This window comes from Podarcis melisellensis (genome assembly GCF_964234715.1).
Source record: "Podarcis melisellensis genome assembly, chromosome: 16".
Taxonomy (NCBI): Eukaryota; Metazoa; Chordata; class Lepidosauria; order Squamata; family Lacertidae; genus Podarcis; species Podarcis melisellensis.
Window position 1 is genome coordinate 21,383,003 of NC_138533.1, and position 107,951 is coordinate 21,490,953.

Consider the following 107,951-nt stretch of genomic DNA (forward strand, 5'->3'; position numbering starts at 1 on the left):
TGGAAGCTGCCTTATACAGAGCCAGGCCACTGATTCATCTAGCTCAGTATTGTCTACTCTGACTGGCAGGAGCTCTCCAGGCTTTTCAGACAGGAGATACCGCAGATTGAATTTGGGAATTTCTGCATGCAAGGCAGATGCTCTGCTAATGTGCCGCAGCCTTTCCCTTAAGGGAAGCCCTTGAAATAGGAAGCTAGCATAGCCAGGGAATTATTAGAATCACAGAATTGTAGTGTTGGAAGGGACCCTGCACATCGTCTAGTCCAACCCCTTGAACACAGGACTATGTAGCTGCCCCATACGAGGATCAAACATGTAACCTTGGCGTTTTCAAGTTAGCACAGCTGCCTGGATGAAAATCCCCCTCTCTCTAATGTGTTGCAGTAAAGAAAGTAGTGCTAAGGGATGGCCTAAGATGTTTTGCTGCCTGAGGCACACAATACAGAAATTCACTGGACTGGAAGCTGACTCGGATTCCAGCACTGGCAATGGGAGATCATCATCCACCTCTATGCCTGAGGGCAGCAGGCTAGCTTAGGGGGTGCAAGGCACACACAATGGAAGAGAATGGGCAAGGGGTTGAGGAGGAACAGAGGACTGCAGTCCCCTGCCCACTAGGATATGCTGCCTGAGGCTAATGCCTCACTTTGCCTAATAGTTGAGCCGGCCCTGATAAGGATAGTAGTAGTAGCAGTTTGGGTTATTGGGTTGTTATTTTTATTCTGATTATATATTTTGATTTTGTTCTGTGAACTGTTCTGAGACCTCCAGGTATAGGGTGGTATATAAATTCTAACAACAATAACAACAACAATTTGCAGGGAGCTTTGGCAAGGGGGAGCACAGTCAAATCTCCCCACCCTGCCACACTCATGCAGTCTGAAGGGATCCAGAATGCCAGTGCTTCATTTTGCTGCATGTGGAGAGTGCATCTATACCCTGTTCAAACCATGCAAAAAGAAATTGTTACAGCCCCCCCCAAAAAAGGTCACATGCAGGACAGATTAGAAGTAGCTGGTTTTTATTTGCAGCAATAGTTTCTACAACATCTGGTCACCTTCTTCATCCTCACCCCAACCCTGCAAGGTAAGTCACTGGAATCATATACTTATGAAATAATTGTCAAGATGGAAGGGAGCCCTGCGGTGAGCTGGTCCACACACACACCAGCCCAATGCAGGGTCTGTTTCGCAAGAAGCCACAACAGCAACTCTAACAGATTGCTTCCCAAACTCTTGAGCATGGATAGGCAAACTAAGGCCCACAGGCTGGATCCGGCCCAATTGCCTTCTAAATCCAGCCTGCAGACAGTCCAGGAATCAGCATGTTTTTACATGAGCAGAATGTGTCCTTTTATTTCAAATGCATCTCTGGGTTATTTGTGGAGCCTGTCTGGTGTTTTTACATGAGTAGAATGTGTGCTTTTATTTAAAATGCATGTCTGGGTTATTTGTGGGGCATAGGGATTCGTTCATATTCCCTCCCCCCCCAAAAAAATATAGTCTGGCCCCCCACAAGGTCTGAGGGACAGTGGACCAGCCCCCTGCTGAAAAGGTTTGCTGATCCCTGCTCTTGTGGCAGGCTGTTATACTTCTGCACATTTCCTACTGTTAAGGAAGCCTCCCCCAACGTTTAGCCAATATCTGCCATTTTGAGCCATTCGTGGGCGTCCTCGGGAAGATTTATGGTGGGGTAGGTAGTGGGGGACTTAGAACACTGAAAGAGGGGAGCTGGCTGGTTTCTCACCTACACAGAGAATTGAAAAGAATGGTGCTTGTACATTTTGCCTCTCAAGAGTCTGCACTAAAAGTAAAGGTAAAAGGTAAAGGACCCCAGGACAGTTAAGTCCGCTCAAAGGTGACTATGGGGTTGCGGCCATAGCTGTCAACTTTCAGATTTGAAAATAAGGGATCAGCAGCCTTGAAAATAAGGGATCAGCAGCCTCACCTGTCCTGGGGACAGTCTACGGGATATCGAACAATCTGGGATAACAGCGGGAAGAAGCAGGAAATGGCGCTGGAATAAGGGAATTTCTCGCAAAAAAGGGAAGGTTGACAGCTATGGTTGCGGCACTCATCTCGCTTCAGGCCAAGGCAGCCGGCTTTTGTCCACAGACAGTTTTCCAGGTCATGTGGCCAGCATGACTAAACTACTACTGGCACATGGAGGACTGTGACGATTTGAACTGCCGACCTTCCTATCAGCAAACCCAAGAGGCTTGTCTGCACTATACATATAAAGGCAGGACCATACTGCTTTAAACAGTCAGGGCTTCCCCACCCCTAAAGGATAATGGGAACTGTAGTTTGTTAAGGATGCCAAGGCTGCTTCCCGCTGTTATCCCAGATTGTTAGATATCCCGTAGACTGTCCCCAGGACAGGTGAGGCTGCTGATCCCTTATTTTCAAGGCTGCTGATCCCTTATTTTCAAACCTGAAAGTTCTATTGCTTTGTGTGGTTGTACAAACAAATCCTGCTTCACAGGGAACTCTAGGGATTGTAGCTCTGGGAGAGGGAAGACCACCACCCAAAATACTTGGCATGGGTGGAAAATGCATTTGAGCACTAATAATGCCTTTTCCCTGCCTGCCTGCCTGCCTGCCTGCCTGATAGAAGGGTGTGTGTGTGTGTGTAGAAAATATCACCCTGTGCAAAGGGAAAGTTTGCATCCCTTGCTCTCCCCGATTTTGACTCTGCCACCACCAATGCCACGTGGCCCCTGGGAGGCTGCCCAGAAGGAAAGGTGGCCCTCAGGCTGGAAAAGCTTCCCCACTCCTGCTCTAAGCACACTAAAAAAATATCCTGGCCAGCGATATGTTCATTTGCCAGCATGTCAAGAGCTGCCCTCCTTCACTCCATCCCTAGCTTGTTCTTCAAGGTCCGGAGCTCCTTGGCGTGGATGGCACTCCCACCACAGACAATAACGACAATGGAGTCCAGTTGCCGGCTCAGCCGCCCCTCTTCCTGCAGCTGCTGGAGGTAGCCTGAGTAGAGGAAAGCCAGGGTGGCAGCACAGGCAGGCTCCACCAACATGCGCTCGTCATCTGGAAAGGGGTGAGAAATAAGGGAGCAAGTGAAAATGATGTATCGTTGGTATTTAACTCCCAGTAAATTAGCAAAAATGTATAAAACAAGGTCAAATGTATGCTGGTAGAGTAAGGAAAAAGAAGGCACCTTTCAGCATATGTGGTGGAAATGTAAGAATTTTGGGGAAAGATATACAGTGGTACCTCGGGATGCGAACGGGGTCCATTCCGGAGCCCCATTCGCATCCCGAATGGAACACAAGACAGCGCGTCTGCGCATGCGCGGGTTGCATTTCGCCGCTTGCGCATGATGTCATTTTGAGTGTCTGCGCATGCGCGAGCGGCGAAACCCGGAAGTAACGTGCTCTGTTACTTCTGGGTTGCCGCGGAGCGCAACTCGATTGCGCTCAACCCGAAGCACATTCAACTCGAGGTATGACTGTATAATGAGTTGAAAAAAATGTTTAAAATAACCTTTTCTATTAAAAAAAAAACCGAAGGAATACTAGGTGCTGAAATCCCACGGGAGCAGAAAAGACTATTTATGTATGTGACCACAGCTGCGTGGATGTTATTGGCCCAGAGATGGAAAGAAGATAAACTCCCTTCCAGAGAAGAATAGCAGATGAAAATAATGGATTATGCCGAAATGGCTAAAATGACCGGAAGAATCAGAGACCAGGAAGACCAAAATTTCAATAAGGAAAGGGGGGAAATTATAATTTATCTTAAATACCATCGTAAACAGTTAAAACCATTAGTAGGATTGGAATGACACTTGTAGTTTAATTGTGAATTTTGGACACAATGGAGAGGTAAAAGATTTGGATTATCATAAAAGATGCAGGAGGAAATGATTAACAATAGAACTCACAAAGGGGAGGAAAGAAGTCCAGGAGATTCTTTGGAATCTTGTTTTTATGTTGTATGTTGAATATGTGACTGTAAAATTTTAATCTGAAAAACCAAATAAATAGCAGAAGCAGCTCCTGACCAGCTGCCCTGATCCCAAATCCCAGGAGGGTCTGTTAATTGGTTTTATTTATTGTTATATCCATGAACATGAGTTGGACCAAACTGTGGGAGGCAGTGGAATACAGGAGTGCCTGGCGTGCTCTGGTCCATGGGGTCACGAAGAGTCGGACACGACTAAACGACTAAACAACAACAAAATTGTTATATCCACTCATTCTGTTCTGAATAATGCCTTTTTGTAGGGGAAGGTTGGGGGGCACTGGGGATCAGTTTATGAAAGCAAAGGGACAGTGGCCTGAAAAGGTTTGGGAACCTATGAATTATCTCTATGATCTCTACTGACAGACTGTCTGATGCAGTATAAAATGAGAACTCCTACAAGCCACTAGAGGGAGCTGTCTGCCTACCAGTTGCCTGCCTTCACCACACCTCTATGCTTCCAGTGTTTCAGGGTTAGCATTGCATTAAATGTGGAGCGTGCAAGTGTGGTCAGTGATTTAAAAATAAAATAAAGTTAATATGAATTGTCTGGGGTGGCAACTTTCATCAGAACCACAGGGGGGGAAATCACTGTCTGCGACACCCTTGAAAACTCACCCAGGAACTGCTCAATGGCTTTCACCGCTTCCACATCATCTAGCACATGAGAGACGATGCAACACTCGCGGGCACAATCCAGAGCCCTCTGTGCCACTGTCTTGGCTCCCAGGCACATGGCCACACTGCAGGATGGACAGTAAAGAGCAAGGTAAGTTTGCACCCATGCCCAGGGAAGGTGGGAGGGTAGGAGTCATGAGTTAGTCGGGGGGGGGGAGACTCTATGAATTGAAATTTGAGACACAATATGTACTTTCCCTTGTTTATCTGTTTGTACATATTGTATCACAAAAAAATTTAATAAAAGCTACCTAGAATGTGAGATCATCTTCTGAAGCCTGTCCTCGTGTGCCACCTCCATGAGTGGTCCAGAGGGTGGCAACACGAGAACAGGGCCTTTTCTGCAGTGGCTCCCTGTCTGTGGAATGCTCCCCTCAGGGAGGTCTGCCTGGCGCCTTCATTATACAACTTTAGGTGCCTGTCAGGCAAAAATGTTCCTCTTTGGTTGATTAGCATCCAATGTCCTTTAAAAATGTGTTAGTGAGGGGTTATTGGGTTGTTTTTGTTTCTGTTTTGATTATGTGTTTCGTGTTTTTATGTTGTGATTTTAGGTTGTAACCGCCCTGAGACCTACGGGTATGAGTGGTGTACAAATCATCGCCATCACCACCACCATCATCATCATCTGTGATGTGACAGTGTGACGAGCCAGTGTAGTGTAGTTAAGAGCAGTGGACTCATAATCTGGTGAACCGGGTTCGCTTCCTCTCTCCTCCACATGCAGCTGCTGGGTCACCTTGGGCTAGTCACACTTCTTTGAAGTCTCTCAGCCTCACTCACCTCACAGAGTGTTTGTTGTGGGGGAGGAAGGGAAAGGAGATTGTTAGTCACTTTGAGACTCCTTCAGGTAGTGATAAAGCGGGATATCAAATCCAAACTCTTCTGACAGACCAGCTCCACTGGGACTCCAATCCCCTCAGCTGCCAGCTGAAGGCAGGCATTCCCTCATGCTGCCTCAGTGGGAGACGTGGGAAGTGGGGCTCATCCTATCAGCTTCACTAAAAGACCTGCTGCATTGGGTACCTCCTGCCCCTGAACTGCACCAGCTGCTCATTATAACAGGGGTCACCAAACTTTTTCAGCCGTGGGCAGGTCCACCGTCCCTCAGACCATGTAGTGGGCCGGACTTTATTTTGAAAAAAAATATGAACGAATTCCTATGCCCCACAAATAACCTAGAGATGCATTTTAAATAAAAGCACACATTCTACTCATGTAAAAACACCAGGCAGGCCCCACAAATAACCCAGAGATGCACTTTAAATAAAAGGACACATTCTACTCATGTAAAACAAGCTGATTCCTGGACCATCCATGGGCCAAACTGAGAAGGCGATTGGGCTGGATCCATTCCCCAGGCCTTAGTTTGCCTACCCATATATTATAACAACTGTTCAAGAATTGTTGCCCAAGTTTGATTCCAGCCCCCTCTCCACACACCCTGCCCCTTTCCCCTTGTGTGATGTGGGTTGTTGTTGTTTTAATTGTAAGTTTGTGGGCAGAGACAGCTGTCTCGTTTAACTGATTGTCATATAGCTCAGCTGGTAGAGCACAAGACTCTTAAACTGAGGATCATGGGTTCGAACCCCACACTGGGCAAAAGATTCCTGCATTGCAGGGGATTGGACTAGATGACCCATGTGGTCCCTTCCAACTTTACAGCTCTGTGATTCTACATTCTGGGAGACTTTTTGGCTGGGTATGGATGCTAGAAACAAACAAACAAACAAACAAACAACCCTTTTCCAGGATGGAACTCTAGACAGTATAACAAGGGTTTCCAGGAGGTCTCCATTGAGGCACTGAAGAGACCCAGATCCTGCTTTGCTTCAGCAAGGTAGCTTATGGGAACCAGCTCTACATTTTGTACCACAGCTAGAAAAACAGGAGGAGGTAGAGGAGGAAGATTAGCTTAGATAGCTCAGTTGGTTAGAGCACGGTGCTGAGAATGCCAAGGTTGCAGGTTTGATCCCTGTACGGGACAACTGCATATTCCTGCATTGCAGGGGGCTAGACTAGATGCCTCAGGGACCCTTCCAACTCTGCAATTCTATGAAGTGAGATGGAGAAGTCCCTTTACTGGCAAACATAGGTGGGGAGTGCTAACAGGTAAAGCCAAAACAGGGACCCCGGGGGACAACAAGGAAGGACCAGCATGCTCAGGATAACCCTGAAGTTTTCAGGAGTCCAAACTCATTTTTTTTAAGGGAGGAGAAGAAAGAAGGAGAACATTTCGTCTCAATACCGAAGCTCTTTCCTTCAAGCTGGGGTTGCTGCCATCTCCAGTGCACACAACTCACCTGGATATGTCAGGCAGAGTGACGAGCCGTCCTGCTTTGAGGGCTGTGTTGTAGCTGTCAGCACCTCTTGTCTCCACGGCGATGACGGGCACATCCTGCCAGCCCACCTCTTGCAGACCAGACACCACCCCACAAAGCAGCCCACCTCCGCCCACAGCGAGCACAATAGCTCCTGGCTTGGAATCCAGGGAGTCCTTCAGCTCCTTGATAATAGTGCTATGGCCCTTCCTGTGTGGAGAAGAGACATCTTTGAGAGACTGACATTTGTGGGAAGGATGCTCTGAGCCATGGACGGCCCAAGACATTTTGCTGTTGGAGGCAAGGAGAAGAGGGCGTTGTGCAGGCAGAAGCTGACTAGACTGGTAGATAAATCTTGTTTGGTGATGGGACAGCTAAGAACAAAAGAGGAGCCTACTGGATGAAGCCAATGAGCCATCTTGTCTAGCATCCTGTTCTCAGAGTGGCCAACCAGATGTCTGTGAGAATCCCACAAGACAGGTTTGAGCACAAGAATACTCTCATCTCCTGTGGTTTCAAGCAACTGATATTCAGAAGCATTATTGTCTCTGACAGTAGAGACAAAGCACACCGCCAACACTAACACCCATTTATAGCCTTCTCCATTAACTGGTCCAATCCTCTTTTAAAGCCATCCAAGTTGGTGGCCATCACTGCTTCTGTGTGAGCCAGCTCCATAGCTTAACTATGCTCTACATAAAGAAGCATTGTCCTGAATCTTCCAACATTCAGTTTCATTGGGTGTTCAGGAATTCTAGTGTTATGAGAAAAATTCTCTATCCACTTTCTATCTTCTAACATGTTGCATCTTACTTGCCTTTCCTTCAAACTAAAAAGTCCTAAAGGCTTCATAGGCGACTTGCTGCATCCCTGAGGACAGAAACGTATTTAAGGGAGTGCAGTGGAATCCACATGGCACACACAGTTCCATCCTCAGACACCTTGCCACTGCTCCCTGTCCCCCAGTATCTTCCGCCCGAGGCAGGTTATAAAAATATTCCTGGTGTTCCAGGACAGTGCTGAGACAACTTGTATCTTGCACCTCAGCTTAAGGATCGCTATCCATGGTCCTGAAACTTGCCCCTAGGTCCCTCTCCAAGGTGCTGATCACAACAAAATATAGCATTTAGGGGAAATGAAGAATGAATGAGCTCAAACAGCAAGGACATAAAGCACAACCCTTTCTACCCATTTGTTTTGGAACCAATGGAAATTGGACTAACTGGGCCCCAGCAGTAGGTGGAAAGGGCACAACTCTATGTCCCCAACAAGGACTCTTGAGTTAGATGGGTGTGGAGAGCCCCATCTACTTGACAGAGAGCCCAGTACACAACAACCTCTTATGGATTCTAAGGTGGAGAGTCTGCAAAACACATTATCGGTGAGGTCAGTATCAGGTAAACAAGAGTGCATCCTAAATACAAAACGGGTAAGAACCAGTTTAGGAGGAACCTATCTGACAGAGTGAAAATCAAGTCCAAAAAAGGTACAAGGAGGACTCTTCATGCAAAGCAAAAAACTTGGGTTGCGCAAGTGTTTTTAAGGACTGTGGTTGGATGAAGAGATTATGAGGTGCTGGGGTGGCAGAAGGGGATTGGCTAGAAAATAAACAGCCAATATGATGGCTACATATTCCTATGTAGAGTGTGTGCTAACGGGACTGCTCTCACAGACTCCTTTGGACTCTTTCCAGAAATGAGTTACTGTGGTACCTTGGTTCTCAAACACCTTGGAACTCAAACAACTTGGAACCCACCCTCCCCACCCTCTCACTATATTTAAGGGTCTGCTGACTTCTGTTTCAGTGCATTTGAAGAAGTGTGCACGCACATAAAAGCTCATACCAATAACAAACTTAGTTGGTCTCTAAGGTGCTACTAGAAGGAATTTTTTTATTTTGTTTCGACTATAGCAGACCAACACGGCTACCTACCTGTAACTAGAACTTGGAACCCAAACACTGCAAACCAGGAAGTAAGCGTTCCGGTTTGCGAACTTTTTTTGGAAACTGAACGTGCTCCTTTTTGAGTGTTATACTTCCAATTTGAGTGCCACAATATTGTTTTGAGTACCACACTTCCGTTTCAAGTATTACACTGGGATCTGTCTGTTTTTGCTATTTATTTTGTGTCTTGTTTTTGTGGCTCTTTTTTTGTTTTGTTTTGTTTCTGTGACTGTGTGAAATCCAATTGAGCTACTGATTGATTGATTGATTGATTGATTGTGTGACTGCAGTACATTGTTTATTGCTTTCATTTTATGGATCAATGGTCTCGTTAGATAGTAAATTTCATGTTAAATTTAAGGGTTGTTTTTAAAAGTCTGAAACAGATTAATCCATTTTGCATTACTTTCTACAGGAAAGTGCGCTTGGTTTTGGAAAGCTTTGGCTTTGGAAGGGACTTCCGGAACAGATTAAGTTTGAGAACTAAGGGACCACTGTACTGAATAAAGTCTGAGAATTAGGAATCTGCCGTGAGCCTCTATGTTGGGCCCCCAAAGGGGATTTTCTCCCAAAATTTACTTCCCAAGGACCTTACCACACCAATGGGTGGTCAAAAGGGTGGATCTTGACCCAGCCGTCAGCTTCAGCAAGCTTCTTGGCTCTTTCTTCAGTATCGTCCCACACCTGCCGGAACAAGAAACAGGAAGACCTCCACTGAAATGAGAGGAGACCTTGATTATCCAATTCAGCACCAACTCCAGGGATGAGGGAACCCATGGCAATTGTCCTGGAGGGCTTCTTCCTTCACTGGGTCCCCCTGCCACTCAGGTTAGGCATCAGGGATGGGCCCTCTCAGTGTGCCTGGGCACTGGCGACTGCCCAAGTGTGCCCGGCAGTGGCACCAGGTCTGCTCCAACCTCACCCGTGATTCAGAAGCATTCGGCACTCATCCCTCCACTCACCTTCCCAAAGATCTCCACCTCTGCACCAAACTTCTTTAGTTTATTCACCGTCGACAGTGGAGTACTTCCATGGACGATGATGGTGGCAGGTATGCCAAGTTTTTGGGCAGCATACGCTGCAGCAAGTCCAGCATTGCCACCTGCGAGGAATGAGTGGCAGCAGGGAAGAGGAAAACATTTCCGCCAGAGTTGAAGTACAGTGCAACACAGGGTACCTTCAATACTGGCCACAGGAGAGAAGCCTATGTTGTACCTGAGGACCACCCCCCCAGACTAGCTTAGGGGGCATGTGGCACACACATTGCTGCCCATTCCTCACCCTTCATCATGCCAAGGGAGGATATGACCCCATTTTACACTAAGATACCTCTTTTTTATTTTTTGACAAAGTAATAATCATAAATAAATAAGAATAAAAATGTGCACCCCGCCACTGAGACCATGCCATTGTAACTATCCAACCTCCCAAAATTTCAACACCTCTTGCGATGGTTTGACCCCTTTCCATTTTAACAGTACAAATTCTACAAACTCCTTCCATATCTCCTCAAAATCATTTCTCCTGCGTATTCCCCGTCTTACATCAATGGCAAATGTTAATTTATCATTTAATAGCTATACCCCACACCTCCTTATACCATTCTTCCATTTTATATTCTGCTTGCCCCTATCATTTCCTAGCTATCATAATTTGTGCAGCTGTCAATAAATTTGTAAGCAAGTCCTTCATAGCCTGCGAACCTTCCACCCCAATGTAAATTGATAATAATGCTACCTCTGGACTTTCGGTCCAGCTTTAACCCAGTGATTTCTGTTATAAGATCTCTCTTTGAATAGTGATGGCTTCCCTCAAAGAATCATGGGAACTGTAGATTTAAAAGAGTTGATATGAGACCCCTATCCCTTGCACAGACCTGCAATTCCCAGAGTTCTCTGGGAAGAGGGATTGGCTGTTAAAACCACTTTGAGAATTGTAGCTCTGGGTGGGGAATATGGCTTCCTAACGACTCTCAGCGCACTTAACAAACTACAGTTCCCAGGATTCTTTGGGGGAAGCCATGACTGTTTATTGTGAGGTGATACTGCCTTAAATGTATAGTGCAGACGGGTCAGGGCGATTGGGAGGAATAGTCAGGGGGCTAACACCATCACCACTACATCTGCATCTGCCACCTGAGTTTGGAGTCATCTCATTTTGCCTAATGGCAGGGCAGGCCCTCTGAATACACCGTACAAACTGAATCAAGGTCAAGAGGAGTAACTAAGTCACACACAGGGCGTTGTTTGGGCTTTCCTGACAATTACAAGAAAAAGTTGAAAGAAGGACCATGGACTATGCAGAATTAGATAAATTAACAGGAAGAATTCGAAACCGGTGGGATCAGAGATTTACAGAAGACTGGTGTAAATTTACAGACTATTTGAAAAGTAATTGTGATGATCAGATTACATTTGTAGGTTTGCAAGACGTTTTGTGAGGTGAATTATTGCAACAATGGATAAAGAGGAGAATTGTTAGTTAAGATAATTAAAGGCAATATGAATTTAAGAAATGATAAGAATGGTGGATCATCAGAGGTGCTGATGGAAGCCCAAAAAGATTGTATAAGATGTGAAGTTTTGTTGTATGTATGATAATTAATATGTTAAAATTAATAAAAATTATTATAAAAAAGGATGTTGAAAGAATGACCGAAAAGGCACATGGATATTTACTTACCTGATGAACAAACCAGGTGTTGGCAGCCCTTTTTGGCAACCTGAAATGAACAGGAGAGGGAGTTCAGGCTGAGAGAGGGGAAGGTGTGAGAATGCATTGATCTGGAGGAGAATGCCATATGGAAACTTGGAGAGTATTATTAGAAGCACAGAGAGCTCCCTATTTAGATGAAATGACAGCAGCGATTCCTGCACTGCAGAGGGTTGGACTAGATGACCCTTGGGTCCCTTACAGCTCCACAGTTTCTGTGATTCTAGGGCTGAGCCCAGTTTCTCCTCCTGGGTGACTTAAACGACCTTCCCCTGGTTTCTTTTTTCACCTTCCCCCCTTTTTTTTCTTCCCCTTGTTTCTGAATGTTGCCATTTCTGAGCCCAAAATGTGTCCTTTTATTTTATTTTATTTTGGCATGTTCTATTTGTGTTATGCAGATAGGACATTGTGTTACTGTGATAATATACATCAGGTTGGAAGATATGCTTGCAAATGAGCACAGTGTGCCGCATGTTACTAAGCCCTGTAACAGTGTTGCCTGAGCAGATATGGGTCAGAGTTTGTTATCCTGGACCATTACAGGGTTAGAGCCCCATATTTGTGACTCTCTTACATAGTTTATTATTTATTTCTGCACTTATTTAGTACCTTTTTATCCCCTCTTTCCTGTGGCATGTGGTTCTCTACCTGCCAACACCCCCCCCCATTTTATCCTGTTTAGGGAAGCTTTTAATGCTTGATGCATTATTGTATTTTAATATTTTGTTGGAAGCCGCCCAGAGTGGCTGGGGAAGCCCAGCCAGATGGGTGGGGTATAAAAAATAAATGAGTTGTTCACCCAGTGAGCTTCATGGCTGAGTGAGAATTTGAACCCTGGTCTCCCAGCTTGTAGCCATAAACTCTAACCACTACACCACATTGCCTTGTTGGTTGATTTTTTTAAAGATCAGCTGTTTTGTATTGGGGAGCTGCCCATGGTCCAAGCTGCTGTTCTTCCACAAAGGAAGCTCCAGGGTACTTGGCAGCCACTCACCTGTTGGCAAAAGTAGCCAATGCCCCGGATTTTGAAGGAACCCGCGGGTTGGACATTCTCCATCTTCATATAGACTTTGGTGCCTGCAGCTTCGGAAAGGGCGATGCTCTCCAGGACAGGCGTCACAACGTGGAATGGTTTTCCATCCCTGCCACCAAAATGGTCCCCTGTTGCTGTCATGGAGATTGCCTAAAACACAGAAGTGGAGAGATGGAGGTTAGCTGGAATGCTTGGTGATGGAAATAAAAGACCTACTGCATTGGCTCCTGGTACGTTTCCAAGCACAATTCAAAATGTTGGTGCTGACTTTTAAAGCCCTAAACGGCCTCGGCCCAGTATACCTGAAGGAGAATCTCCACCCCCATTGTTCAGCCCAGACACTGAGGTCCAGCTCCAAGGGCCTTCTGGAGGTTCCTTCACCGTGAGAAGCCAAGTTACAGGGAACCAGGCAGAGGGCCTTCTTGGTAGTGGCACCCGCCCTGTGGAACACCCTCCCATCAGATGTCATGGAAATAAACAACTATCTGACTTTTAGAAGACATCTGAAGGCAGCCCTGTTTAGGGAAGTTTTTAATGCTTTATTTTTTATCATGTTTTTAATTTTACCATGTTTTTAATATTCTGTTGGGAGCTGCCCAGAGTAGCTGGGGAAACCCAGCCAGATGGGCAGAGTATAAATAATAAATTGTTGTTGTTGTTGTTGTTTGCCAAGCACAGTTGACTGTGTGATGATCTCCACCAAGGGAGAGCTTACTACACCATTGGTGAATTGGACTCATTGTTGAAAATGCTCTGGCCTTCAAACATAAGATCAAAGGAAGATCCCTCCTGGATCAGGCCAGTGCCCACCTAGTCCAGCATTCTGTTCTCACAGTGGCCACCCAGATGGGAAGCTTGTAAGCAAGATCTGATCACAAGAGCCCTCTCCCCTCCTGTGGCTTCTGATAACTGATATTCAAAAGCGTTACTGCCTGCAGCTGTGGAGGCAGAGCAAAACCACAGCAGTGGGGCTAAGGACTGTGAATAGATCTGCAAGGTCTGGTCTTTACGCACTGAGAGAGTCACAGCTGTGTCAGCCTGTGCAACTAACAACCCAAGAAGAAATCCTGGAAAGCCAATGGCCTGGTTCAGTATAAGACACCTTCTGATTGTCCTAGCCAGAATTCCAGTGCACTCCTTCCCAATATTGATTTATTTATTTAAATTAAAACAACAAAACAATGCCTGTTATTTGCAAATTCAAAATATCTAGAGTACTAAAGGCAGGAAAGTAACTAAGGTCACATCTATGCAATACGTTTAAAGCACTCTTTAACAGTCATGGTTCCCCACCACCACCCAAGAATTCTGGGAACTGTAGCTTGTTACGGGTGCTGACCTCGCAGACCTTACAGTTCCCAAGACCTGCAACAAACTACAGTTCCCAGGATTCTCTGTGACTGTTAAAGTAGCCTAATAGTGATTTAAATATATGGCATAGATCATGTGTCCTTAGATAGCGATGAAAGTAGCGGTGGCTATAAATCTTTCCCAAAAGACTTCTGGGACTCCAGAGGTATTAAATTGCCACTTTGTCTAACGCTAAATGTTATAAAAGGCTCCCAGGTTGCCATAAGGTTCTCATATCCTGCACCTCCTCCAAGCACTTTGCTGCAAAAGCTTCTCAGCTGCTGCAATGAACAGCTTTTGCCCACCAGCCTTCCATTGTCAGCGAAGATGAAAGACCATGATGGGAAAGTTCCCAGGTTCAATCCTGAGCATCTCCAAGAGAGACCCCCTTCCTAAAACCTTGGAGAACCACTGCCAGTCCGTGCAGACAATACTGAGCTATCTGGACCAATGGTCAGGATCTGCACAGGACAGCTTCTCGTGTTCCGCAACTCTGCAAGCACACCATCTGATGCAAATTTGGAAGGGGCCACCAATTTGGACAGCTTTAAAAGAGGATGCTGGTGGCACTGTGGTCTAGACCACAGAGCCTAAGGCTTGCCGATCAGAAGGTCGCCGGTTCGAATCCCCATGACGGGGTGAGCTCCCGTTGTTCGCTCCCTGCTCTTGCCCACCTAGCAGTTTGAAAGCACATCAAGTGCAAGTAGATAAATACAGTGGTACTTCAGGTTAAGAACTTAATTTGTTCCCGAGGTCCGTTCTTAAACTGAAACTGTTCTTAACCTGAGGTACCACTTTAGCTAATGGGGCCTCCCACTGCCACTGCGCCACTCCCACATGATTTCTATTCTCATCCTGAAGCAAAGTTCTTAACCCGAGGTACTATTTCTGGGTTAGTGGACTCTGTAACCTGAAGTGTCTGTAACCCGAGGTATCAATGAAGCGTCTGTAACCCGAGGTAGGTACCACTCCAGCGGAAAGGTCAACGGCGTTTCCGTGCGCTGCTCTGGTTCGCCAGAACCGGCTTAGTCATGCTGGACACATGACCCGGAAGCTGTACACCGGCTCCCTCGGCCAATAAAGCGAGATGAGTGCTGCAACCCCAGAGTCAGTCACAACTGGACCTAATGGTCAGGGGTCCCTTTACCTTTACCTTAAAAGAGGATTAAACAAATGCATGGAGGACAAGGCTATTGACGGCTACTAGCCAGGGTGGCTCTGTTCTGCCTCCATGGCCAGAGGCAGCAATGCTTCTGAATGCCAGTTGCTGGCAGCCATAGGAGGGAAGAGTGCTCTTGTACTCAGCTGCTGTTTACAGGTTTCCCACAGGCGTCTGTTTGGCCACTGTGAAAACAGGATGCTGGACTAGATCAGCCATTGTCCTGATCCAGCAGGCCCTTCTTACAATCTCAAGTAAATGCTATAATTTAACAATACAGTGGTACCTCGGGTTAAGAACTTATTTCCTTCCAGAGGTCCGTTCTTAACCTGAGGACCACTTTAGCTAATGGGGCCTCCCACTGCCATCATGCAATTTCTGTTCTCATCCTGAAACAAAGTTCTTAACCTGAAGCACTATTTCTGGGTTAGTGGAGTCTGTAACCTGAAGCGTCTGTAACCTGAAGCGTCTGTAACCCGAGGTACCACTGTACATCACACCACAGTGGGGAAGACTTGTGACCAGATAGATGCCCCATGTGTCAGAGTGATGAGTCTGTTGCTCTGGTGGGGCTAACTATTGATGGGAGACATCAGGCTGGTCTACCCTGGCTGATCTCCCTCCTAAGGGTTCTCTACCTTTAAACCAGCCTTGGACCACAGTCCTTCCAGCAAAGGACTCTTGCAAGTAGAGGACGGGCCTCTAAAAAGCCAGACACGTCACCACCTAATGTTAGACTCATACTGCGTACAAGCCATACGTTTCAAGCACATTGCTTGTCCCTCTAAAGAATCCTGGGAACCGTATCTCACCCCAAACAGAGATACAATTCCCCAAGGCCCCCAGAAACCACAGCTCCCAGGATTCTTTGGGGGGAGTCACGTGCTTTAAAATTTACAGTTCATATGCAGCCTGGAACTTCTATCCTCACCTGGCACCCTGGACATAGCTGTCAACTTTTCCCTTTTTTAAGGGAAATTCCCTTATTCCGAATAAGATTCCTTGAAAGGAAAGGGAAAAGTTGACAGCTATGATCCTGGACCTTGAGGAACATAATTCCTTCCACAGCATTTAGTATCTGCCTGGCACTCCCTTTTCAAGCCAAACAACATTTCCCTGCAAATCTTTTGTTTTCCTACTAAGGAAATGAGTTCTCCACTTCTCTAAAATCAGCTGTTTTAAAATTCTGGCCACACCAGTACACAAATAACTAGAAGCACAGGCTATTCTTCCCTCACCCACCGCCCAGCTAGGAAATTCAGCCCATAAGGATCCCCCGTCCCCACATCCATCCCAAGTGGCCACGTCCACCACTGAAGAGGTACCTCACAATCTGGACTCCCCAGGAAACAATGAGCTTCTCTCTCCTGTTCCAGAGGAGTTTCTCTCTCGCAGAAAGTTCCTGCCACCCTCAGCTGTGCGAGCAAAGTTTATTTGGAGGAGGGAACCGGGAAGAGTGCCAAGGGGCAGTGCTCAAGGAACCTTAGCAACCGGCTCTCGTCAGTCCTGCGTTGCAAAGTTGCAGAGTTGCTCCTCAGAAGGCTGGGAATGATGACTGTTAGGATAGAGAGGGTGGGGAGAGAGCTTTATTGACATCCCCAGCTTTCTTCAAAAGAGGGCAACATTGAACATCGCCATCTCTTGCTTGGCCTTCAAGAATTTGCACTGCTCATTTCATTTATCATACTTGCCACTGTGAGTCTTGATCCCAGCCCCTTTGGAAAGCACTTTGAGCCTTGGAATCTGAACAGATCTGGGGCTAGTGAGAGCCTTTTTAATATTTAACATACATACACACCTACAATGTCACAGTCCATCCACAGAAACTGCAAGTCATCCATTTGAAGTCACAGGAATTATTAATAAGAATATTTTCTGGGGTGGGAGAGTGCTGTTTAGTTAATAAGAACATGCAGTGATACAAATATGATATATCAGTGATATAGGGATATTAGGGACGTGGATAGCATTGTGGTCTAAACCACTGAGCCTCTTGGACATTCCAATCGGAAGGTCAGCAGTTTGAATCCCCATGATGGGGTGAGCTCCCGTTGCTCTGTCCCAGCTCCTGCCAACCTAACAGTTCACAAGCATGCCATTGCAACTAGATAAATAGGTACCACTGTGGCGGGAAAGTAAATGGCATTTCTGTGCGCTCTGGCTTCTGTCATGGCATTCTGTTGCACCAGAAACAGTTTAGTCAGATGGACAGGGTAGAAATAAATTATTATTATTATTATTATTATTATTATTATTATTATTATTATTTAGTCCTGTTGGCCACATGACCCAGAAAGCTGTCTGTGGACAAACCCCGGCTTCCTCAGCCTGAAGCGAGATGAGCACTGGAACCCCATAGTCGCCTTTGATTGGACTTAACCGTCCAGGGGTCCTTTACCTTCTACCTTTACCCGCTGTGATACAAGTGTTAGTTGCCTTCTGCTTGGACTACTGTGATGTGCTCTGGGTGAGGCTGCTTTTGAAAAATGGGACTTCAAAGTGCCGTGTGGTGCTTGCAGATGCTTTAAAATGCTCAAGGTACTTTTGGAGGCGTTGACGTTCCTGAGGTTTCAGTTTTATTGCCCATCAGTTGATAGAGCCAGCTCCTGCCAGTGCACAGCCAGGAATGCACTTTAAGGCTCCTGCCTCTCTCCTTGCCCCACGCCTGACATCACCTATGACAAGCAGGTGGGCATGATCTGGGCCAGAGGATCCCCATCCCTGCTCTGAACAAATGCACCCATCTAGCAAATGCGCATGAAGAGAAGAAAGTGGGCTATCAGCCTGAGCCTGAGACATTTGGCAAGGGTTACACACACACACACACACACACACACACACACACAACACGGGTCAGCCAAGTGGCAGGCTGTTGTGTAATGTCACGTTCCGCTCTGATTGCCCATGTGATGCACTCTCTTAGGCAATCCATCCAAAAGCAATTATGCGGCTTTTGGACTTGTCCGTGTTGCCGTCTCATTAAGCCTTTTCAAAGGGAAAGAACCGGGAGAAATCTTTCCCGGAATCACAGGCACAGGGCTCGATCATTTGCATTCTGTTTCCGGACATAGTACAGTAGCAATATTGATTATGCCCCTCTCTCTCTCTCTCTCTCTCTCTCTGTTTATCTCCCGGGTCTTAGATGAGGCAGCTATGGAGTGGAGGGAAGCAAGCTCAAAGAGGTCAGCTGAGTCATGAAAAGGGGCTCAGAAAAGGGGAGCCCAAACGATCAGGGGGTGCAAAGACCCTCCATATGAGGAAAGGTAGCAACATTTGGGACTTTCTACCAAACTTTTAGAAGACATCTGAAGGCAGCTCTGTTAGGGAAGCTTTTAATGTTTAATAGGTTATTGTATTTTAGTGTTTTGTTGGAAGCTGCCCAGAGTGGCTGGGGAAACCCAGCCAGATGAGCGGGGTATAAATTTTATTATTATTATAAATTTTATTATTATTATTATTATTATTATTATTATTATTATTATTATTATTATTATTTCTAGCTTAGAGAAAAGGCGAGGAAGAGGTGGCATGATAGTAGTGTATAAAATGAGGCATGGTGCAGAGAAATTGGATAGAGGAAGGTTCTTATCCCACAGCACTAAAACTTGTGGGTGTCCAATGAAGTCGAACGTTGGAAGAATCAGGACAGACAAAAGACAGGCCTCCAGCACATAGTTAAACTATGAAACACTTTCCCACAGGAGGCAGGAATGGCCACCAATGTGTGTGGCTTGGATTGGAGGATTGGACAAGTTCATGGAGGAGGGGGCTATTGAGGGCTACAAGGCAGCAATGCTTCTGAATAACAGTCGCTGGAAACCTCAAGAGGAGGGGAGAGGGCTCTCGTGCTCTGGCACTGCTCTTGCAAGTTTCCCACAGGCATTTGGTTGGCCACTGTGAGAACAGGATGCCGGACTAGATGCGCCACTGGCCTGATCCAGAAGGGTCTTATTATGTTCAAAAGAGGACCCAAAGGGCCAACAAGCCCCAGCCTTCTAACGACAAAAAGGGACAACACAAAGGACACTCATAATTACTTTCAGCCACTTTTTGGCCAATGCAGGGAACTCTCTTGCATTCTGAGGACAATGTGGAGGGAATGACCCTGCTTCTAAGGGCAATGAAGTCTTTGCTCCAGTGCTGCCAAGTGGAAGAAAGGGTGCATCAGCGGTCCATCTTCTTTCTTGCGCCAGGCCCTGTTGGGACTCCTCCCACCATGTGCCATCATGTGCCCCAGGTGTGTGATGCCGCACTCACACTCCAAGCCCCCTCAATGTTGGGCAGAACCCGACGCAACTGTTGGTGCTGGAGGTATGGCCTTGGGAGAATCCCGAGAGCCAGAAAGAGAGGCTTGGAGAGCCATATTTCACTCTTGGGCCTAAGGTGGCCCTTTAGGAGGAACCTGTCTAGAAGTGTCCACCATCCCACCATCACAGGGGCAGGAGACCTCTCTGAATCTTCCCCAGGTTGCAGCCTGTGATTCTCCCAACCTCTGGCCCCCTCTTCAAACTCTGACATTTCCTGAGGCCTCAATTCCGCCCCCTCATCTTGCAGGGACCCTCCTGCAAGGTGTCTAATGCCAGCTTCCTGATCTGTTCTTCCCGCACCTCAGAATCTGCCCACCCCCTCCATGACATCTCCACAGAACTCGTGATACCCATTTTCTTGAGATGCTCAATTGTGTCCAGTGTTTGTGGGGGCAGGAAACTTTCATTGTATCAGTGCTCTTTGTTCCCTTGTGCTTGACCTGGAAGCTGCTGTCGGTGCAGAATGCTGCAGTGTGATTGCTGATAAGAGACCCTCTCAGAGTAGAACATTTGTGCTTAGAGATGGCCAATTTGCTCCCAGGCCAAGTTCAAAGTGTTACCTTCTGCATGCATAATGCCCTAGGTTTAATCCCCAGCGACATTTCCCAGTAGGGTTGGGAATGTTCCCTGTTTGAATCCACGGGGAGCTGCTACCAATCAGTATAACAACAACAACAACAACAACAACAACAACAACAACAACAACAGAAGAGTTTGGATTTGATATCCTGCTTTATCACTACCTGAAGGAGTCTCAAAGCGGCTAACATTCTCCTTTCCCTTCCTCCTCCACAACAAACACTATGTGAGGTGAATGGGGCTGAGAGACTTCAAAGTGTGACTAGCCCAGGATCACCCAGCAGCTGCATGTGGAGGAGCGGGGAAGCGAACCCGGTTCACCAGATCACGAGTCTACCGCTCTTAACCACTACACCACACTGTAATTTATTACTTATACCCCACCCATCTGGCCAGACCTTCCCAGCCACTCTGGGCGGCTTCCAACAGGATATTAAAAACACAATAAAACATCAAACATTAAAAAGTTCCCTAAACAGGGCTGCCTGCAGATGTCATCTAAAAGTCAGATAGATGTTTATTTTCTTGACGTCTGATGGGACGGTGTTCCACAGGGAGGGCATCACTACCGAGAAGGCCCTCTGCCTGGTTCCCTGTAACCTCACTTCTCGCAGTGAGTGAACTGCCAGAAAGCCCTCGGAGCTGGACCTCAGTGTCCGGGTTAGATGATGGGGGTGGAGACAATACTGAGCAAAATGGACCAATGGTCTGATTCAGTATAGGACAGCTTCCAATATTCCTATGAAAACTGGCTTAGAGGGGTCACGGGGCTCCCTAGATTGCTGATCTGGCTCCCCTGTGTGTGCCTGGCTCTGTTGCCTTGGTGTCACTGGATGTCACAATCTCTGGAGTTTGACCTTTCACCTCCAGCCAACCAGAAGCCAGGGGATTCTGGAATCTCCTTTGCAGTAACAGACACCTGAAGCCCAGAGACACTGGGAGTCTCTAGGGGCTCCTGCCTTATTCTCCTAGATGCACTAAGAACAGCCTCTGGGTGATCGTACTGTCGGTTCAGACCTCCAAGGGGACACTGCCCCGTCTCAGGTAATTCAAGTTTACAGCCTTTGCTAATCAACCTAAAGAAAGCCTCCTGGACTTTAGAAATGAATGTACTAAACTTGGGACAGCCACCACCACCGAACACCACAAGCACCCCCAAGTTTACAGCCTTGCAAACAGCCAGCAGCTGGCTGTTCCATTATTCCACCAGGGCTGTGCGTAGACGTGATTCCACTGGATTCTGGAAACCCTATGAAAATCCAGTGTTTTCTGAGAATCTGTGCTTTTCGTTTTAGTTTTAAGGTTCCAGACCGCAAGGAGATGCACAATCATAGACTTGCAGAATTGGAAGGAGGGACCACAAGGGTCATCTAGTCCAACAATTCTCAATGCAGGAATATTTTGCTCAGCATGGGACTCAAACCCACAACACTGAGAGCTCTTTGATGTTGGGCAGGTGACCTCAGAAGGTGGTGGAACCTCTTTCACTGGAAGCTTTTAAGCAGATGTTGTATGGCCATCTTTCGGGGATTCTTTTGCCATGATTGGGGGTTAGACTAGATGCCTCTGGGGTCCCTTCCAACTCTACAATTATTTGATCTGATGTCTGACTAATTAAGCACCGTGGTTAGCAGAACCAGAGAAGTTGTTCTGTGGCCATAGAACAAATGGGTGGGCCTTCCTTCCCTCATCTCCAGCACCTAGTTGCTTGGTGGAAGTGTGTGAGAGTGGAATTGGAGGCAGGCTGGAAGCTGGAGACAAAGACCTGCTCGCTCTGTGCTGGATCCAAACTTGTAATGAACATAGACACAAGATCTGTTGGAGTATTAATGTTGTGAGCCTCCCCGCCCCGCCCCGCCCCGCCCCGCCCCGCCCCATCAAGATCTTATGCTCAGGTTGTACAGTGGTACCTCAGGTTAAGTACTTCCAGAGGTCCGTACTTAACCTGAAACTGTTCTTAACCTGAAGCACCACTTTAGCTAATGGGGCCTCCCACTGCTGCTGCGCCGCAGGAGCACGATTTCTGTTTTCATCCTGAAGCAAAGTTCTTAACCTGAAGCACTATTTCTGGGTTAGCGGAGTCTGTAACCTGAAGCGTGTGTAGCCTGAAGCGTATGTAACCCGAGGTACCACTGTATATAAGTGAAAATAGAACCATATTTCCTAAAGATACCTCAGTCTCTGCTGACCTTTTGGGGAGGGAAGATCATTCTATACCCTGTGAACAAAGAGATCATTCTCCCACACACTTGGTTTATGGATGGGGATGGAGAGTCACAGAGAAAAGGCTGCAGCTCAGTGGGGTAGCATCTGCATTACATGCAGTGGGGTCCCAGGTTCAATGCTCAGCAACTTCTGTCTGAAACAATGGGGAGCTCCTGCAGGTCAGAGTAGACATTACTGAACTAGATGGATCAGTGGCTTGGCTCTGTATAAGGCAGCTTCGAAAGGAAGGGCCATAGCTTGGTGGTGGAGCAATTGCTTTGCATGTAGAAGCTCCCATCCCCGGCATCTCCAGGTAGAACTGAGACTTCCTGCCTGAAGCCTCCGCCAGTCAGTGTAGACAGCACTGAGCCGGATGGACCAACTCAGGAAAAGCCATCTCCCTGTGTTTCTGTGTTTGTGAATTCTCTCCCTTGCTCCCTTTCATAGTTCACTCTCACTGCAGAAGCAGCAGCCCTTCATTCTGCTGATCCTACAAAATGCCCCTTATTAGGAGCTTGGAACGTCTCCCTCCCCCAAATCCTGGGAATTGTAGTTGACCCCCTCATAGAGCTACCATCGCCAGCAGCCTTTACAAACTACAGTGGAACCTCAGGTTACATACACTTCAGGTTACAGACTCCGCTAACCCAGAAATAGTACCTCAGGTTAAGAACTTTGCTTCAGGATGAGAACAGAAATTGTGCTCTGGCAGCATGGCAGCAGCAGGAGGCCCCATTAGTTAAAGTGGTGCTTCAGGTTAAGAACAGTTTCAGGTTAAGAACGGACCTCCGGAACGAATTAAGTACTTAACCTGAGGTACCACTGTTCAGTGCCCAGGATTCTTTGAGTGTGAGGGAATTTGCTTGCAACGCCTGGTGTGTACACAGCTATCTGCTGGGGTCAATGTGTTTCCCTGCGCCTCACTCCTAATGCTGCCTCATCATCATTCCAGACCCAGCTCGCCAACCTGGTTTGAGCCGGTTCTGGACCGTTTGAGTGAAGGGGCCCTTTGTCTGAAGCAGCCACCCCAGACTGTCCCCCAGCCCCTCCTTCCTCCACCAGCTAGCCTTGTCTGTCTCTCATTTGCTCCTCTTCTTTTGGTATTGGATCAACTGAAATAGGCTTCCCCCCTTTTGCAACGAATTACACACACCCCTTCCCTGTTTCCCCTCGGGTTGACATCCTTTTAAGCATTGATTCTGCTCCTTTCCCTTAGGTCGGATCTCTGGTTGGAGGAGAGGAAGGGAGATGACCTCAGAGGCGAGGGCAGTGGTTATGGGGAGTGCACCACGCCTCCCATAAGTGGCCAGCACCAAGCCAAGACCACCGGCTTATAAAGTGGGGCCAAGAGAAACCAACGTTCCCCCAATGAGACCAGAGTCGTGAAGATAAGCACAGCACCCAGGCAGCCCACCCCCAGGAGAAGGAGGAGAGTCCCCCTCTGAGTCCACCAGCGGCTTCCTCCAAAACACCATCGCAAGCACCCAGCTCTGCTGTCCGACCACTTTGCAAGCCAAGCTCCAAAGCCTCTTCTAAGACCCTTGACAAGTAAGTGCGTCTCATCATCTGACTGGAGGTCTGCTAGACAATGTGCATCGTGATGTAATGCACACCTTTAGCCTTCAGATAAGCAAGGTATAGGCCATTTGCACTGCAAATTTGGATCCTTGGGAGAGTTGGATAATTGAGGTTCAGGTAAAGACAGAAAATTCGCTTGCAGGGATAGTCTGTTTGTTTATATACTGCCCTATACTCAGAGGTCTTAGCAGTGTTGTAGACAGGAATGTTAAAGCACTGCCTTGGGTTGATTTGGAGCACAATGGGGCGCTAGGGAAAGATGGTTATCCAGTGGAGAGTCAGTGTGGCATAGTGGTTCGAGTGTCTGACTAGGATCTTGGAGACCAGGGTTCAAATCCCGACTTGGCCATGAAGCTCACTGGGTGATCTGGGGCCAGGCCCTGCCTCTCAGCCGAATCTACCTCACAGGGTTGTTGAGGGGAAGGGATGAGGAAAGGGAGCACCATGTACACTGCATCCCTTGAGTTCCTTGGAGAAAAAAATTGGGGTATAAATGCAATAAATTAAAAAAGGTTCCATGTAGGGATGGGAGGGGGACAAATTCAATTCATCCAAAGGCAAACGTATCTAATTCATTCTTTTTGAAACAATATGCCAGCCGAAAGGCAGCCATCCGTGGAAATTCATCACTTCTCTGAATATTGCGATGCGTCTCCAAATGCACATGCTAAAGTGTGCCTATTATTAATGCACGTATTAGAGGAACAATATACAAAATGCATTAGATTAGGGGAGATTTCTCTGCTGAAAAAGATATATGCACATGAAGTAAAATGGTATACAAATATTTAGATGAGGAGAAAATTAGCACTAAAATGCTGATGAATTTAAAAAGGACTTTTTTAAAAAATGCAAAGTGTGGAGAGCTGAAGTTATTACTGGAAAAATGAGAAATCAGGAGGAACAGATTTGCCCGTCCCTAGTTCCAGGTTCAGTCTCTTATCATCTCTGGTTAAAAGGGTCAAGTGATGGGAAAGACCACCTGATGCTGCCAGTCAGAGTGGACAATACTGGGTCAAGAGGAGCAAATCCTCTGACCTGATATAAGGCAACACCCTCTGCCCAGGGCTGTCTTCTCAAGCCTAGAATAACTTCCCAGGATTTCAACCAGACGTGTTTCTCAGCCTGGCTATGTAAGTCTGTTTCTGAACTAGAGAAGGCAGCTGGGAACTCCCAACGATGACTTCAAGCTATGGGAACGGAAATACCCCTGGGCCGTGTGCTGAAGTTGCCTTGAATTCTTCTCCGTCATGGTCGGAATCCTGTGGCCAAATTGCAACCTGGAAAACCGACACGCACAGAGCACCCGGAGAGCTGCATGTGTCTGTAGCCTTTTAAATGTGAAAGACAAATAAAATCCACTGTCTGGGCAGTGAAGGAAGGAAGGGGCTGATCACAGCTCCCCACTGTCCCCAAGCCTGAACAGCTGTGAAGGGTAGAATGTCAGCTTTCTTTAAAGAGCTATGCATGTGTGCAAACCCAGCTGTTAAGACAGGAAGCTTCAGGCACATCACCCATTAATATAGTATATATATCACCCATTAATATAGGTGATATGGGGAGCAGTAGAGAGCCTTCCCCTTACACCCTGCAGTTTCCCCACTTCAACCACCCAAAATGAGCTTGGCAGGGACCCCAGACGGAGAGAAGGGCACTGCCAGGGTGAAAGTGAGCAGAACGGGTAGGGAGAAGGGTGCGAAAAAGCAATTCACTAGCAGCAGGCTGAGAGTTCAGCTGTCTGCCTGCAGGGTTGTACACACTTTCTTTAAATTAAAAGTAAAACTCCATCAAAATTTCGGATGAATTCTGAGATGTATCTAAATTATGCAAATTGATGATTTGCACAATGTCCCGTTTTGCCATAATCTTCCTCACTCCTGCCTTTAAAAAAAAGAAAGATTCTATTAAAGATTTTTCATAAGAAGATAAAATAAAGCAGCAGGATTATTGTACTCAGATGCTCAGACATATGTTTTTAGCCACAAGGCCCAGGAACATGCTTGTTTTCTTTTTTAAAAAATAATAATGAAACTTCAGTTTCTAAATTTGCAGCTCTAAGAGCCAATCACAAAGAGGGGACAAGGAGTTAAGCAGTGAAGCTTCATTGCAGTCGCAGGACAGCTTACACCATGGGTAGGCAAACTATGGTCCGCGGGCCGGATCAGGCCCAATTGCCTTCTGGATCTGGCCCGCTGAGGGTCCAGGAAAACGCGTGGATCGTCAGTGTGTGTGTGTGTTCTTTCCCTCTCCCTCACATGGCGGTGCCTCCTCCCTCCCTCCTCCTGGCTTCTCCCCGCCCTGCCTAGAGGAGGAAGGGGGCTGGGCTTTTTATTGGTGCCAGCAGCAGCACTCAAGCGGCCACCATTTTAAGCAGCCCCTCTCCAGAGCCCTTTCGAGCGCCGCTCATCGTCCCCCCGCCGCCACCAGCCCCTGCCGCTTGCAAGACACAGGTAAGCAGCTACCAGGGTTCGTGGTGCACTTGTATCATTTCCCGCCCCCCTCCAAAATATAGTCCGGCCCCCCACAAGGGCTGAGGGACAGTGGACCGGCCCCCTGCTGAAAAGGTTTGCTGACCCCTGGCTTACCCCACCAGCAAGCTTGACTTGCCTGCACTAGCAGCCAAGTTACAAAGAGGGACAAGGAATTAAGCAGTGAAGCCTTATCGCAGTTGCAGGACAGCTTACTGCATCAGCAACCATGACTGCCTGCACTTTTGAGAATATATTTGTAGCGTGAGGACTAGAAACTTGATTGATTTAAATAGAATGAGACTTGAGATTCTAAGATCTCAGCACTCACAGCCTTGGCTGTTTGTGACTGTATCAATGGACTTCAACTACACAGCCATGAAGAAAGAGTCAAAATGAGGTTTTGAGGCCGCAAAACAGTCTTTCCCCCCTTATTCTTCCACTGTGCTTATTCTGTACCTAATCCCCATTCTACCCTCAGCTTTCCACAATGGCCTCCTCCAAGCCCTTCCATGTGGTCACTCCGCTGCGGGTCAGCCCCCACCTCTCCAAATTGGCTGGTACCAAGGTCTACCTGAAGCTCGAAAACTCCCAACCCACTGGCTCCTTTAAGATACGAGGCATAGGGAACTTCTGCAAAGCGGTAAGGAAAGGAGAAAGTTATATGGGGAAGGCTCGTAGCTCAGTGGCAGAGCAGCTGCCTTGAGTGCAAAAGGTCCCAGGTTCAATCCCCAGCCTGTCCAGGTGGGGCTGGCAGCAACTCCTGCCTAAAACCCTAGGGAGCTGTTGCCAGTCAGTGCAGAGAAAACACTGTAGACAGTGTAGACAACAAGCCAGTTGTCTGGCTTACTAGATGGTACATTCCCATGGAAGATGAAAAAGAATGGCAAAAGTTATCACTGATTTTCTTTATTGCCCTAGGATTGTCTGTAGCTCAGGTTAAGGCAGATTTCTGTGTTCCTATGATGGGAACCTTCTGGTGGGAAGTGATTTTGCACATAACGGATATTGTTTAATCAGCTTAGGGAACTCATTGCCACAAGCTTGAAGCCTCCTCCTCAGTCTGGCTGGTGCCATCTTTTTATTTTTTTATTTTATTTATTTCTAATTTTTCATTTAGAGCAAATAAACATTTCGGCAATAATTTAACATTTCAAACCCCAACTCCCCCCCCCCTTCCTGCGGTTCCATAAATTTATTTTCATCTTTACCTGCACATCCCAATTATCTTAAGTTATTCTTTTCTTCATCTATTTTCATGTATGCTTTAGAAACTGTGAGGGTTTTTTTTTGCAGTAATCCTTCTAATGTCTTAATCTGTTTACAATTTGTTTGTAAAAAAAATTGATAAACCATTTCTATTCCTTAATAAAAAAAATTGTTGTCTTGATTTCTTATTCTTCCTGTAAATTTTGCCATTTCTGCATAGTCCATTAATTTCTGTAGCCATTATTCTCTCGCCGGGACTTCTTCTTTCCATTTTGGGGCAAATATCATTCTTGCAGCTGTTGTTGCATACATAAATAAATTTCTATGTTATTTAGGTAACTCTGGTCCCATAATCCCTAAAAGGCAAGATTCTGGGTTGTTGTTTTTTACAAATGTTACCTTAAACATCTTTTTCATTTCATTATATATCATTTCCCATTAAGTTTTAACCTTATTGCATGACCACCACATATGGGAAAAGGTACCTTCTTTCTCCTTACATTTCTAACACTTATTCAATTTTGATTTATACATTTTTGCCAATCTGCTAGGTATTAAGTACCATCTGTATAACATTTTCATATAATTTTCTCTTAAAGCATAATGTGCTGTAAATTTTATAACTGTAAATTTTATATCTATATTCCACAATCGTTCCCATGCCTCCATTTCTATGTTATGACCAATATCTATTGCCCAATGTATCATTGAAGATGTCACTTGTTCATCTTTTGTCTCCCATTCCAATAACATCTTATGCATTTGAGACATCACTTTAACATTACAGTCTCTTTCTCTAACTGAGATACTTGTCCCCCAAATGCTCATTTCATATTTTTTTGAATACTTCATTCAAATGATGATATTGTATCCATGTTGTTACCATTTCTTACTTTCTTTGAATTCTCTGAATTCTTTGAATATTTCTTTGAATTTGAATTCTCCACCTTCCTCACTATAAATTACCGGTACCCAATTTTCCACCATCTCCTTCTTCTTCTTCACTGCTACGGCTTCCAGTGGCGAAAGCCAAAGTGGTGTTTTTGACTCAAATACATTTTTATAATTGTCCCATACTTTACACAATTTTTTCCTAATTGTATGATTTGTAAATACTTTATATACTTTCACCTTTTCATACCACAAGTACATGTGCCGGCCAAAATATATTATCATGACCTTCCAAGTTAAAAATATGTGGATTCTTCAGACAACCATTCCTTCAACCAGCACAGACAGGAAGCTTCATAATATGATATCTTACCTGGCAGGGAAAAACCTCCTGTCTCTTTCACATCTATCAATATTTTATATTTTATTCTCGGTTTTTTCCCCTGGCAAGATATATTTAGAAATATATTTTTGCCATTTATTGAAACAACCTGTCTTGCTGATCACCAGTATTTATTGAAACAAAAAAAAAAATCCTTGGTAATACATTCATTTTTATGGTTGACACTGCCCAACAATGAAAGTTTTGTTCTACCCGATATTTGAAAATTTCTTTTCATATCCTCCCAGGTGTTTTAAAATAATTATCTTTGTACAAATTTATATTTTTTGCTGTTAACCATACACCTAGATATCTAACTCCCCCCCCCAAAAAAATCCTTAGGCCAGATATATCGTGTCATGTGTTCTTCCTCTCATTATTCATATTTTTTACCAGGAGCTTGATTTTATCTTTGTTAATTTTAAGACCTTCTACTTCTCTATATTTTTAAATCTCTTCTAGTGCTTTTGGAATTGTCTCTATTGGTTCTTCTACAGATATCACCGCAGCCTCTGCAAATGTTTTTAATTTATATTGTCTTTGTCCCACCCTTATTCCTTTAATTTCTTGGTTACCTCTTATTCTTTGCGCCAAAACTTCTAAAACTAATATAAACGATAAAGGTGGCAGTGGGCAGCCTTGTCTAGTTCCTTTGTTTATTTTGCAGTTCTCTGTTAACACATTCTTTACTATCAATTTTGCTGACTGCTCTATGTATATTGCCTTACCTCATTTTATAAAAATGTCTCCACAGCTCATATATTCCAACATAAAGTCCCAGGAGACATTATCAAATGCTTTCTCTGCATCTAAAAACATTAAGGCTGCTTGCTTTTCATTTCATTTCTAAATATTCAATTACATCAATTATATTCAGGCAGGTGCCATCTTTGTTTGGGGGAAAGACTCCTTCTGGGAAGAATCAAATCGGGCACTAAACATGCATGATTCACCCTCCCTCAACTGCCTAACTTAAATGGGTGTTTTAAAAGCTGAGGTCTTCATGAAGAACTAACAGATTTATAGAATGCTTGGGGGGATCTTAGGGACCTAGTCAGTGCTGGAAACAGGATGTTGGACTAGATGGGCCTTTGCTCTGATCTAGCAGAGTTCTTTGGGCATTCTGCAAAGGTTCATAATGAGGTCAGGAGGGCAGAATCTGGTCTAGACTTGCCTGGAAAGAACCGTGGGTGGTGGGGTTGTTTTTGCTGTGGGGTTAAGATGGCTTCTGTTCACACATTCCTCTTCTTTTCCTTTCACAGATGGCTGAAAAAGGCAGCAAGGAGTTTGTCTCTGCCTCAGGTAATATAGTTTTCTGTGGACAATGTCAGGGTTCCAGGGGTAGGGGGAGCCTTCGCCAGCTTTGTAGGATGGTATTCTTGCAACATCCCCTGCAAGCTAGCTCCAGGTTGGAGAATGGCGAGATGAGATGAGGGCTGGAGGAGAACTGCAACTGAGTTTGCATATAAAGGGGAATCTCCAAATTTCGCTTTCACTTTCCAAAATAATACGAGAACAAAACCAGAGCCACCCTCTGGAATTTGCACTTTTCTGAATTTTGCTACGCAGTTCTTAAGGAATGGGCATAAAAATGCATGTCTGTGTGTGAGAGAGTGAAAATAACATACAAAAATGCATTAGGCGAAAGTGCTTTGCAAAAAAAAATAAATGAAGCCACAATGGCTGTACTCTAGCTCCACAGTTAGAGGCAGCAATGTGCCTGAATTCCAGTTACTGGAAACCTCAGGTGGGGAGAGGGCTCAACTGCCTGTGCCCTGCTTGTGGGTTTCCCTTTGATGCATCTGATTGGCCACTGTGAGAACAGGATGCTGGACTAGAAGGGCTACTAGCCCGATTCAGCAGGCTCGTCTCATGTTCTTATGTGTACATTGGGGGGGGGGAATCACACTAAAAGGCTGGTGAATTTTTGCAAGGATTTGAAAAAATGTTTCCACAAGCCAACATGGAAATGCAAAGAACTGAACCCAAGTTTGGAAAAATGAGAGAAACCAAAAGGGACCAATTTGCCCAACCCTACTGTGCCTATACAGATGCGAACAACAGCCTTGGGGACCAAACTACTGGCAGTCTAAATGCAAAAGTGGTGCAGGGAATTATTGGGTTGTTCTTATTTTTATTATGTATTTTGTGTTTTTAGATTGTGATTTTATATTGTGAACTGCCCTGAGACCTGTGGGTATAGGGCGGTATACCAATTTAATTAACAACAGTCTGGTGGCTTAGAGGCTGAGCTGCAAATCAGAAAGTCCCCAGTTTGGATTTTACCTCTCCCACAAACTAGATGACCTTAGGCAGGATGCCCTAGATTATATCCAGAAGTAGTCATACTCCAAGGAAAACCATTGAACTTAATGGACATGACCAACTTCATATTATTATAAATGCTGTTGCTCTGGGTCTCTTTATATTCCTGGGTTTTTTGCTCAAACACACATAAGGTGTTGTACGCCTTTGGTGGCTGAGGAATGGGGACAACCCTCATGAGGTCTAGCATCATGCAGTGTCAAATGGGCTTTCTTCCAGCGGGAAATGCCGGCCTCGCAACTGCCTACTGTGCCAAACTGTTGGAGATCCCGGCTACCATCTACGTGCCCCAATCCACGCCAGCTTTCACAGTGGAGCGCATGAAAGACGAGGGAGCCACGGTGTGCTTTGGGCAGGTAGGTCTGGGAGGTTATCACAGGAGAAAAAATGTTGGAAGCCTTAAGCAAACCCAACACCAAATCTTTCTTAGAATCCTAGTCTAATAACATGACTTCCTTTCCTCTAGACGCTGGACGAATGCAAGAACAAAGCCCAGGAGATGGTAAAGAGAAACTCTGATTGGACCTTTGTGCCTCCCTTTGGTGACCCTCTCATCAGGTATGTGATGTATGAGTGAGTGAGAGCTAGTGGACATCCGTTTAGGAAGATTCAGGAAGGATTAAAAAAAAGACTTGTTCACACTGCGCTTAAATTATGGAACTCCCTCAGGAAGCAGCCATGGCTGCCAGCATAGATGTCTTAAAAAGGGGATTAGACTTACATATACAGTGGTACCTCAGTTTTCGAATACCTCCATAGCCAAACGTTTCAGAACTCAAAGGCTGAAAACCCAGAAGCAAATGCCTCAGTTTTCGAACGCGGCTTGGAAGTCGAACAAGAAACGCGGCTTCCGTTTTGAGTTTTCCGTATTGAGACTTCCGCTTTCAGTTTTTGGTTTTTGAACGTTTCGGAACTTGAACGGACTCCAGAATGGATTACATTCTAGAACCAAAGTACCACTGATCACTATATAGTTTTGTTACCTTATTTAAATTTTACTGTCATTTCGTTGTTTACCCCTGCTTTCTTTTGGGGTTTGTTTTTTTAGAAAAAGATCTTCTTTTCTTCTCTTTTTCATTCTAATTCACTTCAAAACTATCAATAAAATATAAATATGAAACAGTAAAAAATAAAAAAGGGATCAGGCAAATCCATAGAGGAGGAGCCTATCAGTGACTACTCTGATGCACTCTTCCTCTATGGCCGAAGGCATTAATGCTTCTGAATACTGGTTGCAGGAAGCGACAGGAGGGAAGAGTTGCTGTTGAGCTCATGTCCCGCTTGTGGGTTTTTCACAGGCATCTGGTCGGCTGCTGTGAGAACAAGATGCTGGACTAAATTGGCCATTGGCTTGATCCAACAAACTCTTCTCATCTTATATTCTTTACCCTGACCTTTGGCACTTGATATGTACCGTATTGGCCTGAATATAGGCTGCACCTTTAATATTGGAGGGGGGGAGGAAAAAAAAATTCCTGAATATAAGCCCCACTCCCTTCCTTGCTGCTCCTGGTTGCATACTGGGGTGGAAAGGAGCCACAGTGCCTTGCCGGCAACCTTTCCCCTTCCTTGCTCTCTCCCTTCCCGGCCTTTGGGGGAGAGAATGAGGGGACTATGCACGGGGCGGGCACCAATTTGCCCCACTCCTGGTCATTGTTTGCTCCACGCTCCTGGCTGCATAGCATAAGGTCACAAATATAAACCACACTTTTTGGGGTTGGAATTTGGGGGGAAAGTGACTAGTGGACACTCAAAGCAGTAGAAATATGAGATGATTGGACCCGACTGAACTTGAAGCATGGGAACCCCCAACAAAAAAATTATAATTTGGCAAAATATTTGGTCTTTATGATATATATTTGTATAATTTGGAATATTTACTGTGATTTGATTGGATTGTTAAAATGGAAAACTTAATAAAAAATATTATTAAAAAAAAGGAATTTGGGGGGAAAGTGGGGCTTATATTCAGGCCAACATGGTCTATTTTCAGGACCCACCTTATATTTTCAGGTAATAAACTAAAATAGTAATAATTTTTAAAATAAGAAACACACATATTTTGTAAATAAGAGGAATATTAAGAAGGGAAAGAGAGGAGATAAGGGCTTTTAAAAACAAGAGACAGAAATCTTCCCTTTCTGCCCTCTGCCACTTGGAATGGTGGAGAAATTCAGCTCCATTCAGCTTCAAAACAGTACCAAATTAGCAATTCTGAAGCAATGCCTGAACTGAAATTTTGGTCACTTGGTGGCCATTTTCCCCCACCCACAATGCCCCACAATGCCCTGCCTGGGGGGCAGGAAGCAGAGAATATGGCAGGGATTTCCTGCAACAAAGGAAAAGACCAGATTTCTCCCCCTCCCCGCAAATAAAAATGATGAGAAATTTTGAGTGCACTCTTCTCTCAGCACCCTCACCCCCAACTCTCTCTTTCCCACCCCTGACATTTGGTTTTGATATTCTGTGTCCCCTTTGTTTTGCAGTGAAGGGCACAAGACCATGGTCGCAGAGATGAAGGAGCAGATGGAGTCCAAACCTGGAGTGATAGTTCTCTCTGTTGGAGGGGGCGGCATGCTCTGTGGGGTGATCCAGGGCCTCCGCGAGGCAGGCTGGGACGATGTACCCATCATCGCCATGGAGACCTGGGGAGCTCACAGCTTCCATGCTGCCTTGAAACAGGGGGAGCTGGTGACACTTCCCAAAATTACCAGGTAAGCACATGGCACATTTGGTGGCACTGTGGGTTAAACCACAGAGCCTAGGGCTTGCAGATCAGAAGGTCGGCGGTTCAAATCCCCGCGACGGAGTGAGCTCCTGTTGCTCGGTCCCTGCTCCTGCCAACCTAGCAGTTCGAAAGCACAAAGTGCAAGTAGATAAATAGGTACCACTCCGGCAGGAAGGTAAATGGCATTTCCATGCACTGCTCTGGTTCGCCAGAAGTGGCTTAGTCATGCTGGCCCCATGACCCGGAAGCTGTATGCCGGCTCCCTTGGCCAGTAAAGCGAGATGAGCGCCGCAACCCCAGAGTCGTCCGCGACTGGACCTAAAGGTCAGAGGTCCCTTTACCTTTACCTTTTAGGAGGTTAAAAGACTACCCCTTACCTCAGGGCAGGAGCCACTACTGGTAGCATGACAGCTGATGTGGACTGGTACCCATTGGGTCTGGTAGGGCGGAAGACAGGGAGCCCAACAGTAGGTGGCGCCAGAGCCAATGACAGGCAGAGCCAACCTTCTCCTAGTTTTGTCCCCATCCTCTTCCCTGTGGAGTTCTATAAGCAGCAACGCTGAGACGGAGGAGGAGGCTGATACTCCCTGGGTTGGTTCAAGCAAGCAAGCAAGGGCTGACTGAGGCCAGAGCAAATGACCAATGTAATACTGGGAGCTAGTGCAGTGGTTATAGTGTCAGACTTGGACCTGGGGCAGCAGAGTTCAAATCCCCACTTGACCATGAAGCACACTGGATGAGGCCAGTCACTGGCTGTCAGCCTAACATGCCTCACAGGGTTCTTTGGGGGATTCAGATAATAATAATAATAATAATAATAATAATAATAATAATAATAATAATAGATAAATAAAAATAATATGGCCTCATTGTCATTACACACTGTTCACCTGAGCCAAATCCAACCAACAAAATCCAGCCCACTGATCTTCCTTTTCCTGTTCTGGGTCCAGCATTGCTACCACGCTTGGGGCAGCTACTGTGGCAGAGGAAGCTTTGAAGCTGGCTCAGGAACACTGCGTCATATCACAGGTCGTCACCGACCCGGAGGCAGTGGCAGGCATTCCGAGGTTTTTGGGTATGTATTCACAGGACATACATCCTGTATGAATGCAGTAACAGCGAACTCATTCTCCAAGTCTGGATAGTCAATGAAGTTGAGTCTGTGATCTATATGAATTGTCTGCTGAATTTGTCTGTTCTGCCTTATACAGTGTTTTTGATATGATGGCATTTGTTGACATGTTTGCTAAGGTTTAATGCTGCTGCAAGATTAACCCGGGTGTTGGGAGAAGCGGAATGCAAATAATTAAATTGAATCAAATCCATATGTATCCGGCATTATCCAGTCACAAGTGGGGAGGCACCAGCAGGTTTAGATGAATCCCTAGGTTCTCAGAAATACAACATTTTTAAATGTGTGGGGCAGGGGGAGATTAGGAGTAACTCCAGAAAACAGCCCACTTAGGACTGAACACGCTCAGTGGGCCTGGAATGTTGGTGGGGCACCTCACAGAACTACAATTCCCAGAATTCCCTTGGAAGAAGGGTTGTTTGTTAAACCACTCTAGGAACTGGGAGGGGGAAAGTGTCTCCTAACAACCCTCAGCACTCTCAACAAACTACAGCTCCCAGGATTCTTTGGGGGAATCAAAGAATTGTAGAGTTGGAAGGGACCACAAGGATCATCTAGTCCAACCCCAATCAAAGCAGGAATCAAGCATGGGGTTCAAACCCATGACCCTGAGATAAAGAGTCTCATACTCTATCAATGGAGCTATCCCAAGTCATGACTGTTTAAAGGGAACATAGAAATCTAAGAAGAGGCTGCTGGATCAGGCCAAAGGCTCATCTAGTCCAGCATCCTGTTCTCAAAGTGGCCAACCAGATGCTCCAATGGGAAACCAGCAAGCTGATCCCAAGCCCAAGAGCAGTCTCCTCTTCTGTGGCTCCCAGCTACTGGTATTCAGAAGCATTGCTTCCTCTGACCGAGGAGGCAGAGAATAGTCATTGTGGCAAGTAGTCATTGATTTGTTCAATCCTCTTATTTGTCCAATCCTCTTTTGAGGATCAAGTGGTATATTGCACTTCAAACACATGGTGTGAATTATTTCTACTACTGATTATTCCCTAATTATTATGCCCTAATGGTGAGAAGGAGAAATAGCTCAGTTGCTTAGAGCATGGTCTGATAATGCCAAGGTTGCAGGTTCGATTCCCGTAAGGGACAGCTGCATATTCTTGCATTACACAGGGTTGGACCAGATGATCCTCAGGGTCCTTTCCAGCTCTAGGGTGCTATGATTCAACATCCAGAGAACTTAAATGACCCTTTTTGCCTGCAGACGCGGAGAAGATCCTGGTGGAGCCGGCCTGCGGGGCGACCTTGGCAGTCATCTACAGCGGGCTGATCAAAACGCTGCAAAAGGAGTGCAAACTCCCCCGCAATCTGGAGTCCATTGTCATCATTGTGTGCGGTGGCAACAACATCACCCTGGAGGAACTGGATCGCCTCAAGGATGACCTGTGCATGAACCATAGAATGAAAGAATATGTGGAGTGCAAGGTTACCCTGGCAAAATGGAACCATGCAAGCAACTCAGGCTCATTCACAGCTTCGCTCCAAAAATCCTTGGGGGCATGTGGTCATTAAAACTCATGGCTGCTTCACACACCCTGCTGTCCCTGAGCTTTGTGTCACCCCCAGGTGGGAGCAGAGGAGTGGGCGGATGGGAAAACTGGGTTGCGTAGGCCCTGGTGCCTCGGGATTTGGTTGGATTGCACACAAATATCTGAGAGTGCTAGATCCCAGGGCTGGTGGGATTGCCAGGGGAAGGTGGGAGGGCTTTGCTTTGGGTTTCTGTGCAGCTGCCCATTGTGGCCAGTCACTGAACTTTGAGGCCGTGTATGTTTGCTTTTACACTCAAGCGGCAGATAATATTTATAAAATAAATGTGGTAAAATAAATAAACGATCTAGAGGGCCCCAGACCCAAGGGATAGCTCAGTTGGTACAGCATGACTCTTAACCTCAGGGTCCATCAGTTTGTGGCCCACACTGGCAAAAAGATTCCTGCATTGCACTGGGTTGGAGTTGATGATCTTCGTGGTCCCTTCCAACTATGATTCTATTATCATAATCTAGGTTGGTGAAAGGGCCATGGCTCACGGTTATAGTATCTGCTCTGCATGCAGAAGGTCCCAGGTTTAATCCCCAGTGCCATCTCCCAGTAGGATTGGGAATGTTGCCTGCTTTAATCCCTGGAGAGCTGCTGCCAATCAGTGTAGACAATACTGAGCAAAATGGACCAATGGTCTGATTCAGTATAAGTCAGCTTCCTCTATTCCTATGAAAGCTGGTCTAGAGGGGTCAAAGGGCTTCCCAGGTTGCTGATCTGGCTCCCCTGTGTGTGCCTGGCTCTGTTGCCTTGGTGTCACTGGATGTCACAATCCCTGGAGTTTGACCTTTCCCCTCCAGCCAACCAGTAGCCAGGGGATTCTGGAATCTCCTTTGCAGTAACAGACACCTGGAGCCCAGAGACACTGGGAGTCTCTAGGGGCTCCTGCCTTATTCTCCTAGATGCACTAAGAACAGCCTCTGGGTAATCGTACTGTCGGTTCAGACCTCCAAGGGAACACTGCCCCCCTCCCAGGTAATTCAAACTTACAGCCTTTGCTAATCAACCTAAAGAAAGCCTCCTGGACTTTAGCAACGAGTTTCCTAAACTTGGGACCACCACCACTGAATACCACAAGGGAGAAGCCGCACCATTTCATAAAGTGCCCCAAGCAAGCCTTGGAAACAGTCAGCTGGCTGTTTGATGATTTCTCCAGGACTGTGCATAGATTATGGAAACTATGAAAACCCAGCTTTCTGAGAATCTGTGCTGTTTGTTTTAAGTTCCCAGACCCCAAGGAGGTGCAAAATATGCATATGTCTGGCCGACACCTGCTAAAATTCCAGCAGCTAGAACGTCTTGGGCTTAATGAACTGTTCTCAGTGAGCTGATTCACTGGGAAAGGGAGGAGGGATACAAGATTTTGTTTCAGATCCCACCTTGTGTTTGTACACTGTTCCCCAGCATGGGACTTAAGAATGTAAGAAAAGTCCTGCTGGATCAGGCCTGTGGCCCATCTAGTCCAGCATCCTGTTCTCACACTGGCCAGCCAGATGTCCACAAGAAACCTATTGGTCTATGGCATGTGCCAAATGTGTGCAGCTCATAGCTGTCAACCTTCCCTTTTTTTGCGGGAAATTCCCAGCACCGTTTCCTGCTGCTTCCCACTTTGTTAGATATCCCGTAGACTGTCCACAGGACAGGTGAGGCTGCTGATCCCTTATTTTCAAATCTGAAAGGTGACAGCTACAGTGCAGCTCCCCAAGCGTGTAGGTTTGTGGCAGTGCAGTTTTGTGCCAGAAGAAATTCAGTCAGACACTCAACTCTTCAGTCAGCTCAGTCCATTACTGACAGGTCCAAAGCATTAAGGCAGTTTCACTATATACAAGCTTCCATTAGATCCCTAGTAGAAGGTGCAGGCTTCAAATGCAAAGCAAGTACAACTCACAGCATACAAACAGCACAGAGTGCAGCATTAATCTGGCAGAGCTTCCTTGCAGCGAAGCAGGGAGGCAGTGTGCAGCCCCCTTTTAATATACCCAAGAATGACCACACCTGTGGCCAGTTGCCAGGTCACAGTGACCTACTGGGCTGGTTGCCAGGTCGCAGTCACCTTCAAACACTAATCACAAGACCTGCAGGTGCAAGATAAGGGAGGCACATGCACCAGATTTTCCTTAACAGCAAGTAAGGGAACCTCAACACCCCTTCTTAATTCTAAGAAAAAACATGCATCAGAATATGTGTGAAGTGTTTATACAGTATGCTTCACTAACCCCAACTTTTCAACTATTTATTTGTGTCTTTCGAAGTTATTGGGTTTTCTCATTACATCAGCAATGTTCTGGCTTGACTCACAATATACAAGTTTCGTTAATCCTTGTTCCACATTGTCTCTAACATGTCTATATTTGATATCTACGTGTTTTGTCCTAGACTTGAATTGTTCAGGCCCTGCTATGGAAATGCAGGCCTGATTGTCCTCCATAAACTGTCACAGGTAGCTTGGATTCTACATTCATATCAGTAAGAACCTGCATGAAATAGGGACACTCGTTGCTCAATTCAGAGCAGCATATTCTGCTTCAGATTTAGACACAGAAACCAACCCCTGTTTCCAGGATTTCCAAACCACCAAAGACCATCCAAATTCTACTACTATTCCAGTAGTAGACCTTCTTGTCTGTACATCATTTCCAAAGTCTGAATCACAGTAACACGTTAGCTCCTCTGTCCCAGAGGATGACTGTTTTAAACAGTAGTCCTGTGTTGCTTTTAAATAGTGCACTCTGCTGTGGTTGGCTTTGAAACTAACCTGCTAAGAACACCCACAGCATTGCTTACATCTGGTCTGGACCTACTGTGAACTGTACAACAAACTGCCAATGGCAGAGTGGCATAGCTCCTTGTGTTCAAGCTCCACATTACTCTCTGTTTTTTGAAAGTATGTCACCATAGGAGTTTGAACGCCTTTACAATTCTGCATACCAAAACATTCAAACAGTTGTATAATTTTCTTTTTCTGGCTTAGTAGAAAAACTCCCATCACTTACTCTGTACTTCAACTCCCAGGTAACTCTTTATAGTAGCTCCTTTGAGATGGAACTCTTGCCCCAGCTGCTGGGCAAACTCCTGAATTTATTTGTTTGTTTGTACCAAATGAGGAAAACAACTTTTATAAGAGGCTTGAAGAAATCCTATTTGAATATATGAGTGAAAAGATATTTTTTATGGGAGATATGGACAGTGTAGCTTCCCTGGAATGGGATAGGACTATAAGAAAGAAGATGTGATACAAAAGAAGGGAAGCTACCCAAGCCTTTTTTTCAGATGACAGAAAATTTCAGTTTAGTTGATATATGGAGAGAAAAACATCCACTGGATAGGCAATTTACATTTTATTCACCCACAAATAATTTGGTGAGCTGAATGGACTCTGTATGGCCCTTTAGAGATTTGTACATTAAGGTAAAGAAGGTAGCAATAAAAAGGAAAGAAAAGGAATTGATAAATTCCCGTAGAAAAGAGATAGTTAAACAGGATATTAAATTATTGCAAACACAGTTTTTAATGATAATAAATCAAGAAACATAAACAATTTGAGCAAGCTAATAAAACCAGGGAAAGTATTAGCATGGCAAATTGAAAAAGGCAAGAGAAAGCCTGCATAAATACAATTAACATAGGAGGTAGAGTTGTGGAAAGAAATAAGAGATCAATTCATGAGGTTTTAAAAAATATATATAAGCCACCTCTTTTAACCCTGCATTCAAATATGCTGTCACAATATGCTGCAAGGGTTAAAAGCATTCTCATACTTAATCTAAACCCCTTCTCTGCATGAATCCTTTTGCAACAAAGTCTTGCTTTAAACTTTACTTCACCAGATGCTAGGGTTTTTCTTTTATGGACCCAAAGGTACCCCTCAGATTTCTCCCCTTCAGGCAAATCAACAAGTGAGAAAAACTTGTGATCAGCCAGAGATTGCGTTTCTTGTTCCACTGCAGCAAACCACAGCTCCTTCTGTTGTGGCGGCAGCTGCGGGATTTCCTCAAAAGTCTGAGTTCATAATTTACGCTGCAAACCTTAACCTGCCCCACAGAGTATTCTTCAGAATATCTTAAGAGGTGGGATTTCCTGGGTAGCCCCTTCTGATCATCTTAATCAGGGGTCAGCAAACTTTTTCAGCAGGGGGCCGGTCCACTGTCCCTCAGACCTTGTGGGGGGCTGGACTATATTTTGGGTGGGGGAAAATATGAATGAATTCCTATGCCCCTCAAATAACCCAGAGATGCATTTTAAATAAAAGCACATATTCTACTCATGTAAAAACACCAGGCAGGCCCCACAAATAACCCAGAGATGCATTTTAAATAAAAGCACATATTCTACTCATGTAAAAACACCAGGCAGGCCCCACAAATAACCCAGAGATGCATTTTAAATAAAAGCACATATTCTACTCATTTAAAAACATGCAGATTCCCGGATTGTCCGCAGGCCGGATTTAGAAGGTGATTGGGTCGGATCCGGCCCCCGGGCCTTAGTTTGCCTACCCATTGGCTTAGTTATGTAACCGCCTGTCCCTCTCTTCCTCTCCTTCAGCTTTGCCAGAAAGCGTCTCCCGTTTCACAGGACTTGGCCGTTGGTTGCCGTGGTAACAGCTGGGCCTGTGGTTCTGGGACTGGCTCAATGAGAGGCAAAACTATTTCAGAATTCGCATGGATTCTGGACCAGTTATTTTGCTCTGAGAACACAGCACTGCAGCTCAGGACCACTTTTCCATTGCCAAAAGAAAACATGGAACTTTTACAGTCCGGCTGATAACCCACAAAAATCAGTTTCACTCTTTCTCTGTGCCTTGGGGATATTAACCCAGGCATAGCCGCCAAAAGTTCTCAAATGGGAGATGCTAGGCTTTTTACCATGGAGGAGATAGGAGTATTATTTACCACAGCCTATTTTGAATATAGCAAGCTGCCAGCATGGCCTCCCCACCCGCCACCCCCCTGAATTTTACAGGCAAACCAGCATCATGAAGCAACGAATCTTTCATTGTCTGCAAAGTCCTACCTTCACAAACTACAGTGCCCAGGATTCTTTGGGTGTGAGGGAATTTCCTTTCAATGCCAGGTGTGTACACAGCTATCTGCTGGGGTCAATGTGTTTCCCTGCCCCTCACTCCCAGGGCCAGATTTATGTTTGATGAGGCCCTAAGCTACTGAAGGTAATGGGGCCCTTTATATGTCCAGTCCATGCAGAACGTAGGCACCCTATATATAGAAATGAACAAACTAGTGATATTTTAGGGAGCAGGCTAGCGGACGGGGCCCATTACTTACATCATACTTAGGTGTTATGTACTAAGGTTATCACCCTGGGCCAGCAGGGGAATACTGTAGATAGTTATGCAAATGAAGGATCGAAAGTGACGTTCAGTGATTGGATAGTTTTAGAAAGTTGTTACAGTAACATGGTACTGGAGCTCTATATAAGCAGGCTGAATGAGCCCTTCAGTTCAGTTCAGTTCTGGCCTCAGAATAAAGAAGAGCTGTTGAAGAATCGCGGTGTCATCTGATATGTTCGCCCACAACTTAACAATAGGAGCCTACACAACACTAAACACGGTTGCTGTATGTAGGTTTTATTTTATTTGTGTTTTATCTTATATTTTGGAAATGTACATACAGGTTGTTTTTTCCTTTAATTTTTTTGGGGGCCCCCAACAGAGTGGGGCTCTAAACTATAGCTTGTTTGCCTTATACGTAAATCTGGCACTGCTCACTCCTAACACTGCCTCATCGTCATTCCAGGCCCAGCCTGCCAACCTGGTTTGAGCCTTCTTTGGACCATTTCAGTGAAGGGGACCTTTGTCTGAAGCAGCCACCCCACACTGTCCCCCCACCCCTTCCTTCCTCCACCAGCTAGCCTTGTCTGTCCCTCGTTTGCTCCATCAGAGCGACAGAAATAGGTCGTCCTCCCACTATTCCCCTTTTCCCCTCTCCTCTGGTTGACATCCTTTTAAGCATTGATTTTGCTCCTTTCCCTTAGGTCAGATCTCTGGTTGGAGGAGAGGAAGGGAGATGACCTCAGAGGCGAGGGCAGTGGTTGTGGGGAGTGCACCACGCCTCCCATAAGTGGCCAGCACCAAGCCAAGACCATCGACTTATAAAGTGGGGCCAAGAGAAACCAACATTCCCCCAATGAGACCAGAGTTGTGAAGATAAGCACAGCACCCAGGCAGCCCACCCCCAGGAGAAGGAGGAGAGTCCCCCTCTGAGTCCACCAGCGGCTTCCTCCAAAACACCACTGCAAGCACCCAGCTCTGCCGTCCAACCGCTTTGCAAGCCAAGCTCCAAAGCCTCTTCTAAGACTCTCGACAAGTAAGTGTGTCTCATCGTCTGGCTGGTGGTCTGCTAGACAATGTGCATCATGATGTAATGCACACCTTTTGCCATCAGATAAGCAAGGTATAGGCCGTTTGCATTGTAAATTTGGATCCTTTGGAGAGTTGGATAATTGAGGTTCAGGTAAAGACAGAAAATTCGCTTGCAGGGAGAGTCTGGTTTTTAATGCAATAAAATAAAGAAACTTTATTAAAGTTAATAAAGGATTACAGTACTGTACTCACATTTTCAAACATACATTTTTGGCCATGAGGCCCTGGAACCTTCTTGTTTTCTTTTCTTTTCTTTTCTTTTCTTTTAAATGAAACTTCAGTTTCTAAATTCACATACTAGTAGCCAATTACAAAGAGGGACAAGGAATTAAGCAGTGAGGTCTTATTGCAGTCGCAGGACAGCTTACTGCATCAGCAACCATGACCGCCTGCACTTTCGAGAATGTATATGTAGCATGAGGACTAGAAACCTGATTGATTTAAATAGAATGAGACTTGAGATTCTAAGATCACAGCACTCACAGCCTTGGCTGTTTGTGACTGTATCAATGGACTTCAACTACACAGCCATGAACAAAAAGTCAAAACGAAGTTTTGAGGAAGCAAAACAGTCTTTCCCCCCTTATTCTTCCACTGTGCTTATTCTGTACCTAATCCCCATTCTACCCGCAGCTTTCTACAATGGCCTCCTCCAAGCCCTTCCATGTGGTCACTCCGCTGCGGGTCAGCGCCCACCTCTCCAAATTGGCTGGTACCAAGGTCTACCTGAAGCTCGAAAATACCCAACCCACTTGCTCCTTTAAGATACGAGGCATAGGGAACTTCTGCAAATCGGTAAGAAGAAAGCTATATGGGGAAGGCTCGTAGCTCAGTGGCAGAGCAGCTGCCTTGAGTGCAGAAGGTCCCAGGTTCAATCCCCAGCCTGTCCAGGTGGGGCTGGTGGCGACTCCTGCCTAAAACCCTAGAGAGCTGCTGCCAGTGAGTGTAGGGAACACTGATCCTCTTGTCGGCTTACTATAAGGTACATTCCCATATAAGACAAGAAAGAATGGCGAAGGTTGCTTCTGGTTTTCTCTACTGCCCTAGGATAGGCTGTAGCTCAGGTTAAGGCAGCTTTCGGTGTTCCTACGATGGGAACCTTCTGGTGGGAAGTGATATTGCACATAATGGATCTTATTTAATCAGCTTAGGGAAAGAGCTTGAAGCAAGCTGCTCCTCAGTCTGGCAGGTGCCATCTTTGTTTGGGGGAAAGGCTCCTTCTGGGAAGAATCAAATCAGGCAGTGAGAAGTATAGTGACCAGATCAAAGGAAGTAATAGTACCACTCTAGTCCGCCTTGGTCAGACCACACCTGGAATACTGTGTCCAGTTCTGGGTGCCACAATTTAAGAAGGATGTTGACAAGCTGAAATGTGTGCAGAGGAGGGTGACTAGGATGATCAAGGGTCTAGGAGCCTTATGAGGAATGGTTGAAGCAGCTAGGTATGTTTAGCCTGGAAAAGAGGAGATATGATAACCATCTTCAAACAACTAAAGGGCTGTCACATGGAAGATAGGGCTCGAACCCAACAGCTTCAAGTTACATGAAAGCAGATTCCAACCAAACATATGAAAAAAACTTCCTTAATGTAAGAGCTGTTCTTTGGGCATTCTGCAAAGGTTTCGTTATGAGGTCAAGAGGACAGAATCTGGTCCAGACCTGCCTGGAATGAACAGCGGGTGGTGGGGTTAAGATGGCTCCTGTTCACACATTCCTATTATTTTGCTTTCACAGTGGGCCGAAAAACACTGCCAGCAGTTTGTCTGTGCCTCAGGTAATGTGGTTTTCTGTAGACACTGTCAGTGTTCCAGGGGTGGGGGGGATCCTGCTTGTGGAAGTTTCCCTTTGGGGCATCTTGGTTGGCCACTGTGAGAACAGGATGCTGGGCTGGAAGGACTACTAGCCTGATTCAGCAGGCTCGTCTCATGTTCTTATGTGTACATCAGGGGAAAGAATTACACTAAAATGCTGGTAATTTTTGCTAGGATTTGGAAAAATGTTTCCACAAGCCAACATGGAAATAGAGCTGAATTTAAGTTTGGAAAAATGAGAGAAACTGAAGTAGTGCAGGGAATCATTTGTTTGTTTGTTTTTTCTTATTTTTCTTATGTATTTTGTGTTTTTAGATTGTGATTTTATATTGTGAACTGCCCTGAGACCTGTGGGTATAGGGCAGTATACAAATTAAATTAACAACAACAATATGGTGGCTTAGAGGCTGAGCTGCAAATCAGAAAGTCCCCAGTTCAGATTTCACCTCTCCCACAAACTAGATGACCTTAGGTAGGACATCCTAGATTATATCAAGAAGTCTAGTATGACTTGGGTTGGCCTGGGAGGGAAGGCAACCGTCATAAGGTCTAGCATCATAGTGGTGTCAAATGGGCTTTCTTCCAGCGGGAAATGCCGGCCTCGCAGCTGCCTACTCTGCAAAACAGTTGGGGATCCCGGCTATCATCTTTGTGCCCCAATCCACACCAGCTATAACTATGGAGCGCATGGAAGATGAGGGAGCCACGGTATGCATGCAACAGGTATGTTTGGAAGGAAGATCAGGCTTAACCCTTTCCCTGGCTTATCACAGAAGAACAAAAGTTGGAAGCCTTTAAAAATCACCACCATCATCAAATAAAAATTTCTTAGAATCCTAGCCTAATAAACTTCTTTTCCTCTAGACACTGGAGGAATGCCAAAACATAGCCAAGCAAATGGCAAAGGGAAGCTCTAACTCGACCTACGTGCCTCCGTTCGATGACCCTCTCATCTGGTATGTGATGTAATTTTTCCTCCAGTGGAGAAATTCAGCTCCATTCAGCTTCGAAACAGTACCAAATTAGCAATTTTGAAGCAATAACTGAACTGAAGTGCGGCCATTTTGGCCACCTGGGGCCATTTTATTTTCCCCCACAATGCCCCGGAATTTCAGCTGGGGCTTGGTGTGCAGGAAGCAGGGAATATGGCAGGGATTTCCTGCCAAAATGGACTTCTGCAAAGGAAAAAACCAGACCAGATTTCTCCCCCTCCCCACAAATGAAAATGAGAAGTTTTGAATGTGCTCTTCTCTCAGCATCCCCAACCCCAACTCTCTCTTTTCCACCCCTGAGATTTGGTTTTGATGTTCTGGGACCCCTCTGCTTCACAGGGAAGGGCACAAGACCATGGTCACAGAGATGAAGGAGCAGATGGAGTCCAAACCTGGAGCAATTATTCTCTCTGTTGGAGGGGGCGGCATGCTCTGTGGGGTGATCCAGGGCCTCCGGGAGGTGGGCTGGGACACGGTACCCATCATCGCCATGGAGACCCGCGGAGCCCACAGTCTGAATGCTTCCTTGGAAGAAAAGAAGCTGGTGACACTGCCCGAAATTACCAGGTGAGCTCACAGCACATTTGGTGGGGGACTAGGAAGGTAAAAGACTATTGCTTACCTCAGGGCAGAAGCCACTACTGGTAGTGTGACAGCTGATGCGGGCTGGTGCCCATTGGGTCTGGTAGGGCAGAAGACAGGGAGCCCAACAGTAGGGGGCGTGAGAGCCAATGACAGGCAGAGCCAACCTTCTCCTAGTTTTGTCCCCATCGTTCTCCCTTTGGAGTTCTATAAGCAGCAACACTGAGACGAAGGAGGAGGTGGCAGATAGCCAGGCAAGTGAGGGCTGATGGAGGGCAGAAGAAACAATGCAATGCAATGCAATGCAATGCAATGCAATGCAATGCAATGCAATGCAATGCAATGCAATGCAATGCAATGCAATACAATACAATACTGGGAGACAGTGCAGTGGTTATAGTGTCAGACAGCAGGATTCAAATTCCCACTTGATCAAGAAGCTCAGTGGCTGAGACCAGTCACTGGCTGCCAGACTTATCTACCTCACAGGGTTGTTGTGGGGATTCAAGGAGGAAAGGGAGAACCACATGCCCCACCTTGAGGGGAAGACTGGAGGGGTATAAATGCAACAGATAAATAAAATGGCCTCATTGTTCGTCTGAGCCAAATCCAACAAGCCAAATCCAGCCCACTGATCTTCCTTTTCCTGTTCTGGGTCCAGCATTGCTACCACGCTTGGGGCAGCTACTGTGGCAGAGGAAGCTTTGAAGCTGGCGCAAGAACACCCCGTCATATCACAGGTTGTCAACGACTGTGACGCAGTGGCAGCCATCGGGAAGTTTCTGGGTATGTATTCGCAAGACAGCCATCCTGTATTAATGCACTAATTGTGAACTCTTTCTCCATGTCTGGATAGTCAGTGCAATTACATGGTGAACTAGAGTTCCCATCTTCTCTGACCATTGGCCATACTGGCTGGGGCTGATGGGTGCTGGAGTCAAATAAACTCTACAAGGTGCCACACTGGCTCTTGCTGCTCCAAGTGCTCTTATGAGTTTGTGCAGAACTGTATTGCAGGGGATTGCACGAGATGAGCCTTTGTGTCCCTTCCAACTGTACAATACCAGTAGTCATTGATTTGTCCAATCCTCTTATTTGTTCAATCCTCTTTTGAGGATCAAGTGGTATATTGCACTTCAAATGCATGGCATGAATTACTTCTACTACTGATTACGTGGGTGGCACTGTAGTCTAAACCTAGGGCTTGCCGATCGGAAGTTGGGCAGTTCGAATCCCTGCAACGGGGCGAGTTCCCATTGCTCAGTCCCTGCTCCTGCCAACCTAGCAGTTTGAAAGCACATCAAAGTGCAAGTAGATAATTAGGTACCGCTCCGGTAGGAAGGTAAACAGCGTTTCCGTGCGCTGGTTTCACCAAAAGTGGCTTAGTCATGCTGGCCACATGAGCTGGAAAAACTGTCTGAGGACAAAATGTCTCCCTTGGCCAGTAAAGCAAGATGAGCGCCACAACCCCAGAATCGTTCATGACTGGACTTAACTGTCAGGGGTCCTTTACCTTTTCTTTCTTTTTTTCCTACTGATTAAAAGGTAAAGGGACCCCTGACCATTAGGTCCAGTCGTGGCCGACTCTGGGGTTGCGGCGCTCATCTCGCCTTATTGGCCGAGGGAGCCGGCGTACAGCTTCTGGGTCATGTGGCCAGCATGACTAAGCCGCTTCTGGCGAACCAGAGCAGTGCACGGAAACGCCGTTTACCTTCCCGCCGGAGCGGTACCTATTTATCTACTTGCACTTTGACGTGCTTTCAAACTGCTAGGTTGGCAGGAGCAGGGACCGAGCAACAGGAGCTCACCCCGTCGCGGGGATTCGAACTGCCGACTTTCTGATCAACAAGTCCTAGGCTCTGTGGTTTAACCCACAGATTACTCATGCCTTAATGGCAAGGAGAAACAGCACAGTTGGTTAGAGCATGGTGGTGATAATGCCAAAGTTGCAGGTTTGATCCCTGTATTGGATAGCTGCATATTCCTGCATTACAAAGGATTGGACCGTATGATCCTCAGGGTCCCTTCCAGCTCTAGAATGCTATGATTCAACATCTAGAAAACTTAAACAACCCTTTTGCCTGCAGACGAGGAGAGGATGCTGGTGGAGCCGGCGTGCGGGGCGTCCTTGGCAGCCGTCTACTGTGAGCTGACCAAAACGCTGCAAAAGGATGGTAAACTCCCCAACGAGCTGGAATCCATAGTCATCATTGTGTGCGGCGGCAACAACATCACCATGGAGGAACTGGATTGCTTGAAGGAGCAGCTGTGCTCGGATAATGGTGATCTCGTGGAGTGCGAGCTTGCCATGGCAACATGGAACAATCCATGCAACATTTTCGCGGCTTCGCTCCAAAAATCCATGGGGGCGTGTGCTCATTAAAACTCACGGCTGCCTCACCCACCCTGCTCTCCCAGAGCTCTGTGTCACCCCCCAGGTGGGAGCAGAGGAGTTGGGCAGACGGGAAAACTGGGTTGCAATATACCTTGGTGCCTCAGGATTTGGTTGGATCGCCAGCAGATACCCGAGAGTACTAGATCCCAGGAGGGATTGCTAGATTTGCAGGAGGTGGTTTGGGTTCCTGTGCAGCTGCCCCTCGTGGCGAGTCGCTGAACTGCACATTTTGGCCTCTACATGGGCAGTATGGGATGCCCAGGCTGTGTGTGGGCTGGCTCCTGAATAGGAAAGAGTGCCATGGAATCATAGAACTGTAGAGTTGGAAGACCAGGTAATCTAGTCAAACCACCTGCGATGCAGGAATCTTTTGCCCGATGTGGGGCTCCAAGCCACAATTCTGAGATTAAGAGTCTCATGATCGGTCAATTGATCTAAGGGCATAGAAAAAGAGGGCTTCAATGCAGTTTTGAGAAGTGTGGTCTTCCTCAGCTCTAAGTTTATTGCAGCATCTTTTGCTCCTGAATTCCACCACCTGGTTTGACCTTCATCCCTGACTTCTGGCTTATTCCTGCCTCCCGGTTTGACCTTTGTCCTTGATGCTACCTCCTAGCTTCTTTCCACAATGACTTCTGGCTTCCTCCTGTCTTGCCCTCATGTACCTTTCAACCCTAACTTCTGGCTTGCCTTTCAGCTTGCTCTACAGTCTTTCTAGAAAGCCAATTCAGGTGACTTCTAGATAGCCAACGATGTTCAGCTGTGGGGATCTTGTACTTCTTTTTCTTTCAACGATTTATATCTTACAGGATTTATTATTTGAACTGTTATTCTCTGGGAGTGCTGTTCTATAACAGCTGATGTAGTTTTAACCAGTAAACCACCCTGGAGAACTTATCCAGTATGGTGGCATATAATTTTTAAATATTTTTTTAGTAATAATAAACTTATGTAGGTGGTTTTTAAAACGTTAAACAGCTGCTTCAAAGAGGGGGATGAATTTCAGTACAAAGGGATTAGCCCTCTTGTCCCCTACCATAGTCCTGACAAATATCACCCCACCCCCTGACCCCCAGCAACAGATTATCTCCATAAAGCAGGCATGTCCAAAGTGCGTTTCGGGGGCCTAATCTGGCCCACTGGTCGGTTTAAGCTGGCCCCTGCGGCAGTTCATTTCCTGGGGGAAATCCTTTTTAAAAAATCAACAACTTCAATCCTAAAAAAAAAAGGTTAACAACTTTGGTTGGCCCTTTGGTCAGCTCTCATGGCCCTTCACTTCATCAAATCTGGCTCTCTTTGAAAAAAGTTTGGACAGCAATAATCCAGAGACTGGGAGGGTGCACATGGCTCTCGCTGCCCTGGAATTCTTCGCAGCACCACTTCAGCCTTTCCAACTTCTAAACATTCTCCTAGGAAATCAGGACTGAAGTCAGTTCCCCAGTCAGCGTCAGGCAGCCAAGGAACCAACCCCCACGGCTGGTTGTCACAAATAGACAAGGAAAAGTTATTACCAACTGCTTTTTATTCAATATTCACAGAGACCTGGGAATGCAGCGTTTTGGAATAATGGTGTTGCCCTGAGTGAGTCTCCACCCCCTCCCTCTCTCCTCTTCATGTGTCATCACTATGCTTGCTGAAAAGTGCCCTCTGCCTCTGAGCCGTCTGCTCTCCTACTTTTAATGTCTGCCGGGTTCAGGGAGAGGTGAGGTCTGGAATGTTTTCTAAAGACACTGAGTCCGTCAGCTGGTGCTGCTCCTTCTTCATCTCCTATTATTTCCCAGCTTTTCCTCTCATCTGCCTCTGAGCCGTGATCTCCCTCAAACCCCTGTTGTGATTCTGAACTGTCATCATCATCTTCTCTGGAAGGGTCAGGCTGGGGAGGCATCTCCACCATTCCTCCTCTGTTCAGTCCCTGACAGTCAGAATCGTATTGATGGGACAATGAAACAATACTACGAGATCCCAGCTCATGGAAACAAAAAGCTCTGATCCTGAGAATCTTAAAACTGCACAGCCAACTTCCTCTAGATTGGTACACCTGTTTCTGCCAGCATAACCTGAGATGACACTGGCCTTAAGGTGTGCGACAGAAACAGGTAAAATGTGTATGCAAAAAAGGGAAGCAAGGGTGTGTGGGAGAGAGAAGTTTGTGTGCATGTGTGTGTGATAGAGGGGATGTGACTGTATAAACCTAACTGGTGATTTCAAACAATTCCCGCCTTGTTTCCTCTGGGAAAATATCAAAGACCTTGAAGCAGAACATGGGATGTCAAGTTAGTGTTGATATTTATTAAAACCAAAAATAAATCATAACAATAACTTTTGATCATACAAGGCAAGACCAAATTCCCTTCATATAGCTGACCAATACACTCATATACCCTGATCCACAGGGACAGAGTTTATGCTACCAACAGACTGATTCATATCCTTTTTGGCTCAAGTATAAGGAAAAAAGGAGGAAAGACGTCCCTTGCAACTCCTAAGCACTGAAGGCAAATTGCTGTTTTGGGTTTTCCTTTGCGTTTTTCATGCTTGTAATTAGAATATAAAGCCCACATTGGCTCAAGCAGGGGGTGGGCAAGCTTTGTTTAAATAGACACCCCTTCCCCCTTTCTAAACCACCAACTGGAGACTAGTGCAAAAGACAGAGACTGGGGGGAAATAAATTTGAGCCCCGGAAGTTTTTTGGGAGCATCCACACAGAACTGAATTTACAGTCCTTCCACACAAAAATGCAACTCCTGGTTGCTCCAAGCTTTCTTCAACTGAGCAATATATTTAGGGGAGGAAGGATTTGTTTGGTTGTTGCTATAGTTAAACAACTGGAGAGGTGGAGATCCCTCAGTAGTTCCAGATCCATTTCTTCTGCTCATCTTTGAGCTGGAACAAGTAAGCTCTACGTCAGCACTTTCTGCTCCCATGTTGCACTGTGCGCTGAAAAGCCTGCCCCCACCCGATGCCCGTGCATAGTAAATACCAGCTCTGTACTTTATACGTAGAGAGGTCTCTGTACCCATACACTGCATTCACACAGCGGGGGATTCTATTTTTCTGACATTTCCCTAAATGTTAATTCCTGCATTATTGTTCAGCTTCCACCTGACATAAAAAGCACTTCCGGAGTGGTTTATACCATTTTCCCAACATTCCCATAACTGACAATTTCCATGTTATACCTTGAGCTTTCACATGATCTAGAAGCCACTTCCTAGAATATATAGCACAAGTTTTCTTCCAGGGGAGAAAAAGAAATCCACCTGCAGATTAACATGAAAACGAGCTCCAAACTTGTGCTATATTTCACTACAGTTCTGAAAGCTCAAATATAATGCAGAAATTAACAGGGAAGTGTCTGGAAAACGGAACCAAAACTGCAGTGTGAATGCAGCCAGTTGGAAACAGCCAAGAGGCAGATTATCTATCAGAATGCCTGTTAATCGCCTACAGATATTTGGGTTGCAGGGGGAATTTGTGGCTACTCGGTGATGATAGGAAAGGCACTTTGCGCATGCTCGGCAGAATTTGCTTGAATTCTGTAACAAGGTTGAGACACATGTGCCTCTCTGGAAGTCGCTGGGAGCGCCAGCCAGCATGGACAATGGCCAGGGTTGATAGGGAGCTGCAAATCAACAAGATCTTGGAGGATCCCTGCTCTATCAAGTCCAAGGATTTGATAGAGGAAGCAGAGTCAAGGCAACAGTAGCAAAACAAACCATTAGCAAACGCTTCCTGTCATGCCAAGGGGTTGCTTTTAAGGCAGGCAGCCAACTACCTCGCTTTCACACATGCACGTAAACGCAGGAGAGAAATAGCAATACGAAGAAGGGCAGGATCTCATCATTACAACGGCCTATGCAGCCAAGATCTACAGCAAGAAGCGAGCAGCTCTTTCTATACAAAGGGCTGTATTCCCTTCTCGGCAATCTTCCGGGGGCCAGATGCTAGTGTTGGATGGGGCCAGAGGCAAGAGTGGGCAGGGCACAGAGTGTAGATCTTGCCCCTGGACAGTGGGCTGGTTTCTACATGTACTCAGATATACCCCTCTGTATCCAGGCAAACAAAAAAGGGGTATTATCAGACACTAAGGGCACATTCTGGCCAGGCAAAAACACAAAAGGAGGGCTGGTGAGGGGTGTGTCCTGGGGACAGCTTAGGGGACATAAGGAGAGGTCCAGGGGCTACAATCAGGGCCCCCGTGGTGGCCTGAGGTTCTCCACCCTGACTTTCAACCATGTGTATGTACACACAACGATCAGAGAGAAATGGCAATATGAAAATTGGGAAGTCGTTCAGCATGGGAGAGAGATGCTTAGCCCAGGAAGAGCATCCATATAAATAGGTAACGGACTATATAAATAGGAAATGGCTTAGATTTTGCCCAGGTCTTCCCAGAACGATCCTGGGAATCCGAGCCTCTTGTGCGTGTGCCAGGGATCACAGGATAAATGGCTTTGTACTGAATCCCACCATTGGTCTATCTAGCTCATACTGTCTATGCTGACTGGAAGCAACTATTCATGGGTTTAGATGGAGGCTTTTCCTAGTCCTACTTGGGAGATACCAGGAAGTGAACCTGAGGCCTTCTGCACACAAAGCACATGCTTCATCTGTGTCCCCCTTCCTGTTGTAGGAACACAGGAAATGGCATTACACTGAGTCACACCATTGCTCCATGTAGCTGAGTATTGTCTGCACTGATTGGCAGCGGCTCTCTAGGGCTTCAGCCTGTTTTCTGCCAGCCCTACCTGGAGAGACCATTGGGGATTGAAGCTGGGCCCTTCTACATGCCAAGCATCTGCTTTACCACTAAACTACAACCCTTCCCTACTATGTCCATCTCTGCATGGGAGATTTTGGCGTTGTCTGGGAAAGCCATGCCGGTTGGAGTTAAGTGTGCAGAACTCAGGCACCCACACCTTTGGTATACGACCCGCAAAGGAAGGTAAATCCCCAAGAGTCAGGGCTGCGCATCTTCCTTCTACAAAGCCCTTGAGAGCTCAAGACTCACATCTGAGCATAACAACATAAGCAGCTGCAACCAGCGAGAGCAGCTGTAGGAGCTCAAGAGGTTTGAGAGGCAGGAGAGAGGTTTGAAGTCTTGAACCTTGCAGGGAGATGGGTTGGAGTTTTTAGCTCAGAAAGCAGGAAGAAGCAGCTTGGGTAAGGCAGAACAAATCTCTCTCACTCGCCTAGGCAAGGGGAGAGAAAATGGGGAAGCTCCCTCCCTATTATCTTACCCACACACTCAAGTCCTGAACTGCGGTGTATCTTGTGCTAAAACGAGCTAAATATTCTGTAGCACGGAGAACAGAATCTTGCAACCAGCGCTGGTTATGATACAAGCCGTTCCACCTTAATCTGCATGGCTGATGCTGCAACTTTGAGTAATTTTTGAAAGTTCTTATAGAAATAGCAAGGAATTATGCATGGCGTAATTAATGGAGGGGTAGGAGATGGAAGAATGCCCCCCTTTTACTTTTTGAGAAATCCCCTTAACTCTTGTTTTTTTTGGCTGTTCTAGGGGGAAGTGTGATTTGGCTAAAACTGGGGGGGGGGAGTACAGTTCAGCAGGTGAGGCTTGTGGATTTCACACACCCCTCCCGCTTCTCCCCCCACCCCCAATAATTCACTTTACTCCTGAGCACCAGCAATCTTAATTCAGCCACCATCTGGCTTAATGTGCTGGAAGCAGGCGTTTGGCTGGACTCTTTCAAGGCTTATTGTTGCGTCCATATGGACTAGAAACTTTGAAAAGCAAACAAGCAAACTAACAGAAAGTTGGGATTTGCAGGCAGCCAAATCCAGCACTCCCCCCCCCCCCCGGTGTCTCTGTGGAATCGAATAACCCCGATTGCATTCAATCATAATCAAGCACCTTTGCTCTTTCGAGAATAAAAAGCGACACGCTCACCCACAAAGCCCCACAGCACCAGCTGGGGTCTTGTCGAGCATGATGGGAAAAGTTTGAGACACACACAGAGAGAGCCCATGAGGCATCAGCCCCAGCGGACCTGGATGGGCGAGAATTTCCAGAGGTCAGGATGGCCCATATGTATCAGATTGCGATAGGGAGAGGTGGTCCATTGGAAAGGAGGTAGGTTGTCCCAGGTTGGCCCGCTGGTGGCAATGAAACTGTAGTTCTTGGCCATCTCAAAGGAAGTGACCTGGCAAAAGGAAGAAGGTGAGGTAGAGTCACAGACGCAATGACCTGTGCTAGCGTTTCCCAAAATTGCTGCCTCCAACCACTTGAAAACCAAATCTGGCAGGATGGTTCCTCAGATGAAGGAGCAGGATTTTGTCTACGTTTTAATACAATCCACCGCCATCTTGATTCGTGGTTTATTCTTATTGTGAACATGAGCAGACATTATTTTTTCCTTGCTGTTACATTTGCAATGGAAATATCTATCAAAGAATAGCTGTTTAAAACTGACTCCCCTGCAATTACCTTGGGGTGCCCCCAAACCATTTGGCCCTAACTATCACACTTTAACCTCAGTTATCTTAGCAACCAAGCCACCAGTGGGGGCTGCTGACATTCTTTTCCCATCTGTGTCCCTGGAACATCTCAAGGAGATGCTCGGCTTCACCCTGGTGTTAACTCAAAACACAGACATAGCAAAACATCCCAAAGGACCAGTTGTGCCAATTTCAGGGTCAGACAGGGAAGGAATGCAGCGTAGGAGTCATAAAAATGGAGGCACACAAAATCAAGCCTAATATATTCTATCCAAGGGTCCTTCTGGCAGTTCCCTCATTGTGAGAAGTGAAGTTACAGGGAACCAGGCAGAGGGCCTTCTCGGCAGTGGCACCCAACTTGTGGAACACCCTCCCATCAGATGTCAAGGAGATAAAGAACTACACAACTTTTAGAAGACATCTGAAGGCAGCCTTGTATTGGGAAGTTTTTAATGTTTGATGTTTTATTATGTTTATATGTGTGTTGGAGGCCGCCCAGGGTATGAATAATTAAAATATTGTTTGTTTGTTTGTTTGTTTGTTTGTTTGTTTATCAATCAATATCATAATCATCAAGGTTAAATTACTAGCTGGTACGCAGGCTGTGACCCTACCTGCCTGCAGACTGTCTCGTCAGAGTGGTGCATGCTCTGGTTACCTCCTGCTTGGACTACTGTAATGTGCTCTACGTGGGGCTGCCTTTGAAGTGACCTGGAAACTGCAACTAATCCAGAATGCGGCAGCTAGACTGGTGACTGGGAGTGGCTGCTGAGACCGTATAATACCGGTCCTGAAAGACCTACACTGGCTCCCAGTACGTTTCCGAGCACATTTCAAAGTGTTGGTGCTCACCTTTAAAGCCCTAAATGGCCTTGGCCCAGTGTACCTGAAGGAGTGTCTCCACCTCTATCGTTCTGCCCAGACACTGAGGTCCAGCTCCAAGGGCCTTCTGGTGGTTCCCTCACTGCGAGGAGTGAGGTTACAGGGAACCAGGCAGAGGGCCTTCTTGGCAGTGGCATCCAACCTGTGGATGCCAAGGAAATAAACAACTATCTGACTTTTAGAAGACATCTGAAGGCAGCCCTGTTTAGGGAAGGTTTTTAATGTTTGATGTTTGATCGTATTTTTAATATTCTGTTGTGGGCTGCGCAGAGTGGCTGGGGAAACCCAGCCAGATGGGTGGGGTATAAATAATACAGTGGTACCTCGGGTTAAGTACTTAATTCGTTCCGGAGGTCCGTATTTAACCTGAAACTGTTCTTAACCTGAAGCACCACTTTAGCTAATGGGGCCTCCTGCTGCTGCCGCGCCATCAGAGCCCGATTTCTGTTCTTATCCTGAAGCAAAGTTCTTAACCTGAAGCACTATTTCTGGGTTAGCGGAGTGTGTAACCTGAAACGTATGTAACCTGAAGCGTATGTAACCTGAGGTACCACTGTACAGTACTTTATTATTCTTATTAATAATAAAAAATATTGTTTGTTTGTCAATCAATCAATATCAACACCATCAACGTTAAGTGTAATTAATATTGAAACATGATTAAAATCAAAAATTTCTACGTCAACTGTGAGAAGAGGATGCTGGACTAGATGGGACCATCGGCCTGATCCAACAGGCTCTTTTGATACAGTGGTACCTTGCAAGACGAAATTAATTCGTTCTGCGAGTTTTTTTGTCTTGCGAATTTTTCGTCTTGCGAAGCACCCAAAATCCAACCCCCCAAAAAAAAGTTTTAAAAGTTTAACTTACCAAATGGCTGCAAAAGAAGTTTTGGAAAAGCTTCAAGAATCACCAAAGTCTTCAAAAACCTCAAAAAAGGCTTTTAAGAAAAAGGAAACAAACTTGCAAGACGTTTTCGTCTTGCGAAGCAAGCCCATAGGGAAATTTGTCTTGCGAAGCAACTCAAAAAACGAAAAACTCTTTCGTCTTGCGAGTTTTTCGTCTTACGAGGCATTCGTCTTGCGAGGTACCACTGTATTATGATATTCATAACCCCATACCTTCATATCGGTGCCTCCGTGTGGCCTCTGACGCAGGGCCCCAAAGGGGTAGGTGCCATTAGCAGGGTTCAGATCTGAGCGGGCGGCAATTGCGTTTTCGCCGTTCTGTGGCGGATCACAGCCTTGGCACCAGGACAGTGGGTCCTTCGGGAAGTTGTTGTACCTGCACGGAGAGTACAGGGAGGATGTGAATGGGGACAGAACAGTCAGGGCAGTCTGGGCTTCAAGCCATGGTGTAGTGGGAGATACAGAAATGCAAGGGCTCACTGTGATGGTCCTCTTAGCTACTCACCCAAGGAGAGTCCAAAAAAATTGGTCACTATGTTGGTCCATATACACATATAGAGCTCCAAAGGAGATGGAGCAGGTGGAATTATACCAAATTCATTAGGATCAGCTATCGCCTTTGGCCTGGATGGTTTTGGAAGATACTTAACTTGCAAAACACAGTGAGTTTGGACAAAAGGTCCTCAGCCCACTGAAACGCAACCTTTCGCTTTTAATTGGAAACGCAAGCCATCTTGTAAAGAAGGGTGACCATCTATATACCACTAGCATGAAGCGGGAACCCTGTGCAAGAAAAGGAAAGAAGTACCCAGCCTCTGCTTGATTGTATTGCTTGTTCTCCTTATCAACTTCTTCAGTTGACAGAGCAAGGAGTCGTCGTCAATTATCCTGTTGTTCCAGCAAAAAAATGACAGGACTGCTCCTTTTCTGAACATTTCCTGGAGCTGTGCTTCCCCACAGGATGAGCTTCGGGGTGAAAAACCCCCGTCTTTGTTGGGGGAAACACTTGTGTGGACTGGGAAGAGCAAACTAAGGAGCTGCTACAGCAGAGAGACCCGGCATGAATCCGTATACAGGCTAGTATAATACTGGGAGAGCATTATCTTTTTGGCATCTGAGCCAAAGGAAGTAGGGGGTGGGTGGATTGGTCAATTCCCATTCTGTGTCAGTTTCACATGCACTCCATCACAGGCCCCTCCGCTCCCATTTTCCCCAATTTAAAAAGACAGAAAAATGCATGCAAAATTTGAATTTGACTATATGAACTTTGCCCCAAAGGCAAAGGGCTGTAGCTCAGTGACAGAACACCTGCTTTGCATGCAAAAGGTCCTGAGTTCAATCCCTGGTATTGCTGGCTATAGCTGGGAATGTCCTTTGTCCAAAACCCTGGAGAGCCTGGTCTGCTGGTCAATGCAGTGAATACTGAGCTAGATAGAGCAATGGTCTGACTCATACAGTGGTACCTCGGGTTAAGAACTTTGCTTCAGGGTGAGAACAGAAATCGTGCTCCGGCAGCGCAGCAGCAGGAAGAGGCCCCATTAGCTAAAGTGGTGCTTCAGGTTAAGAACAGTTTCAGGTTAAGTTCGGACCTCCAGAACGAATTAAGTACTTAACCCGAGGTACAACTGTATAAGGCAGTTTCCTGTGGCTTCTAAAACATTCATTTTGAAGGCATTTTAAATACACCTTCCTGCATGTTTTCAATGCCTTTCGCCTCTTCTAAAATATACATGTTTGTCTGCTTTTTCCTGATAAAGGCACTTAAAAAAACAACAACCTGAAACTACACTGCAGTAACTCGGAGCGGGGCTTTTAGTATAGCTGCCACTGTTCTGTGGAATAGTATTCCTGTCACAATACTACCCCACAATCTGCACTTTCGGGAAAGAGTTGGTTTTTTCTTCTTCAGACAGGCTTTCCCAGCTGGATAAATGGGCCTTTACCATGAAGCTTCACTTGTTATGGTTTTAGTCTTGTTTTAAATGTATCTGTTATTTTCATGTGTTTTTGTTTTCAATTACTTTATATAAAAATTGTGTTGAGATGGTGGTATAGAAGGCGATTAATAAATTTAAGTGTAACAGCAACAGCAATAATAACAACAGCAATAACAGTAGCAATGGCAATAATATTGATATAATTAAATAAATAAATAAATAAGCAGTAGTAGTAATAATAATAATAATAGAAAATTTGGGCAATCCAACCAATGGCTATGATTCGATTTGCAAATAAGCATGGGACTGACAAATTAAATGGATTCAATTTACAGTGCAGAGTGAGCAAAGATCTTCTCCATCCCAACCAGGGACAGTGTTTCACACGAGCCGGTGAACACCCAGTCCAATTTCTAAGTCAACGTTTTCTCCAATTCATGCCTTGCTCCAAAAAAAAAACGTGCTGTCCAGCTTGCAACCCAACCCCATTTCAACAGCAAGGAGACAGCCGTGTAGTATCCATTATTTGTTCATGCAACTCCCAGCCTGCAGGGGGCAGCACGGCTGGCGTCTTACCTCATGAGCTGGATCATCGAGCCCATGTCCCGGACCAGCGTCTGGTTGCGCCGAAAAATCTGGGCTCGGGGGTTCTTCTCATAAGTGAACCAGTCGCCATATTTCTGAACCAGCTGAGGAATGCCGCTGGTGTTGAAGATTTCTTTAAAATACCTGGGTGTGGGGGAAAAAGCCATTGAGCAATGTTGGGGGGCTAGAGGGGAGTCTATCCTTTATTTGTTGCATTTACAGCCTGAATTTCCTCCAGGGAGTTCAAGGTGGCACACATAGTTCTCCTCCCCATTTAATCCTCACAACAACCTTGTGAGGTAGGTTAGGCTAAGAGAGAAAGCAACTGGCCCCAGGTCACCCAGTGAGCTTCACGGCCGAGTGGGGACCTCAATTCAGGTTTCTCCAAGTCCTAGTTTGGCACTATAACACATTGGCTGGTGTGGGACTAGATCAGGGCTCAATCCAGAGGTTATCCCTTAGCTCCTGGAGGAGGGTTTCTCAGCGACAGGACAAATTGTAAGGCAAAGCTTCCAGCCAGCATATACCGTATTTTTCGCTCTATAAGACGCACCAGACCACAAGACGCACCTAGTTTTTGGAGGAGGAAAACAAGAAAAAAAATATTCTGAATCTCAGAAGCCAGAACAGCTAGAGGGATCACTGTGCAGTGAAAGCAGCAATCCCTCTTGCTGTTCTGGCTTCTGTGATAGCTGCGCAGCCTGCATTCGCTCCATAAGACGCACACACATTTCCCCTTACTTTTTAGGAGGGAAAAAGTGAGTCATAGAGCAAAAAATATGGTAACCCCTTGCTCGTGGGATTTGTACTGGCTGTCAATCAGATACCGGGCCAAATTAAAGGGGCTGGCACGAATGTAAGAGCCCCCATACAGCTTAGGACCAGGTTACCTGAGAGACTGCCTTATCCCTTACACACCCAGTAGATTCCTGTGGTCTGTGGGAGAGTCTCTGTTGCAATTTCAAAAGATCTCAGAAGTCCACTCTGCAGTAACTTAAAACGGCTCAGGACCTCAATACCTCAAGGACTGCCTCTTTCCATATGAACCTACGTGGACCCTGAGATCATCTTCTGAGGCCCTCCTTTGTGTGCCTCCTCCTCAAGAAGGGTGGCAACAAGAGAACGGGTCCTTCTCTGCAGTGGCTCCCCGTCTGTGGAATGCTCTCCCCAAGTAAGTTCGCCTGGCACCTTCATTATACATCCTTAGGCAAAAGCTTTCCTTTTTCACCAGGCCTTTGGCTGATTGACATCCAATGCCCTTTTAAAATGTGTCGTGGAAGGGGGGATTTATTGGGTTGTTTTGTTTTTAATTATGTATTCTGTGTTTTTTATACTGTGATTTTGGTTGTGAACCGCCCTGAGATCTACAGGTATTTAATAAATTAATAATAATAATAATAACAATATAAATAAACAAATCAGAGGAGTAGGGCTTTTAGCGTGGCTGCCCCTGCCTTGTGGAATAAGCCAGGCACCTACTATCTGCACTGTCTTGAAACAACTGAAGATGTTTTTTTTTCCAACAGGCTTTCTCAGCTTGCTGGATGTATCTTTTCCATGAGTGCCTGCTTATTAGGGTTTTAGTCTTGTTTTAAAGGCATTTGTCATTTTCGACACAGATGCCTTTTGCCTCCCAAGGGAGCAAGACAGAGATCAGGCAGTGGAAGGAGCCAGGATAGCGAGAGGCAAAGAGAAACATGATTTTGCATGTATGTATGGTGGTCTTTTATGCAATGTGACGTGCACTTGTTTTTATAAATCGTAGTTTAGCAATTATTTATTGCTAAGAGTTAATTTCTGTTTAATTATGATCTGCTGATATTTTGAGAGTTAATTTTATTGTGTGCTATTATATTCTAACAGATTACAGAATATTACTTCATTTGATATAAGTCGATCCATTGGATCGGATTATGACAAGGTGTGCGTTCTTTGTTGTATATTTTGCTGCTATAAACCGTGTTGTGTGTAGCAACAGAGAAAGGTGGTATACTAAATAAAAGTGAAATGAAAATGAAATGAAATCCTTACGGCACATTGTAGCTCGCCCAGTAGCCTTCTTGGTAGAGCAGTTCGGTCTTGTCGTCAAAAACCACCATGCCCCTGGAGAGACCAAAATATTGTTATTTCGAGATCAGGGGGAAAGTCAGGCACTCAAGTCTCAGTGCTGGGAAGACCCCGCAAAGCTCTCATCTCCTCCCAGGTGCTGTGGGAAGCTTCCTTATACCAAATCAAATCACTGGTCCATCCAGTTCAGTATTGACAGGCAGCTGCCCTCCAGGATTTCAGGCAGGGGGTCTCGCCTATCTGGAGACCCCCCCTGGGGATTGACCTAAGGCTGTCTGCATGCAAAGCAAGTGCTGGAACCATTGAGCTACTGCCGAATTAAATAGTTGAATTAAATAGTAAACTGTCTAATAATAGTGAATCAAACGACTGCCCTATCTAGTTCAGTACTGTCTGCCCTGAGGGACGCGGTCTAAAGGCGTGAGGCTAAGAAAAATTGCCCACTCTCCTAGACAGTATTTATTTGGCACTGTGGTCTAAACCACTGAGCCTCTTGGGCCTGCTGATCAGGTCGGCGGTTCGAATCCCTGCAACGGGGTGAGCTCCTGTCTCTCTGTCCCAGCTCCTGCCAACCTAGCAGTTCGAAAGCACGCCAGTGCAAGTAGATAAATAGGTACTGCTCCGGCGGGAAGGTAAACAGCATTTCCGTGTGCTCTGGTTTCCATCACGGTGCTCTGTTGCGCCAGAAGTGGTTTAGTCATGCTGGCCACATGACTAGGAAAGCTGTCTGTGGACAAACACTGGCTCCCTCGGCCTGAAAGCGAGATGAGCGCCACAACCCCACAGTTGCCTTTGACTGGACTTAACCGCCCAGGGGTCCTTTACCTTTACCTGTCTGCCCTGACTGGCAACAGCTCTCCAGGGCTTCAGCCAGGGTTTTCTCCCCTAGCCATACCTGGAATTCAACTAGGGGGCAAAGCAGATGTTCGCCCACTGAGCTATACTGAGTCAGACCACTGATTCATGTAGCTCTGTATTGTCTACTGACAGGCAAGGTTTCAGGCAGCAGGTCTGGAGGTCCTGGGAATTGAAACCTTCTGCATTCAAAGCAGATGATCTGCCACTGAGCTATGTTTTTTCTTCTCCACTTTGTGACAAAGTGTGGGCTATAAAATCGATGCAAGGCTAATAATAATATAGTTTATTGGTTCACAGCTGCTTGCACTTATCCTAGCTCAGTAAGCCAGGATGCTGGGCTCAGTGTTACCTGTGAACCTGGCCTCTATTAAGCAGGGAAAGCACAATATTTAAAGGTGTGTGGAGATGAGGGCGAAGCTGGGCATCCCTGCTTGTCCAACGAGGTACAGTTTAGAGCACTTACGGGATCTGCTCCAGCACCGTGAGGACTCCCTTCTGGAGGCTGGCCTTCCCTGGGACGAAAGATTTGTAATCCACGATCATCCATTGGTTATTGTACCTGTGGCAAAGAAGCAGAACAGGTGAGTGCCAACATGCACAATGCTTTTGGAATTAAGAGTGGTGTGAAAGTGGCCTAGGGCTCCCTGAATCAAACTGCTCCCTCTCAGCCTAATCCACACCTTCTGTCTGCAAACAGGGATAACAGCACTAGTCTACCTTGCAGGATTGTTGTAAAGGTTTTAAAGATGAAACACGCATGAGCATGATTTGTCCATCTTGCTTCATTTCCCGTGGTCTATCCCGGGCAGCAAAAAACTACTCCCACCAGCTTCTCTCTTTTTCTTATAATATTTTTTATTAATTTTCAATTACCATCCAATAGCCTCCTTATAACAATTCCAATTATAATACAATTACTAATACCTATCATTCAAATACTGAATTATATAATTTAGGTGCCCTCCAACGCGTGCTAGAATTGATGGTTTGATGTTTTTCTTTATTTCTGCGTTCCGAAATCTTATTAATTCCAATTACCTTTCGGTCAATATAATAATCCCTTATGCAACAACTGCAATATTAATAACTTCTATTCGTGTTGACACATTAAATGATTTCTAGAAATACAAGTGAGGCACTCAGGCTATATCCTTGTTCTTCCTGTGTGTGGCAATTATTCTGCCTGTGGTGTTTCTCCCTGTCCTTGTAAAATGTTATGTCTCTCTTTCCCCCGGTTGTTGCTGTTCTACACCATGCCTTGGGCGGAGCTGATAGCCCATTGTGGTTTCAGAAATATCTCCATTGCTCCGTCCCATGCTTCATTGTTTCGCAAGTTTAACAACGCCAGCTTCTACCTGATCCCGTAAAACTGGAGGCGCCATTGGGGATTGAACCTGGGACCTTCTGCATGCAGGACCTGTGCTCTACCTACGGAGCTACGGCTCCTCCACTCACGTGCCGCTGTTGAACTTCTGGAAAATGGCCGCCCACTCCATTCCACTTGTGGCCAGCCGGTTGGCGACGATGTTTCGCAGCCACTCTAAGACGCTCTCCTCGGGTTGGATGAACATCCACAGGCTGCTGTTGCTGTTCCCAATGGTGGTTTCCAGAGATACCTGCAGAGGGAAAAGGCCCTGAGCAAGCCTTGCATCTGGGATCCCCAAGATGTCTGATGGGGGGGTTCCCAGATGCAAAGCTCAGTGGGAGGACACCTGCTTTGCATGCAGAAAGTGCCAGGTTCAACCCTTACGCCAGCCTTTCTCAACCTCTCAACCTCCCCAGATGTTGGACTACAACTCCCATCATCCCTCACCACTAGTTCTGCGAGCTAAGAATTATGGGAGTTGTAGGCCAATAACAACTTGGGAGCCAAGGCTGAGAAAGGCTGCCCTATGGCATCTCCAAATAAGGCCGAGAGAAGACCCTGTCTGAAACCCTGGAGAGCCCCTGCCAGTCAGTGTTGACGATACTGAGTCAAATGGACTGATGGGTCTGAACCCGCACAATACAGTTTCCTATGTTCCTATGAGATTATCTGCAGGACTTCAGTGATTTCTAAAAGCGCAGAAATAAAGCAATTTGCTTGCTGTTTTCCCAAACAGGAGAAATTTTCAAAGGCTATCAAGGCAGCCTCTGTGTCCTTCAAAAGGGCAAATGATAGCTCAGTTGGTTAAAGCATAGTGCTGATAATGCCAGGGTTGCAGGTTTGATCCCCGTATGGGGCAGCTGCATATTCCTTCATTGCAGGGGGTCGGATGAAATGATCTTCAGGGTCCCTTCCAACTCTGCAATTCTATGACTGTCCCAGTAGCACCAATATGACTCTCAACCTGCGATCTGGAAGTGGGGATTATGTCCCTGGTTCAATCTCTAGCATTGGGCTGGAAAAGACTCCCTGTCTGAAATCCTGGAAAGCTGCTGCCAGTCTGTGTAAACAATACTGAGCTAGATAGACCAAAGGCCTGAATTAATCGATATTTTATATTCCACCTGAATTGTGTTTGGCCTGAGTGCAGGACCTAATAATAATAATAATAATAATAATAATAATAATAATAATTTATTTGTACCCTGCCCTTCCCGGTTCAAAAACTGCGCTCAGGGCTGCTAACAACAAATTTAAAATGCTTCATTGTAAAAGCAGCATAAAATACAGTATAAAAACATGAATAACATTAAAATTCAAAGTTCAGAAATCCATTTAGGGGAAATCCATCTAATAAGCATTAGATAATCAGCAGGGCTAGCTGGCTGAATTAGTCCTACTTGGGCCGGCGAGGAGGCCAGGGGAGAATTGGCTGTGGGGTCTCAGAGCGAATAATCTTCATAAAAGGGGAGGGGGAGGGAAGAGAAGGGAAATAAAAGGTCAGGCTGAATTCAAATTAAAGGCCAGGCGGAATAGCTCTGTCTTACAGGCCCGACGGAAGGTGGTTAAATCCTGAAGGGCCCTAGTCTCATGGGACAGAGCATTCCACCAGGTCAGAGTGCAGGACCTACTATTCTGCATGCTACTAGCTATATTTAGCCAAGTCTCTTGAGGTTCCAGTTTGAACCCATCTCAGATGACATCTGCAGCAGAGGAAGGTTCTGTATGCTGGCTGTAGGTCAAACAACTCTTCATCTAGGACAGCAGTGGAAGAGACAGGGGCCACTCACCAAGCCGCTACTCAAGATGTAGAAGTCATCGCCAGAGAAGATGGCACCTGGGTAGGAGGAGAAAGACTGGACGTACCCAGGGATCAAGCTGTCACCTGGGGAGCCCAATTGCAAGCAGTCGTCAGCGCTTCCATGGCAACAGACACCGCCCCCTCCCCCTCCAGTAAAGACCTTTGATTCTTATAAGAATAAAAGAAAATCATTATAAATTAGTTTGGAGATGGTATTGTTATAAGAATTCTAAGGTCCCAAATATAAAATAAACGTTCATAAATGTACATGACAAACACATACCTAAGTATATAAACCATGTGTCTGAAATAGTACAGGAGAGCAATCCTGAAGCCAGTTTGACTTCCCCAGTGACCTCAAATATTCCTCTGCAGTATGGGAGGCAAATGGGGAAACCCCCCTATTGTCTCTTTGCTCACAAATCCTGTCTTAAGGGTGTATTTGTGTATGAATAGGGTGAGCCTGTGGCCTGGATTCAGGAACTGAGTATTTACCATCACAAAAGAATGACCAGGCTGCCCAGGCGGAGCAATCAGTGGCCATTATCAGGTATCCCGATAAACAGGATTTTTGTTGGAGACCGTCTCCTTCTGTGATGTATGTATGATGTTTTGGGGGGGGTGGTCTAGAGCTACAGGGTGGGCAATTTCAAAAGTCTATTATAAGGGCTTGCCCACCATTGTTTGCGGTTTCTCTCCTCCCTCCCTGTGTGTGGTGAGTGGGGACCCTGTTGCAATAGTTTAATAAAGATCAGGCTTATTAGCTGCTTTGATTCTCAATATTCTCTGGTTGGCCTCTGTTATTTTCTCCTACTTAAGGACTCTATATGGGCTCATGGATACTCCATAAGGGAAAAGGAACAGTTTTTCCCTATACCAGTATTTAACACCAGTTGGATTAAATCAAATAAACAAGGAATATTTGGTGTTATGTTGGAGGGAATGCCAAGAAACTGGGAATTACATTCACATGTGGTGCAGGTGTAAATATGTACAATTTTTTCTGGCAAATATTGTAAATATTTGTAAATATGTACAATTTTTTCTGGCAAAGGAGATAACAGAAATCATTGGGTTAAAGCTGGACCAAAAGTCCAGAGGTAGCATTATTATCAATTTACATTGGGGTGGAAGATTTGCAGACTATGAAGGACTTGCTCACAAATTTATTGACAGCTGCATGAATTATGATAGCTAGGAAGTGACAGGGGCAAGCAGAATATAAAATGGAAGAATGGTATAAAGAGGCACAGGATATAGCTATTAAATGATAAATTAACATGTGCCATTGAGGTAAGATGGGGAATACGCAGAGGAAATGATTTTGAGGAGATATGGAAGGCGTTTGTAGAATTTGTACTGTTAAAACGGAAAGGGGTCAAACCATCGCAAGAGGTGTTGACATTTTGGGAGGTTGGATAGTTACAATGGAACGGTCTCGGTGGCGGGGTGCACATTTTTATTCTTATTTATTTATGATTATTACTTTGTCAAAAAAAGAAAAAAAAGAAAAGACCTTTGAAAAGACTGATGGATCATCTCTGAACATTGGCCATGCTGACTGGGGCTTATGAGCACTGTAGTTCAACAACATCTGGAGGTCAATGGTCCCTTGCTCCACCCCATATCCTTTTCCTGCTACTCACTGCGGGCTGAAGTCCGGAACGGCAAAGTATACTTCTTGAGGATGCGTAGCATGGACTGGTACGTATTCCAGGTGTCGTGGGAGACAAGGAGGTCCTGGTTGCCAGGCAACAGCTTGATGAATGCCGAGCAGGATCCAGAGCCAAGGACCCGGTGGCTTCCAGATTTGTTGAAGGCCGATTCCAGGTCTTCCAAATCGCCCCCCAGCTGGAACAAACTAGCAGAGGTGATTCATATGACGATGATTTTAGTTGTTATTTATTTCACAAAATTTACATGCTGCTTGATTGTAAAAGAAAAAAAAAGAATAACCTCAATGTGTTTTACAACAAGAATTTAAAAAATCATTTTTTTTTAGAATTCAAGATAATTAAAAGCAACGACAAGCTAAAAACCAGACTAAATCACGTGTCAACGTTCCACACGTCTGCACAGGATGAACTAAACAGGTGCCGAAAATGAACGTGCCTGCCTTATGTCAGTATGCAAGGAGTTCCAAAATATGATGTTGATTATGGAAGATTGGAAGAAATTTAAAGACTATCTACAGAAATATTGCAAAATTAATGAATGTTAGAATGATGTCGGATAGAAATTAAGTGGTTTCCAGCTGTAATGCTTTAAGAGAATATGGGGGGGGGGAAGGTTTAGAGACAGGTTAAAATTTATTGATAAGGATTTGCTGAGCTAACAATTTGAATTGGAATACAAAAAAGGGAGGTATGAGGAGGTCTGGGAAATAAGTTAATGAAAAATAAGTATTGGAAACTTTGTGTTTTTAATTATTTTTATTTTTGTATTTTTGTTATTCTTTTTTTGATTTTTATTGTATAATTATTGAAAACTTTAATAAATATTCTTGGGGGGGGGGGGGAAACCAAAATATGATGTTGATTATGTATTAGATTTCTTACCTGCCTTTTACCATAAGACCTGAGGGCAGGTTAAATCCTCTTTTAAAGCCATCTAAGTTGGTTGCCACCACTACCTCTTCCAGGGGGGATTATTATTAAGGTTGGGCATCCCACACCCAAACCGTGTACGGTAGTTCTTTTTTGGGAAATAGGCAGCTTCAGCCAGCATGGCCAATGGCCAGGGATGATGGGAGTTGTAGTCCAACAACATCCAAATACAGTTGTACCTTGCTTTACGAATTTAATCCGTTCCGGAAGTCCGTTCTTAAACCAAGGTGTGCTTTCTCATACCAGCGGGACTCAATTTACCAATGGAACACACACAATAGGAAGCGGAACATGTTCTACTTCCAAGGCAAAGTTCACAAACCAAAACACCTACTTCCAGTTTTGCAGCGCTCTTAATCCAAGTTGCTCATAAACTAAGCTGTTCTTAACTGGTACCACTGTACTGGGGATTGTTAAGTAGGGAGGGATGCAATTGCACAAATCCTGCTTGCTGGCTTCCCAATGGAGCATCTGGTTGGCCACAGTGAGAACAGGAAGCTAGGTCAGATGGTCATGTTGTGCGGATGCCTGATGATCGTCTTCCAAAGCAACTACTCTATTCTGAACTTAAAAATGGAAAGCGTAATGCTGGTGGTCAACAAAAGAGGTTTAAAGACTGTCTCAAGGCAAATCTAAAAAAATGTAGTATCAACACCGACAACTGGGAAGCACTGGCCTGCGAGCGCTCCAGTTGGAGAACAACCTTTATCAAAGGCGTCATGGGCTTTGAAGACACTCGAACTCAGGATGAAAGGGAGGAATGAGCTAAGAGGAAGGCACACTTGGCAAACCCTCACCATTATTAAAACTCCCATCCAGAAACCTATGTCTCTGCAGTGGAAGGCTGTGTGGATTCAGAATTGGCCTCCACAGTCACTTATGGACTCACTGTTAAAACCGTGTTCATGGAAGACAATCTTACTTGGCTACGAGTGATCACCAAAGAAGAAGGAAGAGGTCAGATGGGCTACTGACCTATGTTCCTATGTCTTTTTACCTATGCCTGTATTATTATTATTATTTATTATTATTATTACAATTAATTTACCAACCTCTTTCTTAACCCTAGTCTCAAGGAGATTTATATGTCAGGTAATTAGAAACAGTTAAAAACCTCAAAAGCAGCAAATACATTTAAAAACAAGACTTGAACCCTAATAACTTATGGTAAAGACCCAAACGGTTCCATTCCTTACACTCTAGCTGCTTCTTAATGAGGGATAGCGGCTTAAAATTCATCGTAGCCAATGAAACAAAAAAGAAACACGTCGCACATTACACAGGAACAAACTCAAATATTCCTCAGCTGCAGTCTCCAGGAAAATCAGCTTGTCAAAAAAATTAGGCTTCCCAACTGGTTGTTGTTTTTTTAAAAAGCGAAAACTTTTTTTCTCAAAATGGAGTGTAGCTGATGGCGGTAGGACTTGATGTGTGTACTTGTATCTGTGTTGCAGGTGTGTTGCGTGCAGTTGTCGTGAGTGCATGTGTGCACACTAGTGATATGTCCACGGTGCCCAGGACAGTTTAAATATGGGCCCAAAGAGGTTGATGACCCCAGGCTTAAACATCATGTGTCACTGTCAGTCCTGTGCAGAATCCAGGCACCCGTGAAATGTCCCCATGCCTGCATTGTCTCACATGTGCAAAAGAACCACAGACTTACAGAAAGCCAAAGGGTGCGATGGAGAACTTGCCGATCGGGAAGGCCACCCGGCCGTTATAGCCATCCTCAAGTCCCTTCAGCTGCAGCAGGGTGAGGCGTACCTGGGCATTTTGATGGAGAACACACAGGAATCACTCCCAGAGTCAAACCTTAAAAGCAGCCAAGAAACAATCCGAGACGTAGTTTGGTCCTCGGATCAGGAGAAAAGAAAAAGCTAAGAGCAATTACGCTGCCATATGGAAGGCAATGAACCCGCCAGCTTGCAGACTGAATATTAATTCATTCAAACAATTGCACAAGACCAAACTGACCAAAATTAGCAACCATTAATGTTCATGTTATAAGGTGTTATATCCCAGGGTCTTGGGACTTGAAGGAGGGACCCTGCAGCTGGATAATATGTGCTTTTTAGTGGCTAAGCGACTGGTTTTTCCGGAGGTGGAAGGACCCTTTCTTCTCATGCAGCATACAAAAAAAGGGACTTTTGCTCAGAGGTGCAAAGAGCACAATTATTCTGAGTTCTGGGGTTATTTGTGTGGTATGCATGTCATGTGAGCTCCACTAGAGCCTTCCCAATGTCACAATTAAAATGTGCGCCTTGTACCCACCAGATGTCAGAGAGAAAAATAACTACCAAACTTTTAGAAAACATCTAAAGGCAGCCCTGTTTAGGGAAGCTTTTAATGTTTAATAGGTTATTGTATTTTAGTGTTTTGTTGGAAGCCGCCCAGAGTGGCTGGGGAAACCCAGCCAGATGGGCGGGGTATAAATAAATAAATAAATAAATAAATAAATAAATTATTATTATTATTATCTTTAAACCTAGTTTTAGTGGGTTGGCAACCCTAAAAAGAAGCACTAGGGCCAACTTGCACATTTGGCAACCTAGTAAGTTACTGTTTGTTAAGAGGCATTTGTGCTTATGATATACAGTAGTCACACACAATGCTTGTAAAAACACAGCACCACATCTCTTTATTCTATTATATCCTCGTAAAAGTTAAGTTGCCTTTTTAAATCTGGCTTGTTGTTTAAAAGTTCACTGCACAGTTCCACCCACAAAGTGGGCCTTGAAACCACCACTCAACCCCCCTCTCCTCCTTCTGATTCGTGGTTTTCATCACACAGTGCCTGCTTCTGCAAAATGCTATCACAAACCGACACGCTTTTGCTGGCATGTTTTCGTTTCCCTTTATTGTGGTTTAACCAGGGAATGATGGGAATTGTAGCCCAGTGAGGGGAACAGGGTGTGTGTGTGTGTATCTCCTGACAACTCTCAGCACTCTATAACAAACTACAGTTCCCAGGATGCTTTGGGGGAAGCCGTGCCTGTTTATAAAGTGGAATGATACCAATTTAAAGGTTTGATGCAGGTGGCACCCCAGCCTCAGAACAGAATGCCGCACCTGGTACCAGTATTCAGAATCGTCCGCTGCCTCCATCAGCTGCATCATCCAGGCGAGGTTGGCTTCGATGTATTTCTTCAGCTTCTGGCAGTAGTTGGTCTGGTACTTGAACGGCCCACAGTAGCCCACCATTGTGTTCATCCAGTGCATGTAGATGAGCTGCAAAGGCACAAACATTTAAGGCAGCTGAGCTAGATCCACAGCGAAAGGCGGCTGTAGCTCAGCAGTAGGACATGCTTTGCATGCAGAAGGTCCCCGGTTCATGTCGGACTTGTGTTGGACCAAGCTCCTCCAATGTGATTAAAGACCTGAGCCTTTGAGGAGGCTCCAGGCACATTCCCCCATTACGCAGAGTATCCAGCACGCAGGGAAGGACGAGAAATATGACTCCAAGCACTGCACAGTGGCATAAACAGAAACTAACAGTTCAATCCCCAATGGCATCTCCAGGTAGGACAGGAAATGTCTGAAACCCTGGAGAGCTGCTGCCAGTCAGTGTAGACAATACTGAACTGGATAGACGAGTGGTATGACTCAGAGTAAGGCAGCTTCCTATGTTTAATTCACCCCCATTGGCCAGGATTGGGACCTATAACTTAAGTTAGGTACAGTGGTACCTCAGGTTACATACACTTCAGGTTACATACGCTTCAGGTTACAGACTCCGCTAATCCAGAAATAGTACCTCGAGTTAAAAACTTTGCTTCAGGATGAGAACAGAAATCGTGTGGTGGCAGCGGGAGGCCCCATTAGCTAAAGTGGTGCTTCAGGTTAAAAACAGTTTCAGGTTAAGAACGGACCTCCAGAACGAATTAAGTACGTAACCAGAGGTACCACTGTATGTTAATTTTAATATCCTCCCGAGTAAAACCTTCCATATTCGGTGGGAGTTTGGAAACCTTTCCTGAATCTTTCAAGTTCATTCAGAACAGGCATGGGGTAGCTCCTTGCTGCTCCAGGTAACATGTAACAATGGCTTCCGGGTCTGGCACTCTGCCCGTGTTCAGAGACCACCGCATCTGTATTCACCCTCCATAAGTGCCATCATGGAAGGTGAATTTCTAGGTTAATGCTTGCCTCAAATGGTTTTGTCCTGAGAGAGCTGAAGTGATGGGATAAGGGTCTTCAATAAAGCTGGAAAACGTGGAGGGTGGAGGCCGTACGCCAACACTTACCTGCTGAGACACAGCTGCTTCTGCCAGCCCTGCCGCGTAGGCCTGGAGGCTGTCATTATACTTCTCATTGGTGGTTAGTTCCAGGGAGGCCCATCTATAAATGAGACAGAAAGAGAGAGAATAAAAAGTATTGAGAAGACCAGCGAAGGAATCCATCTGTCAAGTTTCCCCTCCTTGCTCTACAGCACCCTTCTGCTTGAGTCCTTAAATGAGCTCCCCTGTCACACTTCAAATCAGCTTCAAGCTTCTAGTCCAGTCTTCCTCAACCTCGGCCCTCCAGATGTTTTGAGACTACAATTCCCATCATCCCTGACCACTGGTCCTGCTAGCTAGGGATCATGGGAGTTGTAGTCCCAAAGCATCTGGAGGGCTGAGGTTGAGGAAGCCTATTCTAGTCCTCAGGATGAAGGCTTCCTACCAACTCCATGACCCGGGGTCATCAGCTGTCAAGTTTGCCAAGTGTGGAAAATTCAAATGCAAACTCAAGACCCATCACGTGAACTTTAGTGTGAAAGAACTTCAGGCCTGGAGGAGCCCAATCCTGCCCTCCAGAAATCTCTAACTGGCCCTGGGGACTGTCCCCAAGTCATACCATCTTCACAAATACACCTTCTCTCCTCCGCCCCAGGCCGCATCATCGCTCCCCAGATTTGCTTCACAACCTCCTGGAGTGTTTTGTTTTGCCCGCCTGGTATATGTCCTTAAAATCTGATCGTGCCTCTTGCTTGCCTGAATAGAGAGGGGTGTGTAAGTGTGCTGTGCCTGCTTTGGCCTCCAGCGCACGGTTTACAAACGCTTCAGGTTGCGTTTTTTCGGGTTACGGACGCACCAAAACCCGGAAGTACTGGAACGGGTATTTCCGGGTTTCGGCAGTCGTGCATGCGCAGAAGCAGTAAATCACGCTTTGCACATAAGCATCGAATCTCAACCTGCGCCTCTCGCACGGATCACGTTCGCAACCCAAGCATCCACTGTACTGAAATTTAACCAGATGGTTTGGCACTCAATCCATCTTCCCAGGGAACTCTGGGAATTGGTAGTTCTGTGAGGGGAAGGGAGGGAGATGGTGTGTGTGTGTGTCCTAACAACTCTGAGACCTTAGCAAACAACCGTTTTTAAAAATAGCCAGGGATCTGGTAGAACAGTTCCAACTACGGTACACATTAAACGGTTTGGTCTTTTTTAAGGGGAAATAGGATCAACTGAAGAAGGGTGAGATGAATTAAGAAAAATGAAATGTGGATCTCGCTAATGGAGTCAGTTGTGTTGATAACAGGTTATTTTAAAAAATGAACACTGTAAAGGAAAAATTAGTCCATTATTATATATTATAGGAGACTGAAGAATATGTTGAATAGAAGATTCTTAATCCCATTGTAACACAACTTGCCCTGTATTGAATTGGTGTGGGTGTTTATAGGAACAGTATGTTGTGTCGAATTCGAGGTAATCAATGTGTGCCAGCATACCCAATAAGAGTTTCTCAGTAGTCCTACTGGGGTCAGCAAACCGCACTCCTCCCTGCTGCGTCCTGCTTTTGAATAAATGCCGCACATAACTTACTTAAGACTCTGGACTTCATGTTAAGTCCCTTCTGAGTCTTGTGACTGTTTACTTTGAAATGTCGCAATCCGACCCTTTCGCTTTAGTGGCGCCTTCCTGCTCATTCTACCCAAAGCGGCCCTGGATTCCTGCCCCCGAGGGCACCGCTTTTTGCAGCGCAGTGTGGCACGCACGAACTTCAACCCCACTGCCTTCATTTTGCACCTGCTCCGGGTCTGCGCGCTTTTGCAACGCGGCCCCTTTGCGCGTTTACTCGGAAGTAACCCCCTCCAACAAAACAAAAACACCCGGTGTTCATTTGAGCTTGCACCCGGTAAAAACGTGCACGAGAATCGGACGCTTGCAATGCGCGTTTACTCGGAAGCAACCCTACTGCCTTCCTTCCTCTGGGTTTGCCCATCACAACACGCGCGCCTTGCAAGGCAGTCCTAGCAGCCTGTTTACTCGCAAGTAAGCCCACCTACGCCCAACAGGGCGTGGTCCCAACAATAAAGGAAACCCGTCTAGGACCGCAGCCTTGCCCCAGACACCGATCTGACCCGCTGCAGTGGGCGGACACCCGTCTGCCTGCCTGCCTACCTACCCGGTCTCCCGGATGCCCTCGGTCAGGTTAGCCCAGGCGACGGCCGCGGGGACCCAGCCAGTCACAGTCTCCAGCTGTCCGGAGACGGGATCCAGCACCACGGAGCAGCTGCGGGTCGGTTCCGAGCCGGCGGCGGGGAAGAAGGGAGGCGGCCGGGCGGCCTGCTGCGCGATACCGGGCAGGATCAGGGTCAGCAAGAGCGCAAGTCGCGCCATGGCCGGATCGAGGGACGTCCCCACCGGCCCAGGACGGAGGCGCGTCCAAGTCCCACGTGAACTGCTGATGCAGCCGGAGGAGGAGGAGCGCCGAGGAGAGACGGCCCCTCGCCGCGACCGGCGCGCTGTCCCCGCCACGGCCCCAGGGGGGAGCCCCAGGCCCGCGATGGCGAAGGATCGGAGCGCGCGTCTACATGCCTACCTCCCGTCCCAAGGTGAGTTGAGTGGAAACTTCGGCACTTGGTGAGCTTAAGGTTGTGGCCGCTGAACCTGGGCGTCAATCCCGCGCAGGAAGCCGCCTTCGTTCTGAGTCAGCTTGGTATTGCCCGCACGGACCGGCAGCGGTTAGTCAGGGTTCCATACCCGGGCGTTTTCCCTAGAGCTTCCTGGAGATTGAACCCGGAGCCTTCTGCGTGCAAAGCAGGTGCTCTAACCAGGGCCGGATTTAGCTTTGATGCACCCTAAGATACTGAAGGTAATGGGGTACTTTATAGGTCCAGTTGTCCTTTGTCAACAACAAATTGTCGTTTTTTGTGTTTAATATATGCTCTATGGTAATCTATGGGTGCTGGAGGAGACTCTTGAGAGTCCCATGGACTGCAAGAAGATCAAACCTCTCCATTCTCAAGGAAATCGGCCCTGAGTGCTCACTGGAAGAACAGATCCTGAAGCTGAGGCTCCAATACTTTGGCCACCTCATGAGAAGAGAAGACTCCCTGGAAGAGACCCTGATGTTGGGAAAGATGGAGGGCACAAGGAGAAGGGGATGACAGAGGATGAGATGGTTGGACAGTGTTCTCGAAGCTACCAGCATGAGTTTGACCAAACTGCGGGAGGCAGTGGAAGACAGGATTGCCTGGTGTGCTCTGGTCCATGGGTCACGAAGAGTCGGATACAACTAAACGACCAAACAACAAATATGTATCTAAAGCCATTTGCACATAACAAATTATGTACATCATAGGAGCCTACACAACACAAAACACTGTTTCTGTATGTAGGTTTTATTTTATTTGTTTTTTTATCTTATATTTTGGAAATGTACATCCAGTGTTTTTTTACTTTAAATTTTTTGGGGGCCCCAAGAGAGTGGGGCCCTAAGCTATAGCTTGTTTAGCTTATACGTAAATCCGGCACTGGCTCTGACCACTGCACTACTGTGCTTCCCTTGTCATCATAGGGCGCTTCCTTATACTGAGTTGGGCCATTGGCCCATCTAGTTCAGGGCTTCCCAAACTTGGGTCGCCAGCTAATTTTTTTGGACTACAGTTCCCATCATCCCTGAACACTGGTCCTACTAGCTAGGGATGATGGGAGTTGTAGTCCAAAATACAGCTGGTGACCCAAGTTTGGAAGCCCTGATCTAGTTCCTTACTGTTGACTCTACACTGACCAGCAGTGTCTCTCCAGGGTTTCAGACAGGCAGAGCAGATGCTCTAACCACTGAGCTGCAGCCTTCCCCCAAATTCACTGAGACTAGATGGCTTTTTGAGAACCCTTCTGTAAAGAGAGGGCTCTGAACTTAGGTGATTAAGCCCCTGCCTGGGAACAAACATTCTTGCCTTGTGTCTAACATATTTTTTCCATCTCAGTTCATTTCTCCTGGATTATTTTGAGAGAATTCAGACTTTGGGGATTAGGACTGTCTGAGGGGGATCTACTGGACTCTCTGACCCAAGTTGGCTGATGACCATTGGAACTGATGAAGCAGAAGGGTGGGAGGCGCCGCAGTAGGGAGTGCCAGAGCCAGGGACAAAGGGAGCCAGCCTGTTTCTGACCCCATCGTCCTCCCTGCTGAGTTCAACAAGGCCAACAAGTGAGATTTAGGACACATTCACACCATCCACGTAAGAGCTCCCTAGGAAGAGGGATTGCTTATTAAACCACTCTGGAAATGGTAGCTCTGGGAGGGGGAGAGGGTTCCCTGACAAACTACAACTCCCAGAATTCTTGGGGGGAAGCCCTAACAGCTCTGTTGTTGTTTAGTCGTTTAGTCATGTCCAACTCTTTGTGACCCCTTGGACCAGAGCACGCCAGGCACTCCTGTCTTCCACTGCCTCCCACAGTTTGGTCAAACTCATGCTGGTAGCTTCGAGAACACTGTCCAACCATCTCGTCCTCTGTCGTCCCCTTCTCCTTGTGCCCTCCATCTTTCCCAACATCAGGGTCTTTTCTAGGGAGTCTTCTCTTCTCATGAGGTGGCCAAAGTATTGGAGCCTCAGCTTCAGGATCTGTCATTCCAGTGAGCACTCAGGGCTGATTTCCCTAAGAATGGAGAGGTTTGATCTTCTTGCAGCCTATGAAACTCTCAAGAGTCTCCTCCAGACCATAATTCAAAAGCATCAATTTTTTGGCAATCAGCCTTCTTTCTAACTGCTCATAGTGCTTTAAATCTCTGGTGCGAAGTGGGGCTGGCAGAGGGTAAGCTGGGCTTGCGTTGAGGCAGTGCGATAGCTGGCTTGGAGCTGACATTTAAATTTCCCATAATGCCTTGGAGAAACCCTACACCAGAGGCATTGTGGGAAACTTAAATGGTGTCTTTAAGCAGCATGGAGCAGTACAGTGGTACCTTGGTTCTCGTACATAATCCATTCTGCAAGTCCGTAGGACTTCAAAAACATTAGAAAACCAAGGGGCGGCTTCCGATTGGCACAGGCGCCCCGAAAACAATAGCCGACAGCCACATTGGATGTTCGGCTTCCGAAAAACGTTCGAAAACTGGAACACTTCTGGGTATTTGCCGTTCAGGAGCTGAAATGATTGAGTACCAAGGTGTTCGAGAACCAAGGTTCCACTGTAGTTCCTATTTACAAGCAAGTTTTAATTATTATTTTTATATTTATCAATCTGGAGGAAGGGAAAGAACAGCTGTCTGTGGGTACAGCCTGCTTGATTGACTTCTTTGGACTTTTTATTGTTTAACAAAGCAACTGAAATATTCATAAATAAGAGCCTGTTGTTTTGGGGGAGTGATGCTTTTTATATAGACAGCAAATCTTTATATGGTGACCATAGGAAAACTATGTTTAAGTGTGCGCGCATATTCCATTTGGAATTGATACGCTAGAATAAAAATTGATGTCTTACGATATGCTAGGATATTACGGTATGCAAAGTTGTGCCAAGTTGCTCATGCCATTGGCTCAAGGATTTCTGCTCCCACAACAGAACTTTTCCTGCTCTATGGAACTCACTCCCATAGGAGGCAGTGATGGCTACCAACCTAGATGGCTTTAAGGGAGGACTGGGCAAATTCATGGCTGTCTACCAGCCATGATGGCTATGTTCTGCCTCCACAATTGGCTTCTGAATGCCAGTTGCTGGAAACTGCAGGAGGGGAGAGGGTTCTTGCTCATAGCTCCTGCTTGCAGACTTCCCATTGGGGCATCCGGGTGGCCACTGTGAGAACAAGATGCTGCCAATGAGACTAGATGAGCCAATGGCCCTGATCCAGCAGGCTCTCATGTCCTTATGTGAAGGGGAGGTTCCGCTGCACAAGTGTAAATCCTTGCAGTAACAAGAGAGAGAGATAAAACTTTATTCGCATAGCCAATGGCCATAGCAACAGTAAAACCTAACAGTATATGCAGAAAAAGAAATTTGATATAAAAGCACAATTTAAAGTCCTGAATCGGCAGTCCCTTATTCTGATTGCCCCTGCTATGAACCTAGCAACCTTTGCTGTTATCTGCTCATTTTGAACTGATAGAAGAAAGGAGATTGTGGCAGTGGTTGAGCGCCCTGGGATGGTTAGTACAAGTGAGGTGATGATCTCGTTCCTCAGGTCTTTGTAGAGAGTACAAGACGGGAGGACGTGTGCCGCAGTTTCGGTGCTACCATCTCCACAGGGGCAAAGACGTTTCTCAGGCGGGATCTTATGGAATCGACCCTCAAGTACCGCAGATGGCAAAACACCCAGTCTTGCAAGTGTAAAAGCACGTCCGTATTTTGGGATAATGAGTTTGTGCAGATATGGAGCCAGAGAATCAAAATGGAGAGGTGGAAACTGAACATACCAAGGGCAGAATTTCCTTATAGTGGCCAGGTTGTTCTGATGCTCGATATCTTTTAGACGTTGACCAGTTAGACTGCTTGCTTTAGTGGGGCCCATAGTGAGTAGGTGTTGTGGGGATAGGCCACAAGAGTGAAGTTTTGGATAGACGGTTTTAAGCCAGGCACTTTTATGGGAGTCTTGAAGTACTAGGGATAGTAAACCGGGGGGGATTTGAGTTTAGGCAGAGCCAGAAGTTAAGAGTTCTTTGCCAAGTCTGTACTGAAGTGAGACTTGCCTCCAGTCTCAATGATGCGTTTGGGATGCCTGGCGGTACAGAAAAAATCTTGCAGTAACAAGGATTTGGAGGCCACCCAATGACTTCAGATTCCCACCCACCCCCATCTACGTTAACTATAAGAGAGAGAGAAATAGCAGTTTTGACTCCAAAGTTCATGCTTTCAGGAAAAGAGTGACTTTTGTTCAGAGGAGGACGGATTTGCCGTTGCAGAGAGAAACTCTGTGGCCCACCCACGTGGCCCCAAGCGAACAGTACAGCTTCCAAAGGAGACCTGCACTCGGAGACCCCGGTCTTGCCAAAGTACACAGGACTCTTGAGTTTTGAAGGGGCCTTGGCTATTTCAGCAAAAAAAATCAAAAAGTCTGCAGCTTTCCTGAGCTGTGATAGGCCACGGCGATGGGAACGTGGGTGGCTGAGTTCAGTGGGTCTCATGTGATCCTGGTGGGGCAATTTCACAAGATGCCGTGTTGATCTTTTAAGCTCTTAAGGCTGTTATGTCACCAGCCCCAGGTAATGGGGCCCCTGCTCTCCCAGGAGTTTTTGGCCTATCAGGTGGAATGCAGCGTGGGAGAGACTGGTAGGATATAGCTGAAGGATCATACAGAGCAGGGCTTCCCCCGACGTCTGAGTTCATCCACCACTTTGATGGACTTATAAAGTTGACATTGAAACCCCCCCCCATCTTAATTCTTAAATAAGAAATAAACAATGTTTATTAATCATCAGTCACCATTACTAGGAATGGTAAAACATAAAAAAGGGAAATAAACAAGTGAAAATGGTTCCAAATTATTATTTTTTGTACTATGTCTTGTAAATTATTATTATTATTATTATTATTATTATTATTATTATTATTATTATTATTATCTCACCCTTTTCCCTGATGGGACTTAAGGCAGATTACAGATAAAACTAAAAGCCATAATTAAAAAACATTGATAGAAACAAAACTATATACAGTGGAATCTCCGGCTGCAGACGTAATCCGTGACGGAGGAACGTCGGCAACCCGCAGCGTTCGTAACCTGCAGTGCCACATCTGTGCATGCACGTGATGCGATTTGGTGCTGTGCATGCGCAAGCGCCGAAACCCGGAAGTAACCCTTTCCGGTACTTCTGGGTTTCCCTTGGTCTACAACCTGAAAATACGTAACCCGAAGCATTTCTAACCCGAGGTACCACTGTGGTACAGTGGTACAGTGGTACCTTGGTTGTCGAACTTAATCCATTGCACGGTTCGAAAATCAAGGCACAGCTTCCGATTGGCTGCAGGAGCTTCCTGTACTCAATCGGAAACCGCAGAAGCCATGTCGGACGTTCGGCTTCCAAAAAACGTTCACAAACCGGAACACTCACTTCCGGGTTTACAGCGTTCAGGAGCCAGTCGGGTCCGACTACCAAGGCATTCAACAACCAAGGTACAACTGTACACATGGTATTTAAAATCTATTAAAACTATACCAGTAATGACAATAAAAACAGCACGGAACCAGTTCCCAAAAGTGTGTTGGAACAAATTTTCACCTGTTGAACGAAAGGCAACAAAGAGGGAGCCGGTATAATTTCCTAAGAGAGAGAGTTCCAAATTCTGGTAGCAACCGAGAAGGCCTTTCTTAGTCCCCTTTCAACCCCTGTACAGTGACTCCATGAGGGCCAATATTGACCACTTTGGGAAACTGTGATATTAAAGCCATTTCTTTTACATCCACGATTTAACAGCTCCATTCAGTATGATGAATAGCCTTTATCTTCAGGGCCAGGGAGAGACTGTGTTCCGTGGGAACAGGGGTGTTTGGCCAATATAAACCGGATTAAGCTCAAGGCCTATCTAGTCCAGCCTCCTGTTCTCACAATGGTCCACCAGATGCTCTTAAAATTGTGCAAGTTGCTTGAAATTTCTTATGTTGGCAAGGGACTAATGAATCGAAAGAACAACAAAAAAAGTTATTATAGTTAAGATATTATAGTAATTATACTAGTATTACTAAATATTATAATATTTATAATTGCAATAATCCCTCAGAGTCAATACAGCTAGTTAAGTTTTAACCAGCCCCGTTTAACTCGGAGAAAATTACATCTTAGTAAACACGAGATAGGGGGCTGCCCAAGCGCTGCAACAAGACTGCTGGGATAGTCGTTAGAGCATGAGGCTCTCAATTTCAGGGGCCTGAGTTCGAGTCTTCGAGCTCCACGTTGGCCTGCTTTGCAGCGGACTGCGCTAGGCGTCCCTCGTGGTCCGGATTTTGGGACGCAACAGAAATACGGCTGTTCGCCTTTAAGGGGGAAAGGCATGTTGTCTCTTTAAGCCGCTGGCGAGGGAAGGAGGGCTGAGCTGGCAAGGGAGGGCGGAGTTGCGGCTTGTTTGGCCGGCTAAAGGCAGGGGATCGGCGGTGCTTCTGCTGCTGCCGGAGCGGGTGGGCTGTCTGCTTCTGCCGGTGAGTTGCAGCGGGGGCCGGTGGCTTGAAGCGCACAGGTGCGGCGGGTAAGGGCTTTTGCAAGGGAGCAGCGCCTTGCGCGCCCGGCTGCAAAGGGCGATCGCCCGGGAGCGGGGGATCTTGCTAACCGAGCCTCGCAGCTTCTGGCGTGGAGACGGAGGGCGCGATCCCGCGCGGCGCTTCCTCGCCTCTTCGCTCCTCTTTTGCGCGCTCAGGTCGGAGGCGCGTCGTGCCAAGGCGAGCGGAGCGGGAGGGAAAAGAAGACGGCGGGCAAAGGACTCCGCCTGGCTGCTACTTGGCAAGAGCCGGAGAAATGGATGCCAATCCGAATCGGGGCAGGGTTTGTTTACTTGCTGAGGCTGCGTGTTGGCCTTCCGGGACCGTGGAGATGGGCGCGGGTGGGCATTGAGAAGAAAACGGTGGGTGGGAAATTGCGCGCGCGCGCATGGCACTTGGCTTTGTTTGCAGGATCAGACCAACGGCCTCATCCCGTTAGGCTTTCTCTAGAGTAGAGGCCACTGGGTCGTTTGCTACTAGCTCTGCCTGTTTGGGGGAAGGGGAACAAAACAGGAGGGGAATGCCCCCTTTGTGCCTGGGATCTGACACTCGGAAGAGGTAAACTGCTTTTGCCCATGGAGGTTCTATTGTGGCCAGATCGCTTTATTTATTTTCGTTTTGTAGCTCACCTTTCCTCTCTCCTCCCCAAAGGTACAGTTGGAATTTAGCTGGTATTTCAGGCCAGAGTGTTTGATGTTTTGGTGGTGGGGAGAAAGTTCACAACCTAGGCAGTGGATGGGAACTACTGCTGCCAGGAGACAAAAACTATAGGGAATATTGCTTTGTACCGAGTTAGATCCACCCTGCTCAGTATTGTCTGCACTGACTGGCAGTGGTGGATGCTCTTACTATTGACCATTTTACCTCTCCCCACCCCAACTTGGCACCTCCCAGGTGTTTTGGGCCATAACTCCCTATTGCTGCCTGGGGCTGGTGAGTCCATATACCAAAACTTTTGGAAGACACCAAATTTGGGGAAGACTGAACTAGCCTATTATTAGAAGGGTTCAGGTGACACCCCCCCCCATTGCATGTTAAAAGCGGGTGCAAATGGTGGCAGTGAAGCAACATTAAGTCATTAAAAGCCTAATGGACCATGCCAAGTCCTGTGATTGTGAATTACGTAAAAGAATTATGGGGTGTGTTTAGAGATAATGCATTTCCTTTGTGTCGGGAAACCTACATTACTGCGGACTCAGGCTGCTGACCCATCAATGAATGGATGTATTTTTCCAGCCAGTGGTATGAAGGGCGGTGATGCAAGCTTTGCAAGCTGCATAGGATTGTTTTTTGGCTTTCATGTCTCTGAGTTCTGTCTAACTTGAAGGGGGTTTGGTGGGTGTGAAGGTACATCGTCCTTCTAGTCGTAGAGGCAATTATAGATCATTTTCATTCTTTTATTTTGCAAAATAAAATATATACCACTTGATTGCAATAAAGCCCTGGAGCAGTTTGCAAAAAGAATAAAAATATTGGTTAAAAAAGAGAGTGAGAGTTTAAAATGTCTCTTTCAAACACTCAAAAAATAATTAAAGCAACAATCAGCCAAAAACCAGATTAAAATGCATTCTACATGTTAAGTACAGTGGTACCTTTGGTTACGTACTTAATTCGTTCCGGAGGTCCATTCTTAACCCTAAACTGTTCTTAACCTGAAGCACCACTTTAGCTAATGGGGCCTCCTGCTGCCGCCACACGATTTTTATTCTCATCCCGAAGCAAAGTTCTTAACCCAAGGTAATATTTCTGGGTTAGCGAAGTCTGTAACTTGAAGCGTATGTAGCCTGAAGCGTATGTAACCCGAGGTACCACTGTATAGGTATGCCTGAATAAAAAAAGGTTTTTAGTAGGCACCAAAAAAAATGCAGTGAAGGTGCCAGCCTGGTGTCAACAGGCAGGGAGTTCCAAAGTGTGGGTGCGGCTACACTGAAAGATCAATTTCTTGTGTCTTTCCTCTTACCTGGTGTTTTCTCTTCTGCCTCTAGTAATTTAGGTGCTGTAGCCCACTAGTCCTCAGCCTTTTTAGGCCCAGGACCCACCATTAACCCAAACATGCACTTGGGGGGACCCAATTCTGATTTTTTGTTATTTAAATATACCTGAAGGAGCGTTTCCACCCCCATCTTTCAGCCCGGACAGTGAGGTCCAGTTCTGAGGGTCTTCTGGAGGTTCCATCACTGTGAGGTTACAGGGAACCAGGCAGAGGGCCTTCTCGGTGGTGGCACCCGCCCTGTGGAACGCCCTCCCATCAGATGTCAAGGAAATAAACAACTATCTGACTTTTAGAAGACTTCTGAAGCCAGCCCTGTTGATGGAAGTTTTAATGTTTTATGTTTTATGGTGTTTTTGATATTCTGTTGGAAGCTGCCCAAAGTGGCTGGGGAGGCCCAGCCAGATAGGCAGGGTATATGTAATTATTATTATTATTATTATTATTTTATTATTATTATTAAAAAATAGCAACTGCAATGCCTGCAGAATGATGGAAGGGAGGGCTAACCCTTTCTTCCCATATTGTGGTCCTGTCAGGAGCTGCTCCCCTCTGATGCAGTTTGCTCTGAGTATTTGGCCCCAATGGAAGATTCCCTGCCAGAACTCATTTCCTGGGGGAGACTTTCATCAGGACTGCAGTATGGGAGGAAGTGGTTAAACCCACCACCACTTCCTGAAAGGTGTCATGTGATTCCAATTCTCTCTCCTCTCACAGTCACACCTACACTGTCAAAATCAAACTTTGCACATGTGCATTTTAACCCATTACCTACTCCAGTCCTTGTTAACTGCTGCATTGAAAACTTAACATATAGAGTAACGGTCCTGGCTCAGTGGTAGAGCATCCTTGCAGGCAGAACGTGCTGGGTTCAATCTCCAGGTATGGCTAGGGAAAGACTCCTTGTCTCAAATACTAGAGAGCCACTGCCAGTCAGTGTAGACAGTACTGAGCTAGATACACCCACTAAGGTGGCACTGTGGTCTAAACCACTGAGCTTCTTGGGCTTGCTGAACGGTTCGAATCCCTGCGATGGGGTGAGCTCCCGTTGCTCTGTCCCAGCTCCTGCCAACCTAGCAGTTTGAAAGCACACCAGTGCAAGTAGATAAATCGGTACCTCTGCGACGAGAAGGTAAACAGCGTTTCCATGTGCTCTGGCACTCGTCACGGTTTCCCGTTGCGCCAGAAGCGGTTTAGTCACACCGGCCACATGACCCGGAAAGCTGTCTTGGACAAACGCTGGGTCCCTCGGCCTGAAAGCGAAATGAGCACCACAACCCCAAAGGCGATTTTGACTGGACATAACTGTCCAGGGGTCCTTTACCTTTTACCTTTACCCATCCTGGATGGACTCAGTAGTCTGGCTTTGTATGTAAGGCAGCTTCCAACCAAATGCGGCCCTCATAAGCCTCTCTAGCAGGCCCCTGGGCATCTTTCCCCAGTCCACACACTTTTCTCCTTGCTTGAACACAGAGGGAAAATCCATATGAACTAAGGCAATCCCAACAGGTGGTGATAGGGGACCAGTGGCCTTTCTGATGTGTCTCTGTTCCAGTTCCCATCAGCCCCAGCCAGCATGACCTGTAGTCAGGGGGCAACTGGGGCCGCAGCACATCCCAGGTGAAGATGGGTAGCTCAGTTGGTTAGAGCAGGGTGCTGGCAATGCCAAAGTTGCAGGTTTGATCCCCGTAGGCATATCCCTGCATTGCAGGGGTTTGAACCAGATGATCCTTAGGGTCTCTTCCAACTCTATATATCTATGATTCGATGAACTACCCCTGTTTTTATTAAAGCATTAGGAAGTTCTTTTGCATTTCCTTAATTCCTCAACAGGGGGAAAATCAACCAGCATTTCTACTGAGGTTTCAGCCATCTGCACATTTTATCTAAAAATATAAATGACCAGCTGGAGAAAAAGCAGATGTGATTCATCAACTCAAGAAATTGTTGTAAAACCCAAGGTGTACCGGAACACTGGCTGTAAACAGAGGTCTGGGCAGAAGACGGTGTTTTAAAAATAGTGTTAGGAGCAGAAGGGTTGATGCGCTGAACTCCTTCTTCTGGGGAAAGGTTTTCAGGTTTTCAGATCCCCTCCCTTTGTTATCTTGGAACAGGCCAGCCTGGGTAAACAAAGTGGCTGATAAGAATTCTCTCTCTCTCTCTTTTTAAAAAAAGAAATCCTCCAGAATTTCTAGGATCATTTGACTTTGTGACCTCTGTCACTCTGCTTCCACACCACCTGGTTTCATGCTAATTTGTACCTTGCTAGCTAGGTGGTGGTGAAAGGAATTCCCCGAGAAAAGATGCTTTTTAGTGTCAACAGAGTTTGATTGCATCTGGGTGAAATGTTGCAGCTAAACCTGTCTCACTGCATAGCGATGAGCTGGGTGGAAGGGACAATTCAACCTCCTGTTTTCCTTTTTAAATCTGCCCTTTTTATGAGGAACGATGAGGACTGGAATCTTTTTTTTAGGGGAAGGGATAGGTTTTTCCACATTACCTGGCCCTCAGAACTGTCTGCAGGCCACGCCTCTCTCTCTCCTCAAGCCACACCCCTTTTAACCTCGCCCTCTTAGAGACGCCAGCCTTCTGTGTTGGTTTACATCTGTTGCTCCTCCCACTTTTGCCTCTGGCCCCGCCCACCGCATGCATGTGGCCCCTGGCAGGTCACCCAGAAGAGAATGCGGCCCTTGGGCAGAACATTTTTTTAACCCTTCCTACTCCAGAGGGTGTCTCCTGATCCACCGGAGAAGAAGCTTTGTGCTAAAATAGCCTGTAAGCACCAGTTGGAACCGTGGAATGGTATTCACAGTGATGGAACAGAAAGGGCAATTATTACTTGTAAGGAGTCCTTCCTTTGATGTTGTAGCACCTGCACTTTGGAACTCCCTGCCGATTGACATTAGGCAGACACCATCACCGTACTGTACACCTGCTGAAAGCTTTCCTGTTTCAGCAGGGCCTATCCGGACACCTGCTTTGGTTACATCTCTTTGTAAATTTGTTTTAGATGTTTTACTGTGTCCTTTAACAGCTTTCAGATGCATTTTTTATTTTTTTAAATTGCGTAGGTGTTTGCCATCCTGGCTCCTTTTGAAATGCACATTTACTAAAATAAATGAAATAGATGAGTTATTTATGCCTTGATTTTCAGCAGAGGATTAGACCAGGAAGCAGCTTATAATTAAAATCCATATAAAGATATAATTAGGGGAATGGCAGTGTGTGTAGTGAGGGGCAGTTCCTTTTAGCCTCTGTTGACACCCTCCAAATTCCAGCCTCATTGCTCCCGGGGGAGAAAGGTACAGGAACAAGTGGAACTGGCCAGCTGCTGACCCTCAGAAACAGCCCTTCTGCATAGTCTTCCTTCTGTAACTCCTATGATTTCTCTTTCTTCCTCTCCTTTTTCTCCCCAATTTTTAATTCGTTCATTTTTTGAAATGCTCATATCTGTTCCACCCTGGTGGTTGAGAAGGAGCTTGAATCTCTTTTTTAAAAAACAACAACAACAAAAACCCGATTCACTGTAATGTAAAATAAATTGGGTTTAGCTTTTCACCTTCTCTGATGAAATCGTTTCTCCCCTTATTAGTTGCGAAAATCTTTTTAGTGGTGGTTTTAAAGCATTTTTTTGCCCTTTTGCTTCTCCCCAGGTCCCAGTTCTCTCCACAAAGGGAAACTGCTGCAAGAGAATTCTCCAGCCTGAACGGAGAGGGAGCTACTTCTCCATTTCCATCAACGGCTGGAGTTTGTGAAATTTCCTGCTGGTTGGAGCAGGGGGGCTTCTCTTACTCCCCTCCCCTCTCTCCGTACCCCTGGCTCCCGGACAGGTGATGCCGTAAAGCGTGGACAAAGTGTGGACATCTTCGCTTTGTAAGGTGGCTGGCCTCTTCGGTTCTGGACAGAGAAAAATTTGACCAGCTGCCATGTGGACTTTCTGGGTCTTTGGAGTGGCCTGCATGGCAGCCGAGGGGGCCAGCGCAGTAGGATATCCCAATAGCTCAGAGGACCCCAGGATCTCATCTTCTCTTCACTTGGACACCAGTGGGCAGCTCAACAGGATCCTGAGCTCAGGACGAGCTGTGGACGTGAGTAGCCGAAGGGGCAGAAAGAAGCCACCAAAATTGCTGTTTGGTTGACTATTTTTTCATTTATTAATTGCTTGCCCCCACAGGAAGTCTCCAAGCAAAAGGATCAGAGTTTCCTGGGAAGAGGCATTGATTGTTAAACCACTCTGGGAATTGTAGTTCTTGGAGGGGGAATAGCCTCTTAACAACTCTCAGCGTGACTTTCCATAATTCTTTGGGGAAGCCGCAACTTTAAAGCACTGGTATTACCGTGGTTTAAAGGGAGGATGTGAATGTGACTTGGGTTTCTTCAGCAAGCCTCCCAGAATTTTCCAGGTCCTAAGGAGATTGCCTTCCTTGCCATTGTGTTATGACTGGAACGGGGCTCAGCCCTTGCCTAGCAAGGACACCTAGCTGAGCTCAAGCCTGCTCAGCCAGTGAAAATGCTTCTGAAGGGAGCCAAGAATGCCTGTTTGTGGCAGAGCCGGTTATTTCACTCTGCAGCGGGAGGGCCTGCCCCACAGATCTCCCTCCACCCTTATCTTGCAGCTGCTTTCAAGCCCAGATCCGAATTAGTCCTGACTCCTGGCCTCTCTCTACTCGGAGCCAAGCTGGGGGGTAGTTCTGCATGTGTATTATAGTAACCCTTTTCAGGGATGGTATGAGAAGGAATTCATTGAAGAAGACCTCTGTGGTCCTCTTTCATCCCAGGGCTGAACTACTGCATTGCACTTTTATGTGGGCATCCCTTGGAGACTGTTTAGAAGCTTCAGCTGGTGTAGAATGCAGCAGCCTGCCTCATAATGGGGCCGGGCAGCCAGGAACACAGCATGCCAGCGTTCTGGGGTCTGTCAGCTGCTCCTCCTGTGCTCTCCTGGGAACAATCCGAGGTGGTGGTTTAGCTTTTTTGCAATACTGCGGGACCCAAATGCTAACTTGGTTTCCTAACTGTTGGTGTTCGCTGTTAACACCTTTCCCTCTGTTCCTAGTTCCTGTTGTAGTTTATCAAATCACCTGTGAAATGTGCAAAAGGCTTGGGGAAGAGAGGTTGGCACTTCCTTCATTTTCTTCCTTGAGAGCCTCTCCCAAGCAGGGCAAAAAGATTCTTTGATTTCTTATACAAGGGAGATTCAGATTCCCCTTTGTCTTAGACCCTCCTATGGGCCTTTTTAATTTTTTCGTTATTATTTTTTGATTGATTGATTGATTGATTGATATCCCACCTTTTTCTCCAAGGAGCCCAAGATGGCGTACATAGTTCTCCCCTTCCTCACTTAATCCCAACAACAGCCCTGTGCAGTAGATTTGGCTGAGAACACAGCAGGAGCGTAGGAAGCTGCTATAAACCGAGTCAGACCGTTGCTCCATCTACACCACCTGGCAGCAGCTTCAGACAGGGTTCTCTCCCAGCCATACCTGGAGATGAGAGATTTAAACCTGGGACTTTCTGCCTGCAAGGCAGATTCCCTAACCAAGATAACAGCAGACAACTTTCATTTATCTGTACGTTTGCGTTTCCCGTTTTCCTCCACCACACTCAAGGCAGTATGCATCCATCGCTCTCCCCTGTTATATCCTCACAGCAACCCTGTGAGGTAGGCTTGAGAGGCAGAGGCGGGTCGCTGAGTTAGCTTCACTTCCAAGTGGGGACTGGAAACCTGGTCTCCCAGGTCCAAAATCTGACTCTTCAACCACTGTTGACCCTCCGTGAATAAATGATTGGCAGCGACTGGACCCCCACAGTGGGATTTCTGGGCTCTTAATTTTATTTTTTTTACTTTTGTCCCTCCAGTGCAGAGAGGTGGGGAAGGAAAACATCTCCAGACGTTGCTTCTTCATCCGGAACAACCCAGACTGCCAGATGGATGGCGGGTTTCTCAACTACCTCAATGGAGCTTTCTGCGTTTTCCCTGCTGCTCTCCAACCTCTTGCAGTGACCCTCTATGTAAGGACCAAAGTAGAGGAATCTGGGTGGGTGGGAAGGGATTTTAGGAGCCCCCCTTAATTGCGTTGCTGGTTGACTGCAGAGCCTGGGAGATGTCGTGAGGGCCTCCTGACTCCTCTGAATACCAGTTGCCGCAGGAGGGGAGAGTGATTTTCTGCTCAATTCAAAAGTGTTGGTGCTCACCTTTAAAGTCCTAAACGACATCGGCCCAGTATATCTGAAGGAGCGTCTCCACCCCTGTTGTTCAGCGCGAACACTGAGGTTCAGAGCTGAGGGCCTTCTGGCAGTTCCCTCACTGAGAGAACTGAGGTTACAGGGAACCAGGCAGAGGGCCTTCTCAATAGTGCCCCCCCCCCCCGTGGAACGTCCTCCCATCAGGTGTCAAGGAAATACAGTGGTACTTTGGTTCTCAAACTTAATCCATTCTGGAAGTCCCTTCCAAACCAAAGCGTTCCAAAAGCAAGGCACGCTTTCCCATAGAAAGTAATGCAAAATGGATTAATGAATTTTACTCTCTAACGAGATCATTGAGCCATAAAATGAAAGCAATAAACAATGTACTGCAGTCACACAATCAATCAATCAATCAATCAATCAATCAGTAGCTGAACTGGGTTTCACACAGTCACACAAAAAATGAGCCGCAAAAACAAAACACAAAATGAATAGCAAAACCAGACAGACCTCAGCGTAACACTCAAAATGGAAGTGTGGCACTCAAAACGAAGCACATTCGGCTTCCAAAAAATGTTCACAAACCGGAACACTTATTTCCAGGTTTGAAGTGTTTGGGTTCCAAGTTGTTTGAGTACCAAGGCATTTGAGAACCAAGGTACCACTGTAAGCAACTATCTGACTTTTAGAAGACATCTGAAGGCAGCCCTGTTTAGGGAAGTTTTTAATGTTTCATTCTATTTTTAATAATCTGTTGGGAGCCGCCCAGAGTGGCTGGGGAAACCCAGCCAGATGGGTGGGGTATAAATAATAAATTATTATTAATAATAATTATTCCGGCTTTTGGTCTGATCCAGCAAGCATTGTATTAGCTGTATCTTGCACGTGGTGTCGACAGGTTGCATGTGGCGCTGGGGGATTTTGAGCAAGAACAAGCAAACGTGAGCTGGTCCAGCTCGGCTGTGCAACAGACGCCAACTACTTAGGGGGAAGGAATGGCAGCCACATGTGGTGGAGCTGCGGGAGGGCAGATTGATCAAGCGCAAGAAACCGGCTCCTTTTAAGAAAGAGGATCTGCCTTTTTTTTTCTGGGAAGAGGGACCAGGAAGGGATGACGCTGCAGCTAAGGGTGTTTCCTGGGTCAGGGCAAGGGCAGCTTTAGGAATGAGGAAGGTGGAGCAGGAGAACTTGCATTTTGGTATCTTTTCAGAGAATCTCCTCTTGTGAGTTTAGCCCAAGGCAAACTGCCTGATTTGCATTTGCCTTTGCAGGATCTGTACTGAGTTCTCCTCAGGCATCTTTGAATAAGGAAGTGAAAAGGCTGCGAAGTACGCAAGCCCCATCTCTGCCCACCTGCGCACCCCAGAAGGTGCATATGTGGCTCCAGAGACCACAAGACTCTTAATCCCAGGGTCTGGGGTTCAAGCCCCACATTGCTCAAAAAATATATATCCTGTGTTGCAGGGGGTTGGATGAAACAATCCTTGGGGTCTTTTCTAACTCTACAAATCTATGATTCTATCTAATCAAGAATGGGAACTGTTATTGACCAGGATTCCTATCCCTATGGTGGGGATACATAGGCGCCCCTTTGGGCTAGTAATTGATCAGTTGTATGACAATTGGACAAGCCTGCCAAGATATGTAGAATGCATGCAAGTTTTGACCTGTTTTCAGTTTTATCATTTTATTAAATAGTTATTTTATTTTTTTGTAAACCACTTTAAGGGGTCTCCCCCATTAAGTGGAGAGTGTGTGTATGTGTTGTGTGTGTATGTATGTATATATATTAAATAAATAAAAATCTGGAGGAGCATGCTGAGCACATTGGTCAACAGCTTAGCAGACAGAGTTAGCCTGCATATTCTTGGCATCTGCATGTTCAATACCAAATGTCTGAAGAAGAATCAGAAGTTGAGTTTATTTGTGATGACCACAGCTTGGTGCTTGGAACACCTGCTTTGCATGCAGAAGGTCCCAGATTTTAATTCCTGGCATCTCTAGGTAGGACTGGGGGAGAGAGCCACATCTAATCAGTGCAGATAATCCTGAGCTAGATGGCCTGATGGTCTGACTCTGTATAAAACAGCTTCCTGCACTCCCAGAAGTTGACCCAGGGCTGTAGGTTCTGCAACAAGTTAAATTAGTATTCTGCAATTAAATATAAGATAAAGGGAAAGGACTGACACCTGTTCTGAGAATTTAGGGTACAGCTGAGTTCTAAGAGTGTTTACGTTCAGTAGCAGATTGATTGATTTATTGAGACTTTGGATTATCAGAACTATGTACAGTTTTTTGAAAAACATTTTGTTCAAGCCACAAAATGTTTTGGAGTCCTTCCCTTTCCCTCCCCTTTTCACGACCGGAATTGTCTCTGGGTTTCTCGCAGGCTCTGTGGCTGGTTTATCTCTTTGTCATCCTTGGGGTCACAGCCGAGAAATTGTAAGTAACAACAATGCCAGGCGTCTCTCACCGCAAGTTTTTAAAAGGTGGCTTCCTAGCCTTCAAATGGGGGGAAGGGCCATAACAGGATATAAGGCTGTTTGGAAATGGGATGCTATCATTCAGAAATGGTTCTCTCTACTTCCTCTCCAGTTTGTCATTCATTCATATTTTTTTATTATTATATGCATACTGCTAAAAAATACTCCCAAGACTCATCTGCACCGTGCATTTAAAAGCACTCTTCTGCCACGTTAACAAGCACGCCCCCCCCCAATAATCCTGGGAATTGTAGTTTGCTGCTCATGTAGACTGGGCCTAACTCTGCTCCCCTGAAGAGCAACTCCCCTTGTCGCAGGAGCTTGACTCAGTGGCAAAAGTCCATTCCCCATGGCATCTCCAGGTTGTGTTGGGAGGGACCTCGGTCTGAAATCCTGCAGTGTAGACAATACAGAACCAATAATAGGGCTCTGGAAAAAACCAGCTTCCTATATTCTTCATATGGGGGGGAGGGGCAATGCATCAAACTTGTAACCTTTTTTTCTTTCCTTCCACCCTTAAGCTTCTGCCCCAACTTATCTGCCATCTCCACCAAGCTGAAGCTGGCACACAATGTTGCAGTATCCTTTGGTGAATTTGTTCTGGGTCCTCAGAGGCACCAGAGAAGGGTGGAATAGTGGGGAAGCTCATTGGGTCTTCTCAGTCTCCTGTTATCTAACCTGGTTGTGGTCTGATGCTAACAGGTGGGGGAACAAGGTGGATTGAACCCCTCCACCCAGATCGCAATGGTTTAATCCAGAGGTGGAAGAATCCTTTTTTTTTCCACACGGGGAAGGAGGCACATTCTCCCACATGGGCAACTTCCCAGGGGCCACGTGCCAGGGGTGGGTGTGGCCAGAGGCAAAAAGAAGGCGGAGCATCAGGTGGGACCCTTAGCCCAAGGGTGTAGCCAACATGGTGCTCTGTAGTTTTAAATTTGCACTACAACTCCCATCATCCCTGGTTATTGGCCATGCTGACCGAGGCTAATAGAAGCTGGAGTCCCAACAGCATCCAGAGGGGACCATACTGGCTACCCCTGCTCCCGGCCTTTCTACAGTATGCCCCATATCAGCCAGGGAGATTTCTACACCAGCACATTCTTCTCCATTCACCAGACAGACAGGCACCAAAGTTTCGGCCAAATCATTTGGCAATGAGGGTGGGGCACACAATAGAGCTGGTGGTGCGGTTCCTGGGAGAGTCCCGAAGGCCAGATAATGCCTGAAGGACTTCCTTTGCCCCCCTTGGCCTGAGATTTCCCACCCCAAGTTTAATCTGTTAGAAGGCTTTTTTTCATCAACTGCAAAGCCCTGCGCTGGGTTCTGAAGGGCATCGCAACTGTGGCATACAGTGGACGCTCGGGTTGCGAACGTGATCCGTGCGGGATGCACATTCACACTCTGCGCATGCGCGAGTTGCAATTCAGCGCTTCTGCGCAAAGCACGATATAGCGCTTCTGCGCATGCACGACCGCCGAAACCCGGAAGTAACCCGTTCCAGTACTTCCGGGTTTCGGCGGTCCGTAACGCAAAAAAACGCAGCTTGAAGCATCTGTAACCCGAGGTATGACTGTACAGTCATGGTTCGGGTTGAATGTGCTTCGGGATGAACGCATTCGAGTTGCACTCCGCCGGAAGTAATGGAGCGCATTATTTCCGGGTTTCGCCGCATGCGCAGACGCTCAAAATGACGTCATGCGCAGAAGCACCGAAACGTGACACACGGACACGGGTTACGTTTGCTTCTAGATGCGAACGGGGCTCCGGAACGGATCCCGTTCGCATCTAGAGGTACCACTGTACTAAGTTGAGGAGAACAAAAGGCGAGAGGCATTGGCCACACCGAATTTTGGCCTCGCACAAAATCTGAAAGAACAAAGCCAACGTCCTGGAATGAGGCCCATTCCCTCCACTGGGCCTGCTGTCTCCATTTCTTCCTTAGCCCTTTCCTTCATGGTGTCACCTTCCTGGCTTTTGGGAATGGCGCACCTGATGTCTTCAGCGCCGTCGTGGCTTTCTCCGACCCGCGGACAGCGGGCTTAGCTGTTGGAGCGCTCTTCGGTACGTGTCGCCAGGGTTTCCCCTCTGCAAACCCCCATGTGCCTTAGTGTGTGGGGCAAGGCCTGCTTCTGCTTGACGCCTCCCTTTCCATGGAGGTGCAGGTTACAGCAACAGCCAAGGCGACATTTTTCCACCTTCGAAGCATCAAGCAGTTGGTCCCTTACCTTTCCCGCCCCAACCTGTCCACAGTGATCCATGCGATGGTCACCTCCAGGCTTGACTACTGTAATTTGCTCTACGCGGGGCTGCCCTTGAAGCTGTCCCAGAAACTCCAGCGGGTGCAGAATGCTGCAGCGAGGCTCCTCACAGGGTCTCTGCCATGAGAACATATTCACCCAGTGCTTTTCCAGCTGGCTCCCGGTGGAGTACAGGGTCAGATTTAAGGTGCTGGTTTTGACCTTTAAAGCCTTTCACGGCCTAGGACCCTCATACCTATGGGACCGCCTCTCCCGGTATGCCCCACGGAGAGCCTCAAGGTCCATAAATAGCAACCCCCTAGTGGTCCCAGGCCCTAAGGAAGTTAGATTAGCCTCAACCAGAGCCAGGGCCTTCCCTACACTGGCTCCGGTCTGGTGGAATGCTCTGTCTCATGAGACCAGGGCCCTGCGGGATTTGATTTCTTTCCGCAGGGCCTGTAAGACAGAGTTGTTCCGCCTGGCCTTTGGCTTGGAGCCAATTTGATTCCCTCCCCCTCTTTCTTTTTCCTTTCTCCTCCTGTGATGAGGCTGCATTTTAATATTTTAATGTTGTATTTTAATCTTGTTTTTAACTTGTATTCATTCAACTTGTTTTTATTATTGTTTGTTTGCCGCCCTGAGCCTGGCCTTGGCTGGGGAGGGCGGGAAATAAATAAAAATTATTATTATTATTATTATTATTATTATTATTATTATTATTATTATTATTATTCTGTGCCATCGCCGGATGGAAATCCGCCAGTCATAGCATGACCAGCAGGGCCTTGTCCAAAGATCATAAAGATTGCCTGGCTCTGTATGGCAGAAGGCCATCTACCAAGTATTCTGGCCCTAAGTGGTTCAGGGCTTTCTGTGCTAACAGCAGACCCTTGATCGTGGCTCCCTGATTGCTTGGCAGTCATGCCTTGCCAGTCTTCCAGCTATGTGGGAATTTACCCTTCCTTTCCTTTTCTCCAGGTGCTGGTATCTTTGTCACCACTGTTGTAGCCGGTGGTATAGCCCTGGTGAGGCCGTTCACTGCGGCCTCCAGGCCGTTCCTCAGGGATGCCATCTTCTACATGGTCGCTGTCTTCCTCACTTTCGTGGCCCTCTACTTTGAGGAGGTCAGCCTGGCAGAGGCCCTGAGTGAGTATATATCAAGGGCCAAGGGAAGCGAGTGCCATCATAGCTCGGGCAAAAGGTCCCGCTAAGTCCCAGGACGTTTGGGAACCTGTGGCTTTCTCCAGTGTTATCCCATCAGCCTGGCTGATAATCAGGAAATGACCGGAGTCTCAGGATTATATATGTACATCTAGGGGTTGGGCAGCATGTAGCTTGACAGCAGTACATGCGGAAAGGATCTAGGCGTCTTAATAGACCTCAAGCTTAACGTAAGTCAACAGTGTGATCCAACAGCAAAAAGCAGCTAAGGCAATTCTAGGTTGCATCAACAGGTTTCTAGTGTCCAAGGGAAGTAATAGTCCCACTCTAGTCTGTTTTGGTCCGATTTGACCTGGACTCCTCTGTCCAGTTCTGTGCACCCCATTTTAAGAAGGATATTGACAAGCTGGGACGTGTGCAGAGGAGGGCAACCAAGATGATCAAGGGTCTGGAAACTAAGCCTTATGAGGAACAGTTGAGGGAGTTGGGTATGTTTAGCATAGAGAATAGAGGACTGAGAGGTGTTTTTTATATTGTGATTTTTTGTTGTGAACTTCCCTGAGATCTATGGCAGTATACAAATTGTTGTTGCTGTTGTTAATTAATTAATTAATAGCTGTCTATTTGAAGGCCTATCAAATGGAAGATAAAGCAAGCTGGTTTTCTGCTGCTCCAAAGGGTGGGATCCGAACCAATGGATTCAAAGGGAGATTATGACTAAACATTAGGAAGAACTTTTTGATGCCAAGAGCTGTTCAATAGTGGAATGATCTACCCTAGAAGGTTTTGGACTCTCCTTCACTGAAGGATTTTAAACAAGTTAGATGGCCATCTGCCAGGGATTTTTTGGCAGTGGTTGCAAGCAATGGACAAGATGACTGTTGGAGTCCCTTCCAACTCCACAATTCTATTATTTGGCCTTGTTCTCTCTGAGCTGTGAATTGTAGTTTATTACACATGCTGAGAGTTATTCCCCTCTCAGAGGGTAATAAGAATATCTTGGCACCCTAAACACACTACAGCTCCCAGGATTCTTGGGGGTGGGGAGCTATGACCGTTCAAAGTATTATCATAGGGCTTTTAATATAGGTAGGATTGGGACCTGTACATTGAAAACACATCCTTTCCCTCAAAGAATTCTGGGCGCTGTAGTTTGTTTAAGGATTGCTGTGGATTACCCTTACTCTGCTGGGTGAACTACAGTCCCCACAATTCTTTGAGGGAAAGGATGTTCTTCGGATGTGCTCTAAAAGTAACAGTGGGTACGCAGACAGGGGCCTGTTTTAAATTGTGTGGTGGTGCAGGATGAGCAGGGCAAACGGGCTGTTGTGAAGGGTTGGCTTCCCCTGCAGGTTACCTCTGTCTCTACATCTTCTACGTCCTGACGGTCGTCGTCTCTACGTGGCTCCACAAGAGGCAGCGGAGGGAGAGGCCGGGACCACCTAGCCCTGCAGAGCCAGGTGAGGGGTGCAAAGAGATATGTAGGGAAATCCTTCTCTTGCTTTGCACGCAGACCCTCCCAACCCTTATACAGTGGTACCTCAAATGCCTTGGTACTCAAACAACTTGGAACCCAAACACTGCAAACCTGAAGTAAGTGTTCCGGTTTGCGAACTTTTTTCGGAAGCCGAATGTGCTCTGTTTTGAGTGTTATGCTTCCGATTTGAGTGTTACGCTGAGATCTGTCTGTTTTTGCTATTTATTTTGTGGTGTGGTTTTTTTGCTGCTCTTTTGTTTTTGTGACTGTGCGGAACCCAGTTCAGCTCCTGATTGATTGATTGTGTGACTGCAGTACATTGTTTATTGCTTTCATTTTATGGCTCAATGGTCTCATTAGATAATAAAATCTATACTTAATTGCGGTTTTAGGGGTTGTTTTTAAAAGTCTGGAACGGATTAATCCATTTTGCATTACTTTCTATGGGAAAGCGTGCCTTGGTTTTGGAACGCTTTGGTTTTGGAACGGACTTCCGGAACGGATTAAGTTTGAGAACCAAGGGACCACTGTAACTATTCTTTCCTCTCCTTGCCTTGCTTCAGAGCTGCCAACAGACTCTGAAGATGGGGACACTTCGAGCGCCAATGGAGGCGAATACGGTGAGTCGCATTTGAGCCCGTTTCTCCCGAGGGCTGAACAGATAACGCACCAACTCTTACGACAAGTGCTGCAACCCTTTGATCAGAAGATCAAAACTAAGTCAAGTTTTAAAAAATTAAAAAAAAAAATTATTTGGTTTTTCAGATTAACATTTTACAGTCATATATCAAACATAGATCCATAAAAACAAGATTCCAATGAATCTCCTGGACTTCCATCCTCCCCTTTGTGGGTCATGTTATTAATCATTTCCTCCTGCATCTTTCATGATGATCCAAATCTTTTACATCTCCATTGTATCTAGAATTCACCCGTAAACGACAAGTGATATTCCAACTCTACTGACAATTTTAATGGTTTACAACTGTTTACTAACAGGTTTTAGTTAATGCATTGGTTGGAGGATATGATAATAATTAGGGGACCTGTGTATTAAGAAAACACTAGCTTATTGCTTTAAGCTTTTTTTTTATTCTGGTGTGTTACTGTAATAGGGAATGGTGCCAAAAACGATAAAGATGAATGTCTTTTATTATTCAGGTAGGTAGCTGTGTTGGTCTGACGCAGTAGAAATATATATTTTTTAAAAATATTGTCCAGTGGCACACAAAAGCTTATACCAAGAACAAACTAAGGTGCCACTGGACAAATTTTTATATATATTTCTATTTGATGATGATGATGATGATGATTTTAAAAGTATGGTTTTCGTTTGTGGACCATGTTTGCTCTTTACTATTTCGCAGCCTATATTAAGGTGTTTGGCAGTCTGCAAATTTTGTTTTCAATTTCATGGGTCAAGAGGCGGGTGATAAAACAGCCCTCCATGCATAGAAAGAATTTTGGAGGGGCAGTGTGTACTCTTCCCATTGCCCCATGATCCAATAATCTCCCAGTGCCTGCCATTTCAACAGCTGTCGGAAGGAGTTCTGTGCATGCATCCTGACTGAGGCTCTACAACCATTTGCACATAGAACAACTCCTGGTGTGCGTTGAATGTGTGTGACTGGGGGGAGCGGCTTCGATAGCCTTGCAACCTCCTCCACACGTAAATAATATTTCTGTGCAACCCTCCCTGCAAACATTTTCCAGTCGGCTGACAGCTCTGTCAGTTTCTCCTTTCTGGGCCGGCTCTATCTATCTCACTTTACCCTCTCTCTGCGCACAGGGGAAGAATACCGACCTTTGCTGCCTTCGGAAGAGAGCACCCTCCAGATTCTGACACACTCCTTGAATCCTCTGGATTACCGAAAGTGGAGGAGGAAGCCCTGCTATTGGCGGCTGCTCAAGATCTGCAAGGTTACTCTCTTTAAATGCATTTTTATTTTCTATTTTTTTACTTCCATCAATTTATTTTTTTCAGCCAGCGACCAGCATTCAGAAACGGACTTTGCACAAACATGTACAATAATGCCAAATGAAACAACTCAAATAGGAGTCACCCTATTCCCCTCAGAGAGCTACTAACAACTCTTAGGGCACCTAACAAACAACATCTCCCAGAATCCTTTGGGGGAACCCATGTTTAAAGTGGTATCACGGCACTTTAAATGTTTGATGTGTGAATGTGGTGTCCACGTTTAAAGCACCTCTGAAGTATGCGCTCTTTCCCTCAAAGAATTCTGGAACTGTAGTTACAGTGTTACAATCTCCAGAAACTCTTGACAAATAGCAGCTCCCAGAATCCTTTGGAGGAAGCCATGACTGTTTAAAGTGATATCATAGTGTGAATGTGGCCTGAGCCTCATGTCCCTCACACTGGGACATTTCTACTTCCACTATTCTCCCTTCTTCCCCCCACCCCAGTCTGTGAAGCTCTTGTCTGAGGAGAAGGTTGCTTCATGGCTGGCGGCAATGAACAACCACCTAAAGCCCAACTTTCACACCCATGGTCTCTGAGGTGTAAAGGGTCTGCAGACGGTGTCACGGCCACTTCACTTTTCTGGTGGCTTTTGTGTGTCCCTTGTGACATGCATGAAACAACACAGAAGTTACCTCAGCACAAAATAACAGTCTAGACATTGATGATGACAATCGTGTAGGAACCTTGGCCAGAGATTGAGGAACCTGCGGCCCTTCCCTGTCTCTTGGCCGTAACTGGAAAGGGCTGGTGGGAATTGTGTCCTCTACTCAGTATATTTTTGGACTCCTCAAGTCCTCCATCTTTGCCCCTAGGCCAGAAGTGGGTAGACTGCAGGCGTGACAGATTACTTGGACCACAGTTGGGTCTATACATATGAATTTTAAATCATTTGTAAAAAAAATTCTACCTTTATTGTGATAGACAGCCCTTTTCAGGGAAGTTCTTTTATGGTTGATGTTGCATTTTCAGTATTTTGTTGGGAGCTACCCAGAATGGCTGGGGCAACTCAGATAAGCATATTATTATTATTAATTAATTAATCAGTGCTTTTAAAAAAAAAAATTATTTAGGGGTACTCTAATTTTCCTGCTCATATTGAAATACTGCCCCTCAATGAGGCCAAACTTAGATTCACAAAATGTTTAGGGGTATGCGTACCCCTGCTTCCCCCCACAGGAAAAAAAACAGATTATTATTAAAAACGTTGTTTAAAAACATTAATTTTTGCCTATTTGTATTAAGCAGGTACCTTTACTCTCCTAGACACCTCCTAAAAAACATTTTGAGGCAAGCCTACCCAGCTATTTAGAATGCTGACATGTAGTTTAGCCTGTCTTTTGCTGATTTTAATTCTTTGAATGTTTAAATTGTTGTTGTTTTACTAAATAGTTGCTTTTAAGTGTTTTTATTGTTTTAGTCGTTATTTTTTTAAAAAAAACCTGCTTTGAGGTTTATTCATTTTTTTAACAGTCAAGTGGGGGAGTGGTATACATTTTATGAAATAATTAAATAACAAAATTGAATTTCAAAAAAGGCACCTAAGAGTCCCAGCCCGTTCATGTGGATGTGGCAATCGCCTCCACGTGTTAAAGCACTTTAACCCACCCCCTGTTTTCTCTCCTCCCCAGCTGCCAGTGGAGTTTGTGCTGCTGCTGACAGTGCCCATCGTGGACCCTGACAGGGAAGATCAGAACTGGAGGCGGCCCTTGAACTGCCTTCACCTCATCGCTGGGCCCCTTGTCTGCATCCTCACGCTAAAGTCGGGCACATGTAAGCGCCTGCCTTTCCTCCCAAGGGCAGTGTGGCCCTTTGATTCCCTTTTTGCACTTTGTGTATTTGTAGAGAATGCTTGAACAAGGCTACAGTCTAACCTGGTGTAAGGCTGCTTCCTAAGAGTTTTGGGCCACTTAAATTGATGTACAAATGCATGTTGTTACTCCTTCATTACTCCATCGTTCCTCATTACTCCATCAGCCATGGGTAGGCAAACTAAGGCCCAGGGGCCGGATCTGGCCCAATCGCCTTCTAAATTCAGCCCGTGGACGGTCCGGGAATCAGCATGTTTGTATATGAGTAGAATGTGTCCTTTTATTTAAAATGCATCTCTGGGTTATTTGTGGAGCCTGCCTGGTGTTTTTACATGAGTAGAATGTGTCCTTATATTTAAAATGCATCTCTGGGTTATTTGTGGGGCCTGCCTGGTGTTTTTACATGAGTAGAATGTGTGCTTTTATTTAAAATGCATCTCAGGGTTGTTTGTGGGGCATAAGAATTCATTCATCCCCCCCCCCAAAATATATATAGTCCGGCCTCCCACAAGGTCTGGGGGACAGTGAACCGGCCCCCTGCTGAAAAGGTTTGCTGACCCCCAACACCACCCTCCCCGTTTCAAATTACGGGAATGAATCAACCTCGTTGAATATAACTTAGTGTCTCCATTCTCTTGCTATCTTTCAGATGGGTTTCATAAAATCCACGGGGTCTTCCCAGTTTGGGGCCTGGTGGTCCTTCTGGGGGCTGCCTTGGCTGTTGTCATCTTCTGCACTACGAAGAACGAAGAGCCACCCCGATATCACTGGGTGAGCACCGTTGCTCAAATCTCTCTCGTGAACCTTTTCATCCTGCACCGAGAGCTGTTTAGCAATCAGTCCCTTTTCAGAGGGAGCTCTGGGAATTGTAGCTCTGGGGGGGGGGATAGGGGTGGTGGTGTCTCCTAATAACTCTCAGCACCCTGAACAAACTGCAGCTCCCAGTATTGTTTGGGGGAAGAAGCCATGATTGTGTAAAGTGGCATCATAGTGTTTTATAAACACTTGGTGCAAATGTGGCTCTTGTCATGTTCATTCATTTCAGTGGGTCTTCTCTGAGTAAATCGTAGTTTAATACAGCAAGCCCACAACTTATGTGTATTTGATTTGTGCGCATTCAGCTTTTACACACTTGACCAAAAAAATTATTTTTTTAAGAGAAGAGGGCTGAAAGGGGGCAGGCCTCCAGAAAATAGGACTTTAGCAATCACACCTGCCACTGAACTCAATATGTTTTGGGAATACAGTGGTGCCTCTAGATACAAACTTAATTTGTTCCGGAGGTCCATTCTTAACCAGAAAACCGTTCTTAACCTGAGGTACCACTTTAACTAATGGGGCCTTCCACTGCCAGTGTGCCACAGGCGCATGATTTCAGGTTCTCATCCTGAGGTAAAGTTCTTAACCTGAAGTACTACTTCCAGGTTAGCAGAGTCTGTAATCTGAAATGTTTGTAACCCGAGGTGTTTGTAACCCGAGGTACCACAGTAGTAATGATAATGATAATAATTTAAAAAATTATTATTTATACCCCACTCATCTGGCTGGGTTTCCCTAGCCACTCTGGGTGGCTTCCAACAGTATATTAAAAACACCATACAGCATCAAATATTAAAAAGTTCCCTAAACAGGGTTGCCTTCAGATGTCTTCTAAAAGTCAGATAGTTGTTTATTTCCTTGACATCTGATGGGAGGGCATTCCACAAGGCGGGTGCCACCACCAAGAAGGCCCTCTGCCTGGTTCCCTGTAACTTCACTTCTCGCAGGAAGGGAACCGCCAGAAGGCCCTTGGAGCTGGACCTCAGTTTCCGGGCTGAATGATGGGGGTGGAGATGCTCCTTCAGGTATACTGGGCCAGTATATGCAGTTTTGGCTTCAGGCATGATCCCTGGAACGTAAACCCCACGTAAATTTTTGGCTTACTGAACCACATATTCTGTGGGTTTACAGGTAGAATAAAACAGGCGATGCAGGTTTACTGTCAGATATACGGTGGCAGCTCATTTAACAGCCAGACACAAGCAAGGGGCAAGGAGATGTTTGTTGCCCCCTGACAACAAAGGAAAGGTGGCTTTGTGAAGGCCCTTGTTGACAGTTCTCTACTCCCCCTCCCCCCGCCCTCGGATCTTTTTCTCATGTTGCCACAACAGTTATTTGCCTTCCTGGGCTTCCTGGTAAGCGCCTTGTGGATCAACGCTGCTGCCACAGAGGTGGTGAACGTCTTGAGGACTTTGGGGGTGATCTTCCGACTGAGCAACACTGTCTTGGGGCTGACGCTGCTGGCCTGGGGAAACAGCATTGGAGGTGAGCATGCGGGGGCTGGTGAGGAAAGAGGCCTTGGGCATTTATGTATGTGTTGCATTTATATCCTGCCCCACCCCAGAGGAGACCCACAGTCACTTACAAGCAGTGGAGGTCCCCAGAGCAGGAAAAAGGAACAATAGCCCCCTCCTGCTGCTTTTATACCCAGCAACTGGGTGCCCCTTAGGCCAGTCACAAACCTACTTTGCGGGGTGGGTGTTAGGCTAAAATGGAGAGGGGGAGAAGCACATACCTCTTTACCCTGGCTTTTGAAATTTAGAGTTGTATATTCTTAAAAACAGCCTTATTTTTGTGGTTGTCAATTGTTTTAAACTGTTTTAACCTAGTGCTTAAATTGTTTTAACCGGGCCTTTGGCTGAAGAGTGGGTAAATAATAATAATAATAATAATAATAATAATAATAATAATAATAAGAAGAAGAAGAAGAAGAAGAAGAAGAAGAAGAAGAAGAAGAAGAAGAAGAAGAAGAAGTACCGTATTTTTCGTTCTATAACACGCACCCGACCATAACACGCAAGTAGTTTTTAGAGGAGGAAAATCCGTAGGCATGCCACCCATAGGCATTCCCTCCATAACACGCACAGACATTTCCCCTTACTTTTTAGGAGGAAAAAAGTGAGTGTTATGGTGCAAAAAATACGGTAATTTCTTTTTGAAAAAACAGCTTTGGGATTTGTTTGTTTGTTTTTCAGTTCAAGTGTATATACATTTTGTGAACTAAATTGTGAAATAGCTATTATTAATATTATTATTATGCCTTGAGCTCCTTCAAGGAAAAGTTGGATATAAATATAAACATACCTGACAGCCTGTTTCCTCTGTGATTTTGTCTAATCCTTGCACCACCATTTCATTTTAAAGAAGAAACCTTCTAAGTTAGTGACCCATCACCACTTCAGAATAACTCTGCTTTGGTTATTATGGGCTGCATGACAGATCAGTCAAGCAGCCTATGCAGTCCCAGCATCCTTTTCACCCAGTTGGCCAATCGGATGCCTTTGGGAAGCCCCACAAACAGACCACATGTATAGCACAGCTTTCTGACGGGGAAAACACCGCTGTGCAGTGGCAAGGCATCTGCTTTGCATGCAGAAGGTCCCAGGTTCAACCCCCGGCCTCTCCAGCTTAAAAGGGTTAGACAGTGGGGGGCGACAGGAAAAGGGTCTCCTCTGACCGAGGCTGTGTTAGAGCTGCTGCCAGTCAGTGTAGACAATACTGGGCTAAGATAGCGAAAACTCACCTGGTTGAAAACCGTTTCCTAAGCCTATGAGGCACTCATCTCTAGCTAGCAGGAGCAGTGGTCAGGGTTGATGGGAATTGTAGTCCAAAAACAGCTGAAGACCCAAGTTTGGGAACCCACCCTGACACTGTTTCCTCCCCACAAAATGAACCTGCATCAACAAATCCAATCTGTGAGAGCTAAAGTTAATATATATTGATGTGTGTGTCCCCCCTTTTCCCTTACTTGTCTTTCAGACACCTTCTCAGACCTCACGATGGCTCGGCAGGGATACCCCCGCATGGCCTTTTCTGCCTGCTTTGGTGGCATCATCTTCAGTATCCTTGTGTCATTGAAACTGTACTCAATATTGATCCAGAGTAGATTCCAGATGTATAGTTAGCAGAGTAAAAACTTAAACAGGTTGTGGGATTCCCAAAAAATAGACTAGAGGCAATTAATATTTCATCCAGCAGAGCTTTACTGAAGGCAAATGAGCATAATGGTCACAAATCCAATACATTCAGGATTGGCACTGTCCATAAGAAATCCAGTTGCAGCAGACTTAGCTTAAACTTACAATAACTTATAATAAGTCTAGACCTTAACACTAAGGATACTGTGTACAAAACACCACACCAGAAGGAAAGATTGATAGAGACTTTTATAGTCAGCATGACCTTGACACAGTTGAGATAGCAGAACCAGTTTTAAGCCAGCTGTACTCAACTTCTCTGAAGGAATAACCCAAACATCATGAACCTTCTGCTTGCTTCTTTCACACAGGGAAGCTTCCAGAACCCTCCTGAATTAAGTAGAATTAGGAAAGATCTCTACACATCAGATCAATACTTTATGTACTAAGAGACCCAAAGTGAGACTTTGCGGGTGATCTCCTGACGGGTTGCAGTCTGCCTTGCCAGACTGGGGCTGCACTCCCTGGAAGGCCTTCATAGGCATCCTGTGTTGGTCCTCAAGACTGACCTGGGATGCGTAGCAGTAGTGGTAATAATTTATAAAACGTGAGTGCACGTACACCTTCTGCAAACTTGGCATTAAGGTCTGAATGCACCTAGAACCCTAACCCTCAAGACCTCCCCACTTAACACAGGAAAGTTGGGTGGAGCAGGTACACTTGCCACATGCTGAGAAGTTGGGGGTGGGACTGGCCTCTGCACCAGGTGTGGGGAAGCATTTGCCCTCCCAATGTTGCTGGACTACAACTCCCATTGGCCCCCACGGACAGGGATGATGGGAGTTGTAGTCCAACGACGCTGGTGGACCAAAGGCTCCCAACACCTAATCTGCATGTTTCCTTCTTTTGCCCTTGTTTTGTTGATCAGCCATATCCCTCTGGGAAGCTCATGAGCAGAACAATGGAGGCAGTACCCCCCAGTCTCCTGTTTGCAGGAGAGTAAATGTGCTCAAAAGGTACGCTGCTTCTGAATGGAGAGGCTCCATTGAAGCTGCCCTGGACAAACAGTTGCACGTGGATCCTAGGTCTGTGTGCCTTTGTCAGAGAAAGTCAGTGGATTTTGCTTGCTGTGTTACAAACCGGTGCCTGGGGCTTCCAGCAGTGAGAAGCCAGCTGGCTCAATTTCACATCCACTCCTTGCATGAATTTGCTCTCAGCCTGGGTTTGTTGGCTAGGTCCATTGCCTCTGTGGGGCTGGGGAGGGAAGGGAGGACAGTTGGTCACTGATTGATTGCTTTTCCTGGCCAGATTGTCTCCTAAGAGAGCCAGTGCAGTGTAGTGGTTAAAAGCGGTAGACTCGTAATCTGGTGAACCGGGTTCGTGTCTCCGCTCCTCCACATGCAGCTGCTAGGTGTCCTTGGGCCAGTCACACTTCTCTGAAGTCTCTCAGCCCCACTCACCTCACAGAGTGTTTGTTGTGGGGGAGGAAGGGAAAGGAGAATGTTAGCCGCTTTGAGACTCCTTCAGGTAGTGATAAAGTGGGATATCAAATCCAAAGTCGTCGTCTTCTTCCTGAACTTTGCCGGCAGATATGCTTGTTGGCGTTGGACTCGGCTGCCTCCTTCAGATGACGAGCAGCAAGCTAGTTGTGAGGGTACGGGCACTCTCATTGCCATTTCTCCTTCCACTCAGGGGGGGGGGGGGAGAGAACCTGCAGTCTTCCAAATGCTGTCAGACTCCCAACTCCCATTAGCCCACAGCCAGCATGGCCCAATGGTCAGGGATGATTGGTGGTTCAAAGGCAGCCCTAAGTACAGTGCACTGCAGTAGTCTTTACTGAAGACTGAACAACTGAAGCCAGGCTGGCAATGTTCCTGTCCAATGGTCAGGGATGATGAGAGATGTAGCCCAACAATATTTGGAGGGCACAGCATAGGTAGCTGCTTTACCCTGAGCCAGCCCATCTATTCCAGCAATGTCTACACTGGCTTGCAGCATCTCTCCAGGAATTCAGACAAGGAAGTATTTCCCAGCTCAACCTGGAGATGCCAGGCTTTGAACCTGGGACCTTCTGCGTGCAAGGCAGATGTTCTACCACTGAGCCACAGCCCTTGCCCACTTTGGCTGTCCTGTGTGAGGTCTAGTCCTCCATGGCATCTGGTGTGCTCACTCCCCTTTTCCGGTCTCCCCTTTGCAGCTGGAATCCGAGGGCCTTCTGGTGTGGATCCTGGCCGGCGCGCTGGGCCTCAGCCTGATCTTCTCCTTCCTCTCTGTGCCTGCTCAGTGCTTCCATCTGGGGCATGGCTATGGCTGCTGCCTCATCGTCTACTACCTGGTCTTCTTGACTGTTGCGCTGCTGACGGAGTTCAGGGTGATCCGGCTGGCCTCCATCTGAAGAAGACATCTTTCATCGTGGACCTCCTTCGGACGTTGTCGCGGAATGGTGATGGGTTGCAAATGTCCCCCTCTTGCGACCGAGCTGCTCTACTTGAAGACATTGCCTTGCAACAAGCACACACCCCCGGCGAGTGCCCAAAGGGACCTGGTTGTCAGGTTTGACTGTTACCCGCTGCTCGGAGGGAAGCAAGACCACAACTCAAACCTCGGGAACTTATGCAGAGCCCCGGGCAAGCTCTTGTTAGGTTGCTGGGGTCATTCAAGGCACAAAGGTGCCACCTGCTTTTAAAGACCTATATTATAAGTCAGGGATCATTTGGCCTTGGGGACAGGCCATCGGTTCCCCAATCAGTATTAACTTTTCTTATAAGGAAAGGCATTATTTAGGTTTTAAACAAAAGCTTTTTTTAAAAAAGAAAAGAACATTGTCAGGTTTTTTGGGGATGGGTTTTGCAAGGAGTGGTTTTTAGATCCTGTCTGTGCTGAAAGATGGTAAAGCATACTGCTCCCAGTATGCACTTCTCGTGGCTCTTAGTTTTCTCAAGTTTCGGTTGGAAACTGCAAATTTACAACTAAGAGGTATTGCATTAAAAAAAACCCAACCATTCACACAACACCCTTTTATTTCCAGTATTCAGCAGTGAGTGCCAGGGGCGAATCTACAGTCGTACAGTGGCGTAGCGTCGGGGGTGCCGGCCGCACCGGGCGCAACATCTGGGGGTTAG

At 46.2% G+C, this 107,951-nt stretch overlaps 4 protein-coding genes across 4 annotated transcripts; 2 read left to right on the top strand and 2 right to left on the bottom strand.

The window, feature by feature from the left end:
- Positions 1 to 2,623: 2,623 nt before the first annotated feature.
- Positions 2,624 to 16,677, bottom strand: SDSL (serine dehydratase like). Its single transcript, XM_081892523.1, has 8 exons — positions 16,501 to 16,677; positions 12,628 to 12,816; positions 11,604 to 11,643; positions 9,884 to 10,023; positions 9,517 to 9,605; positions 6,959 to 7,186; positions 4,599 to 4,723; positions 2,624 to 3,044 (listed from the first exon to the last, which is right to left on the bottom strand). The coding sequence occupies exons 2-8, from the start codon at positions 12,805 to 12,807 to the stop codon at positions 2,851 to 2,853; spliced, it is 996 nt and encodes a 331-aa protein (XP_081748649.1). The 5' UTR covers positions 12,808 to 12,816; positions 16,501 to 16,677; the 3' UTR covers positions 2,624 to 2,850.
- A 4,268-nt stretch (positions 16,678 to 20,945) lies between these two features.
- On the top strand, positions 20,946 to 48,692 carry LOC309358867 (uncharacterized protein). The gene is made up of 17 exons (XM_081892137.1): positions 20,946 to 21,105; positions 23,483 to 23,814; positions 26,794 to 26,955; positions 30,057 to 30,096; positions 31,339 to 31,475; positions 31,586 to 31,677; positions 33,606 to 33,833; positions 34,801 to 34,925; positions 36,193 to 36,496; positions 37,427 to 37,499; positions 43,537 to 43,698; positions 44,638 to 44,677; positions 45,301 to 45,437; positions 45,579 to 45,670; positions 46,046 to 46,273; positions 46,950 to 47,074; positions 48,376 to 48,692. The coding sequence occupies exons 3-17, from the start codon at positions 26,803 to 26,805 to the stop codon at positions 48,669 to 48,671; spliced, it is 2,232 nt and encodes a 743-aa protein (XP_081748263.1). The 5' UTR covers positions 20,946 to 21,105; positions 23,483 to 23,814; positions 26,794 to 26,802; the 3' UTR covers positions 48,672 to 48,692.
- A 2,257-nt stretch (positions 48,693 to 50,949) lies between these two features.
- On the bottom strand, positions 50,950 to 74,811 carry PLBD2 (phospholipase B domain containing 2). The gene is made up of 12 exons (XM_081892407.1): positions 74,543 to 74,811; positions 72,397 to 72,490; positions 71,222 to 71,380; positions 69,816 to 69,916; positions 67,193 to 67,407; positions 65,536 to 65,630; positions 63,835 to 63,995; positions 62,843 to 62,938; positions 61,486 to 61,557; positions 59,446 to 59,598; positions 57,146 to 57,308; positions 50,950 to 54,847 (listed from the first exon to the last, which is right to left on the bottom strand). Exons 1-12 carry the CDS (start codon positions 74,755 to 74,757, stop codon positions 54,680 to 54,682), a joined length of 1,692 nt encoding a protein of 563 aa, XP_081748533.1. The 5' UTR covers positions 74,758 to 74,811; the 3' UTR covers positions 50,950 to 54,679.
- Positions 74,812 to 81,206: 6,395 nt separating this feature from the next.
- Positions 81,207 to 107,740, top strand: SLC8B1 (solute carrier family 8 member B1). Its single transcript, XM_081892637.1, has 16 exons — positions 81,207 to 81,490; positions 87,191 to 87,625; positions 89,397 to 89,549; positions 92,113 to 92,165; positions 92,728 to 92,785; positions 94,162 to 94,267; positions 95,422 to 95,589; positions 96,957 to 97,064; positions 97,645 to 97,701; positions 98,871 to 99,001; positions 100,694 to 100,835; positions 101,523 to 101,644; positions 103,024 to 103,177; positions 104,672 to 104,752; positions 106,419 to 106,483; positions 107,027 to 107,740. The coding sequence occupies exons 2-16, from the start codon at positions 87,464 to 87,466 to the stop codon at positions 107,222 to 107,224; spliced, it is 1,758 nt and encodes a 585-aa protein (XP_081748763.1). The 5' UTR covers positions 81,207 to 81,490; positions 87,191 to 87,463; the 3' UTR covers positions 107,225 to 107,740.
- Positions 107,741 to 107,951: the final 211 nt, after the last annotated feature.

Excerpts from the sequence above, each read along its gene's own strand:
- SDSL (XM_081892523.1), bottom strand. The coding sequence starts at position 12,807 with ATGACAGCAACAGGGGACCATTTTGGTGGCAGGGATGGAAAACCATTC. Across the intron at positions 11,644-12,627 it reads TTGGCTACTTTTGCCAACAG|GTTGCCAAAAAGGGCTGCCA; the intron begins GTGAGTGGCTGC and ends TGTTCATTTCAG. Across the intron at positions 3,045-4,598 it reads AGCCATTGAGCAGTTCCTGG|ATGACGAGCGCATGTTGGTG; the intron begins GTGAGTTTTCAA and ends ACCCCTTTCCAG.
- LOC309358867 (XM_081892137.1), top strand. The coding sequence starts at position 26,803 with ATGGCCTCCTCCAAGCCCTTCCATGTGGTCACTCCGCTGCGGGTCAGC. Across the intron at positions 36,497-37,426 it reads TCCTTGGGGGCATGTGGTCA|ATGCACTAAGAACAGCCTCT; the intron begins TTAAAACTCATG and ends TTATTCTCCTAG. Across the intron at positions 47,075-48,375 it reads AGCCATCGGGAAGTTTCTGG|ACGAGGAGAGGATGCTGGTG; the intron begins GTATGTATTCGC and ends TTTTGCCTGCAG.
- PLBD2 (XM_081892407.1), bottom strand. The coding sequence starts at position 74,757 with ATGGCGCGACTTGCGCTCTTGCTGACCCTGATCCTGCCCGGTATCGCG. Across the intron at positions 61,558-62,842 it reads ACGGTGCTGGAGCAGATCCC|GGGCATGGTGGTTTTTGACG; the intron begins GTAAGTGCTCTA and ends TGGTCTCTCCAG. Across the intron at positions 59,599-61,485 it reads TGGGCGAGCTACAATGTGCC|GTATTTTAAAGAAATCTTCA; the intron begins GTAAGGATTTCA and ends CCCCACACCCAG.
- SLC8B1 (XM_081892637.1), top strand. The coding sequence starts at position 87,464 with ATGTGGACTTTCTGGGTCTTTGGAGTGGCCTGCATGGCAGCCGAGGGG. Across the intron at positions 89,550-92,112 it reads CTCTTGCAGTGACCCTCTAT|GCTCTGTGGCTGGTTTATCT; the intron begins GTAAGGACCAAA and ends GGTTTCTCGCAG. Across the intron at positions 94,268-95,421 it reads AGCTGTTGGAGCGCTCTTCG|GTGCTGGTATCTTTGTCACC; the intron begins GTACGTGTCGCC and ends CCTTTTCTCCAG.